The sequence below is a fragment of the Camelus bactrianus genome, chromosome 6, assembly GCF_048773025.1.
Source record: "Camelus bactrianus isolate YW-2024 breed Bactrian camel chromosome 6, ASM4877302v1, whole genome shotgun sequence".
NCBI classification, from domain to species: Eukaryota; Metazoa; Chordata; class Mammalia; order Artiodactyla; family Camelidae; genus Camelus; species Camelus bactrianus.
The window spans coordinates 43353777-43497955 of record NC_133544.1 but is presented as its reverse complement, the minus strand read 5'-3'; the positions used below and the strand labels follow the sequence as shown (position 1 = coordinate 43497955).

Below are 144179 nucleotides of genomic sequence, written 5' to 3'. Positions count from 1 at the left end.
CCTGTCTGATTTCTAAGCAGTTTACTCATGACTTCTGGCACACATTGGGGAAAGATTATTCTGGTGGAACACTGAGGGCTGAGGACAAGCCACTGGATGATCTGGTCAAGGTCAGTATGCCAAATCAGCAGCAGGTTTTCACCTCCCAATTCCATTCTCTGACTTTTTTTTTTTTTCTGTGAAAATGTATCATAAGCTGGAACCCACCTGAGATGACACATAACATGCAGAGCCTCAACCTCTTCCCCATGACCTTGAGTGAGCCAGGCATTCAGGGATGACGCTGGGCCCAGGGGCTTGGGGCAGGGTCCCTGCAAGGGTCACCCATGTTGCAGATACCTTCACAGCACACCTTCTTCTACAGCAGGGGAGGGAAGGGAGGGAAGAGGAGAGGGAAGAACAGACAGAAAAAGACCTGGAAATTCAGGCCGGCCTAGGAGACAGGGATGTGGGCTGCTATCCTGAAAACAGTCGGGAATGCAGAGTCTGGAAGGTATGGGCCTGATCGCAGCGAGATTATCTCCAAAGAGAGAAACAGGTGCAGAGCAGCAACAATGCTGCATGCAGATTTACAGAAAACAGAACACGAAATATATCATCCTCTTAATTATTGAGGGTGTAAGGGAATAAGAATTCTCATATCCTAAAAAAAAAAAAAAAAAAAAAAGAATTCTCAAATCCTGAGGTGGAAATATAAACTGGAAAAAAGTGGTCCATTGGCAAGTTGGTAATGTATGGTTGAAGCAGAGGCAACGCTCTGGGTTCATCAAATTGTGTTTTCCTCCTGGACATACATGAAGACATTTTCTCACCTCCCTTACAGTTAGGAATGGTCACCTGACCGAGTTCTGGACGAAGGGAAGGTGGCAGAGGATGTGATGCCATTCACTTCCAAGTCGGGCCCTAAAACCACCTGTGTAATTTTCCATGTGATCTCTCTCTTTCTTCCTCTCTCTCTGCCTATTAGCTGAATTCAGAGGACCCAGGGAAGAACTCCAAGGTCCTGGCAAATGGGGGGCCATCATATGAACAAATCCTGGTTCCAGATGACTGTGCAGAGCTCCCTCCATCTTCAGCCATGCAACCTACACTGAATTGCAACTGATGAGAGAAGTAAATCTTTATTGTGTTAAGACACGGAGATTTGGGGATGTTTGTTACAACATTTAGCCTATTCTGACTGATGTACTATCAAAAAGCTTAAAAATATCCATAAGCTTTGACCTAGCAATTACATTCTTTGGAACATGTCCCAAGGAAATAATTAAGCATAGTCACTACAATATGATTGTAATAGCAAAAAGAAATATGTAAACAACATTAATAATGAAGACCAAAGCCTGGGACCTAATAGAAGTTTCATTAAATAAATAATACAGCTCTGCAAAGAAACATTAGACACTTGATATCATTGAAAGGTATTTCTTGACATGAAAAACCTGCACGACCTAGTGTTGTGTGAAAAAGAGCAAGTACCAAAACAACATAACCATTTACATATGAATGTATATGCATAGAAAAAGCCTGGAAGTATACCAAAGTGGCAGTGATTATTTCTGGCATTAGGGTTACAGGTGGCTTTTTGGGGGGCAATGTCTCTTTTCTGCAGTTTTATGCTTTTTCTACAGTCAACATATATTTCTTGAGTTAAAAAAATTTTTTTAAAGTAGCCTGCTGGAAATGGCTGGTTCTCTTTTGAACTTGAAGGCTGGCCTTGCTCTCTCTGGGTATAAGCATATCATGTGCAAAGCAAATCTAGGTCTCATGGATGCTCCACTGGTCAGAGGCTAAAACCCCACCATCCTTAAGGTTAAACATCTATTTAATCTTCACCACTGGGAGCAGCTTCCAAGCCCTTCAGATAGCTTCCAGGTTCAGTTCAAATGACAAACTATCCTGGCTTTCAGGGTAGAAAGTGCCTTTTCATCACAGTGTGTTCCAGGATTCCCTCAGAGAGCTGATGGGCCACAGAACCCTCTTCTTTTGGGGTCCTAATTTGGATGATTTGGAAAACCGTGGCCACAGATCTCCCTCCCACGAGACAAGCTGGGTGATGCAGCGCATGCCCACGCTGCAGCCTGCAGGGCAGGAAATGACACTCTAACTGCAGGTCTGTCTTCCGAAACCCAGCAGCCTCACCACAAAATAAACTCAAGAGCCCTGAAGCCTCGGCGCCCTGACCTACGAGAGCAAAGGGTCTCCTACAATCTCTTCTAGTGAACTTTGAACAAAAAGTAAGGCTGTGGGTTTTTGTTTTGACATTCCAACCCCAAGATCATGCCAGAACTAAGTTGTAACTTCCATTTTTTTTTCCCCTGCCAAATGACTCCCTGCCCTTTTCAACAGACTTTCACACAGAGAGAATAAGCCACTGAGGTTTCCTGTTGTGGAAAGTTCTTTGTGTTCTGCGAGGGAACCACGTATTAACAAAACCCATGTATAAGCTTTGCGTGTAGTAAGACCAAGCTATTTTAGTTGAACTTAATGTATTTTTGGCAAATCACACATCTCCCAGATGAAGACATGTAAGGAAGGAATGGCTTATTTTTGATGTGAGACCCTGATGGGCTGCGTTGGGAGAAGGGCTTCCCCTGGAGGAAATGAAGACCAAAGCCTGGGACCTGAGAGAGCCTGCAAGGACACCTTCATAGTTCTTATCCATTCCTCCCCACGACTCAAATCCTCCCTTCCTTTCGAGACCCAGCTGGAGAAAGTGCCCACAAAGGCCTCCATGGGCAGGTCAGCCCACACCAACGTCTTTCCTGCTCCAAACCCCTTTCCAGCGAAAAGGTTCTGCCGGACAGTACATAATCCCAGTGCTCTGAGTCAACACCTTCCAGGCCAATGTAGTCACATCCACACCAGTGCCCAGCTTAAGACTGCTCGGGGTTCCCATCCACTCAGGTCTCAGCCTCTTGAAGATTCCTCTTTCCCCAGGTATTAGGAACCCAACAGAACAGTAGCCGAGCACAGAGGCGTTGGAGCTGGAGGGCTGTGTGATCTGGAGCAAGTCACTGGCTGTCTCTGAATCTCAGTTTCCTTGTGCCTGGTTCCTTGTATATAAAATGGTCTTATGCTTTATATATAAATTTATGAGTACCTTTAATAGTAGAAACCCAAAGAGTCAGTAGTTGAACAAAACATTTATCAGGAAGATGAAAATAATAATTTGTTAGCTCCCTCAAATTTTGGAGTATTATACTGTCAGCAAAAATTCTGAAGATGATTCAGTAGTGGAAATGACTATGATATTGAGCTTAAGTTAAAAAAGAAAAGAATAGAATATACAATGATAAGGAGTCTAAGGAGGAATTACTGCAAAATTTTGTATGTATATGGAAAAGCATTAGAAAATAAAATTGGAAAATAAACAAAAATTTTTAACGGTCTTCATAGCTGTTGTGAGAATTAAATGAGGGAATTCATGTAATAACACTTCACACTAAAAAAACTGAGTGTTTCTGGTGAGGGGGTGCATATAGCTCAGTGGTAGAGTATGTGCTTAGCATGCATGAGGTCCTGAGTTTAATCCCCAGTACCTCCATTAAAATCATAATAATAATAGTAATAATAATAATAATAAACAACGTAATTACCTCTCCCCCTCCAAAAAAAAACCCCCAAAAACTTAGTGTTTCTGTCCTGAGTTCTCTGACACACCTCTCTGAAACTGCCTGACTTAAAAAACACAGGTGAGAGATGCTGCAAGCCTTCAGAAGCTTGGGCAGGGCGATCTTGGAAGCAACACTGTGAGGGTGCCTGGCCACACGGCGGGGTGTGTCTTGGCGGAAAGCCCCAGCAGAGGTGTAAGCCAACAGTCGGCACAGAAACTGACTCCAGGTTTAGCCACAATCTGACTGTAACCACAGAAATCGGAGATCAGAAACTGAGCAAGAACTGCCCAGTCAACCCCTAGAACCACAAGTGATACGAATAAAATGATTGTTGTTCTGAGTCACTAAGTTTTGTTGTTCTGAAGCCTTTACTGGTTGCTTCCAGGAGCTCTAATGTTGGTCCAGGAGTGACCTGGCCCTCACTCACCATCCCTCCCTTGGCAGCTGGACGCTCAGTCACCTCCCCAGCACTGCACCATCAGATGTGCCCTTCCCCGCAACACACTTGTATGTATCTGAACCCAACTGGAGACCTAATTCAAGTTTTCTTTTCAGAGGAAACTTCTCAGCTCCCAAGTAATTCAGCGCACTTAAAGAATTGTCAGGAAGGAAGGGTGTCGCCCAACTCCACGACAGAACTGCCTCTTACAATCGCACTCTGCCTTGTTCTGTTCACTGTATGTTCTGTGTATGTTGGATCTTGTTTTCAAAAAAGAATGTAAGTTTCTTGAGGGCAAGGACCCTGTTTTAATTTTATTTTTTGGAGCAAGTTTAATTTTTTTTTTTAGCTTATTGTGATTTTTTGAGAAAACAGTGATCACAGCTAACTGGAATGAGATGAGTCTGTGAAAAGCCTAAGGCCGTGATATTTCTGGAAAGAGACAGAGTCTCACATGCTAGGTAAATGTCACATCGCCCAGTGTGAGTCTGTCGGTGCCCAAACTCTCTGTAAAAGAAACAAGCGTATGGGGCTAAGTCATTCTTTTGTTAAAGCAGGGTTCGTATACATGATAGTTCGTATACATGATGGTTCATAGACGTGAAGTCCAGGGGTTGCTGGGTTTCCCTTGTTTCAATGTTGTCTCCTTATTGGGTCATTCAAGTGGTTCACTGTGGTCTGTTCAGGATTTTACCTGCTGAGTTGATAACTGCAAACATCTTAACTGCAAACGTCACTGAGGTCTGGCACTGGATTGCAAGAAGCGTCTGGTTTGAAGGATACTCAGTGGCTGGGTTAGGGGCTGGGGGACGATGGTGTTCCTGGACTGTCATGCACCCCAGCCCCACACGGTGGCTCATCCACAGCTTGATCTGGAAGCATGTTACATGATGTCTGCTGCTCTGTGGAACCATCTCCATGAGTTTCCCTATCAGGTGCCAACCAAGAAGCTTAACCTGCTTTTGAGCGTGGTTTCTATTGGTCAATTAATCATATGCCTCCCCAACTGGGACCACATTGATCGTACACCAGGCTGAGCGGTGGTGTCCTCTCTGTGCTCCGGGAGCTGTCTGTGCCTTTTTTTAACCCCAACCCTTACTCTGCTGTGCTGTTTCTGTGCACGTACCTCCCGTCCCAGCAGATTGTGAGCTTCTGGGAGGGTCTTGAGAGTCATTTGCTTTCCTGCTCCTTAGAAGTAGCAGGACTCCCCCTTAAAAAGTTTTAAAAACGAATAAGTAAGTGAATGAATAAGGTTTCCACTATTTCCTTACAGGTTTCAACCAGCACAGATTGCCTGCTACTTCCCAAATGTGCCCTGGGTTTCCTTGCCTCTGAGGGGACCGTGTCTTGCATGTTTCTGGAAGCCTTCCCACTGCACACAGTAGTGGAGCAGCAAGATTCGCAGCACAATTTGTAGGATCCAGTGAAGAATGAAAAAAAGTGCAGTCACAGTCTCTGCGGGGCCCCTACTTCAAAAATAATTAAGAATTTCAAGTGACAGCAGAGTATTAAACTAAGCACGGGGTCCTTCTAAGCACTAGGCCTGTGTAGCTGCACGGGTCACACGGTGAAGCTGGCCTGTGTTAGCAGCGACCTGTTGTTGGCATCAGCCCTGCCTGCCACGCCCCTACCTGTGGTAATGGTAGTTTTCATTTCTGTGTGGCTTGTGTGGGACTGATGCCACCATGGCTACCTCAGAGGCGGACATGTGATCCTGGTCTGGCCAACGAGAGTGCTGCATCCTCCTGGTTGTGACTGGTTCAGGGACGAGCATGTGACCCAAGCACAACCAATGAGAACCATACCTCAGAATTCCTCCAAAGGAGAAAAGGTATCTTTTTCCTGTGATACTAAGTCCTAGGAAGTGAGCCTAGAGTCCCTGGGGGTTGCTAATTAGGGAAGTCCTGCCTGAGATAAAGCTGACACTGGAAAATCAGAGCTGAGAAGGGGGATCCCTGGGGAGAGAGAGTCTTGCCAGCATCATTTAAGCAGCTGATTGAGCTGACCCTCCGGACTTCTCCTTTTCTTATTTGTATAAACCACTAAATTTCCTTCTCTGCCTAAACCAGCTTACCTGGGGTTTCAGTCACTTGTAATCAAAGCGATCCTGACCAATGGGTCAGAGCTTAATGAACACCTTTCAGTTTGAGTAACAGACCAGCAGGGCTTGAAGGGCTCCGTTGCTTGGTTCTCTCCCCCGTTCTTTGCTTGGTTCCATTTGACTTGAGATTCAGGGCAAGAAATAGAAGAGCCCAGGGAGACTGTGACTGCATTATTAAAATGAGAACTTAATAGTATGTTAAGGATGTATCTCTTACTCCTGTTCATTGTTTTGCATGTAGAAGGAGCCAGGGATGAGAGGCATGGGATGGAAGGCCTTCTCGCTTTGGTGATTTGAAAACAAAGTTTTTATGTTAAACGTGTTTTACTTCTATAATATGAAAGAAGAATAATACATTATTTCGAAGGATTTGAAAAGCCAGTTCACCTTTCCACAGATTACTAGGGTACCTGTTCCATATAGGTGACTCCAACCAGCCATGCCAACCCTTCATATAGAGCCAAGCTTTGCAGAGGACGAGGTCCAGGCGAGCCCTGCCCTCCCCAACCCAGGACTCAGCCTGCCCGCTCTGCCCCTCTCTGCTCACAGGGGCTGTTTCTGTGCCAAGACCAGCAGGCCAGCTGAGTGTTCACTGATCTGGACCTAACCACACCCCATCTGCATCCTTTCACCTTTCTTTTGGAATCCTGCGCAAATCCTCGGATGTCTCTGTCTACTCCCAACAGCAAATATCATCTATCCTCTCGATGTGTTGGCAGGAAAACCAAATTTTTATACCTCCAGGCTGGCCAAAAGCTTGAGGCTGGTTAACTCTCCTCATGATCTCACCCGCGTCATCCGTCACTTCTGCCCAGAGGGAAAGCCTCATCTGTGCTCTGCCTGACTCGGCCCCGCACTGCTCTCTGACACCCCGTGCCCCGCCCCCCTACACCTGTTCCCCACTGCAGCCTTCCCTGACCACCCCTTCCTTTGGGTTGCCCTTCTCTGCTCCATGGTGAACCGCTTCTCTATCCTCTCCCGTGGGCAGTGGTATTTAATTTACAACTGGAAAGGCAAGAACGGCCAGGTGGGTGCAGATCCAGGCAGAAGGAAGAGCAGCACAGAAGCTCTAAATGGAGATGAGCGGGGCATGTTTAAGGGCAAGAAAGAAGGGCCACGTGTTACGAGTGCCAGCAATGACAGAGTGTGTGGCTGGGACAAGTAGGAAGGGCAGATCAAATGCGCTAGGGTAAGGAGGTCACATTTTATTCCTGGAGCACTCAGTGGAAAGCCACTGAAGGGTTTTAAGCAGAGGAGGGACATGATACAACTTATATTGTTAAAAGGTCACTCTGGCTGCCCTGCAGGGATCAGGATGTGACGTACCAGCGAGGAAGCAGCAAGACCGGTCCGGGGGCTGCGGAGCCCAGGACCCAGAGAAGGTGGCTCATTTGACTGCTGACTGGGGGAGGGGAGAGAGAGATTGGAGACACATCTGGGGGTTGGGCCATCAGGAAGAGCGGACACTTGAGCCTGCGCTGTCTTGGTTCAAGTCCCCCTCATGCCTGAGTGATCACTGCAAAAGCCTCCTGCCTGTTCCTCACCGAGCAACCCACAGCCAGCTGTCACAGTTAGACAAATGGCCCCTGAGAGTTTTTAAGATTACTTTCAATTCCATATCTTTACATGAAGAGCTGGCCCTTCCTCACAGGCTCTGTGCCCGTCCCCACTTAGGCTCGTTTCCAGTCTCTGCCCCACACATGCCCTTTGCTCCAGCCTCACCTGATTACCCGCTGCTTCCTGACCGCGTCCTAGTTCATGATCCGGTGCCTGTTCCTTCTTCTTAGACTGTTTCTTCTCCCCACCTCCAGTCCTCATCTACCCAAGGTTTACTCCACTTTCAAAACCTAACAGGTGTCACCTCTTCCAGTAAGCCTTCCCTAAAAACCCAGTTTCATTTAGATTTCTGTGCACTCAACACAGGGCTCCACAGATATTCAACTCCTTGCCTGTCTCACCCAGCTGACGGTAGGCGCCTTCAGGACTGGAACCTAGCACAGTGCCCCGGAAGGGAAGGAAGTGAGAAACTAAAGAGAGCTGATGCTGTCAGATTTGGCATGATTTGCCCTTGGAGTCTGAAAATGTGCAGGACAAGGTCAAATCACAGCAGAAAGATGGATGTGATAGATCCTTTTACCGAGTTCCTTTATCTCCCAGGCCGATTCTGGGAGGTTAGACTCCCCACTTGAAAGAGGAGAGAACTTATGTTCCTCTATGCTCAAGACTCTCCAGCAAGGGTCTGCCCTCTGTACATGCTTGTATCAGCATCATCGTTGATGACAACATTGACTCCTGGCAAAATCAGAACACAGACTGTTTTTCCCCTGGGAAAGTCTGAAAAGCCTACTGTTACCAACATGTAGTTCACGGTGATGTTTAATGGTAAATGCACTACAAGCTATTGACTTTCAAATCTATATCCAGACCTGGCCCTTGAACTGAACTTCAGACTCTGAAATCCAATTGCCTGATAGACTTCTCTTCCCGGATGTCCCCCAAACTTAGCAGGTCTAATATCAAACCTACCGTCTCTCTTATCCCTGGACATCCCTGACTGGGAATCTACCAGTAACTCACAGATGGGTCACCCATGAATATTTGAGCTCACCCTCCTCTTCCATTCCTATTGCCAGGATCCTGGTCCCAGGCCTCAGCTTCTCAGGCTTGACAACCACATCAGCCCTTCCCCAGCCTCCCTTCCCCCTGCCTGTCCTCTGGTTCTCAGGGGATCTACCAGAAATACAAATCCCAGCTTGTCCCTCCCCTGAAGGAAATCCTTTAATTGTCCAACACAAGTTATCAAACTTCTGTTGGCATCTGAATCACCTTGAGAGCATCTTAAAAATGTGGATTTTAGCCCTTCTCGAGGCCCGGTAAATCCAGGATGTGCTGGGTGAAGCCTAGGGATGCACATTCTCCACATTCTTAGTTAAGGGATTAGGGGCAAGTCAGGGGGTCCGACCTGAGAAAAAGTGTGACTCATGGAAGGAATCCAAGCTCCTCGCTCACTTTACCAGGCCCTTCGTGCACCTGCTGCCTTCTTTCGCTGAGGGCCTAGCCACCTCTCTTGCTTCACCACCCCCTCCCCACACACCCTGCTCTCCAAGGTGCTTCTTTCTCATCTGGGGCCTTTGCGATATCTTGCCTGTTTCCAGGAATGTCCTCTCTGAAGGACTCCTCTTTTTCATGAGGTTATGAAACCAAGTCCCCCTAAAACCGAGTTCCCCTGCCACGTCTGATTAATTTCTCCATCCCAAACTTCATTCCCTCTCTTGTCCCATCCCTATTCCCCTCAGGACTGAGGAGTAGCAAAGAAAAGGGGGGACTGAAACCAAATAGGACCCTGCGGGGCCCTCCCGGGTACAAAAGCCCCTTCGTGCTCTCCATTTCTCATTTGTAGAAAGAGGCTTTACAGTCTCCTGGGCCTTCCCTGAGTTCCAAAGAGCAGGCACGAGCAGGGAAGCGAAGTAAAAGCAGCCAAGCAAGAAAAGCAACGACAGCTTAGATAATGGCTCAGCCATAAGGCAGAATCCCAGTTCCCCCTCAAGGGACATCCCTAGCAACCTGACACAAATCTTTGAGTTCTTCTCCAGGAACTAAGCCCCCCACCCAAGTGGAGGATGGTCACCCAATGCGGACCATAAGCACAAAGACCCCAGACTGGCTGGAACCAGAAGGCTGATGATTAAGACTCCCGGAACATCACCCTGTTACCTCACCACCAGCCAATCAGAAGAAAGTCCATGAGCTGATCACGCACCCTGCAACCCTCAGCCCCAGTGCTGCCTTTAAAAGCGCTTCCCTGAAAGCCACTGGGGAATTCAGGGTCTTTTGAGCATGAGCTGCCCATTGTCCTTGCCTGGCGCCCTGTAGGAGTTGCTAATCTTTCCTCTGCCACAACCCCGTGGCAATAGATGGGCTTTGCTGCAAAGGAGGGTAAGGGGGTGGGGGTGAGCAGATCCAAGGTCAGTTGGTAACAGTACTGGTAACTATTCTGACTCAAAGCTTCATCATCACCTGGGAGTTTGTAGGAAATGCGGACTCACAGGCCCCCCCTGCCCTACTAGATCAGACCCCAGGTGATTCCTGTGCGCTTCAGAAAAGAACACAACTTTACAACTCGGTCTTCCAGGAAGCCTTCCCAGACCAACACACACCCATCCAGTATTCCCCGGAGTAACACTCACAAGTTAGGACTCCCACAATCCAGTCACTAAGAACTGCTGTATCCAAAGCATTGCCCAACAGGGAATTGCAATCCCCAAGTTTTCCCAAAGTCAGGGGAGCACCCCTTTCTTTCTCACGGTCCCATCGCCTGTCTTGACACCTCTCCCTGCTCTCTTCTCTGCTGGGGCTCAGCCCCATGGGAGGTGGTCCCGACAGGCCTGGGCCCCCTGCCTCCCCCTGCCTCAGGTGATGCAGCTCTGCTTTTCTCCTGAGAACCTGGCCTCGTGGTGTGGGCTCCTCCCCCCTCAGAGAGGGGGTGGGTGGAAGGAGTGAGGCCGGCAGAGCCTGGTGTTCTTGGTGGGCTCGGAGCCCCAGGCTGCAGTAGTAAAGCTTCTCCATGTAACTGCCTCCCCCATGTTTGAACAGCAGGTGCACTGTTTATTGCTGAACACCTGACGTGTTCTTCACCAGGTGGGAGAGAGATGGCCTGGGAGCCAGAGGCCTGTTCTCACAATATACTCTGCCGCTGGCTGCCCTGCCTCCATGGGCAGCTCCCATACCTCACTGAACCACCGCCTCATGGTCCATGAAAGAGGAGTAATAATACTTGCCTGGTCTACCTCTCTCCCGCCATGATGTGTTTTCTATTGAGCCGTGACATGCCTGGGTGTGGCGCGCGCGCACACACACACACACACACACACACAGTCAGTCCCTCTCTGTGCTGTCCATCGGCCCAAACCACACAGAGCACAGCCCCAGTCTCCCCATCATCCTTCCATAACGGTGCCCGCGCACGTCCTGGCCGATGCTCTCACGAGCGTGAACAGTGCCCGGAAGAAAGGCAAACACCAGGTTCTTTTAAGGTCACGCTCCACAGTCATCACCTGGTTTCTAACTGTGAGGGTGAAGCCTGGTTACATTGTTGGTCACAGAGCTGGGAACACTTTTGTGACCCTCACAGGCACGTTAGATAGAGTGTGAGTGGAGCCCAAGATCCGATATCAACGCATAGGTCTAGAGCAATGGCCAGACCGTCGCCCCTTCCCTGCAGTTTGGGTTCGCTGGACTGCTGACCTCCGCCGGCATCAGGGATGAAGACACAGGAGGGAAAATCCTCCTTCCCTAGGGATGTGACACATACACACAAATGAAACGTCCCAGTGGACAAGAGAGACAGAGCGAGTGTCCTGGAGCCATCAGCCTGCACGGAGGGACACTGTCTCCAGGGAGCGCCGCCCAGCAGATCCTGGGCTGCTTCAGCAGAAGAGTTGGGGACTGGGGACCCGAGAGCCAGGGCGCTCACCTAGGACATCTATGGTGTCTATTTTATCTGCTGCCACTGTGGAGGCCTAGAGGGTGCTATAAGCTGGTATGGGGCCAGAGAACACAGGTTTTACTTTGGGAGTGGTTAAAACTCTTAGGCAGAAATGAGATTTGAAACTGGACTGTTCCCTTCCTCCTTCTCCACCCCCATTTTATTAACAACAGTGATTTATGACACACCTACTGTGTGCCTGGCAGAGTCTCAGACACTTGACTTAGGTAGTCTTTCCGTGGAGCTGGGCATGAGGCCCAGGAGCTCATGTGACTGTCAGAACCTAAAGTAGGACTGGAGCTTCTGAGTCCCAGCTCTGTGTCCCCCACCCCAGTGGTCTTCCCCACAGTGTCCTCAGTAAGCACCAGTTGGAGGGACCATCTGTGGTCAAAAGAATTTGGGAATGTCTCCATGTTGTGTCCCCTTTTGGTTTTCGGATGCTAAGAGCTGAAAAACACAGGACACTCATCGCCTGAACAAGGAAGAAACAAACCCAAAGAGTTAACACAAGGGCTTAATAACCATCAAGGGATGGAGATCAGCATCTCTGGATGCTCTCGGCTTTCCCCTAGTGATCCCAACACGACTGCAACAGCTCCAAGCTCACGTCTTCGCGTGATAATGTCCAAAGACAGGAAGAGGCAAGCGCTCTTCTAGTGTTGTTTGGAGAGCAAGGAACACCTTCCCGGAGATCCCCAGGCCTGATGTGCCTTACAGCCCGTGGGCGGGGCTGCATCACATGCCCACACTTAATAAAGCAAACACCGTCCAGGGAACAGTTCAGACCAACCAGCATGACTTCCCATGGAGCGGAGCCCACGAAGCACGCAGGTATCATAACCAAACAAACTCCAGATTATTTGAGCTAAGAAGTGGGTCAGGGAAGGGTATTGAGTAGGAAATCAGAAAAGTCTAGCACACCCTTCTTGGAGAACCACATTGCACATTTGTATACCTAAGGCTCTACAGAGTAAAGAAACCCCTTTTTCTTTAAACCCAATGCTTCCCAAACATACTTTTCCCTGGAGTCCTTACTCACTTCCTGCAGGCAAGCTGGGAGAAGCTGGAGCCCGTTGGGCTGTCTGTCCTCGGTTAAAGGACTGTCCTGAGCGCTTTGTGCAAATGCCGGAGAACAATGACAACAGCTCAGTAACTTGAAGGGGAGGGTTTTCTTTGGCCCAGTCAACAAGAATAAAGTTAAATGTTTTCTGTCTTCAGCAGGCTACTTTTCTTTCTGGCCATTCTAAGTTAATAGGTTTAAGACATTACTTTTAGTTGAATTTCCTTCCACTAAACTTGCCACTAGGGAGGGAGAAAATGACGGCTTTTAATAAAGATGAAAGAGAGACCAACAGGTTAAACCAGGACCACGTTTCCTCCCATTCCCCAAGAGCATCAGTAAAGCCCGTAAGAAGGCTCTCCCAGCTCATCACTTCCCGGGGCCACTTCCCTGAAGCCAACAGCCGCCAGAAGCCTGGACAGCCAGGTCAGGGATCCCACAAGGCTCTCAGCTCTGCAAGCCTCTCCTTTCTCTCCTCCTCCCTCACCCCTCTGTCTTCCCACCCCCACTTCTCCCCTGTGCCTCTTCCCCTATTGTTGGAAATTTCTAACTGGTTTACAAACAGGGGACCTTGAGATGTCTTTGGCATTAATATTTGAATGCAAATAGAAACCCAGCCCAAGCCCTCTGCTTAGGAGACCAGCCGGGCCCTGCGTCCCCGCGGGTCCTTGGAACCTCAGAGAAGGGCAGGGGTGTGCAGGCAGCGAGGCCACTCTGTCCTGGAGATGACCCAGGTTCAGGCTGACCTCACAGAAGTAAATGCTCTTCCCTCTCCTGCTGGTCCCTGGCCCTCCCGTGGGCTTGCCTTTGTTCCCGTTCTTGTGTGTGGGTTTTTGGAGGCAAGGCCAGCTTGCAGGGCGTGGGAGGGAAGGACAGGCCCCCTCAGCCTTTGCTGGCTTCCTCAGACAAGACGTCCTGCGAGCGGACAGGCTGAGGCCTCGGGGCTAGTGTCTGGTGGAAAACGCTGGATGGGAGGGGCACCCCTTTTGAGGATGACAGAGAGGAACTCAGCCCATTCCTGGTTCACCCAGACACCAGAACAACGCAACCAACACACACCGTTTGCAGACCTGAGGTTCCCAGGACCCAGGGCTATAGGTGGGTCTGTGGCCCTCCCTCCACCCCACAGTATGGGTCTCCCTTCTCAGAGGCTTAGAGCTGCCAGGTTGAACCCTCCCACTCCCTGGACTCCCACCTCCTTGAGCTCTTCTTTTCCCATTTCTTTTACCTACCCTATGACCCCAAAATGTCTCCCATGCAACCACCTCTCTCCTATTCCATGGCCTCTTCCAGAATTTAAGTCCCCATCACCTCTTGCCTGGACGGGCCAACCATACTGCCACTCATTCTGGCCCGACACTCCCCATGCCACAGCTGGTATGGCCTTAAAATGTCACTCGTCTGCTTGGAACTGGCTGGTGGTTTCCCACTGGACAAAGACCACATTTCTAAAGTCTTTTCAGTGATGCACAGACCCTGGCATTATCTGCCCCTGCCCCTCATTTGCTCCCCACCACTCGTGGTGAGCGGCCAGGCACCCTCCTGTCAGTTCTGAGCAGGGCTGGCTTCATGGGCCTGTTGCCAGTGCAGCCACCTAGAGCCCTGCGGTCAGAAAGGGAGCGCTGTGCTTTGGGGTTAATGCTCTGCGATCACCGTCTTGAAGGTCTTAATAATTATCTTTGCATTTGTGTTCTACAAGTGAAGTCGGATGGGACGATGGAGCACACCATTTGCACTGGGCTTAGAGCCTCGGCTCCCCTCTGGTCCCACCTCCTGCCGCCTCCCTGCTCCTTGGGTCCCCAGGTCCCACCTGGCTTCCACTCTCCTCCTCCTTTCCCCCTCCTGCCTGTGCCCACCGCCACTGTCTGCCAGGAGCAGTGATCAGGTACACTGGCAGGCCAGGCCCACATTCTGCTGTCACCATTCACCCCGGGCCGGGCTGTGCAGGGAGGGGGTTGGGGTCCGGCACCTGCTGTGATACCACAGCAGCCATCTCCACCCAGGCTGGCGGCCCCACAGCACATTTAACAGGTGATAGCAGGGGTCTGGAGCCAGGTATCAAGCATGTCCCGGGATGGAGGTTGCAGTCCTTCGGGGATCTCCCATCGGTGGCAGGCTGGGGCAGGGAGCGCCTGGGAAGGGGAGACTGCCTCTCTCACCCCTGGCTGGGGGCCTGCATTTTCATCTGCTCTGGGCTTAGCAAATTGCACAACCAGCTGTACCTCTGGGTTCCTCTGGGCTGCTGCCCAGACCACCCTTTCCATGGGTGACTCCTTCTCATCCTTCAGGTCTCCGCTCACAGACCACCTCCTCAGGTCTTCCTGCCCTGCTCCTCCTATCCAGAGTAGGCCAGACCTGCTATCCTCTGTTTGCTTTCTTCATATCACATTCTGAAGGAGTTCAGAGGGCTTGCACATCCCTTAATGTAATGGATACATGCCTTAAATCTCCCGTTCGCACAGAGGTGACCTCCAAGCCAGGTAAGTGAGGAGACGCATATGGCTCTGAGCTGATTGGCAGACACCCCCCCCCCAAGCCTCACACTTGCTGTCGCCTCTCCTGCCCTCTCTGATCCCTCGTGATGGACATACGGAAGGTCCTGGCAATGACTTATCTCAAGAAAAAAAAGACTGATTCCCCTTCTCTGTTTCTGCTCAGTCACCTCCTCTTCCCCCTGGGGTGGGATGGAAGCAGGAAGGACTTGAAAAAAGGTATAAGGAATCTTGTTTTAAAATAGCAGAGAATTGCTGCTTGGTATGTTTCACTGTTTTTATTTATTGAAAAATCTGACTCCAGCTCTTGGGTTCAAGATGGACAATGGAAAGGCTTGGAGCCATCCTAGATTCTAGCATGCATTCAGTCAGCCAGTCTTTATGGAGCATCTCAGAGGCACAGCATGGCTACTGATTAAGCAGGAAGTCACTGGTGCTAATGCACAAGTAAGATCTGGAAGCTCCCTGCTGTGCTAGTCAATGTCTGTGTGGTTGGTATTATGGACTAAATGTTTGTATTCCCGCAAAATTCATATGTTGAGACTCTAACTTCCAGTGGCAATGGGGCCTTTGGGAGGTAATTAGGGTTAGATGTGGACATAAGAGTGGGGCCCTAGTCCAATAGATCAGTGCCCTTATAGGAAAAGGCAGGGAAAGTTCCCTCTCTCTCTTTCTCTCCCTTTCTCTTTCCCTCCTTCTGTGTGTGTGTGTGTGTGTGTATGTGTGTGTCTACAAGAAGGCAGCCTTCTGTAAGCCAGTAAGAGTGACCTTTCTAGAAACTCTCTCCAGGAACAGAACTGGCCAACACTTTGATATTGGACTTCCCAGTGCTCCAGAACTATGAGAAAATTAATTTCTGTTGGTAAAGCCCTCCAGTTGACAGAATTTTGTTATGGCAGCCTGAGAAGACTAAGACTGTTGGGTACCTGGGAGGTGCCATGTGGGGGGACTTGGGGACTTGGGGCAGTGGCTAGTCATCAACTGGTACAGAAATATTTCAGCATTTTAATAATTGGTACAAATATATTGTGATGTAGAAGCACTATTGATGGACGGGATTTACAGTACACAGGAAGCAGACAATATTTAAAATAAGCAAAAGAAATAGTTTGTCGATTTTATGTGCTGTGAAGAGAAGAAGGCAGAGGAGAGGGTTAGGAAGCACATGGAAGAGGGTGGTTGCTATATTATGTTGCAGGAAGGAGTGAAGAGAAGGAAATGGCATGTTCCCTTCCTTTAAGGGCACTTTCCAGAAGTTACACACTATTTTTAAAGCCTGTTGCTCAAAACTTAGTCACACAGCCACACCCTACTGCAAGAGAAGATGGGGAATGCAGACATCAGGCTGAAAATGTGCACATGGGGAAGCGGGGTTCCGTTACTGAAGACGCAGAGAATGGGCACCGGGGGACAACCAGCCCCAGCAGGGGAATCGCGGAACTGACTGTGTTGTGGAAAGGCATTTTTCACAGACCTGTTTGGAGACAGTTCTCCATGGGCCTCTCACACTTGTGGGTGTCCTATGAGAAGAGGCACTGGCTGTCTTTGGTCCAGACTATCTTTGCAAGGGTGTTTGTGGAGCGAATAGTCTTAGAAGACAGAGACAGTGTCTCCCTGCAGGGCAGAGTGCGGGAGTGCTGAATGTCCAGTACAATAAGACAAGGTTTCCTTCTGCACAAGAGGTCAGGACCTACAAATCATTATAAAATACTTGGGTTCCCTAAGCTCAGGGTTCCTCCCCTGTACTGTAACCCACTGCATGCTCGAGCGTCGCCTGGCCCTCTTTGCATTGACCTGTGGGAACTGGGGCTCAGGGAACCAGTATAAACATTCATATTTATTTAGTTATTCCCAGGTATCAAAAGAAAGCGGTAGCTTTATAACAGACAAATCTGGCCAGTACCACCTTTAGGAGGGGATCAAACAACGCAGCCAATAATGGGACAAACTGACAGCACGTGCCCCTTAATGTAATGCCTGGAGAAGACCCTACACCACCTCCATCGTTTCCTTGTTAAAAATCTATAGCTTGATTCTAATCATGAGGAAAAACAAATCCAAACTGAGGGATATGCCACAAAAATATTAACATCATGAAATACAGCAAAGGATGAGGGAACTCTTCTCGACTACAGGGGACTAAACAGATGGGTGAGACAGACCCTGGCCAGTAGTGAGGGAGCAGAGGCTGGGAGCCACTATAAGGCTTTGCATCGGCATTTCTGTTTAATGCCTCAGCAGCCGACGACTCAGTGAGGGCTGCTTCGGCTGCTTGTTCCAAAGCACACTGGGAGCTGCTGGGCAAATACCTGAGCAGCCTTTTGGCCCTAAACCCGCACTGGCCTGAATCCCCTGCTGCAGGGCCTCCTGCCCAGTGCAGGCAGCCCTCGTCACTTTCCCTTCAAACCCAGCTACGGAAGGCGCCGTGAAGCCACTGGAAGCTCAAGTCTGGCTTTCCAGAAACAGCCACCGGCCAAGAAATGTGTCACTGGGGGAAAGGAAAGGGAAACATAACCAAAGGCCCAGGGTACAGGCACCCTCTCCTCTCTTTCTCTCTGGAAAACAGAGGGCTCCCCTTTCTTTACCCTCATCCTTTTTCCCTCTTATTGTCTGTTCAGGGAAAGTTGAGTCTGGCTAATCCTTGAGATCCGGAATGAGTCAAAGACGGGTTTGGAGCCCAGCTTCTCCGTCTACCAAGTGAGAACACTGATGCAGCCTTCTCCTGGGAGTAAGTGGACGTCAGTAAGATAACGCACAGCGCTTGGCGTGTGGGGACAGGAGACAAGGGTCAGCTCTCCTCCCCCAGGAGTGTCTGAACGGGGCTGGAGGTGGACATCACTACTCCTGGTGCCTCTCCCACCGCCCTGGGGAAGTGTCTAGTCGCCCACTGAGCAGATGAGATGGGCCTCAAATCAGACCGCCGAGGATGCCGTAGGGAGGAGGCTGGAGAAGGGGTCTGGGACTTCACTTGTGTAAGCTGCACACCTAAAATCAGCCCAGGCAGAAGACCCTGGGAATTCCCTGTCATCTTCAGTGTAAGTGTCGTATTCGTAACGGTGAGTCACTGCAGCCCTTGTTCACAGCAGCTCAGCACGCGGAGACGGGCCGTAACAGGAAACGAGGGGCACACCCCGAAACGGGGGCCTCACCCACCCACAGGACAGGGGATGCCCTGGGCCCGCCCGGCCTGGCTGTTCTGCTCTTGGAAGCACCTTGACAGGCTCAGGGCATCTGTGTTACCGAAGCAGGCTTTCTCTCTCATCCCATTAACTCTTTATTGTGGGTCCTTCGCTCCCAAATAGTCCGCCCTGCTTTGGGGTCATAAACTCACAGGGAAAGTCAGGCTTCTCCATGGCTTGCTTACAAGCAGTGCCTGGCCCGTCTGGGACCTGGCACCTGAGTGGGTCTGAGGGCATCTGTCCGCCTCTCCGCATGAACACATCTGCCTGGATACCTCTGCTCATCCCAGTCTCTATGTGAAAATAACAAATTGTCCCAGGAGTGATTCCTCAGCTTCAGGGATGTGGATGCCTGAGGTGCAGAATTCATGAAAGGGAGTGGAGTGGCAGAAAGGGGAGTGGAGGTCAGATAAGAGCAGCCTTGCTGGGCGTGTTCACCAGGCAGGGAGAGGCGCCCTCCTCACTTCCTGATTTTCCAGTCACTTGGCCAGCGCCTGAAACAGGGATCAGCAATCACGGCTGTAAGCCAAGGCCTCCCCGTCCTGCCCCTGGCAGCCCCATCAAATGCTGTGCAGGGCGGAGGGTAGCCCCATTCCTCCGCCTCTCAGGTGTGCAGAGAAGTTTCCAAACCATAGCAACCTGACTACTCAGCCACAGTTACTCATCAAACAAGGCAAACCGGCTGCCCCATTAAAACGTTCTCAACTCCCGGCCCACCTTCAGTGAGCTTGAGCTTCTTTTCAGGACCAGGTGTGGGGATCCCAATTCAGCCATGCCTTGTGGACCCAGCTCTGACCTGTGACTTCCAGGGCTGTAGGAGGAACCCTGCAGCTTTGGACATTAGGGTCACAGCAGAGCAGGTGACGAGCGCCTCTATCAGGTGATCAGCACGGGCTGCTGCTGGGAGGGGGTGCGGTGCCCTTGTCCATCTCCCAGGTCCCTGAGCTCCTCCCCATCCTCACATTAGGTGACCAAGGGTCCCTGTGCCTTCTCGGGGTGATACTGCTGAATGGTGGGTCTGTGGTCCAGCTACTCCTCAGGAACCCAAGACTCTTCTACTGTCTCCCACCCCTGATACTTCCTGGGTCCTGGGCTGACCCTCACACTCCATCAATTTCCCTTCAAAAGAGTCCTTCCCTTTTATCCTTCCTCCTCCTCCTCTCTAAATCCCTCCCTCTCTCTTTTTGGTGGCATCCCCTCCTCTCTCCCCTCCTGTTACCAGAGAACTTAAGGCCACCTTTTCTCCCATCACCATGGTCAGTGGCCTGACTATCAGTCTGTGAAGCTGTGGAGAACCCAGGTGTTCACATCACAAAAGCCTGGCCCCCCCTGTAGGAGGGGGAGGAGGAAAGACTTTCCACTCCTTCTACTGAGTCATTCCCCTCAACCCCCACCACCCACCTTCCACAAAAATCAAAGGAAGGGTGCTTCTTACGGCAGTGATGGAAAAGCAAAATGTCAACTTAGAAAAAAACAAAGGCTCAAACAAACTAGAACTGGTAAGGTTCAGTAAGTCTGCCAGATGCAAGATCACCCTGCACAAATCAACAGCATATCTCCCCACCCACAACAGCTGCTAGAAAATATTACTAATAAGATACCATTCTGAAAAGAAAAAATACATATGTATGTATATGTATAACTGAATCACCTTGCTGTACACCTGAAATCAACTACACTTCAATAAAAAATAAATGAAGGATACCATTCATAACAGCAACAGAAATTACAGAATATCTAGGTGTTAACCAAGAATACACAAATCTTCTATACAAAAATTTAAAAAATTCTAGTAAACAGAAAATAATCTGAACACACAGAGCATGTTCCATGCTTTTGGATTGGCTGTCCTAATATAGGATGACTCTATAAAGACCTAATTGAATTCATGATTAACCTACAAATTCAGTGCAATCCTACTCAAAATTCCAATTGGATTTCTTTTTGAGGAATATGAAATAAGTAAATAAATACTAAACTTTTTAAAAAGAAGAGTAAAGAAGGGAGACTTGCTCAATCAAACACCCTACAAACCCAAAGTAATACAGCGTGGTACCAGCTCAGTGACAGAACAAAAACCACGGCAACACATCCATGGGCTGTATGTGTATATACACACACATATATGTATCAAAACGTCACATAAAAACACACCTTCTCAGTGGGTTTAGCCACAAGTTAAGGTTTTGTTGGGATATTCTGCTACCCTACTACACTCTAACAAGTACACCTGAGAAATAGCGTTGGTGACAGTATCGAGGTCCCTGTATGACTCCAACTGAGCTACATGAAACTGGCTCTGGTGGGGGCACTGCACACCGCGTCCTACAGGTCTGGCTTTCTGGAGCTGCCTCCCAGAGTCAGCAGCAGCAACACATCCCTGTGGCGCGAGATGTTAAGAAGCCGAGGCAGAGGAAAAGAACAGTGGGGGAGCCGGGTGACGGTGCTTAAGGCTCTTGCCTGGAGGTGAAACATACCATGCTATTGACATTTCATTGATAAAGCAAGTCACATGGCTGCACTTCAGTGGTTCAGGAAAATGTGGCCCACCCATGTGCTCAGTAGAGGAACTGGAAATATCTGGTGAACGGCACTCATGATTACCACAGCTCTGAAGACATGTGAATCTAGGAATTACAGGCCAGAAGTTGCTCTGATACACCAAAATATTTACCAGTGCATTCCATCACCTCCCTGCCCCCTGCCCGACTGCTCAGCTTTCTCACCTGTGATAACACGCTCAAAATTGTACCAAGATTGGGGTTCCGCAAGGTCAGGGACAGTTTCTGTCTTTACCTTTCTAACACAGAACACCTGTTTTGTCTTCACCGGGTGCTAAATTTAGATTTGCCGAACTGAAGAGACACTGGAGGCAAGCATTCCCAATGGAACCCATTTCTCATCTTCATTCTTACTTTGTTACCAAATTCTGTCTTAGGACATTCCAGGGCAGATGGTGGGGGGAGGGGAGGGCTGCTGTTTTTCTAGGACACTGGGTTATTTAGATGGTTCTAGGTGGGCAGTGTTTCTCAGCCAAGAGCCCCGAGCTTGAACTCACCCATGTCAGGGACTCCAGAAGGACACTTTGGCCTCATCTCACCCCAAAGCACTCACCTTACAGGTTAGGACACTGAGCCCCAGAAAGAGGAATGATTTCTGTTTGCTTTAAGAGCCTGTGGCGGGCAGTGTGTCCAGTGGTCCCGTGGACCTGTCCCTCTTGCTTCTAGAGCATTTGGACAGAACCAATGTGTTTGGAGGACGCCCCTTCACCAGCCTCCAACCACCCTTCAACCTCTTTTGCGGTTACAACCTTTGGAATCAACCTTAGACATCCTCTGTTGTGTCCCCGCAAACCAGTGAACACAGTTTTTTGAGCTTAGCTCTAATTGCCAACCACACGCTCCTGGGTTCATCAGAATTATTCCACCGACATGGACGCCACTGCCAACCGCCTGGTCAGCCCGCACATGCAGGCCTCCCACACCTACCTGTCCCTGGGCGTCTACTTCGACCGCGAGGATGTGGTTCTGGAGGATGTGGGCCGCTTCTTACGAGAGCTGGCCAGGGAGAAGCACGATGGCCCTGAGCATTTCTTAAAGATGCAAAACCAGGACGGAGGCTACGCCCTCTCCCAGGACGTGCAGAAGCTGTTTCTGAGATGAGTGGGATAAAATCCAGGACACGATAGGAAACACCAAGGTCGTTGAGAAGAACGTGGACCCGGCCCTTTTGGATCTGCGTGCCCTGGGTCCTGCCCGGGCAGACCCCCAGCTCCGACTTCCTGGAGGCCACGCCCTAGCTGAGCAGGTGAAATTCATCGAGGAGATGGGTGGCCACTGGACTAACCTCCCAGGCTGGCGGCCCCCAGGCGGGGCTGGGCGAGTAGTTCTTCCAAAGCTCACCTGCAAGCATGACGAGGAGCCGCCGTAGCCCAGTGGACTTTGAGGAGCCACTCTGCATCCCCCTGGCATCAGGGCGTCTGCCTGAGCCTCTATCTGTAGCCACTGGAAAGCTCTTTAGCCACCCTGGAGCCCTCTCCCAAGCCTTGGACTGAATGGAAATAAAGCTTTTTGAAAGAACAAACCAAAAAGTCTATGGCCTCCTAAGTCCCTTTGCCAAAATGTTTGTGGCTGACTTTGCAAACTCAGTCTTATGCTCTCTACCATCTTGTACCCAGCCATGCTGTAAATTGCCATGTGTTCAGCAAAAGTAAAATTAACAGAGAGAGAGAAGGAGACAAAGAGAGAAAGCTATTTAATTTAAAATAGTGCAGATACTTCTGCCTGCTATTCCACTCAGTGAATGGATCTGAATCTGCTGTTCCCAGTGGGTCTCAGTTCCTGCCTCCTCCTCGCTGTGTAAGAACTAGCCGGGCTTTGTGCAGTTCAAGCTCAGCCCCTAGACACAGGCCAACCTGGGCTCCACTGAAGAGACAATATTCTCTCCCAACACTGGAGAGAAAGCTGGTCCTGTTGGGCTTCGTGAGAAATGGTGTCATGGTCTTGAACATGGAAACTTATGACCAGATTTCCCTGGGGCATCTGGACCAGCCTCACGGTCTTTAGAGCCTGAGCCTGGGTGTGATGTGCCTCTGCTGTAATCACTGCCAGCACAGGAGACAGGCTGAAGGAAAGAACCCATTCAGCACAACACATGTGTTTAATTACCCTTTGGTGATCATCTTGTGGGCAGGGGAGTATGGAGAGAATGAAAACTTGAATGAATCTATACATCACTGGACTATAAAAATCATTAAAATATTGATAAATTTAAAGACTTAATGACCCAGCAAAGATGGAAAATATGCTTAAATGCGGATCTCAGTCATTAAAAATGCATTTTGCATGCCACATTTACCTCTCATGAAAATGGGGGGAAAATACACTTAAGGCAAGATCGCTGAGAGTGCGTTAGAAAAGCAAATGACGATGCTCACTGAGTGCCCAATGAGGCAAGAACGTGCACGTGCTCAGGGAGTCTTTCTGTGGAGGCCGGTGGCTCTGTTACCATTTAAAGCTGCAGCCAATTCATCACTTCAGAGACTTCCGAACTGTGCAAGATGCAGGAAGCACTCTGCTCCTAGGGGAAGATGCCAGAAAGGGTCTGGCAGGGCAGAAGTGCCAAGAGGTAAGGCTACTGGAGAAATGTATATGGCAAGGAACGCTGAGGGGAGCAACTTACCAGAAGAGACCAAACTAGTCTCATACCAAAGCATGTTTCTTTTTCTTTCTTTCTTTTTTTTTTTTTTACCAGCCCTTAGTTTCTGTATTAGTTTGCTAGGCTACTGCAACAAAATAACAGAGTCCAGGTCGTTTAAAAAACAGATATTTATTTTTTTCCCGGAGGTGAGAGGTCTGAGATCAAGGTGCTGGCAAGGCTGGTTTCCTCTGAGGCCTCTCCTTGGCCGCCTTCTCCCTGTGTCTTCACATCAACTTCCCTCTGCCTGTCTGCGTCCATATCTCTTTTTATAAGGACACCAGTCATACTGGATTAGGGCCCACCCTAAAGACCTCATGCTAACTTGAATTACTTCTTTCAAGACCCAGTTTCCAAATCAGTCACATTCTAAGGGGCTGGGTCTTAGGGCTTCCACATATAAATTTGGGAGAGGGCACAATTCAAGCCATAACAGTTGCTAAATGATGATAACCCATCCAAAAGGAGGCTTGAGGTGGAGGGGTTGTTTTATTTTATAGAGAAAAGTAAAAGCTCATGGTGTGTGGAGTGGCTTCTGCCTGTCTAAGGTGTTTGACTCAGTGAACTCCAACTCACAAGGACTCCCATCAGCATGGACATGGGCAGAGAGGGGCAGATGTCAGGGCTGGGAGCCATGAACCAGTTTTGTGATCTTCAGCAAATAACACACCCCTCCCAAACCTCAATTTCCTCATTTGTGAAACAAAGGAGTGATGTGGGTGAGCTGGATGTGGTGACTGGCACCCCAGCCCACTTCTTCAAGCCATCCTGTGTGCAGAGACAAGAAGGAAAACTGCCCTTCTCAGGTCCCTTTCCAGCTGGAGTTCTGGTTATAAATCAGGTTCTCCCCACCCCACTACCATAAGAGGCACTGGTATGAGACTGGGAAACAAAAATGAAGCAAGGCTGCCTTCCCGTTGCCCTTTCTACCCGCCAATCCAATCGGAAAGGAGGCGTGGAGGCTGGAGTCAGCATTCCAGGCGGAAGGGCTCCAAGAGCAGTCGTGGGGACGAAGCACAGCAGGGGAGTGCCCCCGGAATCTCTCCCAAAGAGATGCTGGCAAAAGACGAAAAATGTGCCCAAGCATGTTCATTGCTGCACTGTTCTAACAGAAAAGGACTAGTAGCAACCCTAGTGGCCGTGAACAGGGAATTGGCTGAATAAATGACTACATCCACACACATCATGGAATGTTCCACAGCTCTGCAAAGGAAGAAGGATATTTCCAAACACTGCTGTGAATGTAAACTACTATGTACAGAATAGATATACAACAAAGTCCCACTGTATAGCACAGGGAACTATATTCAATGGCTTGCAGTAACCTGTAATGAAAAAAGAATATATATGTATAACTGAATCACTATGCTGTACATCAGAAACTAACACAACAACTGCACAACTGTAAATCAACTACACTTCATTAAAACAAAATAATCAAAGACTGCTATGGAGTCATCTTCAGGACATACAGTTAAGTGAAAAACACAAAGGAGCAAAAAGGCATATACCATTTAGAAAGGGGACATAGCTATGTATATTTAAAAGAAATCTCAGAAGAATAAATAGAAAAGCTATTTCCTTTCTTCATAGTAAAAAAAAAAAAAAATAGTGTGACTAAGGTGTCAGGCCTGGTAGTTAAAGTAGAAACAAAGGGATAAGCGCCTGGGCCTCCTTTTCCCACTTAGTTCATGGAGTGGGGAGGGGGAAGCCGCTGGCGTCGGGGAGGGGAGGGGTGGGGGAGGGGAGGGAGAGGGGTGGGGAGGGAAATGAGTATTGGCTGAATGGCTGCCATTGTAGCACCTGGGCCAGGCGCTTCAAATACATTTTCTCCTTTAATCATTTACAGTTTCCTTTTGAAGTAGGTATTTGTATTATCCCCAGTTCTTAGATAAGGAGAGGAGAGACAAGTTTCTGTCTCGTCACACACTCCCAGAGTGTGGTAACAGGCCTGGCCGCAACAGAGGGGTCAGGTCCCAGCCAGGACCTCTCCCCAGCTTCCCATCCTCTCCCGTCTACCTGCAGAGGGAGGGAGGGATGGGCTCTAAGCCACCAGCTTTCACTTTGATTGCATATTAAAATCACCTGAGGAGCTTTAAAAATCACTGATGCTCAGGTCCTTCCCCCAGAGATTCAGACTTAACACGGGTTGCAGCCTAGCCATGGGGTATTTAGAAGCTCCCCAGGTAATCCTAATGTGCAGCCAAGTTAAAGAACTACCACTCTGAGCTCGTGCTCCTTTCACGTGTGGTTGGTGCCAGAACCATTGGCATCGCCTGGGAGCACCCAGACCTACTGAATGAGAAACCTGGGGGAAGTGAAGGGAAGGGGCCCAGTGGCCTGTATTTTCTCAAGCCTTCCACATGATTCTACGTTCCCTAAAGTTTGAGAATCACTGCTTTAAGCATCAAGCTAGAGACCATGGTGTGCTTTGTCAACTACCAGACAACTGCTATGTTTATTACCAAGTAAGATGTTTGATGGTTCCAGGCAATGAGACTGTCCAGGCCTTTCCCCCAAGGATGAAACCTCGAGGCCTGTGAGAAGGTGTTTAAATGTGTAACTTGGAATCAACTGGAACTCACTGTAGCCTCTGGGAAGGGGAGCAGTATTATCAAAATATGATGGTGCTGCTCGGTAACTATGAACCAAAAGCTGCCAAAGAGGGCGTGGAGGGAGAATACGGCCCCAGGGACAGATGGACCAGGGTGAGTAGCCTGGGTGGCCCAGCGCACTGGCAACCCCATGTGCCAAGGCTCCTCGACTTGAATGGTGTCTTAATTTCCAAAGGCTGCTGAAACAAATGAATAAACTTAATGACTCAAAGCAACAGACACGTATTCTTTCACAGTTCTGGGGGACAGCAGTTGGAAATCAAGGTATCGGCGGGGTTGGTTCCTCCTGGAAGGTCTGAGGAAGGGTCTGTTCCATGCCTCTCCTGGCTTCTCCTGCCCGCGGGAAACCCTTGAGGTTCTTTGGGTTTGTGGACAAACTGCTCCAATCTCTGCCTTTGTCTTCACATGAACTTCCCGTGTCTCAGATTTCCCTCTCCTTTCTCTTATAAGGACAATTTAGGGCCCACCCTAAATCGGGGATGACCTGATCTCAAGGTCCTTCACCTAATCACACCTGCAAAGATTCTGTTTCCAAGTAAGGTAGGTGTTCACGGTGGGGCGGGGGGGTGGTTAGGATTTGGATGTATCTTTTGGTGGGGCTGCAATTCAACCCACTACAAGCGGGAAACAAATTCTGCTTTCTCACAGCTTCCTTCTCTAATGCTGATTCTGAGCAGAGGGATATTTATCACCTGAGACACCTCCATTTCCCGCAGGGCAAACATGATGGGCCTGGAATACAGCACTAGTTCCTGTCTTCACAGAATTCGCCATCATACAAAGTGCTTTCATGTGTGCCGGCTGAAGCCTTGCCACAGAGCCGTGACATCTCTGTGCTACTATAGAGGAAGAAGCTGAGGCTCAGGGTGGCTGACTGGTCCAAGCTCTCAGAACCAGGAAGGGGTAGTCCTCCCACTCAAACTGTGCTGCCCCTTCTGCTGGGATCAGCTGTGAGCAGGAGTCAAGGCTGAGCCTGACTGTCTGCCAGAAAGTGGGGGCCGAAGGAGCTCTTACCTGAGACCAGTAGTGGAATCAAGACCCAGTTCATGAGGGATGGTCTGGGCACTCTTTTCTGTTTCCCATGATCTCCTTCAACGCCCGTTCTACAAACACAGAGAGCCTTGTGCGTGGCCGGCACGTAGCCTTTGGGAAGAACTCAATAAATGTGAATAGAATGATTTTTTTGTTTGCTTCTGGCCCTAGCTCAGCAGGAAACTTGTTTGGTACACACAGTCAAATATAATACACCTATTTCCGGGACTTAATCCAGGGGACCTACAGACACACTTTGAGAAGCAGTGGGCCCTGACACCGGTCTCCTCGCTCTTGTCAACTCAAAAATGGATGAAAATCTGTGACCAAGAGGCCAGGAGACTGGCGTGGGTGCTGCTCCCTTCAGGCGGGTGTCTAATTTTCCATGAGTTCCACATGGTCTGGTCAGTGATGTGATGTCGGCATCATCTTTAGGGTCTTCATGCCTGAGCCCAGAGTCTCAGGTTTGCTGGTTCACCTCAGCCATGGCTGCTGCTGCCTCTGGTAGGAATTTAGAGACACACGTGGCTTGAACGACCCTGGCCTCCCAGCTCACGACTCCTGCCTCCCTGTCCTCCGTTGCCAGCTTTCAGCCAGCTTTCAGCCCTTAGCTTTCCAGCCACCAGCATGACTCTCCCGCCATCACGTCAAGCTCCAAAATTAAAAAAAAATCCACCTCACTTCCCCTTCTGGAGGGTTCCCCTTTCTAACTTTTCCCATCTGCTTAAAGTCACCACCCAGAAGACAGACGTCACTGCGTGGCCCTCTCCGCACCTCTTTCACCATAACGAGACCGGCCACGTGCCGGATGCTAACTCACTGATCTTCCCAGTAATCCAGGGAGGTGGGGACAGTTTTATTGTCCTAATTTCATAAGTGAAAAAGAGAAGCTTAGAATGATTCAGGGCCTGGAGGCCACACAGCCTCAAGGCAGCGATCAGAAGCCAGCCTGTGCTCATTGCCCTCCGCGGTGATTCAGTCTGACTCAGGCTCCTTTGGTGACTCCCAAAATGCTGCTCTCTCCCACCTTTGCTAGCGCTGCCCTAGTCCAGGCCTTCACCGGCTCCTTCCTGAATAGTGGTAGCAGCGTTCCAGCTATCCTCTGCATCTACCCTTTTCTGCTCCAATGTGCCTGTGTCCAATGGCTTTATATTTCTTTTATGTCTCCCAAAGTGCCTGGCCCAGGACTGGATGTGGGGCAGACACTCAGCGCATCTTGTTAATAGAATGAAATGGGCCTGGTGCAGGAGAAAATTTATTTTCTAGCATCTAAATATGATTTTTGATAGGCTAGGTGTCACTTATTGGTGCCTTGAGAGGATGTGGTAAAATCATACCGGGTACAGACTAGGTCAGTGATGCGGTTGGCTTGTTACCATCCTTAGTAATGAAGGATGAGGATGGAGCTTACACAGGACATTCATAGCTAAGCTACAACACTTACTGTGGCTTTAATCTTCTCCCCTGACAGGTCTATAGCCAGTCAGTTTCTCTACTACTGTGCAACTTCAAGTGAGGACAGAAAGTCGCAGGGTGTTCATTACCTACACGCCAAACCCTCCAGCCTAGGAGCTACAAGTCAAAGGAATTGCTGGATTCTCAGGTGACTTGGATGAAAAAAGTCAAGTAACTTTAGCTTAATCTGACCTAGATATGCACACCTTAAGGTGTACATTTCAGAGGGGAAGGTGGATTTTACAGAGATGAGTTCTATGTGTTTATCTGATGTAATCAGCTAAGTGTACACTCCTGTCCACTAAACACTTCAAAATACTTTGACAAATGTGACTGCTCTGTTTCGTATTCATCATCATTTGACTTACCTGTTATACCACCCAGCAAAGCTTCTCATTTTTATATGAAAATCTAGTCAGATAACAAGGGTTCAAGACAGCATTTCAAATTCCTTCTCACTGAGAGCAATTTCTTGCAACCTCTCTATGATAATTTGGAAATAGTGATTAAAATTTAAATACAAATGTGCTTTGACCTAACAGTTCTACTTCTAGGATTTTTTTCCTCATGGATAATAAAAACAACAAGACCAAGCCAGAACAAAAATACACACGCGCATGTGTAAACATTTCTTTCAGCATTATTTGTAAATGCATAGGGCTAGATGCCATTAAAGTTTTTTCATAGATGATGCTTAAGTAAATTATGATACATCCAAACAATGAAATTTTATGAAGTCATGAGAAAGAATGAGGTAAATCTTTATGTGATATGTTGAACACGGAATGTGCTACAAGATACGTTAAGTTAAAAAAACAAACGCGCAGAGGAGTGGGTGTATATAGCATGTAGTGTAGTGTGTCATACGGTTCCTTGTGTATAAAAAGGGTATCAAAGCATTCACCTGTTTATTTAAGACTAAATGACTGCTAAGTGTTTCTTCTCCATGTATTTACTTGCCTTTGAGTTTATTATAAATTTTTGAGGACTTGGTATATAACTTACCTTGTTCTAAGAAGCAATGTTGCCAACATCTCTGAGTCAAAAGGAGAAAGGGGATTAAGATCGAGGTGCCTCATATCCTCAGGGAAAAAACAATGGAATAGATTTGATACTATCGCGTTCTTTATTATCCTCCTCCTTGAAATAGCCCATTCCCTTTAAGCTGGTACTGGTGGGTTCTTGACTGTGGGTTCGTGTTAAGTATCCTTTTGAAATATATGTAATACTGAGCCTGGTGCTGGTTTCTTAAGCCATTTGTGGACTGAAAAGCAGAGCTGCGTTCTGATTTTAATCCAGCAGAGTAAAGTCAGGGGTAAATACTGGAGAGTATATTAAAAAAGATCCCACCTATGTTTCCAGGGAATTTCCAGACCAATAGTATGGTGGAGGCAGCTGGACTAAGCATTAGGGGCCGTGAGACTCAGCCCCATACACTTAACCTTGAATTAGTAATGCAATGGGAAGTATATGCTCATGAGGAATGTCGAAATGGTTCCTCGTCTCTTGGGTTTGGTACCTTAACTCTTCCCCAGGTGGTAGAGCGCAGTGGGCAGGAGCAAGGCTTACAGCCAGAGTTCAAGATTCGGTCCTGGTGATGCCATTTATTAGCTATTTGACCTTGAATAGGTTACTCTCTGATCTTAGTTTTTTCATCTGTAGTATGGGGGTAATTCTAGCACCCATCTCCTAAGCTTGTCATGATGATGAAAGAAGTAAACAGGCAAAATACATACCAAGTACTTAACTGATGCTACGACATCCTTAAAACTAATCTATGTCAGGAAAAAAAATCACATTTCTGCCTAGTAAGCATTAAAAGCTTCAAACCCCTCACCGCCCCTCCTCCCCTCCCCAAGCTCCCTGAAGCCATGAATTAAAAGAACAGACATGATCTTTGTCTCCTAAATTCAACAGAGCAGGTTTTCCTAAGCAGTGTTGTCTACTGCAATGCAAATTAATGTAAACTATACATTTTATCTCAAAATCATTTCAGAATCCCACAGTCATTAATTTCAACCCCAGACTTGCCTTCTTACTTAATTATTAGTTCTTCTCTCAGGAGTCAAGAATGTAGCGCTTTAATTCATTTATAAAAAAGTTTAGGTGCCCACTTTGGTGGTGGCGTCTGAAAGAATCCAACAGAGCACTTGAGTTGATGTGTTAGAAATCCCCATCTGCTGCTGTAGAACAGAGATACCATCTCAGTGGAGTTTCTAGGCTGAAAGCATGGCAGTTTCCCTACTACCTTGGCAGGAAATGGGGTTCCAGGAGAGAAAGTAGCTGTGGGATTCCAAGCAAGCTCTCGCCTGTCTGGACCTGAGTTTCACCTCTAAAACAAAGGGATTGAATTAAGTAGTGTAGTAGTTCTTTCCAGTCCAAAAGACTCTGGGTAGATATGAACCCTGTCCCAGGAAGCTGGGCTTTTTTTTTTTTAAACAAACAAATAAACAAACAAAAGCTATACTGAAACACTACTCTTTGACTCCAACATTGCCACCACATGCCTAAACACACAGACATGGTGAAATAATAAGACAGCTCCTTTGGAGGAAGGGTATAGCTCAAGTGGTAGAGCGCATGCTCAGCACCCAAGAGGTCCCGGGTTCAATCCCCAGTACCTCCTCCAAGGGAAATCAGTGAAGAAACAAACCTAATTACCACCCCCTCAGAAAACAAAGAATACAAATAATACAGCTCCCACTTACTGAGTGCTGAGTGCCAAGTGCTTCATATACAACATTACACCAATGCTCACAATAAATCTTTGATGTAGCTATTAACTTTTCAGATACTCAGAGAGGCCAAGGGGAAGGCCAAAGTGGGAGCCTAGATTCTTCTTTGTAAAAGAGGAACCAGGACTGGATAGCTAAGGCCCCTTCCAGCTCTATACCATTCTCTAAGTCTAGAGTCATTGCATTCAAGCTTTCCAGGTCAGCCACATTTAGGGTGGCGGTCCTGGAACTGGGCAATTCCAGTGGGTTCTTCCTGACATCCTAAGTGTGAAAGGCATTGTCATCTTTGGATTTCTACTTGCCGAATTTGCTTTGTGTTGGCTGTGCTGGTTTTATGAAGCAGTACCTGAGTTCTCTCAAGTCTTTGAGAGCCTCCAGGGCAGAAGATTCTGTACATTTGATTCAGAACCTCCTCCCTTTATCTCAAAAACTCAGCTCCCTCCACAGTTTTACTCAGGAGAGAGATTCAGCTGAGTTCCCCTCCTGTGGGTTTTCAGCTTGCGTCAGGCTGCTGGGCAAGGCTGAACCAGAGCGCGGAGTGAGGTGACCTCACTTTCAGTGTCTGGTTTCAAAGCACATATTTAAGTCTCTGATTCTACTGCAGCTGCACATTTTCTGAGCCTTTATCTTCCATCCCTGCCTTAAGCATTTCAGTCTACCAGGCCAAGCTCCCTCTCTCTCACACACGCATACTCACATTCCCATTCATTCTCTATCTCTTTGAAGATGTTTCATTGTTGAAAATAAACACATCAAAATTAAGACGGTTCCCTGTGACAAGAACGCATATACAGAAGTGAAAGCCAGAGTTCTTAAAACCTCAATCATTAACGAATGTCTTTGGAACCATTCTCTTTACAGGGCTGAGAGCTACAATAAATAGAACTCATCAGAGACTCAGACATACTCAGAATGAGAAACACACACGTTTATTACGAGCAGCTGCCTTCGTCTGAGTTCCTGGAGGGGTGCGGGGGAAGGCTGGCATTCATTCACTGCTCTGGAAAAGCCTGATGTCGACAGCACCAGAGGCGCAAGATCCCCGCGTCCTGCGCAGTGCCCACTAGGCAGCAATGTCACACAGGTAGACACAGCCTCTCCAGGGGGCTGGGCCACCAAGAAACCCAACACAACCCCGCACCCTCTTTTCTTGGCCTCGGGCCTCTCGCAGGTGGGTGGGGCCATGTGGGAGGACTTCCTGAGCATCTCCCCCAAGGCCCTCCCAAGAAACAGTTCAAGGGCCTAAATTTGGGGCCTGTCTTCTAGGTGGGAGAGAGGCAGGACCCAGCCAGGCTGCCCCTCAGCCATTAAAATCCCACCATCTGCAAAAGGAAGGTGCCACTTTACTTCTGGCTGGGCCATCACTTGGGTGGGACTTTCCCCCAGATGGTTTTGAGCAAACAGAAATACAGAACACCCAGCTGTATCTAAATTTTGGATAACAAATATGTTTTGGTATAAATATGTCCCCAATACTGCAAAGGGCATGCTTATACTAAAACAGTTTTTGTTATTTATCTGAAATTCAAATAGAACTGGGTGTCCTGTATTTTATCTGGCAACCATACTCCCCTTACAATCTTCCCTCCTGCTAGGCCTTCCCAGGGAGTGTTTACTCCTGCTGTGTGCTCTCAAGCAGAAATCTGTTCAGTTCTGATTCTCCTGGGATTTCTGGTGAAGCAGCAAAGACTTCAAGCCACGTCTCCTGAATAAAATTTCCAAAGGTAGGACCCAGAAACACACATTTCATCAAGTTGTTATCTAGGTGACTCTGATGTGCGTTTCTATCAGACGTCCACGGCTTTTAAATAAATTTCCCTAAAACACAGGCTGAAAACAACCAACATTGATTACTTCAGTTCATATGGGTCAGGAATTTGGGATTGATTTAGCTTTGTGATTCTGGCTAAGGGTCTCCCATGATGCTGCAATCAAGGTGTTGGTTCAGGCTGCAAACATCTCTGGACTGCACTGGTGCTAAAGAATCTGTTGCCAAGCTCAGGCTGTGGCTGGCTATTAGCTGGAAACATCAGTTCCTCACCACATGGGTTGCTGGCTTTTCCCAGAACTAAGGATGGCTGAGGGGTGAGGCTGGTGGGGGTGGGGAGAAAGACAGACTCCTCAAGACAGATCCAAATCCGGACTACTCAAGGGGAGGGAATTACACAAGGTCGTCCATACCAAGAGCATCAAGAAGCAGGAATCACCTGGGCCCATCTTAGAGGCTGTCTGCCACCATATTCAAGTCTGGGAATGACTATTACAGATAAGTCCTCAACATACTGCCACCAAAGCCACATTTTAAAAATGAGAGCCAATGTTCTTCTTCACTTATTTTTCTCCCTGTTTGCATTCCTCCTCTCCATACGCCCCTTGGGGATTTGAGACAACAATAACGAGGAAGGGAGAAAAATAGTCAAAATGACAATCTTAGGAGAGTAGTGAAATGTTAAATTTTAAAATGCCTGCAAATATTGCTTAAGCAGGAGGAAATTATATGCAAATCCCATGCATATATAGCTCTGAACTCTTAAAAAACCTTAGCACTCAATGTGACTCTTGAAGAATCTCCTATGAGGACTTCTGGAAACGTAATACTTAGGGTGACTGGGTGTCCTAATTTGCCCAGGCCTCTCTTATATCCTGGAAAAATCTTACGGTCTCAGGCAAATTGAGATGGTTGGTCACCTTAACATGGAGCCAACAAGAAATCACATCAACCACTCTGCTCCTATCTACAGACTGAGGGTCTATCTTGAGATGAAGTGGAGAGAGTGTGGGCTTTAAGCTAGAAGCCCACCAATGTGTGCCCTCAGCTGTGACCTTAAACTATCTTACCTAGAAGACAGGTACCATAAATATGCTTCAGTGAAGCTGAAGTATAATGATGCACATGGAAGTGCCTTATAAACCAAGAGTTGCTGGAAGATGCTCTTCACTGCTCTTTTGAAGAGAAGACCCTGATCCTGGCATGAAAGGTGGGACCAAAAATGCCACCCCTTTACGCTTTTGCAAACAGATCTGTCATTTTCTCTTTCAACCGGGTGGCTATGCCGACCTCCTGAGAAGTGAACACAGTCCACAAAAGCCACAGGAAACACCTTTAATTTTCATTTTAATTTGCAATTTAATCTCCAAATTAATTTACACTGTTTCCTCTAGAAAATGCTATGCTACCAAAAAGGACAGTCATCTCTATTGTATCCTCAATGACAAATTTCCCAGCAAATCTGCAAAGTCTTGATAGAAAAGAAATGATTCATTTTTCACAGCTCCAAGGGTGTGATTCCCTCCTCTCGGGAGAAAACCTGTCACCATCAGTGCACCTCCCCTCACCCTCCTCCACCTCCATTCCTCAAGGCTTGGGAGATTTTTTGTTGCTGGTGTTGGTGAGAAAGGCAGTAGTCTGTAAATTGTGTGGAAGTGCTCATTCCCTTTTATTTTTCTTCTGCCTTTACCAGTTCTGGGCAGGCCTGCGTATTTATACGATGCAAAATCTCAAAATCAAATTAGGTAATGCCATTTTGAATGGACTCTAGTTTTCTTTGAGGTGGGTCAATTACCAAGAATGGCTATGATGTGTTTTTCTGTCCACTGTTCTCTTCCACCCACCCCTGTACCTGGCTGTGAGTCCCAGGTATCCAACACAGATGCTGGTCTGATTATGATGCAGAAGAAAGCCCATCTGGTCTGGTCTGCTTCCTGCCACTTCACAGCCATATCACCCAGTACCTTTCTGAGTCTCAATGGGAAGAATGATATCTGACCTTCCCACAGCAAGGGGTGGTTTGCAAGGATCAAATCAGATTGATGGAAATTAAAGACCTTTAAAAATCTCAGAATGCCATATAAATATAAGGTATTCAGTTTTTATTAAGAGTCCTTTCTCTGACGTGCTTCAGGTACCTGGCCAGCGGAGTATTCTTACAGTATTATTATTTGCATTGTTTACTAGCTGAGACTTTCTACTTACTGACCTTAGCAAGCTAGCCTCATAATAATAATAATCTGAACACTGCCACAAAGCTGTTGCCTTACGGTTTCTGTTTTATAGTTTTAACCCTTAAGAGGCTGATTTTTGCCCCTGCACTTTAGACTGGTCTCCAAGCTGTGTCCTTTCCTCGATACTCAAGATGGCGATCCTTTAGTTTATGAAGTATTTAGCTTTTCACTTTTTTACCATCTCTCCATAAATACAGAGTGTTTAAAAATCTATTTTTGAAGCCATCGGTAAATAAAATTGATTTCACCTCTATTTCTTAAGTCATTACCGCAATAAAATAGATTTTTTAAAAAATAAGCAATGCTTAAGCAAACCTTAAACAAGTAGTATAATTAAAGAGGAGATTATAAACACATTTTCCCCCTGGTTCATTAAGTTGCATGCAAGCTTACAGTTAATATATAATTAAAATATTACAACCATATCAAAAGAAATGGCAAAAAAAAAAAAAAAGTTCACCCACAACGCTACCAGCCTGATACAAGTGAATACACTGAAAATGAAACTAAGTTCATTGTTTCACTAGAGCATTTTTCCTCTGAAGGAGACAGGATGGGAGAGTAGGGCTCAAAGACTCAACCTTATCCAGGACATCTGGGGAGTAGAAGTTTGGGTAAGTGCCACACATAGGCTCTCTCAGGATATCCTTAATTCTTCTGGGCAAAGACACTGTGCAGGTTAATTTTATGTGTCAACTTGGCTGGGCCACGGTGCCCAGATATTTGGCCAAACATTATTCTGGATGTTTCTGTGAGGGGTTTGGGGTTGAGATTTAAGTTGGTGGATTTTCAGTAAAAACGGATTCCCCTCCCTAGTATGGATGGGCTTCACCAATCAGTTGAAGGTCTAAATAGAACAAAAAATTTGAGGGCCCCAACTGAGTCCTTTTCTCAGCCTTGATTTCTTCATTTAAAAAACTGAAAGCAGTTTGCAAACATTGCTGTATAATGTCTGGTGTTATATTTACTCATCATATTTCCTAAATTCATAGTAGTGGCTAACACTTGAGGACTTTGTATGTGCCAGGTTCTGTCACATATATTATTTCATTTACTCCATCCAACAATCCCATGTGGTGAATAGCAATATCGATCACATTTTACAAATGAAGAAACCGAGGTATAGAGAAGGTAAGCCTTAGGTCACACAGGTGGGACACAGCAGAGCTGGGACTTATACCTAGATCTATCACAACTAGACAATGTTCTCCCTAATGATTCTCTCTGTGACCTTGAGGAGTTATTGAACCACTTTAAGTTCTGATGTTCTCGTATGTACCATGGGATACCTATCTATCTCCCAATCCTGCTGTGCAGGGAATCACGTTTGGGGAGGCATCCAGCACAGTGCCTGGCGTGCACTCAGCGTGCAACGAGAATTTCCACTACGGACCCCCAGGTCCTGCACTGCCAGCCTCTTTGCACAGAGGACAGTTTGATCACACCCACACACAGGGGAAGCAGCCAGAGTTGCTAGAGGTCAATGACCCATCTGCTACATTTATCAAAATCTTGTTTTAAGAAATGTTCTTCCTGAAAAGTCGATGAATTTGAACACATTTTTTTATGTTAAGACTTTTAATATGTTACAGGAATACCTTCTGCTTGACTGTATTTATGAGAAGTCTAATCTACTCTAACTCAAGCCTTCTGGAAAACTGAAGATTCCTTAAAATGGTAATGAAATACACCTACAAGATTACTGTTAGCTTGCTAGGGCTGCCATAACAAAGTTGCATAGACTGGATGGCCTAAACAATAGCTTTGTTTTCTCACATCCTGAGGCTAGAAGTCCAAGATCAACGTGTTGACAGGTTTGGTTTCCTGAGCCTACCTCCTTGGCTTGCAGACAGCCGCCTTCTCTGTGTCTTCATATCATCTTCCCCCTGCCTGTGTCCAGACCTCCTCTTCTTCTAAGGGCACCAGTCATATTATGAGTTAGGGCCCATCCTAAAGACCTCATTTTAACTTAATTACCTCTTTAAAGACCCTTTCTCCAAATACAGTCACATTCTGAGGTACTAGGGGTCAGAACGTCAACATGAGAATTTTAGGGGCACACAATTCAGCCCATAAAAAATACGTATTTATTAACTGTGTTCACATTAAAAATAGATTCCAATTTATTGGACATCTTCATAATCATTGACTCTGCATGAAGAATATATTTATATTCACTGACTATATTTTAGAAAAATATATGCATGAATATATTCATATAGAGAGACTCCTTGAAATAAGCTTCCAGTAAAGTGGTTATTTTGGTAAATTTGACAAGTTGGCCATATGGGAAATGATACTTTGTTGAATCCTCTGAGAATTCACTATTGGGCATATAGATTAAGAGCTGATGTAAAGCCTGTGTGAACCAAAATTTAATGGGATTAAGACTATCAAACTGTTAGCTGAGACAGAAAAGCACCCAATGCCATGATCACCTACTGAAACAAGAGCAGCAGTTGGTTGACAGGGGGCCAGCAAGGGACATGCTGCAGGAGGAAAGCGTGGGGGGACTTCCGAACCTGGGGAGGATCAGTGCTCCTCTGTGGGTGGGCAGAACAAAGGTTGTTGTCACCACCACCACCACCCACGTCTGACAGATGAACAAACACACTCAGACGAGGGACCCACGCGAGCACTCGCTGCTCGTCAACAGCAGAGATAGGAGTTTGGCCTTCACCCTCTGGCTTCCATCCAGCCCAGGATGCCTCCACCGAACAGTGCTAAAGCAAATCTTTAATCAGGAGAGGGACAGGGTGACCTGAGGGGGCCAGTGTCCTAATCACAGTCAACACTTGTCATTGATTGTTTGGAAAGATGGTAGCAGAACACTGTGGGAACTCACAGGTGAGTCCAGAGTTGTGGGAACTCTCCTGTGTTTGGAGCAGTGTTTCTGGGGAGATTCGCAAGCTGGAGCCACTCCATCCTCATCCCTACCAGACGAGGCTGAGGAGGCTAAAGTACTGGGCTTTCTCTTTACAGAAGCCCATTCTCCTTGCTAGGGTCCCCGTGGAAGGACAGCAAACAATGTTATTCTTTTTGCTACAGAATAACGATGACATTTTTCAAGGTATCTGGCAAGTTATACCTGTACTCCAGAGTCACTGGTAAGAAAAATAAAGCTGTGGCATTCCTCTAGACTTTTATCAGTTAATTATGAACCTACTCTCAGCCTTTACCCTTTCTTACACACACATACCCCATCATACTCTCTGCTCACATTTCATGGGTCTGGGTACAGATCTTTATCTAAAGTAAAGCTCTGAATTGCTAAGTGGCAATATTAGCTACTAGCTTGGGTCTTACGTTAGCCCTGATCACATTAAGCATGATAAAGGAAGGTAAAATTTACACTAAATTTGACAGTCCCAAGCCCATCTGTATGCAACCTAACATTTAATCTGGTTTCCTATTGGTTGGTAATTTAATTCTCCTACAGCTGCAGCCAATCATCTGTCAATCATCAAAGCTGCCTTCAAAATTAATCCAGATCTCTATTGTGGGAACAGTAAGTGAATGGTTGACTTATGTCTTCCATAAATTAGCCCTTGTGAGAGTCAGAGATCATTCTGGAAACCCTCTCTAGCCCAGCTCTGCCCTGTCCATCTCTTGAGCTTGGCCAGGCCCTTCCAGACCTGTTCCTAAGCTACTCTTCCTGTGGGCACCCCCACAGGGTGAAGGCGGGGCAAGTATGTTTCTTACACTGGCCTCTTCACTTTCTGCCACCACACAGAGGCTGCCCAGGTGTCAGACTCTCCTGAAAGTCACATATCTAAAGGGAATTACAATAAAAGAGGTAAAAAATAAAAACTCTGCACTAAATGTAGGCTTTCCCTTTAACCCAAGGAAAGCAACAAGTAAATTTTTAACCTAGTCCTGCTCTCCGGATCTCAGACCTGTCCTAATACATGCTGTAACTCTCCCTCTACTTTTCAGGCAGCCCCCTAACCACAGGGGTTAGTCCTGCCCCAGAATCTACCTGCTCTCCTAAGCAATTCATTTTTCTCAACAATTCATTTTCTCAACTCTAAATAATAACCCCATGATGGGGACAGAGAGCAGGAGGCTTGAATATTTTCCGGGTGCAAAGGTGGTGAGTTTGCTCTTTTGTAACACTGCTAAACCACTCCCACGGTGGTTTTTTATTTCTTCACTTGCTTTCTGAGTAGTTTTACATTTACTTCTGTAGTTTGATATAAGATTTCCACAGTATGATCAGCAACCGATACTATTCTAGGAAGCTTGTAAATCAACTGCCAAGATGACTTGGCTGGTTTTCTGGACAAAATAGAGTTAAAAAGCAGATTACTTCTTGGGAAAAGTAATGGTTGAGAAGAATAATAAGATAGGAGTAGGGTTTGAAAGACACAAAAATTTGAAGGCTCTGTCAGTTAGGACTTGCTCCACTGCAGGGAAGAAAGACCCAAACCCAAACCAGCAGAACATAGTTAACTAGGTTATACAACTGGGAGCCCCGGGGGTGCAGCTGGCTTCAGGTATGGCTGCTTTCAGAGGCTCAAACACGTTTTCTTTCTTTGCATCTAGATTCTGTTTTCGTCTGTGTTGATTTTTATTTTGGGGTTTTTATTTTATTCTTAGCATAAGCTACCCCAGGAAAGAGGAAGTACCTCTTTTCCAGGAGGGCTCTGTGGGTTTAGCATGGGTCATGAGACACCCACCTCTGAACAGTGCCTGGGGATGTGAGGCGATTCAGCTGGGCTTGGTCATGGGGCAGGCAGAGGGGTCAGTGTGGCGAGTTCTCGGACAGAAATCTGGTCTTTATCAGTGGGCTGGGAGAAGGTCTGATGGAGGACGTAAGTCATAGCTACAGTTATCCACTATGTGAAAAGATCATGAGCAAAGACAGAAGCAGTGAAGCACATTGTATGTATCCAGAAAAGTCCATTTTGGTCAAAGAGCAAGAATGAAGTAAAAGGAGATACCCTGAAGAGGTTACTGAATACCAGCGTTTCTACTTAACCTGGTGGGCTCTGGCGAGGTTTTTCAGCAGGACATTGAACAGTTTGGAACTCCAGGTCAGGAGAATGCTCTGCCACCATTGTTTGCACAGATGTGCATGGAGAGATACTGGAAGTGGGACACATTACAGGAGCCTAAATTAGAGGGAACGAGGCCTGGCCTGAGGCGACGGCAGTAAAAGCAGGAAGGGGGGAAAGGCTGGACTTAGTGCTGGTTGGGTGAGCAGAGAAGTTATCAGGCAGGCAACTGAAGAGGCAAGGCCAGAGCTTACGGTAGAGGTCAGAGCCAGAGGGCCAGAGAGGAAGCTACAATCAGCTTGTGGATGGAATCAGGAGACCTGCAAGATTTGTGGAGAGGACAGAGGTGAGCCGTCAAAGGACTGAATTCTGCAGCGCTGGGAGGCAGGCAACAGAGAAGGAAAAGGAACTAAGCATGATGACTGACAAGGAGCAGCCAGACCCTGGGCGGAGGGGAGAAAGTTGAACCTACTTAAGTCAAACAGGAGGGGTGTTCCATCCCCAGAGGAAGTGAATTAGACTCCCATGTTCAGCGTCGCTGTTCCCAGTGTTGGGCCGGTATTCCTCCCAAGTGGACTCACAATCAAACTGAGTCCAATGAGCAGCCACTGATTTAAGGCTTTCTGAGCCCCTGTTATTTCCATTCTGGTGTAACCTGTATTCATTTGAGGACAGAGTTTCTTATCATTAGTAACAACATATTCTTTTTTTGGTCTTCTCTAAGTCTTCCGGAATAAGGAGCCAATTTTAAAATAACTGTCCAAGAGCTGCTGAACCACGGACAACTAAACTGTTGACTGGCAGGTGGCATCACTGTGTTGATCTAAGGACAAATGTACAAAATTTGAATTTGGCACATGAAAGGCAGGTTGGAGGTCTCAGTGTACAAAGTACACAAATGGGAGTTATACAACCAGCAACATATGTGAGAACTGCTTGTCCCTGAAGCCAAGGGAGAAGATATTTTCAAGATTTTTTTCATTAGTTCCTTTTTTCCAGTTATTCCTTGAATTTCCCAGGGTCTTATCTTGAATGTTTTTTTCAATCTATACATTCACGGTGATCTGTAAGACCTCATCTTTCGCTCTCCTCTCTCTCCTCTGTCCTCAAACCTATATATTTAGCTACCTGTTAAATTATATCTAACCAGGGCTACAGTGTGTGGTGGTTCAGGCTGTGTACTGAGAAGAGCAACACTGGAAGGTAACACCATCTACACTGTAGATATTATTGTTGTGAAATTAAAGCAAAAAATTAACTGTTGATTCCAAAGTTGTACAATTTGTATACACAAGTTTCTGACAAATGGCAGTAAATTCTAGAATTCTAATAGTATATTACATTGCTTTTCCAACAGAAAGTATTTTAAAGAAAAGGGACCCACATAGCACAAGGGTACTATGTGGATGGGGCAGACCTTGACTCCAGGATGCTCCATGAACACCTACATGACTATTTCTTGTTTAGTCTAGGTCCACAATGGATCTTGAATCCATCCTTTCCTCTCCATTCTCACTGCTACTGCATGAGTTCACCCCACCCCCATCTCTGCCAATACCTCTTGCCTGGACCATTGTTAACGCTTCCTTCCTGATCTCTTTGCTTCATGCTTCATACCGCACCCCCACGCCCCAGATTGCTGTCAGAATGATCTTTCTAAAATGATTTGACCAAGTGATTTCCCAGTCTAATAGCCTCTCATTGCCTATAGAACCCAATTTGACTGGTGGATACAGCATCCAAGACTCTCCACGTCCCTCTCCTGCCCTCCTGCGTACCAACCACTTGCTACAACCACCCTATGTTTCAACAACACTGAAACCACCACATTTGAGGCAGCTGCAGGTGTTTGTTTAGAATACCCGGCAAGTTGTCCAACAGATTCCAGTTCATCCTTCAAATATCAATTGTATGGTCCTCTTGTGAAATATTCCCTGATCAACCCCAGCAGAGTTAACCATATCTCCTTTATACTGCCACTGTGGCTAATTTATACCTTTATTATTTTACTTCTCCCAGAGTGGCAATTATTTTTGCATGTCTATCATATTATGGGTGAGTGAGCAGCTTAAGCATATGGATTGCATATTATTGATTTATCTGCCCCTCACACCTAACAGAGTACCAACGTGTATCCAGGACACCTATCACAGTATCTGTTAGCTGACTGAATTACGAGTGAATAAATGTGCCAAATGTTTTAGACAAGTTAGGGAGGGTGGATTTGATGAGAAGGGAAGAGAATTTAAATGTACTGAGGCTCTTTTACACTGGGTATTGTTCTAGACACTTTACACGTGGGACTTCAACTTCAGGTTAAATGTGGAAGAACTTCGGCAGTGACAAGCTCTGTTTTTACTTGCTGCCCCCTTTATCGGATTCCGAGGAGTCTTCAGGAAATTCCCTGCCAAGTTCTGCTCCTGCCCTCTGCAGCCTCTGCTGGTCTGCTGCACTAGGACCTTCGTGGCTTCAAAGGGGGCTCTGTCCCTGGTTTTTCACTGTTGTTTCGTTTTGGTATTACATTCTGCTGGGAAGTACCAAATCAGTAGTGCCTTATAGCTGACTAATACAGGACATCCAGTAAGAGCAACCTTGGAGTCTTCTCCGCTGTGACTCCTTACTCCCCTCCTGTGATGAAGGCGGACTCTAAAATGGTGAAGAAGTCGGGGTGGGGGCAAAAGTACATGAAAGGCATGCTGCTACACTTGGAATCCCTCCTTTCCGACAATCGAGGCTTTTGCTTTTTCTGGACCACATTGTGTGTTGTTCACTTGGGATGACTTTTTTTTCGCATCTCTAGTGTGTAGTTTACCAGTCTGAATACCCAGAGTGAAAAAGCTGAGGCTTATGCTGGGGAGATGACTTCTTCCCTACGCTTGTCTACATATATTGTCTAGTTTAACCATCACCACAGTGCTATCCAGGAGACAGCATTCTCATTTTACAGAGAGGGACATTAACTTTCAGAAAATATAACTTGCCCAAGGACATACAGCTAGATTAGGTATTGTCAAGGGAGCCATTTTCTCCTTCAGAGAAAAACAGAATGTTCAAGCTTGGGTGCATAAAGGGAAGGCAAGTGGATTTAGAACAGATCTGGGGCTGTCTTCCAGAGCTAATTTGGAATTTCGTTCCTAAGAGCCACACTATGCCTCTACTGTTCTCTCTTCCTTGGAATCTCAGGTTGACAACCAGACACTCATTTCAGACAGAAAGTAACAGACTGAATGTGGGTGTCAGAGATACCCTTGAGAGTGAAGAGAGTTCTGAACGACAGAATCCTTGCGACAAGATTTTGAAAGAAGATAGCCACTTTAAAAGTACACTGTACTTACATTCATAAAGGTCACTGAAATCTGAAGGCATTCTCTGGTTAAACATTTACTATTCGTGGGAGTGTGAAACTAGTTTTTCCTGTTTTTAAGTTTCAAGAAACCAGGCCCACGTTCAACGTGAGTTACACGCCAAGAGATAGCTCTTTACACTCGTTTGGAATGTAAACAGAAAGCTGCTCATCTAAGTTTTGGATAAAACATGCTATTTATATTTGGTGCACGCTAATACACAGTGGTACTGTACATGCAGTACAAGCAGTTTCAGGACACATTCCTAAAAGAACAAGGTCAGATGCTGACTAGATACATGGGTTTGTTTGCACCGAATACACGTAACTCTGGCAATGATTTATCAAGGCATTGATGAGCCAACACATGGACCTGGAACTCAGACTGTTAATACCTGGACTTCAGGAGATTAACAACTTAGAATAAAAGCTCACCTTTAAAAAATTACTCAAGAGTATTTAAAAGCACTGACCTATCGAGAGTTTAACAGACTGCCAGTGGTCTATCATTAGAGCCCATGACTTAAAATAACTAAATGCACTCAACATTTAACTCTGTAGGAACTGAATCTAGAACAGCTCTTTTTCAAAGGCCTTAATTTTGTTTTGCAAAGAAGAAATATCACTGTTTTCTGCCCTGTGAACATCAAAAAGTGTGAACTTTTTCTTTATCAAAGTAAGTTAGTGAATTATAGGTAAGTAATAAACTTTTCTAAAAAGTAAGACCAGCTATTTAGTGTTCATGACAATCTTTTCCATCAGCTGTAAAAGGCCTTGAAGGTTTAATATGATGCAGTTAAGCACCTATTTTACACTGGTTGATGGAGAAGCAGATACAATTCCTGGCTCTGACTCTCCTTCTTGTCTGTTTTCAGACACAGCCTGGGGGATGAGCGAGGCTAAGCTCCCGCTTCCCACCATACACACTGATCACATGGTAAAAGATCGCTTACCTAGGAGGCAACTGCTACACAAGTATTTTACAGTCACCTTGCTCTTTTAGGATTAATACATGAAAACTCTGGAAATAGTTATGCAGATGTATCAAGCCCCAGACTTCAGAAAAATGACCAGCTGCCATACTTTACCTGCTCCTTAACTGGTCTCAGTTTAGCAGAGATAAGAAGCACAGAAAAAAGAACTGGCCAAAGGTCCAGAGTGGTGGAATCACGGAGCTGCAGCCAGCAAGACCAGGATCCCCTATTTGCAAATGAGAGTTTCCTCTGTTTCTGTTGACCTCTGAATGCTCATGGCATTTGCTTTAGAACCATAAAAGTGAACAGCAAACAAAAGTTTTCCTTCCATCATATTTTCTTCTTCTTTCTAAAATTGCTTACTTGTTCAACTAACAGTACTGTGTCACAGTGCTCTCAGCTTTCTCTCACTCCAGGTGCCATTCCCACCACGATGGGGCAGTGATGTTCACATGGGCCCTAAACTTTCAAAAAGATGCCCAGATTTCGCACTACAACAGATAAAAAATCAACGTGCATTATACACATTTTCCCAGTACCCACATGTAAACTAATTCCATCCCTACTACACTACAATCACATTTACTGAAGGCTGTGTGCCAGGTACCTAAGTATACTGCTTATGGTAAATTGATTTAATCTCCATGGCAAACTATGAGACAAATTATTATGATCTTCACCTCACATGTGAAGAAACTGAGGCACACAGAGTCACATAGCTAAGCAAATGGCAGAATTGGGATTTAAATCCAGAGAATCTGGTCTCAAAGCCTGCAATCTGATACAGTTTTCAGAATGCTGACAAAAACATTATTATAGAGATAATTTACTCTAACATATTTAAAAAACTATTATTTGAAAACTATCTTGTTATTCATAATAAATTACATAAAATGTATCTCACAATTGATTGACTCACTGGATCTTTACTAGAACTTCAACTACACGTAAGAACCTAAAACAATGTCCCAAGTGACTCCAAATTACCTAACAGTTTTAACCTAACTGGCGAAAATGGTTTCAGAATTTATGCTTTCCTACCCAAAATCATTTAAAGTGAAAACTTTGTTTTTCCATTACTTGATTAATTTTCAGTAAAATTTTGTTGCCACAAACTTTCTGTGTTTGAATTAGCCTGAAGTTCTCTATGGTATGAAAACTCAGTACTCTACTTTTAAAATGTTTATTATCAAGGAATAAGACTCTTTGAAATCCTGGTGTTCCTTAAGGAAAAGTTAAAACTGAAAGTAAAAAAGGTGGCCTAAGCTTACAGAATTGTGATATAGCCGGACAGAACTTCAGTCTTTTGATGTGAAAGCTATTTACTACTCTAATGAGGAAGATATACTGGTTTGAAAAGCTAATTAAATTAATTAGAAGTTTCAGGTACTTGAGGTGTAAGATCATGCATTATATAAAAGGTACTCTCAAGGTGAATTTAATTTTCAGAAATTGACTTGAATGAAAATTTAGCCTTTGAAGTGTCTCTTACAGAAGATATAAATAACAAAGAAATGGTTTACAAATTGCATGTTATGTAGCTTTATGAATGACATTCAGAAATTCAAAAAGCGTATCAGAATGCAATAAACAGAAAGATAAATACAGTTTTATAGGGGAAAAAAAATCCAGTTTCACTTACAATACTGTTATGGTCTGAATGTTTGCACCTCTTCTGCACTAATCCCCAACTCGTATGTTGAAACCTATTCCCTCAGTGTGACGGTATTGGAGCTGGGGCATCTGGGAGATGAGTAGCTCATGAGGGTGAAGCTCTCATAAATGGGATTAGTGCCCTATAAAAGAGACCCCAGGGAAATGTCTTGTCCCTTCCACCACGTGAGATGACAATAACCTAAGTTGCCTGTGAGGAAGCGGGTGCCTTGATCCTGGACGGCCCCTCCTCCCAGAACTGTTATTTATAAGCTGCCTGGTCTGTGGCATTTTGTCAGAGCAGCCCCAGTGAACTAAGACAACCACATTGTACTCTGAAAGCGACTCGTGATAGGTAGGTTTGTTCTTTAAAATCGAATTTAGTTCACCTCAAGGGTGATTCCATTTCAAAATATTCTATTTTAACAACTTCCTGCCTCTATACTGTTTAATTACAAAGTCAAGCAATGCCATCTACAGGAGACCTTTAGAATAACAGTCATATTTCTATGACCACACTCTTTAAATGAATACAGTATCTGTAGTCTGAGTTAATATTGTATTTGGCATCATTTAACAAGGAAGCTTTCCAGGAAAGGGGTAAGGAAAAGTTAAAAAGGTACGCTGTGTAAAAAAAAACCCCACTAACAATCATCCTAGATTATTAAGACTTCTCAAAATAATTTAAAATAATGTAACTTCACTCCCGAACTCACCAAACATGATCCGTGGACTTTGGTTATGAACTGTAGCAGGTTAAGATTTAAAGCTGTGTAACCTTAGAGACCTTGAAAATTACAACTAATATACAGAGGAGACTCAAGTCATTAGCGGCTACACCAGTAACAGTTTCTTTTCCCAGCTCTTGAATTCCACTTTCCTCTTCAGTAGCATCACCCTTACTTTCTTGGCCAGAATCTCTAAATTTTCAGATATTTAGTTTCTAAAGCCCTGCTTATTTTAAAACCCCCTATTTCATAGAAAATTCCATATTAGATTCAAAGCTCTTTCCCTCCCTTTACAGTACAGACCCACTCTAATAACAGATAGTTTGCTTTTATATTTCTTCCCCTTTCTTTGCTCTCTTCTTTGGAAGTAGATGCTAGAAGATATTTCCTTTTTGCAATAGTTCTCAATTTAGGCTGAACGTTAAAACTATCTGGAGCACTTTAACAAAAATATCATGCCTCTTATTTAATTGGACTGAGATGGGGCCTAAACATGGTTTTTGTTTGCTTTTAATTCTCCACGTTAGATTTAATTCTCCAAGTTTGAGGAATACTGCCTTACTGGAGGTGGGGGATGGCTCTCCAGTTGGCTATCACTGCATTGTGATAAGTGGCCTATGGGTTTCATTGTGCACAGCGGCAACCCCCACTCCCCTGGAGGACCAGAGGCTTATTCCTGAGTAGTTTCTCCTGGCAATGGCGTCCCCTGGGATTTGAGAGCTGTGTAGCTGGGCTGACCCCCAGCTAGTGGCACCACACCTCACTCATCTGCTGCACCTGTCTGTTTTTAACCTCCCCATGTTGCTGCAGGAGTCCTGTAGCCTCCAACTCACATATCAAATTCATCTTTAATACCTCTCTACTACCATTCCCATGCTCTGGAGTTAAACAACGGATGTGTTCATCTACTGGGTAAGCACAAATCCAATCAAGTGGAAAAAATGCTGGTCTCCCCTCCTTGGAGGCATCCTGGATCTTGAATTATTCCCTCAGGCCTCCCTCCTGTGGTTTGTGAGTATAGAGGCATCTTGTTTCCTCCTCAAGAGAGAGCCGAAAGGACTAAATCCCCTTCCCCAACACTACACCTCTCCGAAAGACCTCTCCTAGGCCTCCCCAGCTGTCTGTGGGATGGTGAAGGTGATAGGGTGGTGTCATATGATCTGGCACCCCTTAGTAAGCCCTACAGTGCTCACTGGTTCTAATCACCATAGCTCTCTGATCTTAGAATGTGGGGATTGGTATCTTTTAACCACGACTTTGGCCTTATTCCAGAATAAGAAAAAAATCCCACTTGACTTTGTTACAAATCAGTCAGTACAACAGGTCCGTTCCCCAGGAACAGATGGCGAAGGATGTATGCAAGTGACTTATTAAGGAGGAGATAAGTCAAGTAAGAAAGTGAGAACAGGACAGGAAAGGGGAGGAAGCACACACAAGCAAGGGTGTGATTCTGGCAAAGTTGCATAGAGCCTGACCCCAGGCCCACCCCTCCAGGAAGTTTTGGAGTATAAGGTGCGCCTGTCCGGGGTAAAGGAGCTAGGTTTTCATTACAGGAATGTCAAGGGGCACTTCAGGCTGAAGACCCTTAGGTACTGTATTTTCGAAGTACAGTGAAAAGGGGAGGAGGGTGAAAGGGATCTGAGGAATCTGGATGGACTACCATAGCTGGTCAACATCAAACTAATTTCTACAAGTTCTATGTTATGAAATAAGCTAGAAAGTGGTCCTTTGTTCTAAGACTTCACTAATAATACCTGGTATTATCTGTAACTAACAAAGTATCATACAGTTAGGTTACACTAACTACTTAGTGCGCTGAGTAATAAAATGCTAAGGACAGTATGAATAAAGTAATTTTGAAACAAACAGAACAAACTTTAAAGATTGAAGTAAGCCTGACGGGAAGAACTGTTCTCTTGATGTTAATCTTTAATTTCTCTAAATACAGCTGCTTTTGCTCTTTCTGGAAAGCAGTCACCTGTTTTAAATTCTCCAAAGCTATTTCTGAAACATTCACAAAGTCACAGGATCTCAAAAACAATGTTTATTTTAACACATAAAATGTGCCACCTAGCACCAATGCCTGTAAGTACCAGAATTTTATCTGGTTACTATTATGCTTTGGAACCAGTGTGACTGAAGTCCTTGACAGATCAGTCTGTGAACAGATGATTATCATGAGAACATAAAACAGAGAATACAGAGAACCAAAATCACTTAGTAAATGTATACACAACTACATTTGTAGTTGTTTAAAAACCTTTCTCTGCTTCCTATAAACTAGGGATTTTAGCCACATTTTCGTGGAAGACAGACATGAGGAAACGTGCATAAGCCACATAAGTGCATGAGCCTGAAGCTGGGCTTTTTATTCTCACTCCATTCCCAAATAAAAATTTTTGTAAAGATATCTTTCCTTCCCTCCCAATCTTCTGATTCCTAGCTTTCATCCTTACCAAATGACTACAGTATAATTTACTACCTAATTCATGTAGACATGTATGGTGGAGAAAAAGAATAGAACTTTGGCCAACATAAGTACACAAAAAATTTTTTCATTTTTGTAAGTAAAAAACACTTAAGTATTAAAACTATCTTAAAAACAATGAGATGGAAGATATATATGATAAAGACCAGTGCACAATTATATTAAAATGAAAATCTTCCTTTAAATTTATCTTGAAGACAAACTAAAATTTACTGGTTTGAATTTAAACATTAGTTAATAGTAAGAGATCTCTCTCTTTAGAAAATGGATTAATTTATCTCTAGTTTCCTGAAAATATGCCAAGTCAACCATGCTACTTCACTGTTTATTTTTGGCAGACTTTAGGCTAACTTCAGTACCTATTCTTATTTGAGGAGTGACTGATAACACAATGTTTCTTTTAAGCGTAAGTTGATTCTGAACTAGAAGTAAACTAAGTCAGATTTCAGGCCCGTTGGCAGGGATGCAGGCAGTCAGTCATTTTTCATATTGCAGGTAGCCCATGGTGATTGTCTATATATCAGACCCCTAAGGACATGCTGGAAAAATCTGTGAACACAATCTTCCCATGCTGTATTCACATGCTCCATTCACATTGTTAGCTTACCCACATTGTTAGAGGCTTGGGTAAGATGACTTAAAGATCTCACGATGGAAATTTCTATAAGAAAAAAATGGAAACTTTAAAAGATTGAGTCCTTAACACAAATTAAATATTTACTGGGTACTTAATGCTAAGTCAGATGCCTGGTAATGGCTAAATGCAATTCAAATGAACAACCATGCATAATATTTAGAGGTGGTTCTTTGTTGATGCCTAAAGTACAAACAACCAAAGGAAAAACAAAAACAAAAAACAGATGCATCGGGCATCAAAATTAAAAACCTCAGTGCTTCAAATGACATACTATCAAGAAAACATAAGGACAACCCACAGAATGGGAGAAAGTATTTGGAAGTCATGTACCTGGTACATGGGTCTGGTATCAAAACACATAAAGAATGTTTACAACTCAACAGTGAAAAGACAAACAACACAATTTAAAAATAGGCAAAGGATTTCTGTAAAGATGTACAAATGGCCAATAAATATATGAAAAGATACTCAAAGTCATTAGGGAAGTAAAAACTATAATGAGATTACCACTTTGTATCTACTAAGATGACTACAATAAAAAAGATGGACAACAACTATCAATAAAAAAGATGAGGCTATGGAGAAACTGGAATCCTTAGACATTGCTGGTGGGAATGGAAAATGGTAATAGCAGCTTTGGAATACAGTTTGGCAATTCTTCAAAAAGTTAAATTATGAGTGAGCAATTCTACTCTAGGTATACATACACTCAAGAAATTTGAAAACATGCGTCATACAAAAATTTTTACATGAATATTCATAGGAACATTATTCATTAGAGCCAAAAAGTTGAAATAACAGAAATGCCCATTAACTGATGAATGGATGGATAAGATGTGGTATATCCATACAAAAGAATATTACTCAACTATAAAAAGAAGTGACTTGCTGATGCGTGCTATAACATGGAAGTATCTCGGAAACACTGCTGAATGAAAGAAGCCAGACATAGGAAGCCACACAGTGTGTGATTCCATTTGAATGAAATGTAGAGAACCAGAAAATCCAGAGATATAAATTGGTGGTTACCAGGGGTTAGGGGAGGTAGGAATAGGAAGTAACTGCTAACAGGTATGTGGTTTCTTTTTGGATGATGATAATGTTTAAAATTAAAAAGTGGTAATAGTGGTCCAATTCTGTGAATATACTAAAAACCATTGAATTGTAAACTTTAATCTATGTAAATTATATCTAGTTAAAAAAATGATTCTTTGCAGAAAAAAGTCTTTATATTTAGGAAATACAAAATCTTCATGCCTCAAAAAAATTTCTACTTTTAAAACCATACAACAGCTTCAGCTAAAACTGGATCTCTTAAGGCATAAAACATTTTTAAGTTCTCTTTTTATCTCCAGCACCATGCCACATAATAGCTGATCTGAATTACTAATCCCCACTGCTCTTCTTTCCTTTTGTCCCAATACCTAGTCTTGATTCCAAAAATCACACATTATTTGCTTTTGGCTAGAATTCACATGATCAGAAAACTTCATCAAAAACAAATTCAATCAAAGGCAAGATACTAGAGGCAGGTGGAACTTATTAAATTTAGCATCCTCATTTCATAAAATTAATCTTGCTCTTGTCTTACACAAGTCACATACGGAAGGTGCTGGGGTAGAAAAATGGATGAGATACAATTCTTCCTTTCTACAGATCAAACTCTCAGCATTGGAGAGGCAATGTGCATAAAATGTAATTGTAACAGGTAAAAGAAGCAACAAAAAAGGGGAATATATATAAATTCTATCTAACTGAGTACATTCTTCTTTATTGGATAGATCTCCCTTCTTACAGTTTACTTTGACTATTAAAAAAATTTGAATGGTTGGAGGAAGTTCACATAGGTCAGAACTGGCATTTTAAGATCTCTAAGGGATAACAGAGACTTATAAATAGTGAAGTTATTGTCTGAGGTGATGCCCAGTTATAGAGCCAAATAACTTATAGCTGGAAAGAACCTTGGTAAGAGGCCTGCCTTATTTTAGAGGAAGAACCCGAGGCCAGGTAAGTTAGGCAATCTTAACAGTAAGAGTTAGTGCCTGAGTCGTGAATCATCGTAGCTGTTTCCCCGCATGAAAATTAACATCTATGCTACACATAAGCTCAGAGAGAGCGTCCAGATAATGTTACTTCAGCAAGAGGATGAAGAACTGAAAATGTAATTACCGATTTTTTCTTTCTGATGTATAAAATGTGAATATCTTCGCTTCGATATTCTTCATCATGTTTTTCCAAAGGAATTTTTTCAAAGTCAAAGTCTAGTTGAAGGAGCTATAAATTTAAAAGAGATATACTTCAAATTCAATTAATACGAACTATCCTGTGGTGACAGAAAATCAGAATGGTAGTTACCTTTAGAGTACTGACTAGGAAGGAGCACGTGAAAAATTGAGGTAAGCATTTATGTGCTTTTTACATATGTGCATTTTACATATTCTTCATATTCAAGAAAAACATGAAAATAAAAAACTCACCATATACCTGAGGCAGTCATGAATAGTCACTTTACCCAAAGTAACCCTTTCAGAAGGTGAAACTGCAAGGTTACAAAGATGTGTCCTTAAGAGGAGTCACTTGTGATGGATTTTTGCCTATAACAAGGGTTTGGTGACCAATGGAGGAAGATGGGTAAAAGATACTTGGGACTCTATCTGTGAATTCTGCAACTTCCTGTGGGCCTTCAATTCTTTCAAAAGAAAAAAAAAAAGAAAAAAAAACTCAAAAAAGGTAGGGTATCTTGGTCAAAGCTATCATAAAAATATAGTGGAAAACACTGAAATAAAAATGTACCACACATCATTCTCCAAAAAATAACATAAACATCATTAATATGTCCCAGAAAGCCAGTATCATGTTTAAAAAAGAAACACTGAAAACTTTCTCAGGAAAGACAAGGGTGTCATATTACTATTTTACATTGTTTTACAGATACTAGAACAACAAATTAGAAAAAAAAATAAAGGATCAGAAAAGATTAAAAATGGGGAGGGGGACAATTATTAGAATAGTGTGCTGTGAAGGATCCTCTCCTTGGGTGCATATAAGCAGAATGTTTTCCCCACTCAAAATTACCATAATACACCTGAACACAAAATCACACATAGCCTCCCTGAAGGGTAATCACTACAAAGAGACCTAGTAGAGTACTCACCTCAAAATATCTTTTCTCAATTTCTGGATTTTTCCCCATTGTTCGTTGTTCATAACAACATATAATACAAGTCTCAGATCCACTGAGATCTTTCAGGGTTTTCAACAGTGGCTCCAAAGACTGTTCAAAAAGGAATATAATTTTTGTTTACAACTTATAAAAATTTGTATCGATAAAAAAATTTATATGGGAGCAGGGGAGGAAGAGTGGATAATTATAACTCTCCTACAACTTATCCATCTTTGAAAACAATCCAACAAAGTACAATAGTTAAAGCTCTGTAACTGATGATTGGTAAACTTTTCTGTTTAGAATTTTTTTTTAATTAAAGTATAGTTGGTTTACAATGTTGTGTTAATTTCAGGTGTATAGCACAGTGATTCAGTTTATATGTATATTTTTTCATATTCTTTTTCATTATAGGCCCTTACAAGGTATTGAATATAGTTCCCTGTGCTCTACAGTGGGACCTTGCTATTTATCTATTTTATATACAGTAGCTAGTATCTGCAAATCCCCAACTCCCAATTTATTCTCTTTTATGGCTGAGTAGTATTCCATTGTCTGTATATATCACAACTTCTTTATCCAACTGATGACTGGTAAACTATTCTTAACTAACCATTGTATTGATTTCAGTTTCCAGAGAAAGGATTCAAGTGACTGCATTCTGGAGTTCCCATGGGTAAACAAATGGAATTGACTGCACTCTTAAAATTTTATTTGATTTAACTTGGGATTTAAACAACCAACAATCTACCTACAAAAGCAAGTCTAACTCTAATCTGAACAAATGATGGTTCAATGCTCACTATTTAAAAAATGAGTGATGCCCACAACACTATATAAACTGATACTTAAAAAAAATCATTCTATAAATATAGTAAATCTTGCCACAATGAATCCTTTATGATGCAACTTAATTATTAATGTCATGTTTAACATGTTAACTAAGACTAGCTAAGCAAAAAACAAACAAAAGACACACAAAAAACCCTTAAGTTTTTCATAGGAGATCCAAATGGCAAAATCCTTCAAAAATTTTACAGAAGCCTCTAGTAAAACGCACTTGGCACTTTTCTCAAAGTGCTTCAATGGCCTCTATGTTAATCATGAGGGTATATATGTAGTCCTTGGTGACCTTTACTTTCTCTTTACTGTGTCATCTACTATAGAACAAACATCCTGTATTAAGAGATGTTAAAATGCGAGGAAATGCATACTTTAGAATCCACGAAATACAGTACATCTTCTAAAGGAAGAGACTTCACTCATTAAATACTCACCTCTTCATAGTATATGCAGTCAGCCATCAGTATGTAGTCTGGCGGAGAAGGAAAGTCTTCTATTTCTTCCCCCCTTAAAAATGTCAACCAAATATTTTAACTGTTGCTTTAATAATTTAAAATGTTCTTGTTTAATAAACAAGACCCAGAAAGTCCCCTTTGTATTAATCATGCTTTTAGTGAAACATAGTTTAAAGCAAACTACAAATCGTTCTCTTAAAACAAGCTGAAAGGCCATACAAACCATTTCAGTACCTTGGCTTGAATAGAACCAGTGACAAGATGCTTGTTCATATTAATATTCATCTTCAGCAAGTCTTGCAGTTCTTCAAGATCAGTAACTACGACATTTGCCCTATAAAATAATGTCGATAGAAGTGTAGGCACAAGGGTGGGAAGCAAGTAATCGGGTTTCCCGAACAAAGTGGCGTCCCTTCCCTCCAGCTCTTACCCTAGGGTAGCAGCCATGAGCCCCACGGCCCCGGTGCCGGAGCCCAGCTCTAGCACCGACCGCCGGGTCAGTGCGTGGGCCCCATCGCCGGAAAACCAGGGCGTTTCCAGGTATTTAGAAAGCACAATGGCAGCGTCCCACACAACGCAACCCACACCGCCAGAGCCATACTGCTGCAGTCGTAACACCGTGCCATCTCGCTTCTCCAAAACTCTCACAAAGTTCCGCAATGTGTCCTCCCCAGAGGACTCCAGAGTAGCCGCCATCGCTGCCCAGCAACAAGATGTGGCGCACACAGTGACGTCATATTCGAGCGCACCACACCGCGGCCCCGCCTTGCAAGGGGTCAGACGCCTCCTGGTGGCCAGGCTGGAGCCAGAGCGCATGCGCGAAAGCACAAAGCCCGGAAAGCAGCGTGGCTTTCCCTTGGCGCGGAATCACGTCGTTCTCCCCTTAATTACAAGTCTAGCTTAAAGAACAGGCACTTTAAACCACTTTCCCAGACAAAGCTAGTATCTTTAAAAAAAAAAAAAAAAAAGGCAATCAATGTTTTCACTTGGTTGGAGAGTGATTTACACAGTAGTTACTTGCCTTAAATCCAGGCAGTTTCCAAGATCCCATCAAGGATGGTTTATAATCCTGTTTATGAAGAGTTTCCTAACATGCTCCTAATTTTTCATCTGAATGTATGAAAATAGTTGCAGGAAGCTTGTCGATTGCGTTTAACAATGAAGACAAAGTTACCCCTCTAAAGTATACATCACTTAAATTCTTTGGGACTATGAAATTTAAATTGCACAAAATATTGAAAGTAATGTGTGTATACATTATTTCTACAGTACTCAACAATCTTACCTCCTTGTTCCTTATAGTGAAAACACATATTTAAAAAGTCTTCTAAAAATTAAGACTGGGGTGATTTATTAATCTTGTTAGGAACTCTGATACAAAGCACAGTAGAAGGCCAGAGACCAGTAATAACGTGGCTTTTGGCTAATTTACAATTGCTGCTACTGCTCTAGGAGCAAAACACGCTTTTTCATCACTTTGAAGGAAGGAGTCCAAATGGCAAATAAAAGTTTTACTCACTTCTCTGATTAAAAAGTTTAATAAAGCTTTAATTATTTGCTGGTTTAAATATTACCAATCTAAAAAAATACTTTAAAAATTCTTAGTTAACATGAGATTTATAGAGAAAGTTACTAGGTTTTGAAGACAATGCAGTTGGTTCCTATGCCATAAGAAACTTACCCTCCAAATTTATGAATTAGTAAAGTAGCAGACTATTATAGGCTTTGAGTCACATAAATTTATATAGGTTATTAGCATTATCTTTAAATATACAATATAAACAAAACTGTACATATATGTCATATTAACTTTGTTTTCAAAACAATAGGCAACTCGTTAGCTAAAGACACCATAGTCTGCAAAAACCTAAAGGCACATCTGTATAAGATATATGCCCTTTTTTCCTCTATGATTGGGTTAGGTAGTCTGTTTACATTTTGACAAAATAATAAACACAGTGCATTCTATTATTTTCATTCTATTTTTCATTTTTATCTCCAGCAGCAAATTCTGGCTTTTAAGACATGGCATTAAAGAGTTTAAGTACAGTGGGTGTTATTCACGATTTTCCTAAATGTAAAAACTAGACATAAAAACTAGAAGATGGTCAAAGAGGCTTTAAAATCAGTATCACCACACACCCCCTATATGTGTGTAAATTCACTGCCTTAAAAAGTCATCTATTATTCAAATTTGAAAAATTCCACAGATGCACTATCACCTTTCAGTGCAATCAATGTCACTTGAAACCATATTTTAGCAGAGTCTACAGTGCAAATATAAATTCTTTATACTGGCCTTTTGGCAGCACTGAGGATCCAAGAGAAGGCAATGCTACTGATCACCTGAGGATAATGGTAAAGGACTTCTGTATTTTTATTTTTCCAATTTTTATAAGCTTATTTGATCAGTAGCATTTTTGTAAGAGCATTATTTTTAAAAAGTACTAAAATACTATGCCTTTTTTGAATAAATTAAAAAAAACAACTTTACAAATACCATTCCAGTGTCAATGACTACATATGGCTAAAGGTCATTGAGGAGTTTCTGCATTTTCTAGCAAAGGCAGTCTATACAACGGGGGGTGCGAGAGCTCCCGTTTGTAAGTCTTTGGTGGCAGTTTTGGTAGGTGAGGGCTTGAATTCTGCCTTGGTGGAACAGGGGGAGCCTGAGGATGAGCAAGATTATTTTGACTAGAACTGAGCACGTAGCATCGACGTGGTACCCTTGGAGAGGGTGTGCTAGGAGGAGTGTTTGGAGAGTTTGGACACGTACTAACATCTCTGAACCAGTCTGGATCTCTGTGAAGATGTCCCAGTGGAGGTGGCTGAAGAGTAAATGGACAGTTTATAAAGTGTTCTGGAGGCCGAAGGGGAACCGGTGGAGGGGTATCAGGAAGAGGATCTCTCGGCGGCGGTGGAGGTGGACTATGCAGAGGCCCGTCCAATGCACCAGTAGGAGCAGGAACTCTGGGTTTTACCTTTGGAGGAGGAGGTTGTCTTGGTGGAATAGCAGGGGGGTCATCATCAGATTTCGTATTTCCCTCAAAAAAAACAAAAACAAAAACAAAAACTAAATCATACCTCTGTTCTCCTGAAAAAAATCTGTAAGAAAAAGTTTTCAAAAGACTGAAAAATTCTCATGTGTTAAAACTTAAACCCAAAGGCCCAAAATAGGTTAATCTGGTTTAATGATCAGATTTATGAGTAAATTACTCCCAGTTTCACTCAGGGCTCAGTTTAATGTTTTTATATATGAGATGTTTCAATTGAAATCTTAGAACATAAAGACTCAGATTATCTTGCTTTGTATATACAGTTTATAAATTTATGCATTTTAAATATAATAATGAGCAAGTGAGTGAAAAGAATATATAGCTTTATAGACATAAAAGGACATGATGTCAAGAGGACTTAATATCCAGCTTCTTCTTTTTGTCCATTTACTTCTACTATCCTCGGTGAGGCTGAGAGCAGCAGTTCTCAAGGCAAGACCCAGGGATCAACACCATCAGCGCTAGCAGGGAACTTGTTAGACATGCAAATTCTTCGGCCCCACCCCAGACCTACTCAATCAGAAACTCTAGCCATCTGGTTTTAACAAGCCTTCCAGGTGCTTCTGATTCAGTCTAAAGTTTGAGAAGCACCTGCTGAAAGTCTGGAGAATGCTTAGAACACTAAAGTTCTTTCCATCTCTACCAGAAATAAAATGTACTACTTCTGAGTATCTGTGAATCTGCTCAGCTTCTTTTTTAGAAAAAGCATTATGAGGATTAAACAATTATTTAAAGTGTTTCCCAAATAAAACAAACCAAATGTTTAAAACCATAAATGGTGAGCCAAATTATAATTCAGACTCTTTATAAAAGAAAGCATTATTTTGAAGATTCGCAACTTTGAGTAAGTTGAAGCAAACCTAAGTTCTGTTGACTACCTTGGAATTTGAAGCATCGTGATCAAACTTTTTTCGAGGCGGAAGTGGAGGAGGAATCAGTGGCTCTTCACTTAGTTTATGTAAACTACCACACGAACTGAAGAAAGACTCTGGGGGTTAAAAAAGATTAGTTTAAACCACAACTCACAGTGCAATCATAAGACAAAAATTTATTTCAATCTGTGATCACCTTTGCTATGGGATCTGTCAGACTGTACTGTAGCTGGCTGTTGGTTTAGCTATCCTCTCCATTAAGGCGTATGCTTTTTGAGGGCAGGGTGTATTTATTTTCACATCCACAGCACCTAACAACAGTGGTAGTGCCTGGCACATGTTAGATGTTACTGCTAAATGAGGATATACTATTTAATGAAGATTAAGAATGAGATTCTGCTCCCTGAAAAGCCTTTTTAAAATCTAAAACAGATAAAACAAATATATTTGTTTGTATAAACTACAGTAAATTCCAGAGAGTGATCATCCATAAATAGAAACCAGGCATTTTTAAAGTGGCTATTATTGGATACATTTCTACACAGGTAATTATCCCCATATAGGAGATCACAGGGTAGGGCTGTATCACAGAACCCTTTTCTTTGCAAGTCTCTCATTGATAATCAACACGCTATATAACCACAGTAAAGGAAATTTACAAAATAATAAAGTATTAGAGGAAAAATTATCCCTAAACATGCCAACCAGACATAGAATAAGAACTATTTTCATTTCTTTTGGTTAAAAAAATACCTGTAACTATGGACCAACTCCCCATTTGATATCTCTTTCCACACTCAACTATTCTAAAGGCTGACCATGTCATGCTTGTCATTACACTGAGACTGGGTTATAGGAGCTAGTTGGGAAAGAAGTTGGTGAGTTTAATTTCAAACACACTGACTGTGCGTAAACTGCTTATGGGACATCCAGTAAAGATGTCACTCATTACTCCATGTCAAAAATTGCTGTTCTTATGAAAAGGAATGTATGTATGACTGAAACATTATGCTGTACACCAGAAATTGATGCAACATTGTAAACTGACTACACTTCACTTTAAAAAAAGAAAAGAAAAAAACTGCTGTCCTGACTATATGACTCTGCAGTCACCTCAACGGGTCTTGTTGGCTCAAAGTGCCAATAGCAGAAACAAAAAGTATGCCTATGGGGTGTTGGCAGGTGGTGTGAGGAGGTTAGATGGATTACTATCTGCTGTGAATATGTTCCTTTTGCTTATGCAGCAAACTCTGCCTTGTCTTTGAGAGAACTCCCCTTGGTGATGGTGAATCCATCCCATATGGTTTAGCCAGCCAATTCCACCCAAGGCACCCTAATTCCAGTAAAGGAGTAGACAAGGGACTCATTCTCTCACTTTCTCTTAACATGATCAGATTTTTATTTACCTCTCTTTCAGGCATGTTAGCCATGGGCTTCAGTGAAAGCCCTTAACTTCAGTGACATACCCCTTAGCTCCTAAGATGGGGCCTGATTAGACCATTCCCTCAGCCAGAGTAATTGGTTTAGCTGTTGGCACAGGACTTAATTCAACTACTGAAATTTGAAAGGAAGTTTGCTAGAGGCTACCGAAAAGGAAGTTCCTTGCTCTTTTGGAAAAGCAATCTATCTTTCTCTGTACCTCTCTCTCTTCCTCATTTGACTGAACAAAGAAGCACACAACCTTTATTGCTCCTGCCACCACTCTTATGGTCTTGAGGGGAAACAGTCTTAGATAAAGCTGATAATCTGGACAAAACAATGAGTCAAAATGAAACCTGGTCTTTAATAACATCATTGAGCCACTAAATCAACTAGTCTTAAAGCAGCCTTCCTCCAGACTTCAATCATGTGAATCAGATGTTTTCTTATTGTTTAAGGGAGACATAGTTGAGTCTTCTCTTCCTTACAGAAACACATAACACTCATGGAAGCAGAAAATATCTTAATGATAGTGGGACAGCTGTGAAAGATTCTGTATCTGAGTCAGGCCACTTAACCACTATGTATGTTTCTCCACATCAGGCACTCAATAACCCTTGTTGAAGTGTGAACTTCAATTTTATTTTCTATTAAGAGTATTTCTCCACAAGATTATACAGTTTTTGTGAGCATTTTAAATAACTTCAGTATTCCAAAGTAGGATTATTTACTGAATGATTTCTGTAATGTTAGTTAAGTTACTTCCAATTTTTTACCATTCATTCATCCATCCATTCAACAAACGTTTACTGGGTATCTGCTATAGTGCCAGACACTCTTCTAGGCACTAGTGATGTAACAGTGAACAAGAGGCAAAAATTCATGTCCTTATGGAACTTATATTCTAGGTTGATAAGAGAGAATAAACATGATAATTAAGTAAAAGTACAATGGATGATTTAAAAGAAGAAATGTTAGGTAGGGAAAAGGGAGTAATTGTAAACAGGGTGATTGGGGAAGGCTTCACTCAGGTAACACTGAGCAAAAGCCTGAAGGAGGCGAGGGAGCTTGCCAGTAGGCTAGACAGATGAAGAACACTCTAAGCAGAGGGAACAGCAAGAGCAAAAGTTCTGATGTGGGCATGTGTCTATTTCGTTCAGGAGGCAGAGTAGCTGGAGCAGAGTGAGAGATGGGAGAGATAGTAGATGATGAAGTCGGACAGATCAAAGGAGGCCAAATTGCTTAGGACCTAATGGGTCCTTCTGGAAGGAGCTTTGGCTTTTACTCTGAGATGGAAAGCCACTGGCTTTAAGTATAGGTGAGACAAGTCTAACTTACATTCTAAAAAGGCCAAGCTGCCATACAGAAAACAGACTAAAGTGTGGACGGTGGGAAGTTAGTATGCTACTATAATAAAGCAGGTAAGTGATTATGGTTGCCTAGACCAGGGTGGCAGCAGTAGAGATGGCAAGAAATGGTTAGATTCTGGATATATTTTGAAGGTAAATAAGACTTATTGATGGATCACATTTGGGGGTATCAGAAAAAGAAAGAAGCAAACAAAAACTCTAATATTTTTGTCTTAAGCAATTAAATAGATGCAGTTGTAACTGAGAAGAGGAGACAATGGGAAGAACAGCTCCAGAGGGGATGATATCCAAATAGAGATGAACATGTCACTGAATATATGAGAGTCTAAAGGTCAAGAGAGAGGTTCTGGGTAGAGAAAAAAATTGGGACAATTATCATCATATAGATGATATGACTGAATGAAACATTAAATGGGTGAGAAGAAAAAAGTTTCAGTTTAGGCCCTTCCAATGTTAATAGATCGGGAAAATGAAGAGAAACCAGCAAGAGAGACTAAAAATAAAGTAAAAAAACTAAGGGAGTGGGATGAACAACGTGATCTTCATGTGTGTGACTTCCTCACAAAATTTTTTTGGTATCTGGTATTAATGAAAGCAGAGACTATGCCACTGAATCCTTAGTACCTATTAGCAGAGTAGCTGAACAAAGTACTCAATTTTCTGTTGAATGAATAAGACCAAAGGGTGTGAACATTTTTTTGATATGTTGTTTACAAATTTCTTTCCAAAAGGGTCGTACTGATATACCAATTTACAAGGGGTAAGTAATGTTTGAGAGTACCTTTCAGCATAGGCTTGGCTTATACTTTGATGTGAACTATCTATTCATATCCAGGGTTAATGGAGTCTTACTGTTTTTCTCACTGTGATCATTTTTCATACTTATTATAAAATATTTATTTCTTTCAGGATTTTAAGATATTCAGAATTTTATGCAGTTTTCCCAATATTCTCTATTAAAATTCAAAACAAAATTTTCTTTATCATATGGAAAACGTACTTTACTACCATCCAAAATAGTGTCTAGAATTCCTGGTTCTAAATTGGCATAGTGTTTGGGTTGAATTGTGTCTCCCCCCCCAAAGTATGTTGAAGTCCTAACTCAGGTATCTAAAAATGTGACCTTATTTGGAAATAGTCTTTATAGATATGTAATCAAGTTAGGATGAAAGTGAGCCCTAATTCTGTATGCCTGGTGTCTTTATAAAAACAGGAGAAGAAACAACAAGATACAAGGAGAAGATGACCATGTGACAACAGATGCAGAGATTAAAGTGATAGATCTACAAACTAAAGGATGCTAAGGACTGCCAGCAAATGCCAGAAGTCATTAGAGGCAAGGAAAGATTCTCCCTTATGGGTTTCAAGGGGAACATGGCTCTGCCAACACCCTGATTTTTGGACTTCTAGCCTCCAGAACTGGACTTTAAGCCACTCAGTTTGTGGTACTTGTCACGGCAGCACTAGAAACTAATATACATGGTAAAAACATTTCCACTGCTGAAAAACAAGGAAAATAACAAACATATACAAACTTTTATGAAGCCAGGGAACATCTGAATGCTGAAGCTTCAGTGCCTGAAGGTGGACTACAATGTATATGAAGATGACAAATGCAGGAAGATGAAACCCAAATGTCTATTGTCAGCGGTACTGACAAACAGCAGCAAATTTGCCCCCACAGAACCAAAAGAGGGATCAGGAATTAAAGGCACTTGGTACAATGGAAGGCATTGGCATATAAACAGAAAACTTCATTAAGTCTGTATAAGGGACAGTTAGAACCCCAAACCTCTAATTCTCCACTTAGTGAGGCCAGGCAACCACCACTGTAGGAGATTGTGGGTTTTATTCTCTGGAGAATCTAAACTTCAGACCAGTCTGTGCTGAAAACAGATTTTCATACTAAACGCAGAGAACTCCCAGGCAGAAGATTCAAAGATCTTTCTAAGGAGAAACTAAACATTCCCAGAGAAAAGGCCTCAAAGATTCTGACATTTGGGGATTTCCTAAGTAAAGGAATTCTCATCAGTCTATCACTCTACAGTGAGACCCAGAAATCAACAAGTTCCGTCCATGGATATAGCACTTCCCATTAGTTTATACTGCTTCACTCTAAAATATGAACAGAAAGCTAAGAATAGCAGACAAAAAAGGAAACCCTCCAATATGAGAGACCACAGACCACAACTAATAGAAGAAACTCAGAAAACAAACAACACTAGAAACAAAATTTTTTCAGAAATCGGAAAATGAAACCAGAATAGGATATAAAAATGGCATGATCAGAGGGAATTAGAAAGAATTCTTGGAAATTCAAAATCATGATAGATGGAAAAAAAATAGAAAAGATGGAAGATACAGTGAGGAAATCTTGCAGAAAACAGAGTAAGAAAACAAAGAGATGGAAAATCGCAGACAGAAGACAAGAAAATCCGAGGATCAATCTAGGATGCACATTACGGAGAACCAGCTACAAAAAGGGAATCAGAGAACATGGGAGGGAAGAATTATTAACAAAGCAATACAAGGAACATTTTCTAGAAATCAAAGACATGAATCTCTAAATTTAAAGAGCTCATTAAAAAGACAGCAAAATATAAAGGAAAAAAAGACCCACATCAAATTAGATCACTGTGAATGTATAGATCATTAGGAATAAAGAGAAGACCCTAAAAGTTTCATGAATATATTGTGGCAGAGACCACTAATCGTCCCCCACTGCACCTTACGCTTTCTTCCTTTTAGTAACAGGATCCCACGAATTTCAGCAAGACAAAAGCTTGCCTAGTTAGAGACAACGCTTCTTAGCCTTCTTTATAGCTAAGTCCATGTGACTAAGTTGTAGCCAATGGGATAAGAGCAAGAGTGATGTGTGCAACTCCCAGATGATGCTTTTATAACAAAGCTCCTTGCCCACAATGTTCCTGCTGGCAGAGAATGGTTAATAACTGAATCATTTGCTCAAGACTCAGAGATGGAAGCCACATTTTGAGAATCCTGGATTGCTGTGCTAGCTTAAAAACCTTATAAAGCAGAGAGGTCTACTTGCTTTCACTATTGTGAGAAATAAACTTCCATTTCACTTAAAGCACTATATTTTTGGGTCCCTTTGCTATAGCAAGCAAACTCTAGTTTTCAAAAAAAAAAAAAGATTAAGAATGTAGGGTCACGGACAGAGGGATTTTTATCTATTTTGTTCAACAGTGCCATTTCTCTCACACCAACAATAGTGCCTGCACATAACAGGCATTTAAAACTTATGCATGAATAATTTATAAGCGAATGATATTAGACTTTAAAACAGCAAGTAAGAAAGCAAGAAGACAGTGGGAAAATGTCTTCAAGATTCTGAGTGAAAATGATTTAAAACTTTATACCCAGCCAAACTATTAACAATTAAACATATAAATACATTTTCAGAAATGTAAGAACTTAAAAACCTGTATCCTAAGTATCTTTTCTCAGGTATCTACTGGAGGATGCTACCAAAATAAGGGAGTATATCAAGAAAGAAGACAAGAAATCCAAAAAACAAGGATCCAACACGAGAGGAAAAGGGAATTTCTAGGATGACAACAAAGAAAGTTCTAGGATTTCAGCTGGGTCAGAGGCTGAGGTAGTAACCAGTCCCAACTGGAGCAGGAGGAAAAAGAGCATAAGGAAGTTTCCAAGTTAAAAAGAAAGAAAAAAAAAATCCTGGTAACCTCCCTGAATGGTCTGACTTTATGAAAAACTGTGCTGTAGAAGGGTGTGGGAAGACTTTGCAATAGATGTTTAAAAAACTAACAAACAAACATCCTAAGCATTAATAAGGCTGCTATTAACTTTAGGAAACACAGCTGTACAAGAAAGGAAGCATAATCATAATATATGCTCCTTGACTTAGCAGTGGATAATATTTTCCCTAAATGTGGTAAATATATTAGGTAAAGGGTGAAATCCTCATCTTCCATAATAGGAAATCAGTAAACACTGTCTAAAATGAATGATTCAAGGGAAAGAAAAATATAAAAGCATCATTTTAAAATGTGGAAGTGTCACTGGAGAACAAGATAACAGGTGGGGAGACATAGGGTAGAAAACTGCTACTAATTTCATTTTAAGTGTTTTACCACTATTTATCTTTTAAAACTCTACGCATATATCACCTTGATAAAAATTTAAAAATTAAAATGAAGTATAGAATTAAACATTTAAAAGAATAAACCTACTTTTCTCATAAGACAGGGACTCTCTTGCTATGATCTAAACAATATACATTTTACTATGATAGGAGCAGACATCCTCCAGATTGGGAAAATTATTCCTGAAGCTGCTGTGTCCCTTTGGGTTGTTTTGTTTTAAACAAATGACCATAGAAGCAAAGGTGACAGTATTTATATCATATTATGAAATAATTAAAAATGGAAGAATAGTGTTTTCTTAAGATGATGCTTTAATTTAAAAAGCTCATGAGAAGAAAAAGTGATCAAGGACTAGCCTGAACCTGATAAACACTAAGTATTATTCCTGTGGGAAAATAAATTGGAAGGGGTGGGCAACTGATATGAAATCACTGCTCATTCTGTGCCAAGCAATGCGCTAGGTGCTCTACAAAGTTACCTCATTTGATCCATAACAAGTTGGAGCTACTAAGTAATTTATTCAACCTTATACACCCCCTAGAACATAGGTAAGATTGTAAAATGATGAAGACTATAGTAAAGTTTAAATAGTACCCAGCTGTAAGCAAATAATTCAGTTTATTTATAAGAACTTCATTCATTTCTTAAATTTTTTAAATGTTGTTAAAATCCAAAATATTCAAATTCAAATTCAATCAACTCAATTATTATCTGTGTAGTCATTTCATTAGAATCAACTCAAATTCTTACTTACTTGAATGTGGCAAGAGAACTGGAGCAAAGATGCTATTGCTTCCTATTGGAATGAGAAAAATTAATTTGAAAAAGAAGGTAATATGTATGTTTTATTTTAAAAATAAGTTTGCATAAAGTAACATATGCAGTAACACAGAGTCCAGAATTTTATCATCATTTTTTGCCATGTTAGTTTTTAAAGAATGAACTTGGAATTCTTTGTACATGGAATGTTTTTCCTTTCTTAGCATAAGCAGTTCCCTATCAGTCCCTTAAAAATTTCCTTCACAGAACTTATCTGCTTTGTTTTCTTTTTCATTGTCTATTGCTCCCTTTAGAGTAGTAGTGGGGCCTGAAAGGTTCTAAATAAATCTTCATTGAATGAAAAAGTTAGAAAATAATATGCATAAACAAGGCACAAATAATGCTCTACTCTCCTTTGTTAATCACTATTTTCACACTTAGAAGTCACTTTTCACACTAACATAGTTTGCGAAGGATTCTTTCCAGTTTCCTAATTAATATGAAAAGAATTATCTGAAATGCAAGATTCCTTCTTTACCAAATAGTCTACATCAGATACATACCACAGGAGCTGTTGAGATCCACATCTAAAAACACACTAAGGTCTGAAGAAGCAGATACTGGTGGAGTAGACGGTGTATTGGGGGAGGTTGGTGCTGACACTGTTGATTCCAGCTCTGTTTCAGCAATCCGACTAAAGCTTATTTTGCATGGTTCTCTTTCTAATGGTGTTGGATGACCTCGTAAAGTACCTGAGGTAGAGCCATGTCGGCCTGTATTAGGCCTTATTCCAGGAGATTTTAAAGAGAAAGTCGATTTTCTAGGCTAGGAAAAGCAAACATAATTACCATTACTAACTTGCATGACTTTATTTTTTATGACTTAGCACGGCCTTATTAATTCTTAGCATACAGTTAAGAGAGTATAATAAATCTCAATCTGCAAAGACAGATCTTTGAATCTGTAACATTCTAGTAGAACACTTTGGGATTTGATTGGCTAAATTTTAAGATGGGCTTGAATATAAGGGAATCTCTTTTCATATTGCAGAAATTCCTGAAAATCTGTATGAAAACAACTTTTTGCTCCCAAAACTCTTGAACCTAAACTTCTTCTAATCATCGATATCAATATTACAGATATTTACTGTGCAACATATTATGCTAGTGCTTTAGGAAAAAAAGACTTTTTTTTCTCTTCTTAATAATAAATGACCAAACTCAATGATATTTTAAAGTCTTTGGAAAAAACTGCTATCAGTGTCTCCCACCCTCAACCTCTACTTCCTTTTAAAAAATTCTCAGTGGTAACCTAAAGAAAAAAAACATGAACTCAGATTCAGATAACTTCAGTTAAAACCTCAACTGTGCCCGTATCTAACGCAGCCTTGAAAAAGTTATCTATCCCTTTTGAGTCTCAGTTTTTGTTTGTAAAATGAGAATAAGGTCAATGTCATACAATTATTGTGGACATGAGATAACATGAAACTACCTGCCCTAAGTTGGTGTATTATAAATGTTTTTACTTCCTCACGCCTTGTTTCACACTTTTAGCTACATAGACTTGGTCTTTCACTACTTCTGCTGTCACTACAAACCCCAGAAATAACAAGAAACTATAGTAGTAAGTTTTACTGGGAAAGGTGGGCTCCAGTGGCAACCATGAACAATGGTGCTCTTGTGGCAGGAGTCATGGTCAAGCCAGAAGAACCATAATATATCTGCTTACTCCTTCCCAGGTCTTTTAGTTTCCTGTTCCATCAGCTGCCTGTCATTTAGGTTCTTACTTTCTCATAGTTTTTCCCCTTATACTGGTAAGGATCAAAAATGGACAGATAAATAAGTGGTACTAAGATAAAGGATAAACCAGATTTTATCAAAATGTTGACATCTTCCCCCATAGTATATTTAATTTTAGAAATAGTATATAATACTGCAAAAAAAAAACCCACTTAAAAACAGCTATTTGAGTAAATTACAATTTTAATGGAAATAGTTTGTTGAACATTAAAGACAACACTATTTTAAGAAACAATTTTTCCACAACTATAGTGGACTTACAAATCGAGGTGGCTGTTTGCAGTTTCGGGGTTCAATTTCTAGGGACTTGTTGAACAAATAATCTGTAAACTCTTTTTCAGAAGCACTTCCCATTGGATTAAGGTTTTCAAAGAACCTCTGAAATTAAACAAAAATCCGTAAGTATATATTTTTGATTTCATTAAAATGTTTACTTCATCAGTTTAACACAAAAAAATTATCAACATGTTAACGGATCCTAATGGTTGAAAAGCAATCAAGGATGGCTGATTCCAATCTCTCTACTTTCTGATTAAACTGTGTAATTTCTATGGAAGTATATTCTAGTCCTAAAATTCTATTCAGAAGATGAACAAGTCTCATTTATTACCATCTTAATGGCTAAGTATCCCTTTGTTAACATTCCTACTCATTTTAACAACAAAATGATAATCACTAATAAGCTATCAGAAGTGTTTAGAACAGAATTACAGTTATAATCCACAATGAAAATGATAAGAATAAAGTAGCCTCAAGCAAAGTAACTGTTTTTATTAAAATTTTTTTTCTAAGCTTAAATTTAAGTTTTTAAGTAGAAAATTTAGATGATTTAAGAAAGTACAGGAATAAAAATAGTAATCTCTCTAACCAGAGATCTCACTGTTAACTGGAGATATCCTTCTGGAAATCCTTCCAATGTTTTAACTATGTGATTGAATATATCATGTATACATAAACTGCATTTTCTCCCACAAAATTGGGATCATAACATGGCTATTTTCAGCCTTTAAACAATATTCAATTAATTTTTTTCTGCATCATTTATTTAAAATACAAATTGTAACTCTATAGTATTTCATCAGATAGCTGTTTCAGAATTTATTTCACCCATCTTCTTATAGGTAGTTACCCACATAGGTGCTTTCTGACTCTGCTATTATAGTAATTATTATTATCAACTCCTTGTGCATAAATTTTTCTGTGCATTTCTGATGATTTCCTTCGAAAATTTCCTTAGAACTTAGCTTTATTTAATTTTGAAGTGGTTTAGGAACATATATAAAAGTAAGTTCTATTATTTTAGCTTTAGCAAAATGAGCTTTAAAATTTCTAGCATAAAATTCTTCCATTTTTTAGGCATTCTGTCAACCTCAAGAAAATTATATTACTCCTTTAACAGTGTTGAAACAATTTGTTCTTACATTCAGGTTAGTTAAATTAAATCCTATGAACCAAGAGTAATTTAAAAACTTTAATAAAGTTATTTGGTTTTCTCATCATGTGCTGTATTTAATACTATTTAGCTTGGTTAACTATGATTTGAAAGTGAATAGCTACTTTACCTACGTTTTAAACTTACTTTGATTCAATCATAAAGAAAGCATTCTCTGCCCCCTCACCTCCAAAAGAATGCTTTAAATGATAGTGGGAAGTCTAGACCAGATCACAGAAACCTACTGGGAGTTACTGAGATATGAATGCCAAAAAGTACTACTTCAATTATACCCAGCTACTACGTAACATTATTTCCGTGGGGAAATATACCGTGAATTCTCATCTGGGCTTCAAGAACATTTCTTTAGCCCCATGAAGCAGCACATCATCACAAAGGGTTGGCTAAACGGTGAGGGAAGGGGATGAAATATTTTCTTTAGAGCAGGTATCTATCTATATTTTCATAATGGGGTACTTTGGGTCATTCTTTCTTAGATCTTTAGGGTACTTCGTTTTGATCTGGGAACAAAGATCAGTTACCATCTTACAATTAGGAGGATGGAAGTGATAGTGGCCGTTTTCACCCAATATGTCCCAACCTGTAGGCTACATCTAAAAGTGCAGCACAAGTTTTAATGTGAAAGGTGAACTTACTCTGATAGTTATCATATGCTCTGAATTTCAAATAAGTATTACAATAAAATTCACTTACCATAAACATAATACCAGAATTTACTCCAATTTAGAAGATATTCAACATCTTATAGTATCACAGAATCAATATTATGGATTATTGCTCAAAACAGAACATCAAGTGACGGAATGTTAAAAAAAGTAATTTTTCACTATGCATATACATACATCACCCTCCCAACCTCTTCCCCTATTTAAACCCAATGTTCTTATAAGGGCTTAATTACTTAATGTTATATTGGTGCATGTAAAACATCTAAAATGTCTATCAATCAATGATAGTACTAGAAGTAGATTTTCTTTTTACTGCATAGACATCAGAAAGTTTCTTTAATTTTGTCACTCATTTTTTGAAAGTGTTACTTACACTAGTTGCACAAAGAAGCAATAATGTCAAGAGAAAGTGCCTAATAATATTAATAACTGTAGACTGTTCAGAATATCTATTAGTCACGACTTCCAGATTATATTATTCTCATAGCAAAATAAATAGCAAAATGTGTGATTATATTTCTTAGAGAGGGCAGAGGATTTAACATGTTTTCTTTCAAAGATAAGCAACAAAAATATTTACCCTCATTTCTGGTTCTATCCGTAAACAGTAAGGTTGATTCTGATATTGCTGAATTTCTCCAGTAATTTCAGCTACTTTCCTCCTCTTACTGAAATTGATTAAATCTTTCCCTTTCTTTTTTAAAAAATCATTATTCCCTTCTTCGGTCTTCAGAATATTTGTTAAATATATTCCTAGTAAAAAAAGTATTTGAAGAAAAGTTTTAATGAACCATTTGGGAAAACAATTGATCTACTAAACCTGAAAGATATCCCATAATCCAGCAACTCTACAACTAAAATCTCTGATATACTTAATAAATTAGTTCCACATTAAGATTTTTTTTACATGGAAACAATTTAAAGTTGAAGGGAAAATTAGGATTTATAAAGGGCTTAATTAGCTATTTCTTAGACTGATAGCTTAAAATAAAAGAGAAGATACATTCATAAAATCTAATTTGTAAGTGTTAAGTCTATTCTAACCATTTAAATACTTGCTTATAAATATTTAATGCCAATGATCTTAAATGATTACTGATCAATACATTAATTTTAAGACAATTCTGGTTAATAAGACTATAGATTTATAAACTAATTCTGCCTCCCCAAAGCCTACAATTTAGATAGAAAAAGCTATTTTTCACTTTTGGACAGTAAGAAAGTTCCCCTTTCGTGCATAACTACTGACTCATTTAAGTCAGTGCTCTCAACAGGGTGCAATTTTGTCCCCCAGGGGATAGATATCTGGGAATGTCTGGAGACATTTTTGGTGCATGTTATGGTTTGAATGTCTGAATGTTCAAAATTCATGTGTTGAAACCCTAATGCCCAATGTGATAGTATGAGGAGATGAGGACATTGAGAGGTGCTTGTCGTGAAGGTGGAACCTTCATGAATGAGATTATTGTTCTTATAGAAGAGACTCCACAGAGCTCCTTACAACTCTATGAAGTAATTACCATAATCTTCATTTTACAGATAAAAGTTTACATACAGAGTTAAAGTTTTATTCATCAGTATAGACAAATAATAAAAGTAGATGTGTTCAGATATAAAATCATGACAATCTGCTTCTAAAGGCTGGTCTCTTTTGGCTACGTAAGATACTCTCCCTCAAAATATAAATCCAGATTTAGTAACTTACCAAAAAAAGGCACACAAGGTGGATTTATTGACTTAAGTTTCACTAGATATTTTTTAAAGTGATCTTGACTTAATTCCACAGCTTCATCCAAAATTTTCCTTTTTCTTTCTTGCAATGCCTTTAAAATATATAAATTGAGTGCAATTTGGTTTTTTTACAATATTTTATAGATGCACAGCTTTCAATTTGATAAATTTTGCAAATATTTGAAAATCAATTTTTAAAATTAAAAGGTGAGTAATATTCCTAGCTACACTTGCTAGCAATGATTTCTTATCTACAAGTATAAAACTTTAAAACTTAGTTTTTTCTATTATAAATTAGAGGATTAAACAGTAAAAAATTATTTCTCAAAATCTTATTAGTTATAATCTTGATTAGTCGGAGTTTCATGTTATAGCATAGGAGAAAACTTCAAATATTTTTCCACTGAAAGGTCTTTAGGGGCTAAAGGTAATCAGGTTTTGGCAGGAGGAGAAGGCTATGGGAGGGAGACAAGAACTGAACAAAAATTTAGTAAACCAACTAAGCTATCACTTACTTTATATTTCATTATTATATTTTCTTATTAAAAATGAATTACTTTATTTTAACCTGATAGGTACACACACACATACACACACACACACACACACACACAAATTGACAGCAAACATTATACTTGATGGAGAACCATTCCACTCATTTCCTTTAACTTAAGGAAAAAGCAAAGTGACTACACTGTAACTTATATTTAGTATTACACAGAAGTCCTAACTAGCATGGACAAGGGAAATAAAGTCTAGGGACTGAAATGAAAAACTGTCAGTATTCACAGAGGAAATGATTGTGAAGAAACCTAACAAATCTACATATAGAGCATTAATGACAGAATTAACAATTTTGCTGGATATAAAACCAATAGGCAAAAGTCAATTGCATTTCTAGATATCATAAATAAAGAAAACAAGATTAAAAAAAATTCTAATATAAATCTAACAAAAGAGATGTGAAACCATCGTCAAGAAGACTGTAAAATTTTATTGACTGAATAAATTAATGGAGAGATATGTCATGTTCATAGTGGAGAAGACTCATTATTGTAAAAAATCTGTTTTTCACTAATTGATTTATAGAGCTAGTACAGTTTTTATCAAAATCCCAACTTTAAAAATAATTAAACTTACACTGATTCTAAAATTTATACAGAAGAACAATAGGTCAAGAGTAAGTCACTCTTGAAAAAGAATGGTGGGGACTTGCCCTACTACATCAAGGACTAGTATAAAATTATGGTAACTTAAACATACGGCACTAGCACAGAAGTAATCAAATATATCAAAGGAACAGGACAGAGGGGCCAGAAACAGGTCCACACACTTAAGGACACTCAATTTATGACACAGCTGGCACTATAGATCAATGGGGAAAGAATGGACTTTCAATAAACATGTGGGATCAACTGGCTAGCCAAATGGAACAAAAAAATGAAATTAGACTCCAACCTCACCCCATATTCAAAACTCATTTTCAGCTAGATTAACGATTTAATGAGAAAGACAAAACAGTAAGATAACAAAGGAGGACCTGTTACACAAGGCAACAAAAAGCACACGTTACAAAGGAAAAAATAAGTAAATGTGACATTAAGAATTTTCGTTCATCAAAAGCATAAAAAATGGTGAAAAAAGAGGCTTCAATCTGGAAAAACATATTTACAACACACAAAACTGACAAAGAATTAAGATCCAGAATATGAGAGAACTCACACAAATTCATGAGAAAAATTCAATAAAAAAAAGTTAAAAATTTTCCACAAGAAGAAATACAAAGAGCCAATAAACATCTTCAAAGAAGTTCTATCTCATTAGAAATCAGGGAATTATAAACCCAAACCAAAAGACTGTAAAAAATTAAAAGAACCAACAATATCAAGTGTTGGTGAGAATGCAGAACAACCAAAACTCATGTTTCTGGTGGGAGTATAAACTGATTACAATTACTTGGGAAAACAATTTGGCATTATCTAGACTATCATCCAGTAATTCTAACTCTAGTATATAATTTAAGGGAAATTTGTGCATGTATGCACCAGGATATATGCAAAAAATGTTCATGGCAATACTACTGATAATAAGCCCAAACTGATAACAATGCAAATGGCCACTAACAAACAAACAAATAAATTTTGATAAAGTTATTGCTATAATATGATACAGCAATGGAAAAGAATGAACTATAGCTACAAGAAACAACATGAATGAGTTTTAGGAATATAATGTTGAGTGAAAAAAGTCTTGGAAGAATTATATTCATACAAAATTAAGAAATGCAAAATGAAACAATATACTGTTTAGAGATACAAATAGTAAAAAAAATAGAAAAAAGCAAGAAAATGATAAGCATGAAATTCAGCATAGCAGATGGCTCTGAAGGGGCAAAGAAGGAGATGGAATTGGGAAGTGTTCTTAAATTGGATGCCCAGTATATAGGTGTCCTTCCTATTTCTATTTTTTGTACCATGTACGTATTTTTATAAATACTGTTCTGTACTCAACATTGTAAGAAACTAAAGCTTAACTTCTCAAAATGAATATATTACTTCAAAGTTTTCAAAATGAGAATTGAAATTATTAGCCTAACAGCTAGATAAATATTTGGCAATCTTTTGACTATTAATATGCTTAATATGTAATAAGCTTATACAAATCAATAAAATGCAAACACTCAAAATAGAAAAATATATGAAAGTTTAACCCTCCACTCTCCTCTAATCATAATCCACTGTAAGAACCAGTGTTAACAGAAGAGTATATATCCTTTCAAACTCTTCTCAATGCTTATGCAACTCCACTTACATGTTTCAAGTTTGTTCTGTTATATCAAAATAAAATATATTCATCATTCTAAAGATTTTTTTAATGATTTTTCCCGATCACAACTATTCTTCCAAGACAACACATGCAGATCCTATTCACTTTTCTGTAGCTAACCAATATTCTACACCATAGGTGTAGGATAACATATTCAATCATTCTTCTATTGATGGACATACAGGCTGCTTCTAGTTTTCTGTTACTATAATCAATGTTGCAGAAACTAGATCTCTGTACCTTAACTTTATAGGCCAGTGCTTTTATTTCTGGGTCCAAGAGTATGTGTACTTTAATTTTAACATATATTGCCATATTACTTTCCAGTAAGACTGTAAAAGTTACAAAAGCAATATATTTGTATGGCTGAGTCTTTAATATTTCAACAGTTTCTGTATCTTCTGAATTTTCAATAATAAACACCAAACATACAATATTTTATAATTTTAAAAAACATATTTAAGTTTTAGAAAGGGTTCTCTCCATGTTATTCTTTGACTATATACTAAAAGTGATTAAATTAATTTGTATAACTTCATTTATTTGAAACTATCAGTGAATGTACCATTGAAAAAAGTCCATTTGGAACTTATTTAGGTAAGCATATTAAACAGTCACAAATCCCATATTCTTTGATGAATTCTAGGCTTACCAGTATATATTCATGTATTTTCTAATATCATGATATTACTGTGTTTAAAGAGTAAGATGGATTTATAAAGGATTTACTCAAAAAGATCAGAAGGAATCTCTTCCACATTAATTTTATCTTCCCCAGCTCAAAGGATAAAATATTTAAGTCTAAAACTTACCTCAAAGGTATGATCTAGTCTGTAGACTGACACTGAATTTACCGCACTGACGATTTCCAATACACCATTGAAATTATTCAAATCTTGAAAAACTTGAAGAATTTCTATAATTCTACTTAGGACTGCCACTCGTTCCTCAAAATTTTCTGCTTCCACAATACATCTAACAGGAAAAAAAAAAAAAAAATCCAAGACTTGGAAAGCAGTTCCTTTGCTTCACATAAAAAAGAAAAATATTTTCAGCCAAAATTTTAGCTTATGCATGACTTAATATTTTAGAAGTACAATATAGATATTAAGAAGCAGGGGAAGGTATAGCTCAGTGGTAGAGTGTGTGTCTAGCATGCCCAAGGTCCTGGGTTCAATCCCCAGTACCTCAATTAAAGATAAATAAGTAAAAACCTAATTACCTCTCTCACCAACAAACTAAAATAAATAATTTAAAATATGAAAAAAAAGTAGTTATAAGAAAAAGTTAAGTAAGAACTTACTTTTCAAACCAGAGGGTGAGATTTGTGGTGTGGCGAATCATTTTTAATAAATTTGGAGAATTTATTTCTTTATCTTCTTTGGTCCATACACTCCCCACAAGTTCAGAAGGCTGGACTTTCCTGTGGAATTAAAAATCAATGCAACTTAACCTACAAAGTATTAGTATCAAAATTATTTAAAGGTCTCCTAAAACTTAATAATAAAAAGACTATTAATCCAAAAAAAATAAATGGACAAACATACAAGCATATAATTTACAAAGGAACAGAACTGAATAGGCATAAACATGAAAAAATACTTTATCTCTTACCCAGGGAAAAGAACATTAAACCACAATAAAATCCCATTTTATACCTATTAGACTAACAAAAGCATAATAATACCAAATGGGTATAAATGTGAAAAAAAAAAGGGAACTCTCCAACACTGATGTGCAAGTAAAAATTGATACAACCACTTTTAAAATAATTTGGCAAAGTATCGTAATACTGAAGACACACAAACTAGATCACCTCTATGCCTAAGTATATATTCTAGATACAGTAAGTTATAAGAAAACATTTATAAGAATGTTCAGTAAAGCACTGTTTGCAAGAGAGAAAAATCCCAAACAACCTAAAGGCTGAACATCAAGAAATTGGATAAATTATGGAATATTCATACAATGAAATACCACACAGCAATAGCAAACCAGAGCTATATTCATCAACTTGAACAAATGCCAGAAACAATTTAAGTAAAACACAAGTTGCAGAATGATATGTAAATATAAACAGCTTTAAAAGTACAAAATAATGCTACATATTGTTTATGAATGTGTGTATGTGTATAAATTATAAAGATATACATATGAATAGTAAATACCAAATACAAGATAGTGGTTATTCTTTGGGAGAAAGAAGAGGGAATAGGAGTGGAAATAATTACACAAAGGGTTTCAATTTTATTTGTAATGCTTTTTTTGTTCATGAACCCTCATTGTGTTATTTTCTACATTTTATGAATACCTGAAATACTTAATAAAAAATGGATGAGGAGATTAAATCACTGTACACAGTAATTCAGAATTACATAATTATAAAAAATTGACCAATGGCATTGCCATCAACGTCCTACAGACATGGCTATTAATAATAATTAAAAAGTTCAGTAGATTTAAGTACAAATGGGTACTTGGAACAGTTTTAGAAAGGTTTTCTTAAATGGTTCTTTTATTTCACCAGAAATTTCGTATACAAACAATCTTAATGTTTTATGTTTGGTACCCTTCTTCCTTAATACACATATCGCTTAACAAAGGTATTTCTATATTCCGAAAGTAGGTCCACAAAGAGCTAAGTGCTTTTATCCCCCTGATGTCCATTCATGTAACACTATGAGGAAAAACTCGATTTAGTACTATTTGCTTTGTTATCTCAAATAATGAGTCCCTTCATTCCTACCTATCACAAATTTCACAGTACAGAAGCAACTTGGGTGTCCATCAATAGATGAATAGATAAAGAATATATACATACACAACAGAATATTACTCAGCCATAAAAAAGAATGAAATTCTGCCATTTGCAACAACATGAATGAACCTCCAGGGTATTATGCTAAGTGAAGTGAAATAAGTCATACAGATAAAGACAAATACTGCACGTAATCACTTACATATGGAATCTAAAAAATAAAACAAACAAATGTATACAGCAAAACAGAAACAGACCCACAGTTATAGAGAACAAACTAGTGGTTACCAGTGGGGAGAGAGAAGGGGGTAGGGACACAGTTGTAGGGGATTAAGAGGTATAAAGTACTACATACAAAATAAATCTACAAAGATCTACAATAATCTACACAGATATATTGTACAGCACAGTGAACATAGCCAGCATTTTATAACTGTGAATAAAATATCTATAAAAATATTGAATTACTTTAATGTACACCAGAAACTAATATTGTATATTAACTATTCTTCGATTAAAACAACTGTTCTTTCTTTTGAAAAAAAATCCCACAATATAAACAAAAACCACCTGAACTCCAAATTATTTAAAATATAACATGACACCCTGAATCAGATGCTGACAACCCCTAATGTGTGAACCCCTAAATTCTGAATGGCACAGCCAGGGCAAACTAGAAATCCAATACTAAAAGTGGTAAAGTTTTATTCTCCATTAGCTTTAAACTTTATATATTCTTGCTTTTCCCTGTGAAGTCTCAGTGGGCGGTGGAGGGGGGGAGAAGCTGCTAATCGGGAAAAATTCTTAAGGGTATTCGTATTTTAAAAGGGACTCCTCAATACAGAAAAGTTTTTGATGGAATGATAGTGGTAGGGGTTTATTTTTTGACCGGGGTTAGGGATTACCTGCAAAGCCTGTACTTTCTCTCTCTCTTTTTTTTTTTTTTTTCCAAGGCCTCTACTTTTCACAGGAGCCTGAGTTGTAAATGAAAGAAGAAAGCTCAAATTAGGAGGGAGGAGAGGACAGAGAGGGGCTAATGCACTGGGAAAGGACAGTGGTTAAAAAGTCACAGAGGAGGAAGTTGATAAAGCAAGCTGAAAGGAGACACGACTGTGGTTAGGAAGGAATGAGATGTGTGAGTTATTAATTTTGGAATAAGTAGATTTGGAGTGATAACAAGATTCAGAATATGACCATGGAGATGTGTGATTTGAGTAGTGAATGACACTGGAATTGATGAAACCATGAAACTAAAAGGTTAGGTTGGGTGATCTGTGTGGATACAGGGTGATGGCAGGAGTTGCTTTATATATAAAGATAAATGATGGATATGGATACAAATAAATAGCCAAGCATGTTTCTAGTGATCCTTATAAACAAAAGAAAATGCTTTGTCATCACACTACTTCAAAAAATATATTTCTCTTTAAAGTGAATATTGACTTCTAATAGCTGAAGTATTTGAGGCTCCATAAAAGAAGCTGAAGAAATCTTTATTTCTCTAAGAATTGCTATTCATTTGCCTTGCAAGCCTAACCCAGTCAAGCCCCAAATTAAAATTGTGATTACATAGCATTTGAAAAAAAAAGAAAGCTTACTTTACTCAATATTCTACTTTCTTAGCTGCCCAGAGCCTACTATTCATACTGTCTTACTGAACCAACTCAAACTAAAGAAATCTCATACAATACTAGGAATAGGAGTCGAGTGACTGCCTTCAAAGTGGCTGCTATTCTACTGCATTAGTCTTCTCTTGCCAGCCCTCTTGTGAAGGATTGCTAGTACCTAATTTAGGTCTAAAGAGCAGTAAGACTTCCAGCTGCAGAACAGGCTGCAGTTAAGAACTGTGCTATGAGCTTTCTTCCCAGTGCACAAGAATAGATGAGGTATTTTTAAACACTGATGAAAATTTTTCAAAATGTTCCAAAAATAGACAGGTATTCAAGGTTTTAAAAACAGAGCAGCAAATTAACATTAACTGTCTACCTGTAGAGATCAGATTCCAAAAGTGTCAGTTGACGTGCAATTTCTATTGGATGAAGTGTCATGAGATCAAATGTTTCAAACTGTCCTGGTCTACTGATATGCCATTCAATTGGTGGAGGTGGACTTTCAAATGTAATATTATGGCTTATTCCGTTTGCCTGAGCTTGTTTCTTCCTCTTGATGATCTTAGCAATTGACTCTACCCATTTCTTCATAGCTTTCCCTAGAAAAAGAACACAAACAAAAATGCCTTTTACTTGACAGAGATAACTGCAAATCGTTGTATAATCTTTAAATTTCATCTACTTTCAACAATTATCAACTCATGGCCACTTTTTGTTTCATCTAACCTCCCTCCATACTACCTGTTATTTCCAAGCAAATCTGAGATACCGTATCATTTCACTCATATTTAAGTATGTATCTAAAAGTTAAAGACTTTGGAAAATCACCATAATATCAATATCATATATAAAAATGACAATAACTTCTTACTATCATCAAATACCTACTTAGTATACAAATTTCCCTGACTCATGTATTTTTTTACATTTTTTGTTTTTAATGGGATCTGGACAGAATCTACAAATTGCATTGAGTCAGTATGTCTCAAGTCTCCTTTACTCTACAGTTTCCCCTTTATCTCTCATTTTTGCTTGCAATTTATTTGTTGAAATTAAATCACTTGTGGTGTTTCCCAAATATGAATTTTGCCAATACTGTCCCTGCAGTGTCATTTGCTATGTTTCTCTGTCCCTGTATTTTCTCTAAGTCAGCACATAGAGATTTGATCTGGTCCGGACAAACTTTGGGCATGAATATTTGCAAGAATATTTCCAACAGAAGGAATATAACGTCTCTCTTTTTGTTATGTAAACTGGAGCTGGAAATGGTAATATTCCATTTCTATCATTCTTCACGAATTAGTTGCAATACTCCTATAAAAACTTTCCTTTGTCAACTATTTAGTTACCTTGTAAAGGAAAGGCCTGTAAACAAAATAATTTACTTGCTTTATTCTAATATGTGTGTGTATTTTAGAAGCTTCTTGGATTATATATAATCTAATGTCCTCATTAAGAATATTATTTAAAAATTAACTTAGCTTTATAAATAATTTTAAAGCACACATGGTAAAAATGTGTTCTAAACATTTCAGAATTGAAACAAAGGAATCACATTATTTTAAGTAAAATTCTCCTTAAAGAATAAGTAGGAGATAAAATAAGCTATCCATAATTATGGTACTCTTAATTAGTGCCTTGTACTATCAGAGAAAACATGAATTTTCTTATTTGACAACATACATTTGATGACACATTCATTTGTTTAATGTTCAGTGCCTAGTTCCATTTCATGGGCTGTGTTCTAAAACGTCATGTAGTAAACTCTTACCTTTCAGGTGCCAAAAATATACCAGAAACTTTCCAGGGAAGTAAATATTATTTAAGAAGCTATTAACCATTCAAAACTAAATAATATTAAGGAGGATAAGAAAAGTGATAAAATTACAAAAATATTTAATTAGTTAAAGGAATGGCACCATGAGATAAAATTAAAAGGCTTAAATTTATTAAAGAGGACTTCTGATTTCTTAAAAAAAAAGATTTCCATAAAAACTTGAAAAGGCAAGGTTCTAAGACTTCAGTTGGTTCTAAATGTATGTGAGCTCCTTAAAGTCTATAAAAATTATTCCAAATGTTATTTCTGCTTTGTAAAAATGAAGTCTAGTTTAGCTTCTTAAAAGTCATCCAGATTTAAAAAAGAACTCATGTGCAACAGAAGACTCAATCAAACCTTTAAATAATATACCTCTTACACTTGAAATGAAGGACTCTAGTCTTTCAAGCAACTCCAAATCTCTTTCAAAGTCATAAAAATGGTGTTCAACCCAGTGCCGAAACACATTTAAGATCCTGACAAAATGGAAAGAAACACATTAGAGTGAAACTCAAGCATTTAGTTATACTTCTTTCAATTCTCTAATGCCATGGTGATACATTTCTATACAAGGCCCAATATAACACTCAGTAGTCTCTAATTTGAATTTAATTAATACCTTAAGTGTTTTAATAATATGAATACTGTAGGTCTCCAAATTGTTTATTATTTATAACTTATTCTTTCAAAAAAATTTGTAAACATAAAAATCATGGCTTCTGCACTTACCCATTTATGCTCAAGAAAAGTACTTTTTCTTTATTCATATGTAGAAAATTCATACTCTATACAGTACAAAAGCTACTTTAAAGTTCTCAAATTGTAAGACAATTTTTTAAAAGATCTAAAATTTGATATATTTTCCACAAAAAATGGAAAACCAACTAAGATTTAGTGTATTTGGTTCAAATTCAAGTGCTATCATCAAACTTCTGTGTAATTTACAGGAAAGTCCACATTCTTTTATTTCAAAAGATAAAAATATTTCTGACAGAGAGCTGTTTTGTTTTGCAGTACCTCCAAAGTAGTTACTTATAACCTTAGCAATCTATACAAATATTGATTGAGCAAATAGAGATTTAAGCAATCTACACAAATATAACATTTCATTCTCCACCAAAGAGACTTATAGATAGCATAAATTAATTACATTAGCATTTTTTCCTTCATTATTTCAACAAATGACTATTTCTAGGTTAGAAACTCCTCCTGCCCCACCCCACTGTCAGACAATAGTTTTTCTCCCAGACTAAGAAAATACTTTAAATTCCCAGTGCTATATGTAATAAAACAACCTTAAGTGCCCAGTCAGCTCAGCAACTTAGAGATTATTTCAAGAGATCACAAAATTGTTAGCTTCTAGGCTAATACTAGTTTTCAAATAACTCTGCTTCCATTTTCTCTACTTCCTAGTTTCTACAAAATCAATGTAATTTTAAAATTATTATCATGTAAAAGGAAAAAAATCTCATAACTAGATTTCAGCAAAATCTTCTGTTCATCAAAAGACATTATTAAGAAAAGTAATAGTCAAGTCACAGACTGGGAGAAAATATGTGCATTTATCTGACAAATGACTGGCATCCAATCCTACTCAATATAACACTGTAACACAGTAATAAAAAAGACAGACAACTCAATAAAAAATAGGCAGATTTTAACAGATTCTTGACAAAATAAGTATGGATAGCTAATAAGAGACAATAAAAAGCTCTCAACATCATTAGTCATCAGATAAATACAAATTAAAACCATAAAGAGATACCACTATATCCCATCTATTTGGCTAAGACATAAGATTGACATCACTAAATGTTGGTAAGGATAAGAACAACTGGAACTCTCTCACACATTGTTGGTGAGTGTGTAATATATTATAATTACTTTGGGAAAAGATTTGGCAGTTTCTTATAAAATTAAACATACCTCTACTCTATGACCCTGCCATCCCACTCTGAGTTATTTACCCAAGATACACAAAAAAACACATTCATGAAAGACTTAATAAAGTTCACAGCAGCTTTACTGATAATAATTAAAAACTGAAAAGAACCCAGGTGTCCTTGACTGGGAAAGTGAATAAACAATCTGTGCTATATTCATATAATAGAATACCACCTCAGCAATAAAACAGAACTACTGATATAAGCAACACATGCTCAAGAGCATGCTGAGTGAAAGAAACGAGACACAAAAGAGTATATAATATATGAACCCATTTAGATGAAATTCTAAAACAGGTAAAACTAATCTATGTAGGAAGATGAATGCTGTATTGGGCAATGAGAACGAAAACTGATTAATTAGAATGGGCATGAGGCAACTTTCTGGGGTAATGGTAACATTTTATATCTTGAAAGGAGTTTGGATTATAGAGATGTATTTGTTAAAATTCAATCAAAGTACACTTAAGATGTGTGTTTCACTGTATACACATTTTAGAACGAACAACGAACAAATACCAAACTGTTAAAGATACACAAACTGCAAGTATTTAAAGAACTGTACTTTGAAATACATCCCCCAGATTAGATGGTTAATGGACCAACAGAAGAATGATAAATCAATAGATCTGTAATAAAATAAGAATAGCAAAATGTTAACAGCAGATCTATGTGGTAGATTTATGGGTGTTCACTGTAAAATTCTTTAAACTTTGCTTTCTTAAAAATTTTGTAATACAATGTTGGAAAAAGTTACTATCATTATAAAAATTACTATCATTGCTGTAAGTGCTTAATGCTTAGAGGACAAGTTTAATACCTTGGCTTGGAGTCCAAGGACACTGTCACTCCACCCATTCCATATACAGTTAATTTCATCTACTACTACTTGTAATACAATGACTTCATTCCTCGAGTCAATTTCCGTATCTATTTCCTCTGCACACTATTCTCATTTCTGCCTCCTTGCCTTTGTTCATACTACTTCCCATGACCCTGAATGCCAACAATCACCTTTTTGCCTTCTAAATTCTATGCATCCTTTGAGGACAATTTCAGATTTTTACCTCTTCCAAAATGCTTTCCCTAATTACTCTAACCTAATCTTAGCTATTCCTAAAATTTTACAGGGGTGTATTTTCCTAAGCCACTTGGACACTTACATACATGACTGAGAGCCTAAGATTATATTCTGCCCTTGTATTATAGCAATCTCATAAATGTGTGTTTCATATCAAGGAGCCTAATTTGAGTGTGGGTTAGTACAAGTGCATCATAGCTAGTGAAAAAAAAAAAGGTAGTAACTTCTCTATTGCTCATGGGTAAATACTCTCATGTCCTGATACAAAGAGTGACATATTATAAGTTTTGGCTGAGAGACACTGCTGGGAGCACTATCATTCCTCTAAAACTGCATTTATTTGTGGCAATTATCCTGGAAAATAATTATTATACTTACTGCAAAAATTACAATTTATTGGTCAGCATTAAACAAGGAACCTTAACATTTACAAAGAAAAAATACTTCGATCACATACAATTAATAAGGTATCTCAGGTTTCCCATGGAAAAGGGTAGATCATACTTTGGTTTTCACTACAAATAAGCTAATCAAAGGAGCTTCTAATTTTCAATGCTCAGTGGTAAAACAAACAAACATTGGCTTAAGAAGTCAGATATGGGTTTGAATCCTGTCACTCCCTTTATATGACTTATCTCAAATTAGTTTATCCTGTTAAGTTTCAATTTTCTCTTGTACAAAGTACAAACAGTAATTGCATAGTGAGGAAGAGATAAAAAAGACAAAGCACTTAGGCACACAGAAGAACCTAACAACTGGCAGACGCCATTATCAAATACATTTTTAGAAATTACTGAAATGACTTAGAGTAACAAATGTCTGTATATCTTATGGGAGAAGAATGGGAAAAGAACTAGATATAATATTTCATAAACATTATGAACTGTAAAAAAAATAAGCCCAAGATTACTAGATGATGGTAACGGGACACAAAGGAAAAAGGGGGGAGGGAGGTTGACAGTAGGCAAACTCGTAGGAAATTTTATAATTTTTACTTAATAGGTATCTTGGTCTGTAAGTATAACATATCACATGCTAGAGATATCTGAGGCAAATAACACAGTATATTTTAATATTTAAATTTCTTCAGGGAATTAAGAGTAGCTTCACATAGAAAGAATTTTGGAAGTTTAATGTAACTGCTATGAAACTGACAACAATACTCACGTCTGAATTAAGAGGTAAGAACATCTGTGCTAACTATATACAGAAAATTGAACGGCACATAAAAAAACATATAATATTTGGGCCAAACCTAAGTTGTACTGGTTGGACGTATTCCTTGCGAAACCTTTTAAGGTCTGCACTGATTGGCTGCTCGCCTTTCTCTACTGCCAATTTATCTGCTTCTGTAGGTTCTGGCTCTGGAATTTCAAATCTAACAAAAGCAAAATGAGAGAAATTTGTTGTTGTTTATACAGAAATGAGAAAAATTTCAAATACAGCAGGAAAAATATTTTAACTAAGCAACATTCTTTTCTATCATCTATGTGAAAAGCACAATTACTGACACTGGGATACTGAATCCCTTAAAGTATTACATACTACAAAAAAATTGCCCTTTGACTACACAGTATTAAGGCTTTATATTTTTATTTTACCAAAAAATAGTTTAATAACTAGCACTGACCAACACAGTAAAGGTCAGTGGAAAAGATTAAGAAAAGAATCTATAAAGGTATAACCTCTTCAAAGAACAAAACAGAGAGAGCTTATCTAATAATCTGTCCTTAATATTTATTTTATTAAAATGAAAGTAAATATAAATTTCCTTAAATAAGTGAATATAAATTGAAAGAGAGGACCCAAACTGAATTTTAAATAGTGTTCAAAAAATATAACTAAATGGATAAGATGAAAACATCAAAGTTAAAAAAAAAACAAAACACAAAAACCCTTCCCCAATCATAGGAAATACAGCTAAAATGTAAGTCTAACACATGCTTTCCTTATTTTGGACATGGAAAGGCAACTAAGTAAATCTTAATAGAACATTACACTGACTCAGTCTGGTATACTTAGTTTTATAGAGCAACATAATGATAGAGGATAGAGGTCAAGACAAAGTTCTGGTAGTAAGTTCTAAAATGTAAAATGAAAATTATTTGGAAGTCCCAATACTATATTTTAAACTATAAAGCATTTAAAGTTACCACTAATATGCTCAGTAAAAAAGACAAATTCAACCCAAAACGTAACTTTTATAAATTAATCATAATAAAGGAAATATTCATTTTTTTAGGTCTAAAATGATACAGTGTTTATGCTTTTAATTAGAATACTTATCTTTCAGAAATATAAATGGAAATATTTACAGATGAAATATGTTGTCAAATTTACTTCAAAATTATCCTGGGGTTAGGGTGTTCAAGTTGGTAGGGAAACAGATGAAACATGATAATTATTAGAGCTGGATGACTGATAAATGGGTTTGTTACATTCTTCTATTTATTCTTGTATAGGTTTTGAAATTTTCTACAATAAAGAGTCTGTTTTAAGAGTAAAAGGTCTCTTAAGGAAGTACTATTTTATTGCAAAGAAAAAAATTTCATTAAACTTCATAGTTTGTTTATCCTCTAAAACTGGATCTTTCTGATTATCTCTATAAATATTGCTAAGATCTGAAAAGACCTCTGCTATAAACAGGGATTTCATTAAGTGTGCTGTTTGAAGAGAATAAGAATACTGCAAATTTAATACCAAATAAATGATGTTCAAAAACTACTTGAATACATACTAGGTACCTCACACTTTGCAAGGTACAAAACAATTAACTTTTTACAAAATGTAAATATAAGTGAAATAAATATTTTTCTTACCGTTCAATTAGTAAGCTTAGCAATTCCTGTGGTTTACAAAATGAACGATATGTAGTAAGAAAAGTACGAACAAAATTGGGATCTGAAAAGGTAGAGCATAAAACACATTGCATATTCAATTTATTCAGCTTAATTAATTCAAAGTAGCATATTTTGGAGGTCATCCTTCCTTTTTCTTTTTATTCTGGCTCCTCTCACTGTTGCTCTTCCTGCCAATCATGGTATTTCTTGATAAATGAGGATTATTTTCAAATTCAAGATTCACGAATATAAAATTATGAATAATTAATAATTAATAAAGTTAACAGTATTATATTTTAGAGACACTTAGTTATTTATTCCTTTTGATTCTGCAGTATTCTTTTTATATTTTAGAGGCGATCCATTTTTTTTTTTACCAGGCCTCAAGTGTTTCTGAACATTCTTGGAAAAGTTTTAGATCCTCAGCTCTATATAACCAATTATATGAGTTTCACATACCTGCATACATATGGTATGTTAACCTTTCAATTAATTTCACCACAGTTCCTCCTTTAATAATGGGGATTCCACTTCTACTTTGCACGTTGTCTTCAAAAACAATGTTTTCCTCAGAGTCTTTTACCACAAAACGATACACTTCTGGACTTGGTAATCTCAGTGGTTGTTCATTTTCTTCCTTCAATAATACTGAATCTAGCATTCGATCAAGGGTACTACGATAATGGAGAGAAATAAGTGCTGCCATCCAATTATTTTTCTCTTCAGCAGACTTAGCAGCAAATATTATGCTGTTTTCATCCTTGGATACTAATTCAAAGGCGTGTTTGCACTCACAAGTATCTTCTTTATCACATATTTGTATTTTCCTCATGACAAATTTTTCTTTTAATCTGTATTCTGCACTACTGTATCCTGGAAGTCGTGACTGGCTATGATTGGGTTTGCAGCTAATCATCAAGCCATCAAAGAGAAAAATATGCCGTTCATGTTTAGCACCAATTCTTGTCAATGGGCCTTCCATAATAAATTCGTTACAACACTGTCCAATATCTTTGCCTTCCCATCCATCTATGTTTTTCTGAATTTCATTCATTTTTTTAATAGCCAGGTGCTTGCTTCTTAATTGACGATTATAAAAAGGGCAAACGGGATCCCTAAAAAAACAAAATAAAACAAAACAAAAAACAAACAAAAAAATCCCAAGATAAATATAGCTTATTCAATGGCTAAGCGACCTTAATTGCTTTAAGTATAAACTACCTCAAATCAAGACAAAAAGAACCAAACACTAGATTTTTACACACAGCATTTACTTTCTTCTACTAACTTTGCCACTAAAGGATACATACCTTAATTTCATTATTATGAAAGAGAAGTAGCAGAGGCTCTATATTTCATTCCTATTGCCGTAAGAATTAAAATTTTTTAAAAATCCTAAATTTCTTACATAAATGATATAAATTATTAAATATACCATTTTAAATTTTATTAAATATACCTTAACAATATGACAATGCCAATTTAAAAAGACAAAAAGACCAAAAGAAAAATGTAAAACAAAAGTATAACTTTCAAGAATGCAACTGTCACTACAAATAACATTTCTTTAGAAAACCAGGCGTCAAATGTAAGTGAAGTATTCAGAAGGATTCATATTTTCAACAGTTTGGAATTACCCAGGTCGGCGTCTAGGTGAATACTGCTTGTAAATTCGGTCCATACTACCTTGGAGATTCATTAGAGCAGTAATAGCTTGGTTCAAACATTCTCTGTCTTCGTGCTCTTCACTACATGCTTTCAATTGCTAAGAAAAACCAAAAGGAAAGATTAAACCCGCATTGTTCAATTCTTTCCCTTTCTCATAATTAGAGCAAGCAGCAACAAACATTATAAACCCTAAACAAATTTTAAATATACTTAACAAAATAACCATAATTTTATATAATTATGTATACCTCTTGATCCTTCCAATCAATCCTCTTTCTACATATGTAAATACAATACAGATCAAAAGTATTATAACTATAGCAATCAGAAGAAAAAGCAGCCATGATAACCATCTGGACATTTTCCAGATATATAAAAATACTTTAAAATATGCAAAACATGAAGCTTACAAGTTACTTTTATTTGTCAGTTAACTATGAATAAAGAAAATAAGATAAACATATATATTATCTCATATTCTCTAATGATAAAATTCTTAGTTTTAGAGATTGCTGAAAGCTTTCATATCTTTGCAATACAAAAAAATGAAGTATGCTAACTTTAGCACTTCCATCTATCATTAACTTTTCTACAAACAGCATCACACAAAGGAGTCAACTGATATTTTTTACAACATAAAATTTAACTATTCTAGTAAATATCAAGAAACCATGAAAGTTAATATCTTATCTCACTAATCCTTAGAAATAAGATTTATAATTACAAACTGTATCATTAATCCTAACAACTCTGGCTTTATTTCATTTATCCAAAAGTTCCTCTTCTATCTCACTCTAAAATGGAAGAAAATTTACCTTACAATAAATAATTTAGATTGGATGATGCTCCAATTTTTTAATTTGCTTGACAGAAGAATTAAAAGTGGATCACTATATAGAGATTATGTAGATACAAATACACATTTATGTGAAAATATGAAAAAAATTACAATTACTTCTTTCAGAAAATTTTTTTAAAATTTAAGTCTATTTCATGGTCTTAAACCAGCTTACTAGAACTTTTGTTACAAATTTTCCTTACATTCCAAGGAGAATCTGAAAAGCATTCAGCAATGGTTCCCCTTCATCAGCAGAAAACTGAAAATGGATATTGTTTAACTTTCATTTGTATGTCTAGAAATTATTCTCTGGAGCACAGAGCCATCTGATATTTTTCAAGGTATATGTAGAAGTCTTGTATCAAAGATTTGCAATATAAATAATTTAAGTGACTACTGTCAGAAGTAAAATCCTCATCTCTAGATTAAGAAATAAAAAATTGAAAGGATGAAGGAATAAGAGACAAAATACCACAGGAAGTCTGAAAAATGAACAGCACTTGATCATTCTAGCTTCTAAAGGTGAAAATTACTACCAAATCACTTATTTTACTGTTTTAAAAGATTTCTTACAAAAAGATTCTTTTCTGTGGGGGAAAGGTATATATAGCTCAGTGATAGAGTGCGTGCTTAGCATGCACAAGGTCCTGGGTTCAATCCCCATTATCTCCATTAAAAAAAAAATTAAAATAAGTAAACCTAATTATCTCCCCCCCCAAAACAAAACCAAAAAGATTCTTTTCAGCTCTACTCTATGGGTATTGATGACATAAAAATACTTAATTAGAGGTTTTTTTAATTCTTATTGCTTTTGTTGATCCAGATTTCCAAAGTATCACTAATAATGACATTCTACCAAAATGAAAATGGCTTTTCAATTTAGGTGTATAAAGATACTAAATTTCTATTGTCCACTAGGTCTCAAGGCTGCTCAAACTCTTCTATATAAATGGCCATGTAATTTCTAAAGATCCATGAATTACAGCCTGCCAAGGAGAAATAAAACTTCAGGATATTTAAAGCATAGCTTTCTGGTGATATGAGTATACAAAACAATGGCTTTGTTTGGCATAAACATACTCCAAAAATTTGCTAAACATTTCTTGAATTTTCAGCAGTAAGACTCAACAAACATCAGATTAATGAATATCCAAGCTAATTCTCTATAGATATTTGAAAGAATGTATTCTAAACATACAGTGACATAGAAATTACACATTGAACTACCTGCAGATAAATCATGCTCTTTCACATCCCTGTGGCTTTCTACATACCTGCCTCTGCCCCTCCGTATCCACCTGGTGAAGTTAGCCTCAATGATACAGTTCAAATGCCTCCTCCTTAGCTGTTTCCTTTTTCTCCCACTTAATTTTTTTCTTTTGAAATAATATCAAATGTATAGAAGAGTTGTAAAAGCAACAAATAACTCCTGTATACACTGAGTCACTAATTTTTAACATTCTGCCACATAGGCTCCATCATTCTGTGTGACTGTATGTGCACCATTTTTCCCCTGAACTATCTGGTTTGTCATACAGTCCTTTCAGTTCCTTGCTGAGGAAGGCGAACCATTGCTAAATGGTTCTGAGATTGTTTTTGAAATATCTGGAAAACTCAAATATATCACAAGTTATTCTCAAATTGTAACTTCCATGATGTTTCAGCAGTGTGTCTTAGAACAAAGACATTCTTTTACAGTATAGTGATTAACTTCAGGAAATTTAACATTGGTAAAGTTCTGTAATCCAATTTACAGTGCATACCCAATTTAATGTCCCAATCTTGTCCTTTAGGGTCATTTTCCCCACAGTTTAGGATCCAGTTAATAGGGTACTTAGCTGTCGTGTTTCTACTGTCTCTTTTAATCCATAATAGTTCCTCAGCACTTGTCTTTTATGGTTTCTTCAAATAAATGACACCCACACATCAGTACAGTAGAATAAACTCCTTTGTACCCAACACTCATATAAACTTTTTTCTAACTTCCGTAGAAGTTAAGTTACTCCTGCCTCAGTAAACCCACAGTACTATTTCTATTAGGCACTTATTACATTATAATTATTTGCCTGGTGTTCACGTTCATCTTCTTTACTAAACCATGAACTCCTTAAAGCTTGGGGAGATGTTTTATTCATTTTTAGTATAGTACCCACACATTGTAGCTACCCAATAAGGTAATTAGAATGAGTGTTGTACAAATACTTATAATTTTGTTAAGTGTTTAGACAAATAACAACAATAAGCATTAATTAAGTTGTTATTCTATGCATGCTCTTTTATGCATTAGCTTATTTAATGTTTGTTACAACTCTGTAAGACAGGTACTATTATTACACCCATGTTACAAATGAAGAAACTGAGGCACCCAAGATGAGTGGCAAAGTCTACATTCAGACCCAGGAACTCTGACTTCAGGGTCCATGCTTTTTGCCACACTACTACACTACCTCCCTACAATGACACCAAACACAATTATGCAAAATACTGGACTATGCCAAAATCTGGTGACCACAAGTTAAAGGGGATTCCCTCTATGTTAAAAACAAACTAGATAATTACACAGTTTAAGAAATAAAGTGAAATAAGTGTGCTTTGGAAAAGAGGTCAAAGAGAATAAATGCCCTTGCAATAAATGCTTAAACTAAGTAACAGAATGGAAGTCATCTTTCATTTATAGGTAGTATCTTATGAACTTCACTGAAGAGTGTATTCCTTTGCTTACCTGATAATCATCATTCTCCTTAGTTGTCTTTAAGTGTATCCTGACCAAGATTTTATACTTCATGTAAGCTTTTTCTTAACTCTATGAGACTTCACTGAAATACTTACCATGCTTCTCTTGAATTTCTATAAAATGCTGTATCTACTATAGATATGTGTACCTAAAGCAAGGGAAATTATAATAAAATTATGAATTTGTCTCTAATTCATTATGCTGGGAGTTCAGTCTAGATGTGAAATAACATGTGATCAATTTTTTTTTGGTAATAAATTTCTCAAAAGATTTTCATAAAAACAGAATTTTACTTATTTGGTGGGAAATTCAACTCATTAAAACTTATCACCTTTCTGGGGGGAGGGTATAGCTCAATGGTAGAGTGCATGCCTAGCATGCACGAGGTCCCAGGTTCCACCCCAGTACCTCCACTAAAAACAATTAATTAATTAAAAAAAACTAATTGTTTTCCTCCCCCCAAAAAAATTTAAAAAAAAATTTTAAATACACACACAAAAAACTATCGTTTTTCTTCATGTGCTTTTAAAAAGTGCATTATCTTTCTTCATATGTCCTTAAGTGATATGTCAGTATTGAAAGAGTAAATATTAGGTAGTAAAATATTCCTCAGTATTTTTCAAGAATCAGAACACTTCTTTCAATAGACATTATGCCAAGTTCTTGATGTCATGAATACACTTACACATATACATACACACAGGAACACAAAGACACGACAAAGTAAATGTTACATAATGTTAACAGTTAGTGAACCTAGGAAGCTTACTATATACTATTCTTGCAAATTTTTCTATGTGTTTCAAAGTAAAAAGTTAAAAAGTATTATCTGAAGAAACTCGATTGTCTCACTGAAATACTGGCCTATCTTTCCCAATGAACCTCATTAAAGTTATTTTAGTAAGTCTTTCTGTTAAGTTTTAAATTAAACTAAGATGGATTAGGTTCTCTTGAGAGGAGTTTTATTCTTTCCATTCTAAATTTCCAGGGAATGACCAGAGTTAGTAAAAGAACATTACTTAGCTTTGAATAAATCAATTCTGAAGTGAGAGTAGTATGTTCTTAGTAACAGAAGAATAAACACAGATTTTTTTTCTTAGAATATAAGAAATATACAGTTAGTTATAAATCAGGGAATGAACTTTTTTTCTTCTTGCATAAGGATTGAAATATATGTTAAGAAAAAAATTAAAATTTATCTGAGAAAAATACAGAAAATGAAAGTAGTTTGTGATCAACCCCAGAGGGACTTAAATTAGAAAAGGACAAAAAACAGGAAACATATTACCTATAAAATGGACTTTAAAATATTACTACAAATAATAATCTAACAATTTATTATAATTTCAGGCAAACTGTATATGATATTGTATAATTTCTTCTCATTATGCAGCTATTTTTCTATCTTGCTTATCGTAAATTCTGATGCTGTGACATAAAATTCAAATAATATTTAAATACTATGTCCACAAATAAATCTCCCTTGGTATATAACTGAGGCAGATACTTAGAATTAAAACTGACTTAAAACTGCTCTAGGACTATGTTTTCTATTCCCAAAGGAACATGATAGATTTAAGTCCAACTTTCTTTCTTATGGTTCTGATTCTAAAGTATGTGTAACATGAAATGAAATTTCATTTGGACAAGTACTTTAGCCCAAACAGTATCAGAAAAAGACAGTCTAAAAAATGGAAGAGAATATCTGCGAATGATATATCTGATAAGGTATTAACATTCAGGGTATACAAAGAACTCTTTTAACACAACTACAAAAATACAAACAACCCAATTAACAATGGGCAAAGGACTTGAATAGACATTTCTCCAAAGAAGGTATACAAAAGGCCAATAAGCACATGAAAAGATGCTCACTATCACTAATCACTAGGGAAATGCAAATCAAAACCACAATCAGATACCACCTCATATCCATCATGATGGCTACTGTCAAAAAACAAAAATACAGAAAATAACAAGTGTTAGCAAGGATGTGGAGAAATTGTAACCTATGTGTGCTGCTGGTGGGAATGTAAAATAGTATAAACCTGCTATGGAATACCATACAGTGCTTCCTCAAAAAATTAAAAATAGAATTACCCTATGATCCAACAATTCCACTTCTGGGTATATATTCAAGAAAACTGAAGCAGAGTCGAGGACATCTGTTCACCAATATTCATAGCAGCATTATTTACAATAGCCAAAAAGTAAAAGCAAACCAAGTGTCCAATGACACTGGCTGTGTAACAATACACATAACACTACTGAACTATACACTTAAAATGGTTAAGATGGTAAATTTCATGTTATGTATGTTTTACCACAATTAAAAATAAATTAATAAAATGTTATTAAAAACCAACAGTATCACAGTTAAAACAGATGTAAAAATAAAAAGTAGTTTCTAATCTGATCATGTGATAATCTACCTAGTTTGTATCTAGAAATAGTCCTTATTTGCGTTTTTCAAACTGCATGTCATAATCCTTTAGTGGTTCACAATCATTTTTTTAAAAGAAAAGAGAATAGAATATAACAGAATACATTGCATGAAACGCTAAGTAGCATTTCAAGAAATTTTTTATTTTGTGTGTGCGTGTACACAGCATCATTATGATGTTAAATGTATTTCTTACTATGGATTTTTCCCACTCTGTAATATACAGACTGATTCCCACAGAACAATAATGCTATAAATAAGTGGGCCACTTTCTAGAATACCTGGGCCCTTGTGATCCCACTGATTGAGTCAAAGACTTACCAAGAATCAGCAGCATATGTATCCACATATGTACGACAGTTGTGCTTATGTTGTAACTACATAATTTAATTACATATTATATAATTTAAAGAAACATATAAAAAAGACATTTATAATGAAAACTCAAATTGAATAATTTTAAAGGCAAGTCTTTTAAAAAAGGTATAGGGAAGATAATAGTAAAAGATTTGGAAAAACTATAAAAACAAAATTTCTGTACTCAGATTACTTTACAAGCATTTTCAAGTTTATGTACCATCTAAAAGAAGCAGAAAATAGAAATCAGAGAAGATAATTTTTGTGACTTAAGCAAGATTCATACTCAAAGAAAAGGTTTTATCCTAAGTCAACAGATGAGCATATAAGCATATAAACGTACAATGCTCATACAGGAGTTCTGTGTGTGTTTATTAAAATAAAATGTATGTAATATTTCTCTTTATGATTCTTTGTTTTATTTTTAATTAACTAACTACTAGTCCCAACCACTATGACCAAGAGTACTTGGAGTCCAGTGATTAACTGGTAGCAAAAGTAGCTGTGCCTCAGGATGAGTCATGTCATCACAGTCAACATCTTGATTTTAGATTCAGACCACAGGGATTCTTAAAAACTAGACCTCAGGGATTTAAAAAAAAAAAAAACAATCACTTGGGAAAAGAAGTAACTTCAATTATAGAGTCAAACCAGCATTTTTAAATGTTGGCAAACATTAGAAAGCAACTACAAGACTAACGACAGAACTTCCAATTAGACACGAACATTATCTAAAAAATTTTAGGAATCCAAATATACATCTGGGGCTGCCAATGAATTATTCATATGAATTCTACAATCCTTTTTATGAGTTCTTTATGGATCCATTAGTCTCCATGGAGATATACAAAATCAACCTGCTCATCTATTTGTGCACAAAAGCTGGTGAGATCCAGCATCACACCTTATGGGTAATAAGACTCCATAAAAAAAGAATTCTTGAGGCAGGTATTCATTAGAAATCATCAAATGAATTCCTTGCCTAGATGCCCACAGAGTTATTCTGGCTTTTATTTTAATTATTACTTATGAGTTAGATGGAAAAAATCTGAACAGGTTGTCTAAATCAACAACTTGGTATAGATAGTGTCTATATATAATATAGACACCATATGACAGAAATTTAAAAATATGAAAATATGTGTAAGAGAGACATCACATACATTCTGGTAGGACTATAAAGTGTATAACCCACTTTGGAAAACTGATTGACATTACCTATTAAATTTGAGAATACGCACACCCTATGACCAAGCAACTCCATCCCTGAGTATATACTCTAGAGGAACAAAATGCATCCATATGTGTACCAAAAGATTTAAAAAAGGATGCCCGTAGTAAGTGTTATCCATAACACGAAAAAACTGTTATTCATCAACCAGAAAAGGATAAATCATGGTTTATTCAAAGAATGGAAGAAAATTAAACTAGAAGAACATACAACATCAATGAATCTTAAATACAACTGAGAGACAATATAAGAAATAAAATAATATATATGTTGACCCAACTGATAAATAAAGTTCACAGCTACATATATTTTTAGTGATATGCACATAGGTAGTTAAACTGTCAATAAAAACAAAAAAGGAATTGCCATTAAAGTCAGGGTCGTGGTTTACCTCTGGTGTGTTTCCACATTACATTTATTTATTATAAAACATGTTTATGTTTTCCCACTTTTCTTTAAGTATATAATATATTATAATAAAGTTTATACTATATATTAGAACCTTTAGGAATTCAATATATTTTTATGTATACTGGTCTTTGAAAAGAGTTCAAGTTTTACCATAATTTTTTTTTAATATATTGCTTGGGTCTTAGCTATTACACTGCATGGGAAAAAAATGTCAACTTTAAAACTGCTTTCCTTGACAAGTTATACAATAAGATGGAAACTTAGAACAGTATTATGCATAAAAGTTATTAATTACATATATAAAATAAGAGTTAAATCACTGTTGCTGTGTCTCCAAAAATTAATTTTAAAAAAGTAAACTCTTATGACACTATTACTTTGAGAATCTGTATTATCAAATGATAGATGAAGATACATTTTTTTTATCTACCACTTGGAAATGGTATGAAGATAAGAAATACAGGCATTTCTCTATGGTCCGTGGGAAGACAGCAGACATTTGTGATACTTTATTTTATGAATAAAAAGTATTAAAAATAGTATCATATAAAAAATAACTTTTAAGCCTCTTAAGTGCAAATACTTTCTTGGCTCGGGAAGCTTTCATCTTACCTTTAATAATTCAAAATAGTGCCAACAATGATACACTGGCACCAGCATAAGGCGTGGAAGGACATAACGAACTGCCTCTTTAAAACCATCAGCAATGGACTGTAAAGCAAAAAGACAACAGTGTATTTCTGACATCAAGGCTATATATAAAACCACAGTGCCTAACAGAAACAGCTTTTAAGAATACAAGATACAAATGTATCGAAACTATCATGGAAAGCATGCTCTATAATGAAATTAAAGTGCTGTAAATCAAATTTTTTCCTCCTTTAAGTTATTAGATAAACATACACATTTCATCTTTTATGGCTAAAATAACTTTAACAATAGTCTTTTCAGCTTTCCCTCAAAAGTTTTGGCTTCCACATACCCTAAAGGAGTGCTGAAAAGCTAAGGACCCTCTCACATATTTTAATATCACTTTTATTCAAAATGTTTAAAGTAATTAAAAGAATGTGTTTTGGGGGATATTGTACATTGTATATGTGATTTAAATATATTTCATCCAACGATGATCAAACAAATTTCAGATTTAGCTCATTTAAGTTATGAAAAAGGTCTGTCACAACTTAATTGACAAAGCCAATCTTCACGTCAAAATAAATAGCCAGATCAGACTTAATTTTTGCAGCAAGTCTGACTTCACTCTTAAATTCAAATACACATGTAAATGTCTAGTTGTAAGTACAGGAAGCATGTGGAAAAACCTATAACTGCTTCTAACATAATACATTCAGGTTTGAGAACTTAATAAGCTTTATCACAATGAATGATGAATTATTTTTTTAAAAAAGGTAATATTCACCATTGTTACAACCGTCTCACTTAATTCTTAGATAGACATAGATACGACATTTCAGCTACCAAGAGTTTTAAATACAATTACCCCACCCCCTTCATTTGGAATTCTTTTTGCTTTGCACTCAATAAACTCTCCTTCAGGAGCAATGTAACTTTTTTTTCCCTAGCTGGTGCCCTGGAGGTTTTTATATTTTGGATCAATGCATAATGGAAATTCAATATGACAAGAAGTAATGTGTAACAAAAATTAGGAGAGAATGCAAAAACACAAACAAGGTTAGACTAGAAACTAATTCCCTTAAAACTATCTATACCCTTATATCACCTGGAAAACCTTAGTGTAGAGCTAGAGTTAAGTATATCCCAGTTTTGGAAACTAATAGTCTGCAAAATAAATGATTTTCTAAAATTTATAAGGGATTTAAAAGTCACTCATGTTGATTTTAAATGTCATTAAGGCTGACTTATTTAAACTGGCATTTCTCATCAGGTAAATACAGATCTGAGATGCTGCTTTTAAAATATATTCACACAGGTAAACACTCCCATAATTCTCACATACTGTTAACTGAAGTAAATTATAATTCGTTCAACAGACTTGTTACCAGGTTAAACACAGTCAATTATTTTCCTAAAGATTAATTTCTCTTATCATTTAATTAGGATAGTGATACAGATCACTCTGGATATACATATAGATATAGATTTCTTTTTTAGTTTTGAAGTTTATTTTCTTAAAAACAACCTTATTGTGGTGCAATTTCTGCACAGTAAACTAAACATCTTTCATATGTACAATCTGATGAATTCTGATAGATATATACACCTATGAAACCACTGCCACAATCAAGATACCTAACATTCTCTGGGTGTATTTTTACGTATTTTATACACAGTGCTTTAACTGAAATGTAGATGACACTTTAAAATTAGTCTACAAAAACCGTTTGTATTGTTAATTAGCACTGAAATGGCTACTAAAGTGCATTCTAAAATATTAATACAATGTGTATTAATGGTGTAAGGAGTCCTCCAAAAACAACACAAGCTAATGTTTGAGTGTCTGATATTTGCCAAATGTGCCTAGTGTATTCCCATTTAATTTTCATAACCATAAGAGGTATACATTATCATCATTTTACAAATGAGCAAACTGAGTCTCAGAGATTAAGTGACTTGCTCAAGGTAAGATAACTATTAATTGACCCAAATTCAGAAGTTCTGACTAAAGGTCATATTCTTAAAGCATGCCTACATTTTCTAAAGAAGTTTTGTTTCATTTTTTAAAAATAAAGCATTACATCCTCATCTTACAAATGAAGAATGTTTTTTAAGTTGATACATTACAAGTGAGTTTGGCCTGAAAAGGGGTTTTATCTAACTCTTTCAATTTCACTAAATATGTGGAACATCAGCTTAAATAACTGGGTCTTAGACATTCAAACCCCATATAAGAATTCCTAATAAAATAAGAATGAAAAAAGAAATGTTGTGAGTGCTTTTAATGATTATGCAAAAATTTTATCGGCCAACTGTCCATTTAACTAATGTATACTTCATAGTTTATATGAATATGTAAGATTTTAACTTTAAAAAATTATTCCTTCACTGCAGTAAATGCTGAGAATTAGATGTAATTTTTATTCCAGGTGGAAAAGTTTTTGAGTAGAGTAGAAGTAGAAGATAATAATGGGAATTTGCAGTGAAGGAGGCAGAGAGAAGATGGTGAGTTCAGTTTTGAAGAACATTTATATTTGAAGCCCCTGTGGGATATCTAAGTGAACTAGTTCAAAAGGCAGCTAGTTATATGAAACTGTATACACACATACATCCAGTGCTCATAGGAGTCAAATGGACAAGAGGGGTAATAACAGATACTAGACATAAATATGAAATCAAAATATCCACAGGATTTGGTGGTTAAGTTCATTGTCAAGAGCAGTTTTTAGTGTTATATCTGATTGGAACACAGATGGCAGCATTTTGATGGAGAATGAAGACAACTGGCTACAAATGGAAAAAACAACAGGGGAAGGAGCTAGAGTGACAAAGGTTTGTTTGTTTATTGCGTGTTTTAGGGCAATAAAGATTTGACTGTATTCGTATGTTAAGGGAGAAGAGCCAGTCCAAATGCAGGAAGTTTCCACAGCAATAAGTAATCAACAATCATCAATGCCAATGTAACCTTCATGAAGTGTTGAGAGAGCAAAAATATAATCTTATCTTTTTCCACGTACTCTCCTTTTATCTAACTGCATTACTGAACCAATTAGCTCCATTAATATAACTACCTTCTTATTTAAGTCATAGGCCTAATAGAGAAATCAGTATGAATATGCATGAGGATACTCTCCACTCTTTATGATTTCAATTCTATCTTTTATATGGAATAAGATCCTGAAATAGATCAGATTTAGAATGTGCCAGATTTTTCTAGTCAATCAGTATTTGTGATGGTACTCTATAAAAGATTTCTACATTAAAGACAAACTGAAACTCAAGACAGAAAACAGAAGACAACCAGAATAGGCTTATAATTAGATTTTGAAGGACTGGAGAAATTTCTTTAGCTGCTTTATTTAAAAAAAAAAAAAAATCCAATTCAAGTTTACCTGAAAGTGTAGAGCCACTGCAGGTCTGGCCATCAACTTACTGAAATGTTCATTAAATTTTGGTGAAAGAATATCCTGAGATAATGTTTCATAAGGATCAAATGCTTGCTCCTATTTTTTTAAAAAGGAAAATGTGTTAGGTTTAAAAGAACTTTTTTTTCTACTAATATGGCACAGATTACTTAATGGCAAATTTTTATTCAAGTCCTCTATCAGGTTTCAGAACTTTTTTTAATTTCAGGAACAAATAATAACTATGGCTGTAACTTGGAAATTAAAATATATATATAATAAGTAATGATCTTGAGCAAAAGACAAGAAGCTACTGGTCTTAAAATAGGTCACTGACTTTGTGGTCGCAAGTATCAAACTTCTAAAATGCTTATGCACATTTATCCCAGGAAAGGTGTATTTATTAGCAAAAGAAGATGGGGATTTGAAATTTCAGTTATGTTTACTTAGGCTGAAAGGAGTTTACACTTACAGTACTTTCAAAAGAAGCAAAAAGTGATACTACTGCTGTTTTATCCAATCTAAACTTTTTCAAAATTAGAAGAAAAAAAAAAGCAAAGACTAATATACAGTAAAATAAAACAGAAACTGTCCATATTTTGTCCAATGTTTATATTTAAATAAATTTCTATTATTTTATAATAATCAACACCCCCAATGATTAGTTAGAACTAAAAGATTTATTTCACTTTTGTATTTTAAAAATACAGTATGTTTTTCAAAAAATAACAAGTATTGGTGAAGATGCAGAGAAACTGGAGCACTTTGTCCACTGCCAGTGAATGTAAAATGGTGCACCCCCTGTGGAAAACAGTTTGGCAGTTCCTCAAAAAGCTAAACAAAGAATTACCATATGACCCAGCAATTCTACTCCTAGGTATATACCCAAAAGAACAGAAAACAGTGACGCAAACAGGTACTTATATGCCAATGCTTACTGCAGCATTATTTACAATAGCTAAAAGGTAGAAAAACAGGTGTCCATCAACAAATAAATGCATAAATAAAGTGTGGAACAGATATACAATGGAACACTATTCAGCCATAGAAAGGGATGAAGTTCTGATACATGCTATGACATGGATGAACCTTGAAAACATTGTGCTAAGTGAAAGAAGTAGAAAGAAAAGAATATTGTAATGATTCAAATATCTAGAATCAGCAAATTCACAGAAACAGAAAGTAGATTAGAGGTTATCAGGGTTAGGGGAGAGGGAAGAATAGGGAGTTATTGCTTAATGAGTACAGAGTTTCTGTTTGCAGGGATGAAAAAGTTATGGAAACAGTGGTTATGGTTGCATAACATTGTGAATTTAATTAATTTCATTAAATTGTAAACTTAAAATGGGTAAAATGACAAATTTTTAAATATTTTTTACCACAAAAAAAAATTAGAAAATTCATTATGTTTTTAAACCATGATATCTTTAAGAGTACAGCAAGCAACCAGACTACAAACTAATATGCTAAGATAACACAATTTAAAAACTTTCTAATAAGAGCAAGCCTAAATATCTTAAGCATCAGTAACTGAATATTTCTACACTATCAGTTCCACTGTCTACAAAATGATGTAATAAAAGTGATCTATATTTTCAGAAAAATTAGGAAGAGATTATAAAATTAGGAAATCTAAAGAAAGCACTTTTAACACCTGTTTTCTAAAAGAAATAAAAATGGCCAATGAGTATGAAAGGATTTTCAATATCATTAGTTGAAAAAAAAAATAGCAAAAAATTAAAGCAAAATTAAAGAATAGTGAAATGCTGTTTTTTTCCCACTAAACTAGCGAAAATTAATGGGATAATACAAAGAGTTAGTGAAGATGTGGGAAAAAAGAGGGCCTGCATATACTGAAACTTATTTGGAAGTAAATTTGGCAAAATGTTTCAAAGTTCTAAAACTGTACATAGTCTCCTGGACCACAATTCCACTTCCAGGACTATGTCCTAAAATAATTATTAGGCTATGAAGGCACTGTATAAATGTTTGTTGAAGTGCTGTTTATAATAACAAAAAGAACTGAAACAACCTACATGCTTAATAATAGTAGATAATTAAAATTTATTAAGGTGTCTCCATATAACATGGAGCTTTTAGACTTTAAAAACTGTGTGAAGTATATTTATTAAATGCTCATGATTTTGAGTGAAAAAAAAATTAGTTATAAAATAGTAAGATCCTACTTTTGTAAATATCCATAGGTTTCTATGTATGCATAGACAAATATTTGTAAGGATAATTAAATCTTCTAAGGATAACTAATCTCTAAGTATTGTAAAAATGGAGTGATTATTTTTCTGAATATTTTTCAATGAGCTACATTACTCTTATAATCATTTGAGAGACAAAATATGGCTTTTACTTTGGGAAAAAAACATATGTAAATTTCCTTTTCCACTTCTGGAAATTAAGACTTAAATACACAAAAGCTAAATACCTATGATCAATAAAATTTATTTTCTTTCACCTTAAATGCATTTGCCATTAAAAAAAAGACCCTAAATATTACTATTCCATCAACTTTTACTATAAATATTATCATAAATACACTATTAAAGTGTCTCTGTAAATACCGACAATATAATTTTAGTTTGCTACTGGTTAAATCTTAAATACTTTTCTTACAAAATCCAGCAGTGTCTTTTAACTTTCACAAAGCATATCTTACTAAATGTCTTAATTTAGGACTTCAATGAGAAAACAGTTTTGTAAACTCACTTCTGCCAAATCTTCAAAACAACTGCCAGCTAAGGGATGAGGGCTGCTTTCATCAGTCATTTCAACTGTATCTTCAATCAAACCTAAAAGTTTCACGGTCAGTTCATGTATATCTAAAATGTTACTGAAAATCTTTTCAATATCCTAAAAAAAAAAAAAAACAAAGAAAAAGAAGGTTAATACATGTCAGGTTCAGAATTTCATTTAAAAATTAATATGAGATAAACAAGTCTCTTCCATATAGCACAGGGAACTATATTCAATATCTTGTAGTAACCTATAATGAAAAAGAATATGAAAATGAACATATGTATATGTATGGCTGAAACATGCTGTACACAGAAATTGACACAACATTATAAACTGACTATACTACAATTAAAAAAAACTGAAAAAAAAAAGAAAAGAAATGTAATCAATTTTGAAACACTCAAAATTGAGATATACATGCTGGAGAAAAATAATGAAGATAAAAATTACTAAGTATAAGTAATAGAAGTGTTAAGGGTGTATTTTTTACTCAATCACATACTCGTATTTCAAGACAAAATATATTCTAAATTATAACAAAAGTCAACTATGAATAAGAAGGGAAAGAAAAAATTTCTTGGATTACACACAGAAAATTTACTGGAAAATATAGATTCTAGATAGTTTTGTTCAGTAACTCTAAAATCTCAAATTGTGGTCACTTACTGTTTCAGGCACTACTGTTAAGTCCCTGATGTGTAATTTTATAACAGCCTTATTAGATAGATACCATTATCATCCTCTTTTATTAATAAGGAGACAGAGACACAGAGCAGTTAAGTAATTTGCCCAGGGTCACACAGCTGGTATACTAATACCTATTTCATAAAGTCCTTAAGATTAAATGAGATGATTTCTACAAAATGCTCCTGGCATATATAGGCCCTCCACAAATGTGAGCTTTCTGAATATACAGGAGTAAGGCCCAAAGGAGTAAATTAAGATCAAAAGTCATTCATTCTTTTATCAAATATTTAGTGAGTTCTGTGCTCTGATCTCAGATGGTCTTTATTTCAAAAGTTTACAGTTTCATCTATGCTGAAAAAATATAGTAGATACAGAGATAGAGAAGAGGGGTTTTCTCTTTCTCTTGAATCTTCAGTATTATAATGAAATTTTTCTATCAAATCAGCACAAATTTAGTGAAGAGACCCATAAAAATTAATTCCTTAGAAATGAAAATTGATGGGATACAGAGGATAATATTAGCTACCAGCAGTTATTATTAGCCTACAGCATTTGTTAGGTTTTATTCTTCATACCACTATAGACAAAAACCAATTACACTGTGGTACAAAAGAACCAAAATTCACGTTCAACTTAACTTACTATGTCATAATTAACTTATCATGTCATAATAATTTTGTGTCAATTTCCTCACCAGTAAGGTAGAAATGATAATACCTGTTCTATCTATCTCAGAGAATTGTTAGGGTCAACATAAAGTAAGATAGTACTTTGACAAACGTAAAATGTTGACTACTTAAGGCAGTGTGTCCAGTAGAAGTTATATCAAATGTTAAACTAAACATGCATTTAAAAAAAAAGGATAAAATCAATTAAAACATCTTAAATTATCACTGACACTCATTCTTTTGAAACAGAATGAAAAAGCTAAATCAGTTCCTAATCTAAGCACTCAGTCAAACTGTGTCTGAGCATCACTCCTATTCCCTCATGGGGGAAGAAGTCAGGAGGTAAAAGGTTGAGTATTTAAACTGAAAGACAGATATCTAAGGAAAAACAGATCATGTGAGAAAGAAAGGAAAGAAAACGAAGTTAAAAATAATTTCTTAAAAAAGCTTTCAATTCCTTAAAGCTGACTTTAGCAACTACAGAGATTAAGAAAAAGATGGACAAGTCTCCCTGGTTCCCCATCATACTTACCCTACTGCCACCCTGTCTTCCAACAGAGACGTTCTGCCTTTGTTTACGTGACATGCTGCATAAACGTTTATTCTTAAAAAGTTCCACTGTTAAAACTTTAAACTACTGCCTTAAAGTACTTACCAAAAGACAGGAGAAAGCATAAGTCTTTCTTTTCTAGACCATACATTTCTTTCACCATCTTCAAATAAATGACTGTAAATCTCAAATACTATACAGCAAAAAAGATTTTATTCCAGTGTAATCCCCCTGATTTTTGTGTCTATTTTCATTGTCACCACACTTATTATATTAGTATAACAATTCACATATTAAAAAACCCATAATATCCCAAATTTTCACAGCAGCATTATTTACAAGCACTTAAGTGTCCATCATCAGATGAATGGATTAAGAAAATGTAAGATATATATAGATATACCTCTATCTATCTATCTATCTATCTATCTATCTATCTATCTATCTATCTATCTCCACTCAGCCATAAAAAAGAACAAAATTTTGCCATGCACAACAACATGGATGGACATGGAGGGTATTATGCTAAGTGAAGTAAGTCAGCAGAAAGACAAATACTGTATGTGGAATCTGAAAAATAAAACAATCTAATGAATATAACAAAAAGGAAACAGACTCACAGATACAGAAAACAAACTAGTGGTTACCAGTGGGGAGATGGAAGAGGGGAGGGGGGCAAGGTAGGGGTAGGGGATTAAGGGGCATGAACTATTATGCATAAGATAAATAAGCTACAAGGATACATACTGTACAACACCGGGAATATAACCAATATTTTATAATAACTACAAATGGAGCATAACCTTTAAAAACTGTGAATCACTATGTTGTACTGTCTATCAACTATATCTCAATTTTAAAAGATGAAAAAATAAAACCTCCCACAATATATAAAAGAATGTTTTTGTTTTATATACACATAAAGTATATAAGTAATATTACTATTTATGATTCTGAGCTACTATCTGACTTTTGGGGATAGACAATTTCAAGACCAAAAAAGTACTTACAGAAGGTTTAAACAGCTTTCGGTCAGAAATAAAAGCTTCTCGAAACACTTTTATGATCATATTTAGTTCCCGTAGATACTGTCTTTCTTCTGCAATTTCAGTTCTGACAAGGTCATAGTAATTTAATTCACCTGAAGAACTAGGTTCATCTTCACAGAGAGAAACCAAGCCTATGTCATCCTGATCAAACATGTCCATCAAAACCTAAGAAATATAAACCAATAATGGATAAACTTATTTTTCTTACTGTCATAAAACCCATCTCAAAGTACTCAGAATTAAAACATTATTAAGTAATGAGAGTTGTGTGTATTACAGACTAACTTTATAAGAGAAAATTCAAAATAAGAGAAATATGAAAAATTGAAGAGGGATAATGTTCACATAATGTTCATATAAAACTGGGTATGGAAAAATAAATCTTTATGAAAATAAGATATATCTAACAGTGAAATTACATATATACATATATATATACACATCCACGTGTGTACGTGTGTATAAATATATATGTGCGTAATACATATACACATACACACAAACACCTTATATAATAGCAAAAAGAGCATACCTTTGGAGAATAATCTGAGCCAAAACCCCAGTTCAACCACTTACCTGTTACTACAGACAAGTTATTTGTTCTTTTAAAAGTCAGATCCCTTATATGTAAATGTAATTGATGAAAGAATTCAGCAAGGTTAACGGACATGAAATGCATATATTATATCTGGTAAATAGTAGGCATTCAAAAATGGTAGCTCTTTGTCCTACTGTAAGGATGGTTATATGCACTTGGGTAGAGTTCAAAGGAGAAAAATAAAATGATACACAAAATATATTAACAGTGTGATGGTATTCTGATGTGTATTTACATCAATAACTGCTATTAAGTTCATTTGTTAAAATCAAGTATCCCACAGATGCTTAAATTCCTAGTGACAATTTCCCCTTTCAGAAAATAGTAAAGATTGGTACTATGAATTTAAGTCAACCAACAGGCAAGAACTAGCTGTAATCAAAAGCAACTGGAAAAAAGTGACCATATTTCTTAGAATTAAACATAGTTTAAAAAGAAAAGAAAAATTGGACCTACTTAATTATATATTCAAGACTGACTAAAAACTACCTTCTTAGAGTTCACGAGAGAAAAAAAAGGCATAATCCCAAAAAGGAAGCTCCAAAAAGCAAAACAACTTCAAGAGGATGAGAGGAAATTCTGACAATACAATATGAGATATTCATTTATTCATGCATTCATTCTGAAAAACATCTATTGATCACCAGAAATTGTGCCAGATGTTGGTAAGATACAGCAACGAACAAAATAAATGTGGACCTTGCTCTCCTGATCCTCTTGAATCTAACAAAAATACTTCTTACAACCGGCAGTTCTCTCCATTTCACTCTACCCTTCAAATCAGACTATTAAGCAATCACCATCTCTTACAAGGATATGCAAGTCTTGCAATACGATCTCCCTGTGAATGGTTTCTCAACCCCATTTCCAAAATTATGTTCCTAAAACCAAATCTGTGTCATACGCTACATAAATATGATGCTGGATTTCACCGCTTTCAGTATAAAATTCTAATTTTGTGAGGATAAAGGCCATTCAGATCTAACCCCAGCCCACTTCCCTAGCCTCATCTCTTGTGATACTCTAAAATCTCTCTCCTCACTGTCCCCACCATGCTACTCATCCTCCTACCACTGAATATCATTACCTCCGATTCTCAGCCATTTTAGACCTTTGAAGAAACCACTGGGGATGTATGGGGATTACCTAATGAAATCTGATTTTAAGCAGACATGCAATAGAATAAAAGGCATCACAGATTATTCTTCCCCACCAGAGAGATTTTTAAAGTAGTTTGTACTTACTATCTCTTGATTTCTTACGTCTCAAACCCACTACTCTATTGAAATTGCTCTCCTAATAACCTCCTAGGATTTTCTTGTTTTCTCTAGTTATTGACACAGCTGACCAGACTTCTTAAACTTTCTCCTTCCTTGGCTTCTCAAATACCATTCTGTCAGTGGGGCCTCCTTCTCTACTACCCACTGCAGGTTTCTATTTTTAGAACTGTTTTGGTCACACAACACCAAAAATCCTGAATGTAAATGCTACAGGGGTGAGGCAGACAACATCCTGGTAATACATAAGAAGTGGTGGGGAGGCGGATAGGGTATAGCTCAGTGGACATGCACAAAGTCCTGGGTTCAATCCCCAGTATCTCCATTAAAAATAAAATAAACCTAATCCTCACCCCCTTGCCAAAAAAGAAGTGGTGGGAGTGTGGCAAACTAGAAGGTACATGCATGCACCTAAAGAGGAAGGGCACTGCTCAATGCCAGCTATTCTGTCAGGCATTTTGATTTTCCTTTTTCAAGAAGTCTGGAATCTAGATTTTTATGTAGAATTTTCATATATGTAAATATAAATAGATCACAAATAATTCAAAATTTTAAGAAATAAACCTGCAGCCCTATTCACTAGCAGGCCACCAGACTGAAACATCTACTATACTTTCTCCTAAGCAAGCTCATCTTCTTAGATCGCTTTCAATCACTGCTAGATAATGACTCGCTAAATGTTTATCTCAGCATTTCCGGACGCTAGACAAGTGTTATGAAAGGCTTGCGAGACATCTCCCTGTCTGACAAACTATACATGTACAAGCCACTTTAACATCACTAATAACAGCATCATCTACTTGGCCTTCAAAACTGGATAACTTGTCATTACCCTAGACGTAACACTTCTTCAACTTCCCTATCAAATCAGTCCCCAAATCCTGTTAACTCCAACTCAGAAATAGCTCTTAAATCTGACAGTTACTTCTATCCTCCTGTCTACAATGTCTTTTACTTCCTTTTCCTTCCAACTCTCACATTTATTCATCTGATAAGTCCTAGCCATTTTTATCACTTAGCTCAAATATAATTTTCTTTGTATAGCTTTTTCCAACTCTCCCTGAACTCCTCTAACAGAATCTTTTCCACTGCTTTCAGTCCTCCATTAGCAATCCTCTCTCTTTTCTATATAAGCACTTAACTTATATTGACATTTCTAAGGATAAGAGCCATAGTTTTATCTTAAAATTCACAGCATGTGATACACAGTAAATGCACAAAAGATACTTGCTTAAAGAGCATACACGCATTGTATATGTTTATAAACTGTTAGGCCTGCAATGAAGTCTAAAGCTCACAGCTGACAGTTAAGAATTAGAATAAAAAAATAAATATAAGAAAAAAAAGAATTAGAATAAATGTTAGGACAATAAAAGCATTATTTTGGTCATGTTCATAACAAGAATAATAAAGGAGAACAAGTTCTTGGAATAAATGGAGTAATATTACAACAAAAGAAAAAATATGGAAGAACTCAAATCCTATTGTATCTGGTCCCAGAGGAATAAACTTCTTCAGAGCAGCTCTGTGCTCTCTTATTCTCTCTTGCCTTTCTTAAACATCAGTTTACCTCTTAAGCATGTATGTTCTATTTTTCCAGTCTGAATATTATTTTCCTTAATAGTGACAAGGATATTAGGGATTGAGCTCTACAGTTCCTTCCTGTGATCATCTAACTATTCTCAGCAATCTTAGATGTTCCAGAACACATCATATAGTCAAATGCTGTTCTTATTTTTAAACACAGAAAAAAAAAAAGGTTGATTCTCAAGTTCCCTGTCTGGCAAATTATATGACTTTGGGAAATTATACAGATTCCTAGAAATCATCTATTCAAATAGTTTATTAAACAGATGATTTGTGAGCTCTTGAAATAGTGATCACAGGAAATCAGTTTAGATTTACTAAGATCGTACCATGTCATACTAATCTCATTACTCCATTCACATGACTAGTCCCACAGATAGTCATCTGGCTCTTAGCTAAGCATATGACAGTCTTCTTATGACAAACCTGGAATCACGGTAGAAAAGGATAGGCAAACAATAGCCCATAGGCCACAGTGAGCCCACTGCCTTTTTTAAAAATACAGTTTTACTAGAACACAGCTGACAGTCATTGGTTTACAGCTGCCTTCCAGCTGCAAAAGCAAAGATGAGTAGTTCTACAAAAGACTGTATAGACACAAAGCCTAAAATATTTATCCTCTGGTCCTTCACAGATAAAGTTTGTTGACTCCTGAATTAGACAAGGAGGTAAAATAGTAGCTGACTAAAAGGCCATAATGAAAAAAAATGGTAATTTATTAACCTAGAAAGGTATCTCTAATAACATAGGTGGGAAAACTCATCTCTTAAACTTGTTCAATATTTTTAATAAATAATACCAACTAAAACAAAGTTTCTCAGATTTGCATATATTACAAAAACCTGATAGAATATCTAAAATGCTGAATGACAAAACTAGATTTTTATAATATCTTGATATTCTGCAGCATAGTCTCAACAACTGTATGAAGTTTCCAGAGATAAATCTGAAGTCAAACTTACAGGAAAAAAAATCAACAGTACAAGTTGTAAGAAATGAAAGATATGTTAAGACATCTGCAAACTCAACAAGCCAACAGAGGGAAATTTGCGGCCAAAAAATGCTGAATTTACGAAATTCTGAAATGCTGAAATTATGAAAGAATAGCATATAGTATAAAGGAGGTGGGCATTTCACTGTAATTCTGTGTTGGTCAGACCAAATCTAGACTGTTGTCTTTAGTTTTAGATGTTATAGTCTAAGAGCAATGCAATAATGAGATCTGAAAATCATGTCACAAGATTATTTTTTAAAGTCTTAAAAGGTGAAAATTTAATGCATGGAAAAATGCTTTAAATAACAGAATGACTTATTCTGAAAAACAGTTTAGTCTTACTTAATGTAGTCAAGAAGAGAGAATTAGAATTAGTGAATGAAAGTTAATAGAAAAATAAATTTTAACTCTGTATGAGGAAGACATTTCACCTTAATTGAATTTTATAAAAATGAAGAGTTTTATGAGAAATAAGCTCCCCAGTACCCAAATGGAGCATATGTGATCACTTGTCAGTTTGTTGCGAGGATTCAGTCTCTTGTAGTTCTGAGCCTGTGTAATTGTTTAGAATTTAACTGCTTTTGCCTTTTTAAAAAGAGTCATAGAAAAGGTGACTGACTCAGATGTGCAATACAGTCTCTTCTTCCCATAGTCCCTCAATAACCCTGTCCAAGCCCACCGTCTGGGGGCAAGGAGGGGAGGGGAGGAATGGGGTGACTGAGGTAGGAATCCCTGCACCAGGGTGTAGGGAAAAGCTGTAGTGGCCCACCTCAGGGTGCCAGTTCCCGAGTGGAGGAAGGAGGATATCTACAGAGGGGGTCACAGTGGCACAGGATGTTAGAGATCAATTGAGGTAAAGAGACCATCCATATGGTACGGCAGCCCGATGCAGGGTGCTGGAGCCCTAATGGGTGAGGAGGGCATTTGCATGGGAAGGTAGTCCCATAGCAGCAGTGGCCCAACATGGGACTGTCAAAGCTTGAGAGGGGTGAGGAGAATGTATACAAAGAGGGAGGAGGGTTTCTAATCCGAAACTAGGTTAAGAAGGGTACCTACACCAGTGAGGGGAGAGAGATCTGCTGGGAGACTAGTCACATATAGAAAGATTGATCAGATAAGTAAATATATTAAGCAAAACAGGAGCCAGGTTTTTCACTGTCAGATAAGGAAGTTACAAATGTGAAAAAGAGGAGGCTAAAATGAATCCTTTGGTATTCAATCTGGATTGAAGAGATCTGTGAATTCATAAAAAGAAACACAAGTGTGTATGTATATACATAATGTGTATACACACACACACCCCCTAATTCTGGCCTCTAAGAGACCAGAGGAGTGACACTCCAATAGCAATGAGCTCATCTAGCACCAAGATCTTAGTTTCTAAATACCATTCTCCACTAAAGGAACCAGGATTTCTCAGAAAACAGCAACTCCTAGGCTTGAGCAGCAGGTAAAGAACAAGCTGAACCTGGGACACCTTGTGTCAAAGAAGTGTTCAAAGAATGACAGGGATAGAGAAGCCAAACTGAAGGAGCTCCTGTTGGTCAAATCTGGGACAATTTGAATATCAAAATAAATAATGAAGTAACAAGTTATGCCCCATTGAATAAAACAAGAATCAATGAGTCCATATTGAAATAAACAAATTCGTAAATTTAAAGTGTAATGCAGAATGAGATATTTACATAGCCTTAAAATATTTCACAAAATATTTATTAATTACAAAAGGGAAAAGAGTCCTTCAAAGTATAGAAGCCTATTAGACAAACCCTTAATCAAATGATCATAGTGAACATCACCAGTAATGGGACATATCAAAATTGTGTGTCATGTCAGAAAATGCAGTGAGAACTTCTGATATTCCTGCCACAGATCCACAGCCTGAATCTTATCAAGAGAAAACATCAGAAAAAAACCAAAGTAAGGGCCACTTTAAACAGTAACTAGTATAATCCTTGAAAACATCAAGGTCATAAAAGTTAAGGGAAGAATGAAGAACTGTTCCAGACTGAACAAGGAGGAAAAAGATACAACTAAACACAACACATGATTCTGAACTGTATCATTTTGCTATAAAGGACATTACTGGGACAACCGGAAAAACTTGAATGGGGTCTGAGGATTACATAATATAATGTATCAAGATTCATTTCCTGGATTTTGTTGTCAGACTGCAATTACATAGAATGTTTCGTTTGTAGGACACACTAAACTATGTTGGCAACCCACTCAAGCAGTTTTATTGCACTTGCAACTTTTCTAAAATTTGAGATAGAAACAAAGTTTAAAAATGTAATCATAATTTCAGAAGTCAAAATAAAAATAACAAGGAATTTCTACTATGAAATTTAAGTGAAAAATCATTTTTGAGACTATGGCATAGTACTATGGCTCTCAATTGTAACTGCACATGAGAATCACCTGAGACATTTTCAAAAATTTTGAGGCTTAGAGGCCCAACCCAGGCCAAGTAAATCAGAATCTCTGGGGGTTAGATGCAGGCATCAGTATTCTTTAAAAGCTTTTTGGTAATTCTGACGTGCAAAGGAGAAAACCACTGGCATGTGCCAGGTCCTGGGGTCATCAACCCTCAGAGGTCTAGCTTAGGCACCTTCTCTATGAAGTGTTCCTGGTCTCCCCTATGCCAGAGTTAATCACTTTTCCACTACACCTTTGATTTATTTGTGTAATAGTTTTAATTATATTGTGCTGTGATTATTTGTTTATAATACTTTCATTTCCTACTAAAATAAATTCCTTCTAACACAGGGATTGCTGATTTGTTCACTGTTGTATCTTCAATATTCAGGACAGTGACTGGCACATAACAGGTACTCAAAATGTTGATTTAAAAATAAGAAAAAAAGGAGGGCAAGTAGAAAGGGAAGAAAAGGAGAGAGGAAAATAAAGACTCAATTTCTTTCCAGAATAACTTACAACAAGGAAGAAAGAAGGAAAAAAAAATTATCAAAAGGAAGTAACTTTGGCATTGCAAAGTCTTTTTCTATCTGTGTCCCACTGAACTATCCTCTGAAACCAAAGTATGTTTTTCAGAATTACTTCCTATATTTAAAAGTATCTGATTACTCTGTATTTATTATCTTTCTAAAAATATAAAACTCAAACTACTTTTCCTAAACTGGCTTGAAGCTTTGGATGTTTTTTCTGTAAGTAAAAAATTCTTGATGGAAAAAAAGATTCTCATCCTATCACATGCTGAAAAAACCTGAAAATATCACTGTTAGTTTGTAAAGCCTGCATTTTTCTGTCTTCCAATACTGGGAATTACAAAAATCACTAATATAATCATGTACTACAAAAAACAAAGGCAGAAGAGACAGTCACTATCTTTCAAGTTAAGGTGAAATACCTTTTAACACTTACCTTATCTGCACACATTGACACTTCAATGTCCTGTTGGGATATTTCATAATGTCGGATATTAAAAACATAATTACCAGCCAATTTTAAAATATCAGCTGAGATATACTCTAGTACAGCCACAATATATAGGGACACGTGGTAGTCCACTTTGTACCCTAAAACTTCCTGTGGGAAAAAATAAACAATTTAATTCTAAAAGAAAGCAACACTGTCAAGTAGCAGTTAAGCACTCAAAAATTTTATTTAACATTCTTGCTTATCAAGAAATTTCTATAAACCAAATGTCTATACTCACAGGTACCACAGGATATAGAATGAGCTGGTGGCCCAGTATCAGGTTTATGTTTTGTTTTAAGAGATATCTAATCTAACAGCTCTGCCTTTGGCATCAAACAAGAAGAGACTGTTAGAATCTAACACAGAAATCTTGGGCTGGACTTCACTGAAAACCTCTTGACCCATTTGACAAGTATCTGGTAACTTCAAGGATCCTGCTTTAATTAATATCCCCCAAATTACAATGGTTTCTACTGAGGGGAGGACGTGTGTATGTGTTGGGAGTAGGGGGTCTTGAAATTGCTATCAAGGGATACTCAAATTCATGTACAACAATTATTTTCTACAGACTAAATAATATCCCTTAGCCTCCTTTTACAATGCATATTAAATACAAATTAATGTAAAAGTTGTTCTGAACACACAGTAGCTTTTTCATTATATGTTTTCTTAATCAACAAAAAGTTAAAAGTCAGTCAGGGGGAGCAGTCATCAGAAGATGCCACAAAGATGCATTATTTCTTATCATTAACTTTTAATATTACTTGAAAAGTAATCTTATCAAAGTATATTTATTTTTGTTTTGGACACATATTAAGAAGCATATATATGTGTGTGTGTACAAGTCTCTACACTCAAGTGCACATAGACAATAACACAGATCATGATATGTAAACATACCGATACTACATAAAGTATTATTTGTTATAAAGAACTTCCCCAATGGTTGTTTTGGTTTGTTTGCTCGTTTTTTTTTGTTTGTTTGTTTGTTTGTTTTACCTTCAATGAAGGATGGATTTTGTCCACAGGCAGTAAGAGAGGATTCCTTCGTTTTCGTTTCTCTATGGCAGACTGTGCATCAGCAATAGCCCATTTATCAATTGGATGAGGGAAGGTTTTTTGAACTCGTTCCTGTTCAGATCACAGCAGAACTACTGTTAACAGAAGTGCTTATAAAGAGAAAATTCATATAAAATTAAACTGTATCACCATCCTTAACAACAGCAATAACATGTTCTGATTCCTATAATAAGTGAATTTTTTGTTTAAAAAAAAGATCAACATGACTATCAAGATTTTTCCACATAATTCCCATGAGTAAAGAAAAAGGTGGGGAGGAAAGTATACTTCAGTGGTAGAGTGCATGCTTAGCATGCACAAGGTCCTGGGTTCAATCCTCAGTACCTCCATCAAAAGTAAATAAGTAAATCTAATTACCTCCCCCCACAAAAAGATCAAAAATAAAAAAAAGAAGAAGAAGAAAAAGATGAAGTTTAAACAGATGGCTTTAAGTGTAAGCATAACTAAGACAAAATTGTAAAAAGGCTAAAAAGTAACAATATTAGGAGAGATTAAAGCAAGCATGAAATACTCTATCAGTGATTTTAAGGTAAGGTTGCTAGGGTTAAAACTGTTTACCTAGCAGAAGTTGTTAATTTGTGATTAATAATTATTATGCAGTCACCCTCCTTTTGTTAATCTCAGAGCTTCAAATATAGAGAAGAACTTTAAAAAGAAGAATATCATGTACCTCTTAGAGATTGAGTGCGTGTGTGGCAGAGCTCAGAATGCCTTAAGGAAATAAATTTTTTGGCAAAAAACAACCCAAGCAATTTATGTTACTATTATGGCTCAGCTAATTTTAAATGTAACCAGTAACTGGTACAAATGAGAAGTAATGATAACTGAATCAAACTCCAATTTGGCAGGATTTCCCATTTTTAAAATTATATTCTCAGCTTCTAGCATATTTAGCTTCTGAAAAATACACTTTTATTATCTTTATTTATGTCCATCTCTTACAGCAGAGAACAGGGAAACAAGTTTTAATTCCCAGAGTCCCTGAAAAATCTTTGTAAAATACAATTTTGTATTTTTTTCAGGTTTTTTTGGGAGGGATTAGGTTTATTTAAAAAAAAATTTTTTTAATGGAGGTACTGGAGATTGAATCTAGGACTTCAAGCATGCTAAGCATGCACTCTACTGCTGAGCTATACCCACGCCCCTGAAAATCTTTTTTAACATTTTTTTATTGAGTAATAGTTATTTTACAATGTTGTATCAAATTCTAGCATAGAGCACAATTTTTCAGTCATACATGAACATACATATATTCATTGTCACTTTTTTTTTTGCTATGAGCTACCACAAGATCTTGTATATTTTTCCCTGTGCTATACAGTATAATCTTGTTTATCTATTCTGCATTTTAAAATCCCAGTCTGTCCGTTCCCACCCCCTCACCCCCTTGGCAACCACAAGTTTGTATTCTATGTCTATGAGTCTGTTTCTGTTTTGTATTTATGGGTTTTTTTTGTTTTTTGTTTTTTGTTTTTTAGATTCCTCATAAAAGCGATCTCATATGGTATTTTTCTTTCTCCTTCTGGCTTACTTCACTTAGAATGACATTCTCCAGGAACATCCATGTTGCTGCAAATGGCGTTATGTTGTCAGTTTTTGTGGCTGAATAGTATTCCATCGTATAAATATACCACATCTTCTTTATTCAGTCATCTGTTGATGGACATCTAGGCTGCTTCTGTATCTTGGCTATTACAAATAGTGCTGCTATGAGCACTGGGGTGCAGGTGTCATGTTGAAGTAGGGTTCCTTCTGGATACATGCCCAGGAGCAGGATTCTTGGGTCATATGGTAAGTCTATTCCTAGTCTTTTGAGGAATCTCCACACCATTTTCCACAGTGGCTTTCCTTGCTTCCCTCTCCCACTCTTAATGATTTAGATGTCTTCTTTTATAATTTTGTGTTTATTCTTTTTGTAATTCATGGCAGTTATCTCCTTTCCAGTTATGAGTTTCTCATTTTTGTAGCATCCTGCTTCTTTTCTATTTAGAGTAGACCTGTCAATATTTCTTTTAGCATGGGTTTAGTGTTGCCAAACTCTTTTAGGTTTTGCTTGTCTGTGAAGTTCTTTATCTCTCCTTCTATTCTAAAGGATAGCGTTGCTGGATAGAGTATCCCAGGCTGCATCTTTTGTTCATTCAGGACTTTGAATATATCTTGCCACTCCCTTCTGGCCTGTAGTGTTTGTGTAGAGAAATCAGCTGAGAGCCTTATAACTCTCTTGTTCCCTTGTAACTCACTCTTTGTTTTTCTCTTGCTGCCTTTAGGATCATTCGTTTATCCTTGACTCTGGCCATCTTGTTTATGATATGTCTTGGTGTGGGTCTGTTTGGTTTCTTCCTGTTTGGGACCCTCTGAGCCTCCTGTACTTGGATATCTGATTCCTTCTTCAGATTTGGGAAGTTTTCAGTCATGATTTCTTCAAATACCTTTTCAATCCCCTTTGTTCTATCTTCCCCTTCTGGAACCCCTATTACGCGTAGGTTGGCACACTTTATATTATCCCATAGGTCCCTTATATTGTTTTCATTTGTTTTTCTCTCAGCTATTCTGATTGGGTGCTTTCTGTTGTCCCGTCTTCTAGGTCACTTATTCGTTCCTCTGCATTATCTAGCCTGCTTTGTACAGCCTTTAGGTCAGCTCTCATCTCAGCAAATGAGTTTACTAATTCTACTTGGTTCTTCTTTATAGCTTCTATTTCATTTTTGACATATTTTATATCTCTAAACACTGTTTCTTTTAGTTCCTTCAGTACTTTGATCACTCCTTTTTTGAAATCTTGATCTAGTAGGCCATCAATGTCTATTTCCTTGATTGTGCTTTCAGGGGATTTCTCTTGATCTTTTAATTGAGAGTGGTTCCTCTGCTTCTTCATATTGCTCATATCTCTCTGGCACTGCAACTTAAGGAGTATCAGTTAACTAGTTCTCCTAGAGGCAGTGTGCTCTTTATGATTTTATCGAGAGGTTTTTGTGTCTTCACCCTGTTTCATGAACTCAGCTTGCTGTTTCCGGAGGCCCTCTGTTGGCACCCTTGTCTGCGCTGCTCCCAGTGGCTGTCGGCTAGCAGATCGCGCCCCCTAACACTGGGTCAGGAGCTGAGCTTACCCAGTGGGTGGGCGGGTTACCCCTCCTCCCGATGCAGCAGTCAGATGCTGCGCTCGGGAGGGAGGCAGGTGGGTGGATCACGCCCCCTCCCAGCACCGTGGTCAGGTGCTGCAATCCTCCCAGGAAGGCAGGTGGCTGCCCGCCCTCTCCCAACGCCAGCCACTCCGCTGCTCTGTGCAGCTGCCAGCTCCGCCTCAGGTCGGAGCTCCAAAGGTGGGCTCACGGAAGACTGCGGAACGGCCCCGTCCCTGCTCTGTGCCAAATCTCAGCTCCTTGTTTGTCTTGGTGGTGCAAGTCCTCTGAGGTGCCAGGGCAGAAAGATCCTACCTGCCTCGGGCTGTAAACAAGTCTCAGTCCTGCCCAGAAGGTTGCGGAGCCCCCAGATGCGGATTCAGGTCTCAGCCCCGCCCCTGCCCGGGCGCTGCGCACTGGAGGAGATGGTGGCTGTGGCTGCGCTCAGCCTCTCTTCTTGCGAGATGCACCAGTAATGGCGGTGCAGGTCTGAGGAGACAAAGGCTACGGCGCCCCTCCCCCCAGGGCACACCAGCCATGTTGCTTTGCTTTTTTTGCAATTTATGGGGGACCGAGGTTGTTCTGCTCCAAATCCCCTTCCAGCCACGGCACGCAGCACCCTGCAGTCCCCCAGGGCTGCCTCAGTGCAGCCACCCCAGTCCTCCGCCTGGCTCGGGCAGCCTGTCCCGGCCCCAGCTGCCAGCTCACATCTCAGGCTGGGTGTTGCAGGGACCCTTTGTGCTCATTTAACTCAGTTCTGTCGGTCAAGGGGTGCTCAGGGCAGATCTGAGCCTCGGAGGCTCCCCCTCCGTCCCGCTTTCCTCTACGTTGGAGGGGAGAGACCCAGCAAATGAGCGCCAGTCCTCCTTTGCCGCTCCCTCCCCATGCAATCGGTCCCACACTGTTTTGCTTTCTCTTCTTTCTTTCTTTTCTCCTACCAGATTTTTGGCGTCTTTGTCTTTCGAAGAGGGCGATGTTCTGTCGGAGTTCGACAGGTGCTCTGGTTGGCTGAGTAGGTCCATAGATGTGAGTTTTGGGGTATTTGTGGGAGAGGGTGAGCTACAAGTGTCCTTCTACTCCGCCATCTTGCTTCTCCTCTCCCCCCTGAAAATCTTAATAGATTCGTTACTCCAAATTAAGATTTTCCTTTATACTGGAAGTTGTTGCCTTGTTATAGAAACAAGCTTCAAAAGAAAGGTGATGTAAACAGTATAATGTCAAAGCAACTTTTGAAAGCTATGCTGACAGATAATTCTAAAAATCTGTAAGTACGCCCATGTAGCTGAGCCAAAACAAATTATTTCAGCACTAAATTATACATGATCTTTTAGGTGTATAGATATGCATATATTTAATCAATGAGTAAACATCCTTATTTTACACTAGTCCTTTATTGAGGTAATATTTATATGCAGTAAAATGCACAGATCTAAAGCGTACAATTGAATGAGTTTTGAAAAATGCTTACACCTTGTGTAACCAACACTGCAATCAAGATACAGAAAATTTCTTATCATCTTAATCTCATCCCTCATAGGTAGCCACCACCCTGATTTCTATCACCATAACTTTTAGCTACTTCTGAATTTCATATAAATGGTATCATACAATATATACTCTCTGGGGTACGGTTTTTCTTCTTTCCCTCTGCATGGTATCTGTGAATTGTGGCTATGTTATTGCATATATCAGTAGTTTGTTCCTCCATTTTATTACTGAGTAGTATTCCATTTTACGAATCTACAACAATTTGTTTACCCATTTTCTTGTAGATGGAAATTTATTTCCAATTTTGCCTATTATGAGTAAAACGCTTGGACATTGATGTGTAAGTCTCTTTGTGAAGATGTATTTTCATTTCTCTAGAGTTAAATACCTAGGAGTAAAACTGGATAGATACATATTTAACTTTATAAGAAACTGCAAAACAATCTTTCAAAGTGGTTAGCCATTTTATACTCCCACTAGCATTGTATAAGAGCTCTAACTCCTCTGGGAGGAGAAGGATATAGCTCAAGTGGCAGAGCGCATGCTTAGCATACACAAGGTCCTGGGTTCAACTCCAAATACCGCCTCTAAAATTAAATAAGCAAATCCTCCCCCGACTCCCACCAAAATAGAACTCCTCTTTTTCGCCTCTAAATCTTATTAACATTCCATGTTATCAGTCTTTAATTTTATCCCTTTTAGTGGGATACTATTACAATGAAATAGTATCTAATTATAGCTTTAATTTCTATTTCTCTGATGAATTATGAGCTTGAGTACCTTTTCTTATGCTTATTGGCTATAAGTACATCTTCTTTTATAAAGAGTCTATTCAGGACTTTTGTCCATTTGGGTGAGCAGGGTGTCTTTTTATTATTGATTTGTAGCAGTTTTTAACATATTCTGGACATAAGTCCTTTGTAAGGAATATATATTGATAACATTTTCTCCTAGTCTGTGACTTACACCTTTTTTACTTTTGCATCAATTTTATTCTTTGATACTTAGTGGTGTTTTGAGTCCTCTGTAAAAAAAATATTTGTTTAATCACAGCTGATAAAGATATTCTGCTGCATTTTCTTCCAGAAACTTAACAGTTTCAGCTTTTATATTTAAGACTATGATACACTGTGAATTTAATTTTTGTGTGAAATAGGTTTCAAGGGTTTTTTCCACCATAAATTTATCCAGTTACTTTAGCACTTTTTCTGCTGAAAAATTTTCCTTTCCCCATTGAATTGCCTTGACATCTTTGACAAAAACGAACTCACCATATATCTCCCATATGATTTCAATGGTTTTAGTTTACATGCTTATTGTGAATGACACATATTTAAATATAAAAATTAATTTATACAGTGGTTCAATGACTTTTTGAAATAACAAAATAATTTTTACCTCCACATCTTGAACAGTCCTTGGTTGGGCCATGCATAATTTATTAAGCAGCTGAAAAATCAGCTCTTCAATATAATAGAGAGACTCTTCATTAGCTGAGAGATTGGGATGTACTTGCTCCTGAACCTTTAAAGAAAAAAAGTTTTCAATTAAAGTACAGACAAAATGCTATTAATTAAAAAAAAAGTCAGAGAATCCTAATTTATAATTAATAGCATTTTCCAGAATGGTTACTCAGATGCAGGCATAAAACACACACACACACAAAGAAAACGAATGTATTTGTTGGTCTCTGTAAACTTTTTTTAATTCAAAGCAGTGGTTCTTAATCTTTTTTAGACACTATGAAAATCAATTGAAAGCCACTGGCCTCTCTCTTTCTTACCATCAAAAGAGCATATACACGTAATATATTCTACACGGTTTCAAAGGAAGCATGGATACCCTGAAGTTACCTAATAAATCTAATACAAGCCTATGAATACTAGGTCATGAACCTCAGCAGTAGAAGTATCTCTGAATAACCAGACGATTTTGCTTTTATAGAGGTTCTCTATGAAGTAGGTGCTAGTCAGATTTCTTTCACAATTGTATAATCTCCTTTCTGTTGCCACGTAGCTGTGCTGAGCCTCCTCTGTTGTTAAATTTTTAAAATTAGAACCTAGTAATCTATCCTAAAAATAATCCAGTTAAACTGAATATGAGAAAGAATAAGATAAAAAAAAAAAGTACCTAGCATTAGAGTAGATGTCATGTAAATATTTGTTCAAAGAATTATGAAGAGAAGTAATTACTGTTCTAACTTTTTATGCTATGGTATTAGAAGGATATCAGTGCCACTAACATAAAAAGTAATAAAAAATTTAAATAGTCTCATAGTTATTTTGGAAAACTGATGCAGTAATTCAAAATCTTCCCACAAAGAAAATACCATAAATTTGACCACTTCATCTAAATTCTCAATATCTAGCATAAAATTGTTTATTACAGTCTCTTGCATCTTCTAAGTTCATAGAATCTTTAACGAAGTCCTTTCTTTTTATTCTTAATATCAGTTATTTGTGAGTTCATTCTTTTCTTATAAGTCTTTCAAGGGTTTATCAACTTTATTAATCTTTTCAAAAACCAACTTTTGGCTTTGCTGATCCTCTCTATTTCATGTTTGTTTTATATTTCATTTATATCTTTCATCTTCAGTTTTTCTTCTGCTTTTTATTCTTTTTTCTAACTTCTTGAGATGGATACTTAGCCCATTATTTTCTTTTGTAACATGTATATTTTGTCTAGAACTACTTTTGTTAAAAAACCCCACAGATTCTGATCTGAATATTTTTGCAGTCATCCATTTCAAAATAGCTTGTAATTTCCATATGGTTTCTTCTTCAACTTTTAGAATTTAGTAGTATACTTCTTTATTTCTAGACATACAGAGTTTTACTCTGTTATCGTTTTTACTGATTTCTAGAATAACCACATTATGGTCAGAAAACATACTTTCTATGATTTCAATTTTTTGAAATTTGTTAAGACTTGCTTTTATAGCTCATTTTATGGGCCTAGATGGCTTCACTGACACACTCATCAAACATTTAAGGAAGAAATGCAACAATCTTAAGCAAACGTTCTCAAAAATAGTAGAAGAATAATAAATAGACTTTCCAACTTATTTTGAGGCTAGCCTTGATAGAAAAACTCAAAAACAAACATGAAAATTGTAGCTTATTTTCACACATGAACCTAGAAACAATAGCTAAATAAAACATTAGCTAACTTAATTCTGTAATATATTAAAAAAAATTATACAACATGACCAAGTTGGGTTTATCCTAGGAATGTAAAGTTGGCTTAATATTGGAAAATCAAGCAAAGTAATTCACTGTTAACAGATTAAAAGAGAAAAATAATATGATTATCTCAATGGATGTAGAAAAATTATCTAAAAGTTGAATATTCACTCATAATAAAATCTTCTAATAATTTCCTTAATTTGGTAAAGGATATCTAAAAAAATCTACAATAAACAGCATAGTTAATGGTGAAACACTGAAAGCTTTCCTTTTGAGATTAGGAAAAAGGTAAAAGTACTGTTCTAATATCTATTCCACGTGATACTGGAGGTCCTGGCTAATGAAGTACAGCAAAAAAAGGAAATAAAATTTTAAGAATTAGAAAGGAAGAAACAAATTTACAGATGATTTGATTGCCCAGTGTGATCGTTAATTTGATGTGTAAACTTCTGGACCACCGGGTACCCAGATATTTGGTTACATATTATTTATGAATGTGTCTCAGGATGAGAATAACATTTAAATTGGTAGACTAAGTACAGCAGATTGCCCTCCCAAATGTGGGTGGATCTCATGCAATCCACTGAAGGCCTGAATAGAATAAAAGGCTGAGTAAGAAAGAATTCTCTCTCTCTGCCTGACAGTCTTTGAGACAAGTCCTTGGTCTTCTCCTGCTTTTGGACTACAACTTGGACTAAAATTATACCATCAGCTCTCCTGGGTTTCCAGCTTACTGATGGCCCATCTGGACTTCTCTGCCTCTGTAAGAGAGAGGGAGAGGGAGGGGGGGAGAGAGAGGGAGAGGGAGGGGGGGAGAGAGAGAGAGAGAGAGAGAGAGGGAGAGAGTGTGTGTGTGTGTGTGTGTGTGTGTGTATTTCTGATCTCTATCGATCTCAAACTAATACACTTATGAAGGAAAATAAAAATACTATACACATAAATTATTTAAATTTATAAAAAATAAAATGTTATTTCTATGTAACAGTAACAAAGTTTAGACAGTAAAATTTTAAAATAATATCACTTACAGTAGAATAAAAATTATACCATCTATCTTGGAATAAATCTTACAGAAGAAGTACAATCTTACAAAAGAAGTACTCCTAGGGAGAAAACCAGACTCTAAGAAAAATTAAAGATCTTAAATAAATAAAATAAAATACCATGTTCATGAATTACCAGACTTAATACTGTAAATATATCAATTCTCTTCAAATTGATGCACAGAGTTAATAAATTCCCAGTCAAAACCATATAGTTTGGTTAAAGTTGAAAAGAAAATTTCAAAACTTATAGGGAAATACAAAAGGCTAAGAAATCAGTCATATACTCTTAAAGAAATATAAGTACTTGCTCCAATTATTACTGGAATTTATTACAAGGCTACAGTAATTAAGAATGTGACACTGCTATAATGATAGACAAACAGATGAACGAAACAGAAAAGAGAGTACAGAAACAAGCCCACAAATATACAGACCCTTGATTTACAACAAAGGTGGCACTATGGTGGGGGGGTGGTTATTGAGGGAAGGTGGGGCAAGTGGATGAAGAGTGAACAACTGGACACCCATACAGAGAAGAATGAAATCAGCTCCTATTCACACTTGATAGAAAAACCAATTCTAGTTCAGTTTTAGACCCATTAAATAAATAAACCTACTCAAGTTCTGATAACACAAAATAAAGATAATGATCTTCATCACCTCAGGACAGGAAAGGATTTCCTAAAAAGGACACGAAAATTATTACCCATAAAAGAAAGGACTGATAAACTTAACTGCATTAAAATTTAGAACTTAAGTTCATGAAAAGACACCTTTAAGGAAGTGAAAAGGCAAATTACAGAGTTGAAGAATATCTATGTAACACATTTTTAAAAAGGGCTCAACTGGGACATTGTGCTGCACACCAGAGATTGACACATTGTAATTGACTGCACGTCAATTAAAAAGGGGGCGGGGCTTACATTCAGGATATATAAAGAACTCCTAAAAATTCAAAAATTCAATAGAAAAAAAAAAAAGATAAAAATCCCAATAGAAAAAAAATGGGCAAAAAGAACTTAAGCAAGCACTTCACAAAAGAAATTCAAATGGCCAATAAATATGAAAAGGTGCTCAAGCTCTTTAGCAATCAGAGAAATGCAAATTAGACCACAATGAAAACTAGTACCCACTTACCAACTAGGAAAACTAAAGTCTGATAATACCAACTGATGGTGACTATGTGGAAAAATGGGAACTTTCACACACTGCCACTGGAGTGTAAAATGGCTTAATCACTTCAGAAAACTTTGCCATCACCTACTAAAGTTCAAGATATGCATACCCTATGATCCAATTTCACTGCTCAATATATTTATAACCGTTGGTGCCCTATAGCCCAATACAGTAGACACTAGCCACATGTGGCTACTGAGCACCTGAAATGTAGCTCCACTGAACTGAGATGGGCTGTAAGAGTAAACTACGTATCAGACGTCAAAGATCCAGTATAAAAAAGAGTTAAATATCTCAGTAATTTTTATGTTGGTTATATGCTGAAATGATTAGATTTATTGGGTTAAATAAAATGTTGTTTAAATCAGTTTCATCTGTGTCTTCTTATATTTTTAACATGGCTATGAGAAAACTTTAAATTACATATGTGGCTAATAATTATATTTCAATTGGATGGCGCTGCTCTAGAGAAATAAGCACAAACCTTTACCAGAAAACATGTACGAGAAAGCTCATAAATAACATTATTGGTAATACCTCCAAACTAGGAAGAAACTCGAGTATCAATCTAGAGTACAAGAGATAAATTGTGGCATATTTATACAATGGAATATATATACAGCAAAAAAGAAAACATGAGTAAGGATAGCTCCATAAAATGTGGGAAAATCTTTAAAATAATGTTGGCAGAAAGAAGCCAGATAAAAAGAATAGATACAACGAGATTCCTTCTGGAGAGTTCTACTGAGAAAAATGCTAACAATGTGCTGTTTTCTAACATGGTGATGATTAAATAGGAGTTCCTTAAATTGTATTTTTATGTTTTATGCATTTTCTGATTGTGTATTACACTTGACTGTAGAAAAGATTTTTAAAAGTTAGAGAATCATCAAGCAAACAGAAAATCAAGGGGTGAAATTATCAATAAATTAAGTCAAAAGGGCCCTCCTAGTCCCCAGCTTAATGAATGTGATTAAAATGTCAGAACACTGGAGACAGAAAATATCCTACTAGCTTAGGGTGGAGGGAGGAAGCAAGTCATACACAAAGCATAAGACAAACTAGCTCCAGATTCAATAGTAACACTAGAAGCTGGAAGGCAATAGTTGCCCTGGTAAAATGAAAACATGCTCAGACATAACAAGGCCAAAAATTGTATCCCCCATGTACCCTTTCTCATTAAGCTTCTATAATTTGCACCACACTAAAATGAGAGTACAAAAGAAGAAAGAGAAAAATATGGTATATAAGAAACAAAGGAACTAACACAGAAGCAAAGCCCAGGATGAAGTGAAGGAAAATTCTAAGAGTTGTACAATAGGTATAAAGGTCACCAGTCCAGGCGGAAGCAGATCAGAAGACTCTGGGAGAAACTATCTCAAAAGATAAAATTAACAGAGTATCTATAAGGAGGATATTTAGACAACTGGTAGAGAGTTTGATCTTAAATTAATAAATACACAGAAAACTACACAAACAAGAAAACAAGACAATTACTAACTCCAGTAAAAGTAAAAGGTTATTAGGTAGGAAAGAAAAAGTAGTTTAACTATAAATAACACTTACAGTCGTAACAATATAAACTTTGAATACTGATTCAACCAAAATTAAGATATAACTGTGAGATAGGAGGGAAGGCAGGAAGTATGTATGTGTGGTAAGGTACGTATGGTTGGAGAGGGAACATATGTGTATATGTTTATAAAGAATATTAAATCAAAACAAAAAAATTAAATCCTTTCCTTCCATAGCAGGAAATCAACAGATAATGCCCCAAACAGAAAAGTCAGTAAGTAGCAATATAAGCACTTTTTTTCTTTAGAGATACAGAATACTGAAACAAATCACTTTGAAAAATTTAAGGGATCATCTCTAGGAAACAAAAAATTTTGTGACTAGTGAGGAGGTTCTGCTGTTTTTCATAACAAGCCCTATAGAGCTAATTATCTTTTTATTTCCATGAATAATTTTGATAAAACACAAACTAATTTATAAAGAAACACAATTTGAAGTGTGGAAGTGGGAAAGAGGAAGGACACATGAAACTAGAGACTAGAAAAGATTTTAAGTAAGGCAGTTAGAAATTCATATAGGAATAATATCCAAAAAACCTGGCTTTATTTTTTTTTTTGAAATTCAAAATAGATTTGGGAGAAATAAATGTTTCCTCTTACATTCTGCACTTTATGACAAGAGGACACTTAATTACATCTTACCATGTATTTCTACTAGAGCAACAGAACAAAGACTTTTTTAAAAATGTGAAATAAACATTTATATTTTAAATTTAGCAGTGGAGTTCTTAAGACTGTTTCTTATGGAGTTTGTAAGGCTGCCTCCATAAAAGTCAAGGGGCCTACTCAGTAAAAATGACTGTGCATGAGAATTAAGATAATGTCTAACTGGGATGGATTTTTTTTCTGTGATTATGATTTTAGCAAATAACCTGCAAAGAAGCTTTAACATTGAGGATCTGAGTTTCTTATGCCAAACTTCTTAAAGTACTTGCAAATATGGAAAGCCATGAAAACAATGTTAAAATCCCACCTATAAATACTAATAAGACATAAAGATGGCAATGAAAGATAACCATACTTTGCGCTTTCACAGTATTTACTATCTCAGCATCCTAAGAGGTAGTCAACATAAAATTACCACATCAGAACAAACTCACCTTTCATATTTTTCTGAAAGAGTAGTCAGAAAAAGAGCAATTAAAATAATTTTCAGTCTTTAACAGTAGATTAACAAGTCAAACCTGTATTTTAGTTACAACGTATTTTCAAATTGCCAGAAGGTATTTCCTTACATATACGCTGTAAATAGAAGTTATAATACTATAAATTCATGCACAGACACATATAAAAACATTAAAATTTATTTTTTTAATTGACAAACACTAGATTTGACAAATTTTAGAAATGTTATCTTCTAAAGTACATTTTTTTAGCTCCCCATACTCACAATCAAATTAAAAATCTTGCCAATACATTTGTTCAATCAACTAACAATTTGAGTTTCTGGTATGATGTAGAAATAAATCCCTTTGGCTATACAGTCTTACTGTGTATTTACTTATGTTAAATTCTTAATTCCATTGCCAATACTTCTGCAAGGATGCAAGTGCCTCAAACACCAACTAAGAATGTTGGAAGTTTTGTTTGTTATGAAAGAGTTAAAATTCAATTTAAAAGGAAAAGAAACAAATTTCATCCTAAAGAGAAACACTAACAACTACAAAATACGGCTGACAAATTTTTAAAAACCTAAATAAATGAAAAGATAAACTTTATGGGTTGAAAAGGCTCAGTACTGTTAAGATGTCAATACCCCTCAAACAACCTAAAATTCAACACAATCCAAATCAAAATTCCAGTAGGTCCAGTAGGGGGTTTTTTTTGGTAGAAATTGATAGGCTAATTTTAAAATTCCTATGGAAATGCAAAGGTCCAAAACAACTCTGAAAAAGGATGAAGTAGGAAGGCTGAAACTACCTCATTTTAAGATTTTTTTATAAAGCTACAATAATCAAAATAGTGTGGTATTGATGTAAAGATAGGCAAAAAGATCAGTGGAACAATACAGAATTGAGAAATAAAACCACACTACATATAGACAAATGATTTTGATAAAGGTGCAAAGGCCTTCAGCAAAGGAGAAAGGCTAACTTTTTCAATAAATGATGGGAGAACCACCAGACAACCATATGCAATAAAACAAACATAACATATATAAAATTATCTCATCATATATAAAATAAACTCAAACAGATCACAGATTTAAATGTAAAACCTAGAACTACAGAACTTCAGGAAGAAAAAATAGAAGAAAAATTTTGTAACCCTGGGTTAACCAACTATTTCTTAGATAGGACACTAAAGGCACAGTCTGTAAAAAATCAAATGGATAAACTAGACTTCATAAAAATTTTAAACTTTTACTCTTCAAACAATAATATTAGGAGTTAACTGAATATAATTGGCAAAAAAAAAGACAATGAATTAATAACATTTTATAGTAATAAAACAGTATTTTGGTCTTTTTTTTTAAAACTGAGATTTTCTCCATGTGCTTTAATTATAGTTTAATCTCTTTAATTTTGAGCTAAATTAATGTACATTGAACCCGCTAAACTGAAGCCATCATTCTCAATTAAACAAACTACTACAACAATACTTGAACTAAATTTTAAAATAAAAACTAGCATTTTTTTTCTTGGTAAATAAATTACAACTTTATCATTAATTACTGCCTAAAAGTGTATTAACATATTAGCTTATACTTTTTAAGGTAAAGTTGCTATGGTATTTAATGTATACATGGAAAGTGAGAAGAAATGAAGAAGTGGCAGATTAGATAGGCTAGTTTTGAAAAATGATGTTGTTATATATGGGTTCTAGTACATCTCACCATAAAAATTCTGGAGATTAGATAGTTGTAATCTGGTTAATTTGGAATGATGAATATTTTGGACTAACAGTGACAACATAAATACATTTTAGGTCTAGTATACATGCGGCATATGGATTCATGGGAAGAATGAAAACCTAAAACCTAAACTACATAGTTTATCATCCTTAAACCATTCTATAGTATTCAAAGGTTCCATTATTGATAGGATTAATAGTTATTTACATTATTCAAAGATAAGTCTCCATTATTGACAGTACTAAATACAATTACTGTGAACACTGATGGGTCCAAACATTTTATTGGGTGTGGAATGTTAACCCAGAACTTGTTTTGATTCTTGGATGTATACAATAATGCCAACTAACTTTATTTACTTTCTTGTTTAAATGTGGAGTTTGTTGTTTTTAAAAATTATTTTCTTTAAAAAATCCCATTAAAGATTTACTGCTGTTAAAAAAGAGGTAATATTAAGAGAATAAAAAGACAAGCTACATACTGAAAGAAAATCTTTGTAGAGCATACATCTGATAATTGATCTATATTCAGACATATAAAGAAATTTCAAAACTCAACAGTAAGAAAACAACTCAACAAAAAAGGGCAAGCAATCTGAACAGTTCACCAAAGACATATGGATGGCAAAAAAGAACACCAGAGATGCTCAACATCATTAATCATCAGTGAAATGGAGATTAAAAACAACAAGATACCAGCACACACCCATTAGAATGGTTAAAATAAATTAAATACCAAGTATTGGTAGGAGGAACTGGAATTCTCCTATGCTGCTGGTGGGAATGTAAAACTGTACAACAGTTTGAACAGAAAACAGTTTGATAGTTACTTAAAAAGTTAAATATACACTTATTATCTGATCCAGTCACTCTTTGATTATTTCCTAAGAAAAAAGGAAATATATGGCCACATAAAGACTTGTACACAAATGTTTACAGCAGCTTTATGTGTAATACCCAAGATGTGAAAACCAAATGTACATCACCAGGTGAATGGTTTAAAAAAAACAGAAGTATATCCACACAATAGAATGCTACTAAGCAATAAAAAGAAATGAACTATTGATGCATGCAACAACATGCATGGATCTCAAATTAATTATGCTGAGTGAAAGAAGCCAGGCAAAAATAGAATACATACTGTGGGATTCCAATGCCAAAAAAACTCTAGAAAAAGCAATCTACAGTGACCTAAAAAGCAGATCAGTGACTGCTTGTGGATGAGAGGTCCGGGGGGGATGGGAGGGAGAATTATAGAGGGTAAAGAGGAAATTTATGGGGCTCAAGGATATACTTACTATCTTTATTATGAATGTTTTACTGAAATATACAGACATAAAAACTTATCAAACTGTACACTTTAAATATGTGCAGTTTACTGTATGTTAATTAAATTTCCAGTTAAGTTATTTAAAATAATATAAAAATATAATAATCTGAGGAGCATTCTTCTGATCAGGGTGTATAATGAAGAATTAAAATCACAGTTGTACATGATAAACTCATTAAGGTTAGGAACTATTTCTTGTGTTTTTGGTTTCTTCCTATTTCCCCACCCCTTTATTCCTTTATTCCACACAGGTAATCAAGCACCGTGCCTTGCATAAAGAAAGTGCTCAGTAAACAGTTACTAAATAAATTTATGATAGCAAACAGATTTCTCGGACTTGCTGAAATCTGGAGACTGGGAAAAACTAAGAACTCCATAAAATGTGTTTTTATTTCATTGGATATGTACCTGGAGACTCAGCTATCCCATATAACATAAATGAGCGGCTTCCTACTCTACATTCCTCTATTCCCACTGTCTATTAATACTCACTTTTCTCACTTAGATTTAGTGTTCTTGATTAGGTGCTTTGTTAACAGGTTTTCAAGGCAGGTTTATTTAAAATACAGGTAGGTACAGGCCAGGAATTTCATTCTATTTAGCTTAGTATTAGATAAGGGCTTACCATAAAATAATCAAGAAGTAGGAAAGACCACCAGCTGAAACCGAAAGTTTGTCAGTAAAATTTTCCTTGATTGGAATGAAATGGCATATAACTTGTAAAGTCCTTCCAATAAAGCCAGACCATTAGCCTGTAAAGCCAAGAAAGTACAGGCTAGACCAATGGTTCCAACTTGTTCCAGTGGCAGTAGTCACAGTGCTCTTAGAAGAATGTGAAATATTAAGATACTTATACTTTATCATAGTAAGAAAGAATAATGTTAATAAAAATGACTATAAAACTTAAAACTATAAGCATGTTTGTAAGTAAAAACAGAAAGTCATAAGCTTTTCTCCCTGTTAAACCTCTGTATCTCTTCATTTATTTTACAATCTTGCACTACTCATTAGCAAGTAAACTGCAGCTGGCACCACAGACTTAAAAATAACAGGAGAAAAATAAATAAAATTGACAAAATTCATACCAGGTATTTTTCCTGGGACCTGAGAAAAAGATCACTTTTACTAAATATGTTTTATTCAGTCAAAATTTAACTCCCTGGGCCAAATACCTATGCTCTTCAGCATACTACCAAAACTACAATATGCACTCTTTAAGAAGATCTGCCTGCAAGGTGCCTGCACTCAAGGAGTAAATAAAGCAGGTTTTCCTTTCCCACCTCTCCTTCACAACTGCCCCTCTCCCACTTTAATGAAGAAAGGCAGATCTCCTACTTATCCTGAATCTCATTATGGTGTGTTGCCCTGAAGTGCAATAAAAATAAATAAATAAATTTTAGGACACAAGTCAAAGAGACAATGCTAAATATTTTTCATTTAAGTACCTTTTTGCCTCCATCCCCTAGCCTGCTGTCAAAAAATATATCATAATGAGAGGAGAAGCTCATGAAAACAAAGAAAAGAAAGCATCTTTAAGAAATACTAAATAAAGGCAACATTACTTTATTTCATTCAGGAGAAAAACCCCAAAGCAAGTTTTCACACCTTATCTTTCTATCTTACAATTAGAATTCAGAAATGAGATGGTTGGCATGTGACATGTAGTAACACATTCTCCTGAACTGAAAAATTAAGTCAGACTTTGAAAGAAGATAAATATGATAAGCTACTTGGCTTGACAACTAAAACTGATCTTACCAATTAGGTTATGTGGGGTTATTTTCCATAAAATGAATGAGTGTGGTAGGCAGAACTAAGGTGGCTGGCTCCTAAGATTCCCACCCCTGGTATACATGCCCTGTGTACTCCTTGAATATCAGCAGGACCTGTGAATACAATGAGTTATCACTCGTGTGATCAGATTACTATGTAGGACAAAGGTGACTAAGGTCCATAATCAGTTGACTTTGAATTAATCAAAAGGGAGCTTATCCTGGGTTGGCCTGACCTAAATCAGGTGAGTCCTTTAAAAGAGGGTATAGACGTGCGAGAAAAGTAACAGCAGCAGATACACTCCTGCTGGCCTTGAAGAAGAAAACTGACACATTATAGGGAGGTCACGTGGCAAGGAGTGGCAGCAGCCTCTGGGAACTGAGGGCCTCAGACAGGCAACTGAAAAGAAATGAATTCTGCCAATAACCACATAAGCTTGGACAGGACCCCGAGCCTCAGGTGAGACTGCAGCCCAAGCCAAAACCTTGATTTCAGCTGAGGACACCCAAAGCAGAGACTAGGCTAGGCTGTGTCTGGACTTCTAACTTACAGAAATTTTGAAATAATAAATGTGTGTTATATTAAGTCACCAAATTTGTTATGCAGCAACAGAAAATTAATACAATGAGCTAGATGTGTACCTCCCAGGACTCGATGAAAATGTATTTAAAGAATGTGATAAGGTAAAGTACATTTTCTCAATAAACATTGTCATGGCTAAGGTACACTGAATACTGTTTTTATTTTTCCAATCTTTCTTGGTTACACTGGACTACAAAAGTACTTCTAAGTAAAAAAGTGAAAAAGTAACAGTAATAATAATTAGTCATTTGACAAGTCCTGGAAAAGCTAGAAAATAAAAAAGTGAATAACTCTAAAGACCAGGTAATAAATCATTTTACAAGTCAGGTGCTTTCCAACTTTCTGCTTTAAACAAAACTGAAGGAGAACTTAACAGTTCCTGGCTGATAGAGCTTTAAAAATAATTTTTTGATAAATCACAATATAACATTCGGCATACAGTTTCAAAGAAGTTTATAAAATGAGTCTGCTTTAAAATTTTCTTCTACTTATATTAACAAGCATTCTCAAGACTTAATCTACGGAAATGGAAAGTAGAAGTAGAACTGATGCTAAACCCTGATACCCTACAGTAAGCACCTGTCTCATTTTAGCAATAAGTAATATTCACCTATAAAACATGAACTAATTTAAATATAATGCAAACAGGTACACAGATGTCGGACTAATGTGTTTTCAATAAAGCTTTATGATTATTAATTATTTTTCAGAGCTCATGACATTTACGTCCTTTTGATCAATTATGTACTACTAGTAACTCAAGCCAAAAGGAAAGTTTTAAAGCTTTATGAGCATTGGGGAAATTTTCAAAAATTCAGTATACAGACATTTTGTTGTTGCAAAGAAGTATAATTACAAAGGAGTATCAATTAAAGACTTTGAAACATAAAAATGTTATATTAGAATATAATTATGTGAGGGAAGAAGAATGAAAAGTTCACAGAGATTAAAAAATTGATGTAAAATTTCCAACCATTAAAAAAGCACTTTGTAATGTATATTTGAAAAGGCTGAATGGTGTATATCAAATTGTTATGGTACCTAGATTTCACTGGGTACATTTAAAAAACTGGTGGGATTGTTTTATTTTAAAACATCACCAGTATTTAGAACACATATAAAATTATATCATCTGAGACTATTTGAACCCAAAGATGAAAACGTTCAGGTGTCAACATAAAAATGTGCAAATTTTTCAAAATTCTTTTAGGATACGTAGCAAAAAGAAAATTAGAAAACTCCTTTGAGGAGAAAGACCAAGACTCAGGGCTGATTAGTTGAGAGCTTGATGTGAGAGGGAAGGGACAGGTTTCTGGCTTGAGAACTGAGTACTATATCATTTATACTGGAGATGGAGGTTTATGGAAGATGGTAATAAGCTTGGATTGGGTCATGCTGTGAATATTCACATAGAAATACCCAGGAAGCATGGATTAGAAGAATCACTATTGTTAAAATGGTCATACTGCCCAAGGCAATCTACAGATTTAACGCAATCCCTATCAAATTACCCAGGACATATTTCACAGAACTAGAACAAATCATAATAAAATTTATATGGAACCACAAAAGACCTAGAATTGCCAAAGCATTACTGAAGAAAAAAGAAAGAGGCTGGAGGAATAACTCTCCCAGACTTCAGACAATACTATAGAGCTATAATAATCAAAACCGTATGGTATTGGTACAAAAACAGACATATGGACCAATGGAACAGAATAGAGAACCCAGGAATGAATCCACAAACTCCTGGTCAACTAATCTTCGACAAAGGAGGCAAGAATATACAATGGTATATTTATACAATGGAATACTACTCAGCCATAAAAACTGACAACATAACGCCATTTGCAGCAACATGGCTGTCCCTGGAGAATGTCATTCTAAGTGAAGTAAGCCAGAAAGAGAAAGAAAAATACCATATGAGATTGCTCATATGTGGAATCTAAAAAAAAAACAAACAAAGCATAAATACAAAACAGAAATAGACTCACAGACACAGAATACAAACTTGGTGGTTGCCAAGGGGGCAGAGGGTGGGAAGGGATAGACTGGGATTTCAAAATTGTAGAACAGATAAACAAGATTATACTGTATAGCACAGGGAAATATACACAAGATCTTTTGGTAGCTCACAGAGAAAAAAATGTGACAATGGATATATGTATGTTCATGTATAACTGAAAAATTGTGCTCTACGCTGGAATTTGACACAACATTGTAAAATGGTTATAAATCAATAAAAAAAGTTTAAAAAAAGAATATACAATGGAATAAAGACAGTCTCTTCAGCAAATGGTGCTGGGAAAACGAGACAGCAGCATTTAAATCGATGAAGCTAGAATACTTCCTTACACCATACACAAAAATAAACTCAAAATGGATCAAAGACTTAAACATAAAACAAGCCACAATAAACCTCCTAGAAGAAAATATAGGCAAAAAATCACCTCACATACATCTCAAAAATGTTCTCCTAGGGCAGTCTACCCAAGCAATAGAAATAAAAGCAAGAATAAACAAATGGGACCTAATTAAACTTACAAGCTTCTGCACAGCAAAGGAAACCATAAGTAAAACAAAACGACAACCTACGGAATGGGAGAACATTTTTGCAAATGAAACCGACAAAGGCTTGATCTCCAGAATACATAAGCAGCTCATATGACTTAATAAGAAAAAAGCAAACAACCCAATCCAAAAATGGGCAGAAGACCTAAACAAGCAATTCTCCGAGGAAGAAATACCAATGATCAATAGGCACATGAAAAAATGCTCAATATCACTAATCATCAGAGAAATGCAAATCAAAACTACAATGAGGTGTTACCTCACACCAGTCAGAATGGCCATCATTCAAAAGTCCACAAACAATAAATGCTGGAGAGGCTGTGGAGAAAAGGGAACCCTCCTACACTGCTGGTGGGAATGCAGTTTGGTGCAGCCACTGTGGGAAACAGTATGGAGATTCCTCAAAAGACTAGGAAGAGACTTACCATATGACCCAGGAATCCCACTCCTGAGTATATATCCAGATGGAACCCTACTTCAAAAAGACACCGGCACCCCAATGTTCATAGCAGCACTATTTACAATAGCCAAGACATGGAAACAGCCTAAATGTCCATCAGCAGATGACTGGATAAAGAAGATGTGGTATATTTATACAATGGAATACTATTCAGCCATAAAAATGACAACATAATGCCATTTGCAGCAACATGGCTGTCCCTGGAGAATGTCATTCTAAGTGAAGTAAGCCAGAAAGAGAAAGAAAAATACCATATAAGATCGCTCATATGTGGAATCTAAAAAAAAAAAAAAAAAAAGAACATAAATACAAAACAGAAACAGACTCATAGACATCGAATACAAACTTGTGGTTGCCAAGGGGGTGGGGAATGGGAAGGGACAGACTGGGAGTTCAAAATTTGTAGATACTGACAGGCATATGTAGAATAGATAAACAAGTTTATACGCTATAGCACAGGGAAATATATACAAGATCTTGTGGTAGCTCACAGCAAAAAAAAAAAAAAAGTGACAATGAATGTATGTATGTTCATGTATAACTGAAAAACTGTGCTCTACACTGGAATTTGACACAACGTTGTAAAATTACTATAACTCAATAAAAGAAAAAGTTAAAAAAAAAAAGAATTGTCCAGGAAGCAGGAGCTGCAGCAGTTTTAGATAGGCTGCAAGAGAAGGCCTCTGGAAAGAAGACAATGTTCTTCTGAAGACTTAAAGGAAGTAAAAGGGCCATTCATGTTTTCATCTGTAGGAAGGTTGTTCTAGGTAGAAGGAACACCAAGTATAAAAGCCCTGAGACTAGAACATGTCTACGTATTGTAGGTACCAGGAAGCCAGTGTGGGGCAGGAGTAGAGCAAAAACCAGACAGTAGTAAATGAGGTTAGTGAGGTAAAGGAGGAAAGAGGGCAACACCGGACTGTAGAGGGCCTAGCAGGCTACTGGGAGGACTTTGACTTTTATTCTGAGAAGCACTGAACAGGTTTTGAACAAAGGAATGACATGATCCCACTTATCCCTACTGTGTTAAGAAAAGACTGAATGGGGCAAGGGTAGAAGAGAAGAGACCAGTTTAAGAGGCTACTTTAATACTCCAAGAGATTGGTGGTGCTGACTTGTTCCTAGGTGGCAGAAGTGGAAGAGTAAGAAATGGTGACTGAATATTGCTATAGTGTGACGTAGAGCTTAGAAGAGTTGCTGACAGATTAGATATGGGTTATAAAAGACAGGATTCAAGTAACTCAATATTTTGAGCAATTAGTATGATGGAATTACCATGTACTGATACAGGCAATACTACAAAAGGAGCTAGTTTTCAGGGGAAGAGAAGGAGCTCAGAATTAGTTGAGATGCCTAACACACATCTTTGTGGAAGTGTCAAGAAAGAAATTGGATATTCCAGCTCAGGAGAGGTCTGAGCCAGGAATAAAAACTGTAAACCATCAGATACAGATGGTATGTGAAGCAATGAGGCTGGGTGCGATTTCCAAGAATGGACTGTAAATAGCAACAGAAGTCCACAGACTAAGCTTTGAGGAGGTCAGGATGATGTAGGAGAGCAACAAAGGAGAAGATGGAGAAGGAATAGTCAGAGATGGAGAAAACCAGCAGAATTTGGTGTCCTGGAAGGCAAATGAGTAAAGGATTTCAAGAAGGAGGAAGGGATCAACTATCAAACGCTGTTAATGGGTCAATTAAAAAAGAATTACAAAGTGTAATGTAAGAGGTAGTATCTGACTTTACAAAGTGCTTTAATGAAGAAAACTGGGATAATGAAAACTTCACTTGGAGGAGACACCACCAGTGTTCACATCTAGATCTTGATGTTGTACTCTGTTGCTTCATCCCTCTACATTAAAATGTGAAGTGTTACAACAGTTTCTACATTTCAAAAGCTTTCTACTTACTATAATATGTTCTTATGTAAAAAAAGGAAAGAATTTTAGGTTGTTAATTTTTAACGTGACTACATGAGATAATGCTAAATCCATTAGTTCCATTAAAATTCCTTCCTGATTCAAATACTCAGGCTAACAGAGAATATAATCAAACTGCTGCTCCCTTGAAGAAAGTCCATGGTTAGTATAAAAGATATATACTTGATTTATGTCAAGAGGTAACACAGGTAACACTTTGGATACTCAGCATAAAACACTTTAATGGAGTATTATTGCTCCAAATATTCCCTCCCAAAATTAAACTGAAAATAGAAGACTACTAAATCATGGCTGACAGGAAGCTAAATGCAGCAAGCTAAAATGCATTCCTAATGCTCATCCAGTTCTGGCTAACCCCCTCGGGTCAGTTTGGGCCATTATTAGTTTGGAATCATTCCAAATGACTCCCTGGAGTTCTACTGCTATATTCAGTGGCTTAAGGAAATCCAGAACAGGCCTCATGTCACAAAAATCATAGTTTCTCCCATTCCTTTCAGTTGGAGTGATCCTTCAAAAAAGCAATTTTGATCAAGTTAATTTAATTACTTTGTTATATAAATAACCCTACAGGACTTCCTATTCTCAGGTACAGACCTTAACATGGTCTACACTACAGCCTCCCAACTAACTCATCTTTTTTCACTTGGTCTTGGTTCTTTTAAATCTAGTCATGTTTCTACCTTTCCCTAGGCCTCAAATCTTTTCTCCTCCTCTCCTTGTTTTGTTAATTCCTATTGATCTTTCAGATAATTGTTTACTTCTTTACTGTCTCTCCTAGACCTCTCTGCCAAACCACTTAGAATGGAAGCTGTATGAGAACAGGGGCCTTGCTACAACCTCAGTATCAAGAATAGTGCCTGGCACTCATTAAATATTTAAATATGTCCTCCAGAACTCAGCACGGATGTTACTTCCTTAAAGAAGCCTTCTTTGACCTTCTTATGTCAGTGATACCAATTTCATTTTCCCAAAGGACCCCATAGTTTTCTTCTGGGCCCCAGGCAAGATTTAGTGCAATCTTCTAAAACAGTTCCAAGAGATATTAGTACAAAGACATAAACATTAGAATCTTTCAGATTTCACAAAAGCATTTCTGAATCAAAACCCTCCACTCTCTTTTTCCCTGCCACAGATGGCTATTAATTAACTCATTCTTCCACATCTATTGAATTTTAACAGATATCTAAAAGCAAAGTGTAATGGCTGAGGTAGGAAGTCGATATTTAACCTAAATCAAATTAGACTCAGGAACAAGGTAACTCTACCAATTCTTTCTAGCTCTGACATTTATAACTACAGATAAGAGAACAGACATTTTCTTTTCCATGGCTAGCCTGGTGAAGAACACCTTACAGAAAAGATATCTACAAGGGAAGTATCAGGGACTAAAAGTCCTGCTAAAATGATATTAAGGCATGTTTCCCATATGTAGAATGCTTACACTGACTTTTCTAAGCATAAAATCAAATAGCACATGCACAAATGACCACAGGCATTTCAAAGACACAGGTAAAAAGCTGCACTGACAAATATATTTCACGCTCTTTTTCCCTTCAAGTAATATGATAGCTTCAATGTTCTTGGGGAGTAGTGGTAAAGGCATTTACGTTTCTGGTTCTTTTAGGTAAGATACATAATTCAGCAATAATGTTAACAATGCATGTATTATCCATTATTACTGTCATTTCGCTATACTTTACCCTTTGTAGTTCTGTATGCATTTAAACGCCCCACGTGAATTTGTTTTTAAAGTTAAAGAACAAAAGCACAACAAAACAAAAAGTTAAAGAACAACACATTTATATTTCCAATATTATTTTTCCATAAATCTATTTCTCAATGTTCATGTTTCTACATAGTGAAATGAGTATTTAATGCTGGTTGAAAAAAATCCCCTGCATTTTCAAAGTCAACAACAATAACTTGGTCACATATATGCAGTTTTTGGTATTCAGAAAAATTAGCCAAAACTTGAAGTAAGCAAAAGAGATAACCAGGTGTTCTTCAGTGCAGTGCTATGCTCGGAGAACCTTTGATTACTTTCTATTGACTGGGCTAACCTACAAGATTAACTTAAGAGATCTTTGGTACAGATGCAAAATCTAATCAGCAGAAAAAGATAACCCAAAACTTACTGCTTATGTTCCCATAGGGTCCTATATCTAACCTAACAATCTTATCTTAATATTATTTTATTAAATTGCATATAAATATCTACCTCCTCCAATTTTCATATTAAGTGGCTTTAATGTCTTATGAGTTCCCTCATTAAGTAATAAGTTGAATCAAAATTATTGACACATATTTATTCATATTTGCATTAAAGTCATGATTTTACCTTTCTGAAAATTGTATTTTAACAGTTTTGGAGGGTCCACCAAGATGCCCAAATGAACTAATAACCTAACAGAGCTAATTAAACAACTTTGCTCTTTTCAAACACACACACAGATTTCCTACAGAACTCTGAGCTCAGAATTGCTATCTCATATAAACCAAAACCTCAAAGTTTAGAATTTTCAGTTTCGGTGGTAAACGCCTTTAGAGCAAGATCTCTGCTTTCGTTAATGTTTGTATTCTTAGGATCCAGCATCCTAACAAGTAACTGTGTTCAATAAATGATAAATGAAACTAGCATATACACGTTCGATGGCAATGTCAACTGGAGGAGAAAAATCCTAGTAGTCCAATAGCATTGCTGCTTCAACTATCAATCCTAGTAGTCTTTGTAACAATTTGGTCAGCTGGAAGAAGGAAGACAAGTTCTAGATGCCTTGAATGTGAAGACAAAGCCTCCCCATAAATGGCAGGAATTCTCACTGTACAAAGACATGGGTGGCAGGTACATATCAGAATTTTGAAAAGATGAGAAAGAGTGAACCTTGAGCTCCTAAAGAGCTACAACTCTTAGCAAGCACTACAATCAACATTTGCAATTCCACAAATACCACAAAACTTGACATAATCTGAATTACTAACATCAAAAATTTCCCAAAAATATTTTTTAAAAAGTCTTCCACAGGAATATACCTCAATTCTAGAATAACAGTAAATTAATAAATGTAACAGAAATTGCTTTTTTAATTCACCTCAAAAGGCTAGGTTTTCTTAGCTGTATTTATTCCATAAGCAAAGGATGTACAAGAACTGTGAAGTAAGACAATACAGATCTATAAGGCACCTGAGTTCCAAGAAAACAAGCACAACATATAAATGCAAATAGACTCAAAGCAATTAACTAGGATTGGATGCTAGCCCTGGCTTTTTTTCCAGCCTAATCTGAAGATATAAATCTGTATCTGTGCATGAAGGATTATTAGGGTCAAAACTACCTACTGAGTAAGTTATGCAACACATACTCAAATACTATTTGCTACCATAAAGAACTAGTAGGTAGAGACCTGCATCACATTGCCAACATACAGCCCTACCTGGTAACTGCACTCTCTTGTTTCTACGTGGTTGAAGGTTCAGTCACTATCTAAGCATTCCCCCCTTTGCTTTTAACTCAGGCCAGTGTTCATTATCACCACTCAGCACACTTTCCATTTCTTTCCCTCTCCTTATAATAGAATCAGATTGCTCATGGAAGGAAGGTCAATTTAATACTTTAACACCTAGTATACCTGTGAAATGATAACTGTCTAGCTGCTCCCAGCCACCTTCCCCAATTTTTTATTTTTACAGATATTACTTGATGTTTGGCCCGAGGGAGGCAATACCTCCTTGTAAGAATTTTGAAAATAATGGAAAATCTGAAACTCTAAATGCATGAGGAAAATGTTTTTATCTTTAAAATACACTACCTCCTTTCACTTACAAAATTTAATGTATAAAGATTAATTTTCCAAGTGCAGTCTTAAACTGATGTTTATTTTTTCTTTATTATTTTAAAATTTATTCTTGGTTATTTTGCACAAAAAACACAAGGGATTAAGTTTGCATCAATGGTAAGGAAAACCCATGTTTAGCAGGCTTGATATCTTCTCCTGCACCCATTTACAGTCTTTAAACTTGTCTTGAACTTACAAAAGATTTTATTATAAAAATGATAGTATGATTATTAGCTATCTTCAGACGAAAACTGACACCATCTACAGGAGAGATGCACCATAGCCATGCACTCAAACTTAAAAAATTGATTTTTGTGAGCTGCACCTTTTTTGTCCCCTTAAAATTATTCTAAGTTATAAATTTCGCTCAGTTAAGAAACTGACCATATTTTATAGGGGAAATCTCGTAAACAGGTGGGACGCCTTGTGCAGGAAGGGAGGAGGCACTTTAAATTTACTTCAAGAATTGTAAACACAGACTTATGGCTCAATGACATTTCACACTCGTGAAACACATTCATCTTATAAAAAAAAAAAAACTTACTCTTAAATGAGTGGACACCCTTCACAAGCAAACTGCCTAAGGGAACACCCCCAAAGAACTTGATTAAAAGTAATTACCCGGCCTGGAAATGTGCTTTTGTTTTAGAAACTGTCTAAATACAAACGGGACTTTCTCTTGCCCGAATCCAGCCTGAGGACAACAAATTGGTCAACGGCGGAAGCTGCCTGACGAAATGACTGCAAAATGAAATCCACTTTTATGATCATAACAAAACCTTCCTTCCGGGGCCAGGCGAAAACTTGGGAAAACGTCCTTTTGGACGCAACAGGCAATCACGAGCCTCCGCCGCCGGCTGGGGAGAAAGCGCTCGGCGCGGGCCCTCAGGCCCCGAGCGCAGGGAGGGCACGCAGCTCCCCGTTAGTACGTCTCAGGGGCTGCGGCCCGCACCCCGCCCGCCGCCCGCCTCGGCCCCGGCACCTCCCTCGGGCCCCGCGGCCGCCCGGGCACCAGCACTGACCTTTCGCAGGGCCGAGACCAACAGTCCCCGCCATTTCGGACTGTTCTCTTCGCTGAAGAACTCGTAAGGCTGCGGCGCCTGCTGCATGGCCCCGGCAGCAGCGCCTCCGCATCGGGGGCGGCCCGTGGGCCGAAACGGGCCGGGCCGGTGGCCTGACAAGCAGGGCGCGGGCCGCCTCGCCTCGCCTCGCCTCGCCGGCCGCCGCCGCCTCCCGCCCGGGCCGCCGCTACGGCCGAGGCGGCTCGGAGGCGGCGCCGGCGGGCGGGCGGGGGCTTCGGGGGCGGCTTCCTCGGCCGGGCGGCCGCGCCTCGCGCAGCGTCCGCAGAGGAAGCGCGGCGGCCCGTGAGACCGGGCGGCCCCCGGCTGCGACCGAAGCGGCGGCCTCTTTTCCCAGCGGCCTTGGCCCGCTTCTCGGGCGGCTCCTCCTCCTTTGTCTGGGTTCGCAGCCGGGCGGGGGTACAGCTGGCCTCGCCCCCGCCCCGACTCCCGCTACGGCCGCGGCGGGCGGAGGGCGGCGGCAGCGGCTTGTCCCCTCATCGCCTCACCTCCGCCCTCCCAACCGACAACGGCGCCTGGCCCGGCCTTTCCGAGTCACCTCCAGAGGGCCCTGGGGACCGACCGGGCGTGCGCGTCGGGCAAACAAGCCACACTCCGGCACGCACAGTGCTGGCCACCGCCGCCGCCCCTTCAGCAACCGCGCACAGCGCCCCAGGGCCGCCGCCAAGCGCTGGGTCCCAGCAGCAGCGGCTCGGCCCGCCCCCTCCGCACGGCGCTCATTATCCCGGCTAGCTGGAGCAGCCCCGCATGGAGCATGCGCGCCGCGGAGCGGGCTGAGGCGCCGGCCGGGCGCGGGGGCCTCGAGGCGGGAGTACGCGTCTCCTGGGAACCCGCTGGGAGCCTGTTCCATTTAGACTCCCCAACTTACTGACTGTGTTGTACACACACTGTTCCTCCTCTCAGCCTTCCCATGACAATCCCGACGTAATGCTACTCCTCGAGCGCCTCGAGCCCCAGG

The 144179-nt window shown here is 38.3% G+C and overlaps 2 protein-coding genes and 1 pseudogene across 3 annotated transcripts; 1 reads left to right on the top strand and 2 right to left on the bottom strand.

Moving 5' to 3' along the window:
* Positions 1-20657: 20657 nt before the first annotated feature.
* LOC105078491 (ferritin light chain pseudogene) lies at positions 20658-22532 on the top strand (annotated as a pseudogene).
* Positions 22533-49124: 26592 nt separating this feature from the next.
* On the bottom strand, positions 49125-56079 carry VCPKMT (valosin containing protein lysine methyltransferase). 2 transcript variants are annotated; one of them, XM_010966994.3, is made up of 6 exons: positions 55117-56079; positions 54910-55020; positions 54666-54738; positions 53380-53499; positions 52395-52499; positions 49125-50249 (listed from the first exon to the last, which is right to left on the bottom strand). In XM_010966994.3, the coding sequence occupies exons 1-6, from the start codon at positions 55500-55502 to the stop codon at positions 50235-50237; spliced, it is 810 nt and encodes a 269-aa protein (XP_010965296.2). In that variant the 5' UTR covers positions 55503-56079; the 3' UTR covers positions 49125-50234. The 2 variants fall into 2 exon arrangements, with proteins under 2 accessions (XP_010965296.2, XP_074221666.1); XM_074365565.1 differs by lacking the exons at positions 49125-50249; positions 52395-52499 and adding an exon at positions 52506-52914.
* A 134-nt stretch (positions 56080-56213) lies between these two features.
* On the bottom strand, positions 56214-143693 carry SOS2 (SOS Ras/Rho guanine nucleotide exchange factor 2). The gene is made up of 23 exons (XM_010967053.3): positions 143165-143693; positions 121221-121346; positions 115135-115266; positions 114079-114243; positions 106200-106403; positions 103255-103398; positions 100522-100632; positions 97109-97207; positions 88452-88579; positions 87274-87929; positions 86794-86875; positions 85230-85352; positions 81323-81426; positions 79511-79733; positions 76070-76189; positions 75579-75741; positions 71915-72032; positions 70790-70962; positions 68350-68466; positions 66853-67114; positions 66285-66326; positions 58621-58730; positions 56214-57730 (listed from the first exon to the last, which is right to left on the bottom strand). The coding sequence occupies exons 1-23, from the start codon at positions 143249-143251 to the stop codon at positions 57221-57223; spliced, it is 3999 nt and encodes a 1332-aa protein (XP_010965355.3). The 5' UTR covers positions 143252-143693; the 3' UTR covers positions 56214-57220.
* Between the last annotated feature and the right edge of the window lie 486 nt (positions 143694-144179).

Bases quoted from the DNA above. Each gene is read 5' to 3' on its own strand.
- VCPKMT (XM_010966994.3), bottom strand. From the start codon at position 55,502: ATGCGCTCTGGCTCCAGCCTGGCCACCAGGAGGCGTCTGACCCCTTGC. The intron at 55,021-55,116 runs GTAAGAGCTGGA...ATTATTTTATAG, and splicing joins CTCATGGCTGCTACCCTAGG to GGCAAATGTCGTAGTTACTG. The intron at 54,739-54,909 runs GTTTGTATGGCC...GACATTTTTAAG, and splicing joins CAAGCCAAGGTACTGAAATG to GGGGGAAGAAATAGAAGACT.
- SOS2 (XM_010967053.3), bottom strand. From the start codon at position 143,251: ATGCAGCAGGCGCCGCAGCCTTACGAGTTCTTCAGCGAAGAGAACAGT. The intron at 103,399-106,199 runs GTAAGTACTTTT...TTTTTTTTTTAG, and splicing joins GAAAGCTGTTTAAACCTTCT to GATATTGAAAAGATTTTCAG. The intron at 57,731-58,620 runs GTAGTCAACAGA...GTTTTTTTTGAG, and splicing joins ACGATGCTTCAAATTCCAAG to GGAAATACGAAATCTGATGA.